At 42.0% G+C, this 144,179-nt stretch overlaps 3 protein-coding genes across 3 annotated transcripts; 1 reads left to right on the top strand and 2 right to left on the bottom strand.

Moving 5' to 3' along the window:
- Positions 1-35,338: 35,338 nt before the first annotated feature.
- gpx8 (glutathione peroxidase 8 (putative)) lies at positions 35,339-49,257 on the bottom strand. The gene is made up of 3 exons (XM_080185872.1): positions 49,006-49,257; positions 48,405-48,666; positions 35,339-36,051 (listed from the first exon to the last, which is right to left on the bottom strand). The coding sequence occupies exons 1-3, from the start codon at positions 49,207-49,209 to the stop codon at positions 35,888-35,890; spliced, it is 630 nt and encodes a 209-aa protein (XP_080041998.1). The 5' UTR covers positions 49,210-49,257; the 3' UTR covers positions 35,339-35,887.
- A 21,862-nt stretch (positions 49,258-71,119) lies between these two features.
- LOC145344029 (cell division cycle protein 20 homolog) lies at positions 71,120-96,806 on the top strand. The gene is made up of 7 exons (XM_080191204.1): positions 71,120-71,270; positions 75,266-75,453; positions 77,028-77,122; positions 80,233-80,464; positions 83,443-83,568; positions 93,083-93,200; positions 96,667-96,806. Exons 1-7 carry the CDS (start codon positions 71,120-71,122, stop codon positions 96,804-96,806), a joined length of 1,050 nt encoding a protein of 349 aa, XP_080047330.1.
- A 14,792-nt stretch (positions 96,807-111,598) lies between these two features.
- On the bottom strand, positions 111,599-119,074 carry LOC145343341 (granzyme K-like). Its single transcript, XM_080189853.1, has 4 exons — positions 118,965-119,074; positions 118,664-118,811; positions 116,914-117,189; positions 111,599-111,787 (listed from the first exon to the last, which is right to left on the bottom strand). Exons 1-4 carry the CDS (start codon positions 119,072-119,074, stop codon positions 111,599-111,601), a joined length of 723 nt encoding a protein of 240 aa, XP_080045979.1.
- Between the last annotated feature and the right edge of the window lie 25,105 nt (positions 119,075-144,179).

Here is a 144,179-nt window from a genome sequence, read left to right as displayed (position 1 = left end):
TAATGTTATGGCTCTCTGACATATTCCTGACCATCATTTGGGGAGATGGTGGCATAGTGATAATGTCACTGGACTAGTAATTAAGAGGCCCAGCTAATGCTTCTGGGGACACTGGTTCAAATTCCACCATGACAGGTGGTGGAATTTAAATTCAATTAATAAAGTAATGATCATAAAACTATCACTGGTTGTCATAAGAACCCATCTGGTTCATTCATATCCTTCAGGAAAGGAAATCCGCCATCCTTACCTAGTCTGGCCTACATGTGACTCCGGACTCACAGCAATGTGATTGACTCCTAACTGCCTTCTGAAATGACCTTGGAAGCTTTTCAGTTTAAGAATAATTACAGAAGGGCTACAAATGCTGGCCTTGCCAAAGACACTCACATCTGATGAGAGAATAGGAATATTGTGGCGGTAATAGCCCTGAGGAATCTTCTGTTCCCTGTGGATGGGAGGAGGTAGGCAGTCTCAGAGAGCTGCAAGGTGTGATTGGAAGTGACTGAGGAGTCAGCAGCAGTAGTGTGATGGTGCCTCGCTTCTGGATACAGCGCTGCAAAAAGTTCAGTGACCTGATCAGGCCAGGTAAGATGAGTAGAACGGGGCATTCAGGTACAAATTTCCTAACTCTGCCTTCCCCAGCCTTTTCCTGGACTTCACTTCCAAATCAGGGAAAGTACAATGACGAATATATTCCATTAGAAAAAGCCTTTCACTTAGGCAGGGAAGATGCTGTTAGAACTCAGTATTTGAAGGCTTGCTTGCCTGTCAATTTCTGCCATTCTCTTGCTTTGTTTTACCAGGAAACACAGAGTTAAAGCCAGAATTTCTGATTCAAAATGCAGTTAATGAGCACTTAATGTATTTAAATACTAAACCTGCCTGTCCTATGGGGTTTCCTGCTTGCTCAAGTTACACTCAGGTTAAAGGGGGCGGGGGAGTTTCAGTGTGTTCCAGCTGGCTTCCTGACCTGTTAAACATTTCTGATTTTTATCAACTCATAACAACCCACCCTCCTGGCCAGGTCAAAATTTCTACTATTGTTTTCCTATGTTCATATATAGTTTGCATCCAGCAGGGTGAGGGATGCTAGTATTGGAAAATTGAAACTTTTGAACACCCGGTGATAGCAATAAACACTCCCACGTTAGATGCAATAATGTTTGCCGACTCCCTAAAGCAGCTTTGTAAGGTTTTGTTTTCTATGCCACAACCATGTGACTTTGAAATAAAGTTGTCAATTATGTGTTGATTAATGTTAAACCAAAGACAGTTTAGTGGTGGCTAGAACTGTCTACAGAGTGTACAGCGTGCACTGGACCATTCAGCTCTGCTTCTTAGCAATATTTTTCTGATAAAAATAATTAGCTGGGTCAGGAGTTATTGAAAAGATATTTTATATCATTATTGTATTTATGAGAGCCATTATAAAAGCAACTCTACACTTGTGGACAACTCTGAATATGTTTTTACTTTATCATGTTGCTAATTTAACTTTGCTGGAAGTTTGGAGAACTTTCAATTGATGTGCGTAAACCAAGTTTTCATCACATATTCATTAAAGCAGCAAATCCAAGGAAATTTGGGGGAAGTATTGTGTGGTTACTGATGACTGAGCAAACTCTTATTTTGGTTCCAAAATGAAAAGCTCACAATTTACAATATACTTAGATAAAATATAACTGTGGGTGTTGGTATGTGAGCTATTGCATTATTTCTGAACAAAAATAAATCAAAAGGTACGAGTAACTTGAATATCATAATAAAGACTCCTCACCCCAATTTCTCTCTTCTTCTGAAATCACTGAATCACATCAGAGATTAATTTTGTGCACACTGACTAATTCTAGTAATTGACTCAATTGTTATTCCCCAGTATGTTTTAGTGGGCTATTGATTTGTTGGTGTTATAAATGAGTCTGACTGTATCCTCACTGTACATCCACACATTCACACTTTCCAGCAAGTGTCAGAGGAAAGGGAACAGAATTGAGAATGTAAAAGGTGTACACAGCAGTTCAAGAAAGCCACAGTACAAGAAGGCAGCTCATCATCACCTTCTCAAGGACAATTAGAGATGGGCAATAAATTCTAGCCTAGCCAGCGATGCCACATCCAGTAAGTGAATTTTAAAAAAAGCTGCCAGGATATCTGGCAAAGATTTACACGATTTGTGTCTATTGTCACAGATGATTTGCATTGACTGGGATCCCTTTTGGCTGGTGCAGGCATCCAGCTCACCTGCTGGTACCTTGATGGCCACATATGGGTGGCACCATGGCACAGTGGTTAACACTGCTGATTCACAGCACCAGGGACCTGGGTTCAATTCTGGCCTTGAGTGACTGCCTGTGTGGAGTTTGCACATTTTCCCAATGTCTGCTTGGGTTTCCTCCTACATGCCAAAGACATGTGGGTTAGGTTGATTGGCGATGCTAAATTACCCCTTGGTGTCCAGAATTAGCAGGGTGTATACCTGGGGTTATGGGAGTGGGCCGAGGTGTGATTGTTGTCGGTGCAGGCTTAATGGGTTGAATGGCTCCTTCTGCACTGCAGGGATTCTATGATTCTACAACTGGATGTGAGGAAACACAGCATTTACAGCAAAGCCTTGGTTTCTCAGCCTGACTGGCCTCTTCTGTGCAGTAAGGGATGAATGTAAGGATGTGTCTGTGACTACCTTGACTCAACTGTGTGCAGCTGATTTGGACATGCTGCACAGATTCCCCACTACCTCTGGGATGAACTGGATGAGCAGAGACTGAGGGCCACTGTGACCTTCAAAGCCACTGGCATAGGGCAACCGCCCACCAATAAAAGGTGATTGCCGGCACCATCATCTGGCATATTGCTGTCTCTATCTATATCTGTGGAGTGCCAGAGCCTCCTTCAGCACAGGGCCTCAGTTACTTGGAGGTAGTTGGAAGACTACCTGCAGACTCTAGCCTACAGCCTTACCCTTCCCTGGGCCTTCACCAACTGAGCCAATGTCTCTCCCCCAAAAGGATGCAGCCTGCGCTCAGCGGGCTATGTCTCCCTCCTGCACTAATCTTCTTCAGAGGAGGAAGTTCCACCAACCGAGTATACTAACCCCATTAGATGAGCTGGACAAAAACCTGTGCCGTGAAGCTAAGGGTGCACCGTGAAGTTTCAAGAATATGAGGTCGTCAAATACAGCTAGGCAGACTTAAAATGCAGGAGCAATTGAAAGGAAATCCGGCAAAATGCTAAACTATGACAGCAACTAACCCACAAATACTCTGAAAATGTTTATGCTGGAAGCAGGTTCCCCATCAGCTGGATAAAAGTCACAGCTTTGCCCAGCTTTCCCCTCAACCACTGGGTCTTTAATTAGATCAGGGTAAGACATCCATCCTTCTCTGGCAAGATGTCTGACCTTCAAGAGCTGACAGACAATGAAATGGTCAGCAGATCTCTGGTCTGAGTAGTGTCACCAGCAGCGCTGGCCACCATTGGGTCTGCAACAATCCCAGAGAGAAGCAAGCTGCAATGGAGCCTGGACTTTAAGGTAGGACTGGGATCTCACCGGCATCAAGCAGGCAGTTGAGTGAGGGACTGTGGGGCTGGAGTGGTCAAGGCAGGTAGGAAAGGAAATGGGAGAGGGTGAAATAGCTTTGGATGGAGGGGTGGGGATGCATCAGATGGGCAAAGGGGTCCCAGAATAGATAGGCACCCACCATCCTTGCCCATTGGCCAATTTGCCAAATTTCACCCTGCAGGCTGGATATGTGACAACATATTCCAGAAAAATTGCTGGAAAAATCCCAGCAATGGCAAGCAAGGCCCTTAAGTGGTCATTAATTGTCCACTTAAGGGTTTCTGTTGAAATAGTGGGAATAGTGCATCTGACATGGCACCCAATTTTAAGTGTCCCATCTGCCATTCCACCTCTCTGGGGATGTGAAATTTCCAACAAAGAGAAAGGTAGTTGCTATGGCTCTGGTGGATTTTCAAGGCCATGGTTATTTCAATCTATTGTTTCTTAATACATTTTACTGTACATGGGCCTATTGCACAACAGACAATGCACATAGATGTGGACATGATTTAAATAGAAATTACCAAAGTAGGTGTTGACATTGGGATTACCCACATATTTTGAAAAGTGACATGAGATTGTTTTAATGGATGATAGATTAAAATTTGTGATTAAGTAATAGTTGGCTGACCTGCAAACCATTGTGTTATATTTCTATTCCTTCTATTCCTTCTATTCCTGAGATGATCTCTTGGATTACCAGATCTAAAATGCAGTATTTTACTGCAGTTTCCTTAGCTACGAAAATGCATTATTGTTTAATATGCTGCTATACAATTTAATGCCAGTACAGTTCAAATTTTATTGTGCATAGATATTGGGCTGTTTTCTCCCTTTTTCATGTATTTGCCATTACTATTTAGATGGATGTTCTTAATTGTATTATATTTGAATATCTTTGCCTAAATAGGGTCTTCTCAGAATTACTGAATCAGTATTTCCAATGAAGATCCTTGAAGTTGTGGATGGCTTAAACAAAATATTGTCCCAAGAAAGCCTGACAACTCTGTCATTTTGGAGTTCAGGTATAAGGTGGACTACATTGCGAAAGATTAGCTCATGACGGGAGGCGATGACTTGATATTATCACTAAACTATTTATCCAGAAATCCAGCGAATGTCTGGGGACCTGGTTTCAAATCCCACCATGGCAGATGGTGGAATTTGAACTCAATAAAAAAAAAATCTGGAATTTGGTTTCATGCTCATCAGTAGATTTCTTTCATAGAATCATAGTCATAGAGGTTTACAGCATGGAAATAGGCCCTTCAGCCCAACTTGTCTATGCCACCCTTTTTATTTAACCACTAAGCTAGTCCCAATTGCCTGCATTTGGCCCCTATCCCTCTGTACCCATCTTACCCATGTAACTGTCTAAACACTTTTTAAAAGACAAAATTGTACCTGCCTCTACTACTACATCTGGCAGCTTGTTTCAGACATTCACCTCCCTCTGTGAAAAAATTGCCTCTCTGGATCCCTTTGTATCTCTCCTCTCTCATCTTAAACCTATGCCCTCTAGTTTTAGACTCTCCTACCTTTGGAAAAGATATTGACTATTTAGCTGATCTATTCCCCTCATTATTTTATAGATCTCTAAAAGATCACCCCTACCTCCTATGCTCCAGAGAAAAGAGTCCCAGTCTATCCAGCCTCTCCTTACAACTCAAACCATCAAGTCCCGGTAACATCCTAGTAAATCTCTTCTGCGCACTTTCTAGTTTAATAATATCCTTTCTATAATAGGGTGATTTAGAACTGTACACAGTATTCCAAGTGTGGCCTTAACAATGTCTTATACAACTTCAAGATGTCCCAACTCCTGTATTCAATGTCTGACCAATGAAACCAAGCATGCCAAATACCTTCTTCACCACTCTGTCCACCTGTGACTCCACTTTCAAAGAGCTATGAACTTGTACCCCTCAATCTCTTTGTTCTGTAGCTTTCCCCAGTGCCCTACCATTAACTGAGTAAGTCCTACCCTGGCTCAATCTACCAAAATGTATCATCTCACATTTATTTAAATTAAACTCCGTCTGCCATTTGTCAGCCCACTGGCCCAATTGATCAAGCTCCCGTTGCAATCCGAGGTAACCTTCTTCACCGTTCACAATGCCACCAATCTTGGTGTCATCGGCAAGCTTACTAACCATGCCCCCTATATTCTCATCCAAATTATTAATATAAATGATAAATAACAGTGGACCCAGCATTGATCCCTGAGGCATACTGCTGGTCACAGGTCTCCAGTTTGAAAAACAACCCTCTAGAACCACCCTCTGCTTCTGTCATCGAGCTAGTTTTGTATCCATTTAGCTACCTCACCTTGGATCCCATGAGATTTAATCTTATGTAACAACTTATCATGCAGTATCTTGTTGAGGGCCTTGCTAAAATCCATGTAGACAACATCAACTGTACTGCCCTCATTTACCTTCTTAGTTACCCCTTCAAAAAACTCAATCAAATTTGTGAGACATGATTTTCCACTCTCAAAACCATGCTGACTGTCCCTAATCAGTCCTTGCATCTCTAAATGCCTGTAGATCCTGTCTCTCACCTGTGGCTATCGATGATTCGATCCACAATTACTTCCCTAGCCTCCCATAGTGTCCTGGGATATACTTCAACGGGTCCCGGGGATTTATCTGCCTTGATGAGCTTTAAGACTTCCAGCACTTCCTTCTCTGTAATAGGTACACTTCTCAAGACATCACTATTTATTTCTGCAAGTTCCCAACATCCATTCTTTTCTCAACAGTAAATACTATGAGAAATATTCATTTAGGACCTCACCCATCTCTTGTGGATCTGCACATAGGAGGCCTTGTTGATCTTTAAGAGGCTCTACTCTCTCCCTACTCTCTTCCTAGTTACTCTTTCGGCCTTTGTTAGAAAAACCCATCTGGTTCACTAATATCCTTTAGGATAGGAAATCACCGTCCTTACCTGGTTTGACCCACATGTGACTCCGGAACCACAGCATGTAGTTGACCCTCAACTGCCTTCCAAGGGCAATTACAGATGGGCAATAGATGCTGGCCAGCCAGTGATGTCCATGTCCGACAAATAAATGAAAAATAGCTCAACCAAAGGTTGGACACACTGGGTCTGTATCCATTGGAGTTTGAAAGGTTGAGTGGTGATCTTATGGAAACTTATTCCTGAGGGGAATTGATAGACTGCATGCTGGACTGATGTTTCCCTTTGTTTTTAGGACTTTTATTCATGTACGGGATGTGAATATTGCTGGCTGAGCCAGTTTTGTATTGCCTGTCTCTAACTGCCCTCCATTTCAAAGACATTTGAGAGTCAACCACATTGCAGTGGGCCTGGAGTCACATACAAGCCAAACAGGTAAGGACAGCAGATTTCATCCCCTAAAGGACATTAATGAACCAGATGGGCTTTTAATGACATTTGAGGATGGTTTCATGGCCAACCTTAGACTTTTAATTCCAGAATGAGACCGAGTAGAACTAGGAGACACAATTTAATAATAAAGGGTCTCTCATTTAAGACAGAGATAAGGAGAAATTTTCTGAGTTATGGATCTTTGGAACTCTCTTTCCCAGAGAGCTGTGGAGGCCGGGTCATTGAATATTTTTGGACAGAGGTAGATAAGACAACAAGGGAGTCAAGGGTTATTGGGGGTAGGTGTAAAGTGGAGTTGAGGCCATATTCAGATCAGCCATGTTCTTGTTGAATGGCAGAGCAATCTCAAGGGGCTGGATGCCTACTCCTCAATCAATAGATTCATTTTCTTTACGTCCATCTGAGGACTAGATGGTGCTTCAGTATAAAATCTCATCTCAAAGACAGTATTGGCAGTGCAGGTCTTCTTCAGTATTGGAGTGTCATTCTAGATTGTGCTCAAGTCTCTGAAATCCACATAGTTCTGACTTAGAAGCATCTGTGCTTGCACTGAGCTGCAGTTGGCATTGAGATTGAACCCTGGTGGTTTCTGATTCCTGCCAACATTTGCCAGACGATTGGTGCTGTGTGTCAAGTTCCTGATGAAATAGTAGGTGCTGTGCATCAAGTTCCTGATGAAATAGTCTATATGGAAGCATTAACTACAGATCCACCAGGAAAATACGCTGGAAATGTGTGTTTTTCAATTAGAGACATGTTAAGTAAAGGACTGACCATTTAACTTAACCTGTTTAGATGAAACCATGGCCGATCCAATGGGTAGAAGCAGACCAGCAGAGAGAAAAGGTCCTTCAAGTATGTCTTAAACTTTCTCCTGTCCTGGAGTTAGCTCCACCTCCCTCCTGCAAAATCTTCCCAAAACCAACTCCCCACCACTTACTATGAAGCAGTCAGGTGACCCTCAAGCACTTGATCTTCACTCACCATCAACCACTCTTCACCCTTCTGGATGGGAGGTGCACAAGAGCAATTCAAGTTAAGGCCCAGTAATTAAAATCCATCTCCCTCTGCTGCCTCAGCCAGAGAGGAAATTAACTGCGTAGCAGTTTCTCACCCCAAGTCCAGTTCAGATGAAATCCAGAATTGTTTTTTGTCCTTCTGCCAAGTAGTATTTACATATAGATTTCTACTGCCCTCTGCTGGGCAAATTTGTATCTGAGAGATGCTCAGAGGTGTGGCAGAATTTGCGGGTCTGTGCAAAGCAGGTTTTGTTTCGGTGGAGTTATCCAGCTGGTGCACAATATATTGCAAGTATTGAAAAAATGAAAAAAAACCTTTCTGATTTTGAAAATGATAACAGCACAATCTCTAGTGAATCTAACAGAGCAGTCAGAAAGACTTCGTTACACAGAGTGGTTAGAATATACAACACACTATCACAAGGAGTAGTTGAGTGAGGTGACTATAGAAATATTTAAAGGAAAGTTAGATGAACACACACAGGAGAAAAGAGGAAGTGTTGATAGGTTGGATTGTTACGAATGTAGGACCTTACAAGATGCACATTTCAAAATAACTCTCAAGGTGAAATAGAATTTTTTGGATGGGGAATGCTGGTCATTCTAAATCTCTGCTCAGAGACAGGCCTATGTGATCTGATTGCTATGGAAAATAAACCCAAAGTAAAATCTATTGAAAATCCAAGTGACAGTTTTCACACATGGTACGGATAAAGGGTAGCTGATCTTCAGAGATATAGGCTGGGATTTACAGCCCCTCCTGCCAGGTAGGATTTTAAGATCCTGCCGAAATAAGCAGCAATTTAAATGATCCACCGTATCCACTGGGGAGGTTGTTGGAGGCAGGGGGGGTGTGAGACAAGCTATGGTGGGCTATAAAATCCTGGCCACAGTCTGAGAGAGACAATGCAATGTCGTGAAGAGCAAGGAACAACTGTATTTGTGTTAGCAGCAAATTCAGAATGCTTATGAAAGCTGGTACTCTGTTTCAAAGAAATAGAAGAACAAATGAGATTTTTGGAGATTTAAAGAACAAGGAGTCGGCCAAGATAAAAATTGCCATAGTCCCAGATGACCATAGGCTGCTCTCCCCTTTGAGGAGGAGAGCTGACTGGTGGTGATTTAACCTGAGAGTCAACACATCAGGCAAAGGGCAAGGTTGAGAAGGCAGAGCCTTCATGAATAACCTCAGCCAGTACAAGAATGGAACCTGTATCGTTGGCATCTCTGCATCATTTATTAGCTATCCAGCCAACTGCGTTAAATTGACTCCCAAGGTCTTGCTGCTGGAAGTCAGGTCTGGAATACTCAGATTGAATGGGACTATTTACGAAGGACACTGGAAGATTTAACCTGGTGTGTCAGGGAAAACTGAACTGTTGGGAATAAGTTGGAACTGGATCTTGTGATGTTTTCTATATGTCGGATGTGCAGCGCACAGTGAAAGGAGTTGTGATGTGTAACTTGATTGCGTTAGTTAGTCTCTTTTCTGTAGTCTGATTTGTTAGCTGCTTGTTAAGTAATGTTTGATTTATATTGAATTTAGTTTGTTTTTTACAGTAAGCATCTTAAAATATAAAATCTTCCTTTTTGAATATTTCTGTGGGTCTCTGGGAAATTCATCTTTTTTTTAAAGTTATTGATCTATGGGGTCTTAACAAAATGAAGTAAAATGAAAGGAGGCTTGCGTGCATCAAGAGCGTAGGAATGGATCTTTTGGACATACGATTAAATGAGCTTATGAATTAAGAGCAAAAGTAACCTACTCGGCCCCTCGAACCTGCTTCATCTTCCAATAAAATCATGGCTGACCTGATTGTAACCTCAATTCCACATTCCTGCTTCTTTCACCCCCTTGCTTGTCAAGAATCTATCCAATTCTATTTAAAACTCTGCTTCTACAGCCTTTAGAGGAAGAGGGTTCCAAAGACTCATGACTCACTCAGAAAAAAACTTCTCATCTCTGCCTTAAATAGGTGCCCCATTAGTTGAGGCAGCCTGGTGGCACAGCGGTTAGCACTGCTGGCTCACAGCGTCAGGGACCTGGGTTCAATTCTGGTCTTGGGTCACTCTTGGTGTGGAATTTGCATGTTCTCCCCATGTCTGTGCGGGTTTCCCCCGGGTGCTCTGGTTTCCCCCACAGTCCAAAGATATGGGGATTAAGTTGATTGGCTATGCTAAATTAACCCTTAGTGTCAGAGGATTAACAATCTGGCTAAGTTAGGGGTTCCACTCGCAGACACGCAGGGCAGGGTAGGTGTAGGAGGATGCAGCGGCGTGGGCTCGTTGGGCCGAAGGGCCTGTTTCCCATGCTGGGTTGTTCTTTGTTCTTTGTTGTTTTGTAAGTACATGGGGTTATGGGGCTAGGGCCTGGATGGGATTGTTGTCAGTGCAGATTGATGGGCTGAATGGCCTCCTTCAGTATTGCAGGGATTCTATTCTATGAAACAGTGACCTCTAGTTCTGGATTCAACCACAAGAGGAAACATCCTTTCTACATCCACTCTGTCAATAACTCTGAAGATCTTGTAACATTTAGTGATTCAAGCACCTAGATTTCTCTGCATCTCAGGGCTCTGCAATCTCTCACCCTTTTTCATTCTTTCTGCCAAAGTGATTCAAGCCTAAAATACTGATCCTGGACCCACTCTCTCAAACTGAATGAAAAATTCAATCCTATTATGATTGCTGCTACATAGGTGTACCTTCACTATAAAGTCATTAATTAATCCTTTCACATTGCATAATACCACACATCCAGTGGTATTATGCTCTCATTTGGTCATTTTCTGAACTGTAAATACTATATAATACTATGCTATCTTCAAAAGTGGACATGGTTGTAAAGGTTAATGAAGAAAAACAAATCTTTGTACAAAAACACATTACCTAGTGATCACTATGCCTTTCTCTTATGTGTAATGCAGTGATCTTTAATAGGATTCCCAGAGTGGAGCTGCAATAATGTCATTAAGATGCCCAAGCAGTCAATCATGCTGAAGAGTTCTTACAGACAGCCAACCAGGAAATGAAAAACTCAATTGATGAAAACACACAAGTTTTTAAAAAAAATTTAGTAATTAATCACAAGGGAGACATGCAACAACGTTTGAGAATATAGAATTATTTTTCAAAGCCAAATTAAGGGGAGATGGTGATGTAGTATCATTACGAGTAGTAATACCACTGATCTAGTAATCTAGAGGTCCAGGCTAGTGCTCTGGCTACAAGTGAAAAGAGAATAGAGGGTTATGATGATAGATTTAGATGAGGAAAGACAGGAAGAGGTTTGAGTGCAACATAAATGCTGACATGGACTGGCTGTGCCAGATGGGCTGTTTGTGTAGTATATCCAAACTATATAATCCTATGTTATCCTATTAAAAAGTTGAGAAAATATTTGATAGAGGTATTTAAAAGCACAAGGGATCTGGGTGGAGTAGATTGAGAGAAAATGTTCCCATTGATGAAATGGTGGAGAACAAGAGGACGCCTTTCAAGTTGATTAGCAAAAACAAAATCTGAGGCAACATGATGAAATATCTTTTTATTGCAGCAAATGGTTAACATCTGGAATGAGAGCGAGGTAGAGGCAGATTCAATGGGTGACTTTCAAAATTGAATTGTAAGAGAAAACAATTGCAGAGGGCAAGGGTGTGGGACTAGACATGATGGCACAGTGGTTAGCACCTCTGTCTTACAGCGCCAGGGACCCGGGTTCGATTCCTGGCATAGGTCATTGTCTGTGGGGAGTCTGCATGTTCTTGTGTCTGTTTGGGTTTCCTCCCATAGTCTGAAAGTGCTCCTTTGATGCATTGGCCATGCTAAAGTCTCCTTCAGTGTACATGAACAGGCATCGGAGTGTGATGACGAAGGCATTTTCACAGTAACTTGAAAGTTAACGCTGCAGTGTTAATGTAAGCCTTCTTGTGACACTAATAAATCAACTTAAGCAATGGTAAATTTCAGCAGATTAATTGATTTCACTGTTTGCAGTTTGTTGGGAGACATCGGAGGAGTTCCACATCAAACTTTGTGAGAAGCAGTGAAAGACAGACCCAAACTTCAGGATTTATTTGTTAGCCTATATGTGCTGAATGTAGAAATGACAGTCAGAAACGGAAAGATGAGACCCAATGCTGTTCACCCTCAAAAAATCACTGAACATTCCATACCAATATTCAGCTAAAAAAACCAAGCCTAAATTAGCAGTTTATCGTTATGTACCTAAATGCCAGTACAGTGAGTGTTCCTTTGCGGTTAATGGCTAGTCACATTGTGAACTATAATGTCCTTTATGCTTTAAATGCCCTTGCTAACAGTTTGGCTGCTGTGCAGATCTATAATTATACCCAAATACAATGAACAATGCAACTGAAGTATTAAGATTAAAATGGTTCAGTTTCTGGCATGGAAATTGTCCAGAATTAAACTCCCCTGAAAAGAGAAAAATAAAATCCTGTTGGAGTAATTTACTGGTAGATCGATAATCATGAACAACTATAGTGTGCATGCTGAGAGGCTTATATCTAATTACCAGTCCTCGTTGTTGTGATATGGCTGACCTGGTAAAATAAATCAACTGTTTGCTTCAGTTGCCTGCACCCTGTAACCGAATAAACACATAAAACATGTTATTGTTAGGCAAATTTACAACGGGGTGTTTTTCTTTGCATTTCCTTGCGTTATTTTCTTTTCCTCTCTCTGGTGGGCGTGCTTGTTACTAGGTGGAGTACTGGCAGTTTGGAGTGGTGCTGTGATAGCGCCAAGCGTGCGGGAATGGCGCTCAGTCGCTGCTGGCTTTCCCGGTCCCGGGAGCGCACAAGCTGCATTTGGGCGCGGGGAGGGAGGGAGGTTCCGCCGGTGTCCCGAGGAACGGCGCGCCTGAGCGCCAGCTCGCCCCCTCCCCGGGAGCAGGGGCTGCAACAGGAGAGAAAGGGCAAAGAGGCAACTCCGAAAACGAGAAAGAAACACGTACTAAAGGAGGAAAATTAATATTGGATTGACAAAATAAAAGCTGATTCAATGGAGGGAATGAAATCCTTCTGTTAAGTTGGTGTAATGAAAGGTAGTCCAGCTTTCAAACAAACAACAAAATATATACAAGGCGGCGATTTCCTCCGAACCTCTCCCTTGCTTTATATTAATACAGGCTCAGCGCTTCTATTCAAATTGGGAACGCACGCAGTATTGCAATTATCCCTGCAAAGTAAAATGCACATTAACTTTTATGTATTAACATAAAAAAGCGGGTCCCTGGTGATGTGAGGCAAAAGTGGGGTGGGGGGGGGGGCGGGAAGGAGGGGGAGGTGGTGCAGGTACTGGGAGTGCAGAGGTGATGAGGGTGATGGTGTACTGGTTTTGAGCCAGTGTTCATACACAGACAATGAGGTTGTAAATTCCACAAGTCACATTTTGAATGTCTTTTCAGGGAAATGGCCTATGGTCATTTGTATTTTAAGAACTTTCCAGAAGCATCAGTTAATTTGTCTGTGTGGAAATCACAGGTCATTTGACCTTTGGTGGCTACCTTTGTTGTACATTGGCCATTTTTTAAAGTCAATTTTTAAAGAGTCAACATTGGATAGTATCTGTATCATGAAAGTTTTGAATATGATACCCTTATTGAAGATGATATATCATAAATACAGAGTGGGAAGCAGACCATAAATATTTGCAATATGATTTTCAAGTGCATGTACTGTGGGTGGTGAGAAGGGAGGTAGAACAGAATAGTATTCATTCACATTGTTGCCATAGTGTCAGCAATGACCTAATATAATCCGCGTATAATTTAAAATGACAACTTTCTGAACTGGTTAAGTGTGTTATATTCTTTCAGGCAATGTAAAACATCTATAACCTTGATTCTAATGTTACCCATGTCACATTTCCTTTCAATGTTATTCTCAGTTGTTCCATTCAACTTTGTATTGCTTTTTATATTTAAATGACTAAAACTGATGTCTGTTATTGTGTTTGATAATCTTTAAAAATACTGGTATTGTAAATAAGAAACATCTGTTGGAAGAGAAATAAAATAGCTAATTGGCACATGAATTAGACAATGTAATTACTAAGTCTTAGGGCCGTACTGGATATGGTACCATATGGCAGTGGCATCTGCTATGTCAAATAAGGGAAGCACCAGCAGCTTAAATAATTCACTCTTACAACCTTTTCCTAAAGTTGTTTGGTTTTCTATTTCATTTTCAACAGTTTCAACAAAAGTAACAACAATTAAATTGTGTATAATTGCAAGATTCTTATTTGTAGAATATGATGAAAGGTTAATTCAGTAGACTATATTGACTCCATTGAAGATGTAGATAATTTTAATTATGCTATCGCCAAACTTTATTTGCATTGGATCATAAGTGAATAAGCCTGAAAATGACATTGACACTTAACAGCCTGATCACACTTGCTATCAAATCCAGAGTTTGAGAATGTGGAGATGAGTTCTTTTATAAATAAAATCAGCACACCTACCATTAAACAAAAACAATACAATTTTATACAGCATTATTAAGTACAAATAAATATTGTACTTAATTAGAATAGTGAACAAGAATCGTAAACGTGGCAGTCAGGAGGCATGGAGGTTTGAGTTTGCGGTGATCTACTATGGGGCATATAACTGATGCAATGATTTCACACCATACTTTAACCACAAAGCTCAATGCTAGACCAAAATTGAGACTTGGCCACATTTTAATAATAGTTGCCTCTAGAATAGCAATGTATGTTAATGGCTTGCTCACATGGCTTGATCCAATTTGGACCTCCTGTCTCACTCCTTAAAGTTAGAAAGCATTTTGATGGTAGTGATCGTAATTCAGTTAGGTTTAGCGTAGCTACGGTAAAGGAGGAAGATAGACCAACTATAAAAGGTTGTGAATGTAGCCCAATCTATCACACAAACCAACCTCCCATCTATTGGCACTGTCTACACTTCCTGCTGCCTCAGCAAAGCAGCCAGCACAATTAAAGACTCCACGCACCCTGGACATTCTCTCTTCCATCTTCTTCCTTTGAGAAAAAGATACAAAAGTCAGGTCACATACCAACCGACTCAAGAACAGCTTGAGTTCGGTTGGTACCAAAGTCTGCTGCTGTCAGACTTTTGAATGGACTTACCTTGTATTAAGCTGACCTTTCTCTACAACCTAGCTATGACTGTAACACTATATTCTCCACTCTCTTGTTTCCTTTTCTATGAATGGTATGTTTTGTCTGTATAGCACGCAAGAAATGGTAGTTTTCACTGTATGTTAATACATATGACAAAGTGAAATGTCAATTTTACTAAGCTGAGGTGTGATTTGTTGAACAGCATGAAAGTACAACTTACATGAAGATAAATCAAAGCAGTGGGAGGTATTCAAGGAGGAGGTGGTGAGAGTGCAGAACAAATAAATTTCCAGGGAACAATAAGGTTTGGCTTCCAAATCTAGACCCCCTTGGATTTCAAAGAACAAACAGAATCAAAAGGATCAAAAAAGGGAAGCTTATATTAGTTACAAAGAGTGGGATTTTCCACCCTTGCTCTTGTAGCAGATTTGGCCCACTATTAATTGACAACAGGATTTTCCGGTCCTGCTGTTGTCAATGACATTTTCCATGGCTAGGACCCCTTACTGCTGGGGAACCCACCATGTGGGACTGGAAGGGCCAGAAAAGTTCAGCCTGCAGAAAGACTAAATAATATAGAATGTGCAGGGGTGAAACTAAGAAGGAAATTCGGAAAGCAAAGATAGGGCATGAAAATACATCAGCAAGTAAAGTCAAGGAAACCCAAAAGCAAACCCATTGATTTGCCTGTCTAAAATACTGATCACATAAAAAGTAAAAAACTAACTCAGGAAAGAGTGGGGCCTATTGGAGACCAAAAACTTAAATTGGGAAGATAGAAGATGTGGACTTGATTCTTATTAAATACTTTTTTGTCTGTTGGCAAAAGGGGATTGAAGCAGCCATTGTAATTAAGGGTGAGTATGAAATAATGTATTGGAATATTGAGAAAGGAAATATTAAGTGGTTGAACATCTTTGGAAGTGGATAAATTCAGGCCCAGTTGACTTGTGTCTCAGACAATGGAAAGAAACAAGGAAGGAGAGATTGGGCCATCATTGTCCTATGCTCTCTGGCTATAGATATGGTGCAGGAGAACTAAATGATTGCTAATGTTGTACCATTGTTTCAAAAAGGGAGGTAGATGGGATAAACCAAGTAATTACAGACAGTTAGCTCACCTCAGTAGTTGGCAAGTCATTGAAAGCAATTCTGAGCTTGTGCTCAGCTTCATTTTTCATTTAAAGCAGAAGCAAATGCAGAGTTAATCCCTATGGCCGGACACTGAGGTAAACTGGGATAGCCTTGCTAGAACCAGTCAGGCAAGAGGATTGGAGGCTATGATTGTTTGCTCAGGCCTGGGGTAACGATATGTGGTGGTTGGCAATCACTCTTGGAGAAGCCTCTTTTGGGTGCAGGTTGCCTGAACAGAAGGGAGCTTTCAAAGCCATGACCAAGTTGCAGGCCTTGCTTGATAGCCTCACCACATGTCAGGGAACCCCAGTCACATGTAGAAACTAATGACAGAGAGAGAAGACCCTTAAATAGCCATTAATTGACCATTGCTGGCCTTAATTTTGCCTAAGGTAAGCAGGCTACCTGTCACTGGTAAAATTCCAGTGGAAGGAGATAAGTAATGGGTATAATGTTCCATAATATGCCACCCAATTTTACCCCTCCTTACCCTGCCCACTCCATTCCCTGTTGCATGTTCCTGGGGGTCCAGAAAGCATATGATGCATGTAGATGAATTCTTCAAGTGAGAACCAGGTCAAATACAATAAGTTGGGAGGAAAAGTTAAAACTGCTGAGAGAGAGCATGAGAATAGAATGGCAATTAATCCAAAGGGAATGCCAAAATCCTCTGCTGGCAATCAAGTAATAAGCAAGAGCAAAGAGGTGGAGTGGTGCCTATTAAGGACCAAAATGATATGTGCTTAAAAGTGCAGGGCAAGGCTGGAGCCCTTTGAGTGCTTTATATCAGCGTTTACTGAAGAAAAGGATACTGACAAATTATTGGTAGAAGCGTAGATGGTAAAGGTTCATAAGTTCATAAGATATAGGAGCAGAATTAGGCTATTCCCCCCTTGGAAACCACTCTGCCAAGGTAATAGATGGGGTGAAAATTAATAGGAAGGATGTACTGGGAAAGGCTGGCTATACTTGGAGTGGATAAGTCATCTGGTCCTGATGGTGTGTCCCAGGTTGCTCAAGGAAATGAGGGCGGAGATTATGGAAGAGCTTTCCATAATCTTCCTTATGTACATAGCAAGTGCCAGAGGATTGGATCCAGGAAAATCAACAGGTCAGGCAGCATCTGTGAAGGGAAAAACGAAGTTAACATTTCAAAAGTTAATTCTGTTTTCTCGCTCCATAGATACTACCTGACCCGCAGAGTATTTCCAGCAATTTCTCTTTTTATTTCAAATCTGTTTCTATGCAGATAGAACTTTGATTTGTTAATATTCAAAAACTTAATGTAAATTTGTCAAACTTATTTGGTTGATCAGCAAATCTGACTACTTTGCACCGAGTTTTGGAATTAATGCAAATTAAAAACAATAATGTCCTAAACACTGAACCTTAGTGCACCCATATAATACTTCACTGAACTCACTAATAACTCTTCTGATGAATACTCATTTTAAAAAAAATCTTCGGCTGATTTCTTATCCGTTCCTTGGGTTTACTCTGAAACATTTTGTTTGTGCTCTTTGAAAAAGGTGTTTAAGGGGTGTTATTACTCTTCAGATTGGACCAGAACAAGCAAGATAATCAAATTCATGCCTGGTGTTAATTAAAGGCCTCAAGTTACGAGTAACCATGGGGGAAAGCTTGACTTTTTAACCAGAGAAAAGAGACATCTGAAGAATAGTTTACAGAGATGTACAGAATACTTAATGGAGTGGCATGGTGGCACAGTGGTTAGCACTGCTGTCTTACAGCACCAGGGGCTGGGTTTGATTCCTGGCTTGAATGATTGTGTGGAGTTTGCACTTTCTCCTTGTGTCTGCGTGGGTTTCCTTTGGATGCTGTCATTTCTTCCCACAGTCCAAAAATGTGTGGGTTAGGTGGATTGACCATGCTAAATTGCCCCTTAGTGTCAGGGGACTAGCTAGGGTAAATGCATGGAGCTATGGGAATAGCATGTGGGTAGGATTGTGGTGGGTGCAGACTCAATGGGCTGGAAGGCCTCGTCTGTACTGTAGGATTCTGAGTGGATAGGGTAGATCTGAGATATTATTTTAAAATCAGTTGTGAGTGTGGGACAAGGGGAAGACAAATCTAAAATAAAGTCATGTTGGGGCTGAAATCAGGAAATTTATTGTGCAAGTGTTGACCAAGATATGAAATAGATTTCCAGATAGAGTAATAGAGGTTACTATCAGGGCAAGTTTTAACGAATGAATGTTGGATTGGAAAACATTGATGAATTACCTGAGAGAATGGCTTTTGTGGCTCTTAAGCTCATTCTGTAAACTAAAGGCCTCCCAGCTGTTCGGCTAGAAATACCACAGTGCCACCAAGCGAGAATTTCCTGTCAAGGTTTGCAGGGCTGGGTAGAGTGGCAGCTGTTATATTAAACAGTATAAAACCGATGTGATACGCCATGACGTAGTGTAATTATTGTTCAGTTGTACTTTGTAATCAACAACCTACACCTAATGGTTTCTTAAACTGTTATTTCATTCCTAGAAGAATAAATCCCGCTGGAATAATGTTACTACCATTTATGCTTATGCAATTATTTAATGACCAGAAACAAGTGAACAAAAAAATTAAACTTTAAATTCGTTTTATTTAATTCTGAGCAGGTTATACTAGATCGAATACTTTGGAATAAGTGACAATTGGCGTAAATAACCTAACCAGTAATCCAGTCAGAATCCCAATTTGTGACTGTTGTCCTTCAGAGCAGCTAGCGGTAATATTCTGTTTGGGACTCAACACGTAAACTGATCCAGCAAATATTTATCTTTGCTTCTCTTTTTTAATTCTTGTTTTTCATCCAGTATCTTAACGGAACAAACAATTTCACTGGTTTGTGTTTACTCATCGTTGGATTAAATTCCCTTCAGTCAGGTTGATCGGCTCTATATCTTTCTCTGTATTCCCAGGAATCTCATTTTGAATGGTTGCTATTCAAACTGAGCCCTATTCCAATGTGATCACCTTGCACCAGTTGCATTAAAAAAATCTTTCTCGGATAAGCGGAATAATAAGTGAAAATGCATTAATACAGACACGCCGCCAATTCACATAGTAACCATTTTCATATTTAACACGTGTGGGGGCCGTTTTAAACGCTAACCATATTTAAGAGGCAACGGCATTTATCCAAATGATGTATTAATGGGAAATAATATTGATTCTGAGTGTACAGAAATATCAGAACATCAATAAAAATAACTGGCCGGTAAGCGAGCAAATACGGAACGCTACGGATAGGAGAGGCAGATACGACCACCAACTCGCCATAGTAACTTCTTGCAGATCCTCCAGTATCGCAGAAGCCCGAGAGAGACCAAGAACAACAGTGTAATACGTTTGTCAAAAGAATGCAAAGAAATTGCTAATATGGAAATGTAATAATACTAATATTATTTATAAAGATAAATAGTATAGAAATCACATCAATTATACTTACAGCATCATGGTGTTGGTATTTATGCGGGACAGTGGCACTCAGAAAACAGGTTCGTGTACTTGTTACTCTGCATTTTCCTCCAAAGGGCAGACAACCTTAAATGTGAAATAAAACCGACTATCGACAGGAACCCACAATGAATATGAAGGCTGGATAATTCTTTATATTTTAACAGCAAATACTATAAGTGGAATAGGATCTGTATATCTTTCATTTTGATACATTCATTCAGAGTTTGCCAATGTCACTACCAAGGCTGGCATTTATTGATCATTCCTAATTGTCTTTGAGAAGTTGGTGGTGAGCAGCCTTCTTGAAATGCTGCTATCTGGTGAAGGTACTCCAGAGTAATGTTAGATGGGAAGTTCCACCACAGCACAGTGGTGATGAAAGGATGACAATATAAGTCCAAATCAGGATGGTGTGTGGCTTGGAGGGAAACCCAGAGGTGATGATGTTCCCATATAACTGTTAGCCTTGTTCTTCTATACAGTTAAGGTTGTCAGTTTGGGAAATGCTATGGAACAAGCTTTCACGAATTGTCATGTGCATTCGATAGATGGTAAACACTTCATCCACAGTGGTGGATGGGGTGTTAATCAAATGGGCTACTTTGCTTTGGATGGTATTGAACTTCTTGTGTTGCAGTCATCCAGGCAAGTGAAGAGTATTCCATTGCATTTCTGACTTGTGCCTTGTAGATGGTAGAAAGACTTCAATGATTCAGGAGGTGAGTCACTGGCAACCCAACCCCTGACATGCACTTGTGTTGTCACAATTTTAATGAAGCTAAGGAACATGGCAAACTGGATAGGTTGAGTGGTCATTTATTATTTCTGTATTCATATTAGAAACATCTCACAGCATAGAAGGTCTTTACTAACATTTTGCAAGAGTTGTCTAATTTAGTCTCATACCCAATCTTTCCCCTTGTAACCCAGCAAGTACTTGTCTTGTTATCTTTTGACAGTTCCTATGGAAATCTGATTCCAAAATCCTCCCAAGTATTCCAAATCATAACAATTCTCTCCAAAATACCTGGCTGCTTAAGCATTACAGATTTTAATTGTGGTGGATTAGCCTTCAGCTACCAAACCCTTACGCTGTGGAAGTCCCTCTATATAACTCTCCACCTCTCTATCTTTCATTCCTCCTTTTGGACACCCACTAAAAGCCACCTCTTTGACTAAGCATTTGGTTACCTGCCATAATATCTCTTTATATATTTAGGTGTCATTCTTTGTTTTATCATGTCCCTCAATAATTACCTTGGGATATTTTATTATATTAAAGGCAACATAGAAATGCAGATAGTTGTTGTAAATCTATACTGAACGTTATTGTTGACTCTAATGTCCTTTCCTCCAGGAATTCTCAACATTGTATACAATAACCTAAAGGATGCCTGCACTGTAATTTTCCGTGAGAATGAGACAAGTACACAACTCAGCAAATTGAGAAGATTGAAAAGGCTACAAAGATCTGTGGGGCCTTTGTGGAAAAATTAGAAATTGTCCACTTTGGCAGGAAGAATAAAAAATAAACCCCCTATTATCTAAATGGTGGGGGATTGCAGAGCTCTGTGGGACCTGGGAGCCCTAGTATATAAATCACAAAAGGCTTGTATGCACATTTAAACAAATATGATGTGAGAAAAAAACATTTTCACACTGTGAGTGGTTCGGGTCTGAAATGCATTGCCTGAGGGGTGTCATTGAGGCAGATTCAATTGAGGCATTCAAGAGAGAATTAGATGATTATTTGAATAGAAACAATGTGCAGGGGATGGGGAAAAGGCAGGGGAATTACATTCAATCATGATGCTCACCTGGAGAGCCAGTGCAGACATGATGGGCCAAATGGTCCCCTTATGTGCTATAATGATTCTGTGATCTGTGAGATACAGCAAGGAATTAGGAAAGCGAATAGAATTTTATCACTTATTGTGAATGGAATTGATTACAAAAGTTATGCTTCATTTGTACAGGGTACCGGTGAGACCACAGAGTCACAGAATTGTTATGGCGTAGAAGGATGCCATTTGGCTCATCATGTCTGCACCAGCTCTCCAAATCAGCATTATGACTTAGAGCTTTTTTTCTTGCCCCTGCGCATTGTTTCTAACGCCCTATTGAATGTTTCAATTGAACCTGTCTCCGTCACATTTCCAGACCTGAACCACTCACTGTGTGAAAACGTTTCATTTCACATTACATCTGTTTCCTTTGCAAAACATTTTAAATCTATGCACTCTCATTCCTGATCCTTTTATTAGTGGGAACAGTTTGTCCCTGTCTACTCTGTCCAGCCCCTTCATGATATTGAACACTTCTGTTAAATGTCCTCTTAGCTTTCTCATCCTGTCCAATCTATCCTCATAACTAAAGTTTCTCATTCTAGAACCATTCTTATAAACCTCTTCAGCACTACCTCCAATGCTTTCATATCCTTCCTGTAGTTGGAGCCCAGAACTCTACACAATACTCCTGCTGAGGTCTAACAAGTGACTTAAATAAATTTAGCATAATCTCCTTGTTCTTGTACTCTTTGTTCTCCTGTTCTCTCCACCTGTCCTGCGACCTTCAATAAACTAAGCACATTTATTCCAAGATCCCTTTGCTCTTGTACAACCTTTAAGAATTTTACCCTTTATTTTAGATTGTCTCTCCATGTTCTCCTTGTCAAAATGCATCACTACAGACTTCTCCATATTGAACTTCATATGTGCACTCTACAATTTGTCTACGTTCTTTTGAAGTTATACACTGTCGTCTTCACTGTTGCAATGCTTCCAAGTTTTGTATCATAATCTATTAACTTTACTCTTTGTTTCTTACTAGCCAATTTTGTATCCACATTGCTATTGCCCCTTTTATTTCCATATCTGGAGTACTGTGCACTGTATTTACCTCCCTATTTGCATTAAAACAGTTCCGAGAAGGTATACGAGACTAGTGTCTGAAATGGGCGCATCGTGTTATGAGAAAACGTTGGACTGACTGGGCTTGGAATTTAGCAGAGCAAAAGGCAACTTGATGGAAACCTTTAAGATCCTGAGCAGTCTGAACAGATGGGTGTAGAGAGGTTGTTTTCTCATGTGGGAGAATCTAAAATAAGGGCTTGCTCATTTAAGACACAGACACAGATGAGGAGAATTTTGTACTCCCAGAGGGTGGTGTGTCTTTGGAGCTTTGTTCCTCAAAAGGCAATGGTGACAGAATCTTGGAATATTGATTAACGAGGGGATGGAAAGCTGTAGGTGGTAAGGCAGGATTGTGAGGTTGAGGTTACAATTAGATCAGTCATGGTCTTAGTGGATGATGGAGCAGGCTGAAGGGCCGAGTGGCCTATTCCTGCCCATAATTATCTTCGTCTGTTCCCCTGAATCGCAGTATTTGGTGACAAGGTTCACAAGGCTATAAAATGGCTCTGCTATGTATTTCTTTTGCACGCTTCACACTTTTATTTCAGAGTTCTGGAATTTGCATTTTGTGGGTCTTTTCATCATTGTATCAATGGCACAGTGTTCAAAGGCAGGGAGATTCAGGCTGCCTCAGAAATCGGACTGTTAAGAATTAACTATAGTTAATGAAAGTTATCTCTGTGTAAAGAATGGAATGATCGAAACAAAGGCGGATTATATGTTTTCTTAGGCAAAGAATGAAAAGCTACTGCGAGCCATTCAGCTTTGCAAGGTTAGAAACAGTACACAATCGAGCTTGTGTCAAACACCATGACAATGTTTCGCCAGTTTGCTCCAATCAGCTGCCGCTGCGGTCACCCTCTGCGGTGTTGGGCTCTGATCAACTATCACAAATCTGGCGCCCCTGGAACTCAACTTCGCGCCCATCCTCATTTCATTGAATCAGGAATTAATCCAGAGCAACTATTACTATTTAATTAAAATTTCAGTGATCGTATATACATTTAAGTCCAAAACTGCCAATTGAAACGGTAATACCATTAACACGAAGATGCGTGTAATGGGGCAGCAGCATTGAATCGTAAGATTATAGAAATTGTTAGTGTTCAGTAAATTCACACAGACTGAATTCGTTACATGAAAAGTGAACAGAATTGCTTTCCTTAATTCTTAGTTTCTCTTTTAAACGCGCTCAACGAACACTCAGCCCAGAAAGTTATATCCAATTGAATCTATTCATTGTGTGAAAGATTGAGTAACTATTTTGAGGGTCACTCGGCACTAAACAATTACTTTCTATCAGTACATTGATGCAGTTAATCAATCTTATGTTTAAATTGTCTGATACTTATTGTCTTCCCATTCCGCCCCTCTTCCCGCCTTAAGTCGGTCTCAGTTCGTGAGACCAACTTAATTATGTTCAATTATTGCTGTGCCCAAGCCCCGCCATTCTAGTGTAGTGAGTGGCGGGCCGGAGACGGTCTCATTCCCACCTCCAGCGCCGCGGGTTCGGTCAGGGAATCCCTTCGGTCAACGTCACAGCACAGGGAAGCGTTCCCCACTCTCCACCAATCAGCGGAGAGGCTGGGGATTTCCCGCTCGCCCCGGCGCTCAAAACAGCTTTAAAAACAAAAGCGGAGAGGCAGAGAGATTCAGAGGAAGCTAACTGGTCCAGTGCTCAGAATAGACAAGGGCAGTCACTCAGTGAGAGTACTGGACTTAGTTAAACTGGAAAGAGAAAGACAGTGAGAAAGGAGTCTTTTTTTTTGAAGACAAATTACAAGGACAGCGTTTCTCTTAATCTGTTTTAATGCAGGAGCCTAACCCTAGTTAACTTTCCAGGTCGGAGAATGGAGTGGGAATTAGGAAGACGTTTTTCTCTTAAAACCAAGACAGGAGAGGAGATGCAATGGGTAAGTGTCACTTGGGAGATGCAGCGGACAAGTGTCACTTAGCTGTGATCAAATTCAGTTGACACATGGTACTGACTGGGGAATGAATATCTCGAAGTTTGAGCAGAAGGTGAGGATGAAAATTCAGGTAAGGGATCATACTTTTAAAAAAAACACGTAGATATCACTGCAGCAAATAGGCTTTATTTATCTATGAGACTTACACATTGATTTACAGCATGGAGTGAGAAATTAATTTACTGAGTTCATTGTATGTGAGTAAATGACTCCCGCTTAAAACTACAGAAAGATACAAGTTACTGGATGAGAAAATGAACGCGTTGTCCATTTTGAGCTCTAGGCTGTGCAAAGTACAAAACAACTTTAGATTTTTGTTTGAATTATCACCACTTTATTTTACAGGAGAAAATAATGAAGAAACTTGCCAATGAAACAAAGTGGAGTTCTCAGCAATATGTACACCGACTATTTAAGGTACCCTTTTAGAATGCCAAATGTCTTGTCCACACCTTCAGAACTGTTCAGAAACACAAACATATTCAGAACACTGACCCGTATATAGATGCTCTATCAGCTTGTAAGGATTGAAGGACAGTTAATAATTCTTCAACAGCAATATGAAAACTTGCATTCATGTAGTGTCTTATATAGTAAAGTATCACAAGGCACTTCACAGGTGTATTCACAAGCAGAAATTGACAAAGAATAAGGAGAATTAGAAAAGGTATCCAAAGCTTGGGGGAAAAAGGTAGATTTTGAAAGTATGGATGAGTCAAGCGGAACCAGGAGGAGAGAGATAGAGAGACTTAAGATCGGAATACCAAGCCTCAGGACCCAGGTGGCTGAAGGCATGGAGCCCAGTGGTGGAGGTATTAAAATTGAAGATGTGGAAGTGACAGGAAATTAGAAGAGCTCAGGCTGAAGAAGTTAACAGATCAAGAGTGGTAAGGCCATGGAGGGATTTGAAAATAAGGAGTTTGAAATTGCAGGAATGAGAGATAATGTAAATTGAGCACAGACAGGGGTGATGGATGAACAGGACTTGGTGTGAGTTAGAATACAGGCAGCAGAACTTTAGACAAGTTGAAGTTTACAGAGGCTAAATCCTCATACAGCAACTACATTGCTCCAAGGTCATTCATACTTTTATTAGACCTACTATTAAAAGGTCAACTGAAACAAATAGCCAATTAAATTGCCTTTGCCAACTCTGCAGTTATATATATTACGGATGTGTACAAATGTTTGAAGGTGGCAATCTCAGTTTGATACTTAGATGAATTAGAAATTACTACAGCTTTACTCAAAGTTTACTCTTCAGGGACTGAAAGGCTTGCCTTGTTACTTCCTGGTCCATATCATCAACAGCTCATTATAAGCCAGCATTATTAACCAACAGCTTAAGAATTAGAACATTGCAAGTATTGTGTAAATATTGTAATGTTGAGTGGCCAAAAATGCAAAATTTGTGAGCACTTAACCCACTTTGGAAGAAGAACAAGGCCGAGAGTGAAAGATAAGAAAGATGCGGCGGTTAGGCAGTGTACTGCTAGCTGGCTGTTGTGTCTGACAGGTCAGCAGCTGCTAGCTACACTCCACACGGCTGCATCTGAGAGCACTTCATCATCAGTGGTCTTCAAAGGCACACTGACTGCTGCACCTTTGTGCTTAAGATGCAATTAGATAGATTATTAGTCAGACTTGGATAGCAATTTGACCACAATACAATTCAAATACATTTTGTTTCAGCGGCCATCTATTGACTTCAGTTCAGTATGATAGAATTTTTGAAATTGTCACCTGGACTTGATTAGAAGTAGGATTTTCTGGCTAATGATGCAACTCAAGATAATTACATAAAGTCAAATATATGAATTACAGTGCCAAAGCATAAGTACAGGGTTAGGAACCTGCAATATATGGTCAGTTTGTTAACAGAGATACAAGCAAATTCAGTTAATGTAAATTTAATCCTATCACACGCCAATGTCAATTAGGAGCAACGGAACACTTTGTTCCTGATCTGAACATAATCACAGTGGGTCGGCGGCAGGGATAAGGAGGTAGGTATAATGTGGGTTAGATATAAAACAATGTTTTTTCTGCACTTTCTTACAATGTTCCTTTAAAATCTATTTATTAGTGTCACAAGTAGGCTTACATTAACATTGCAATGAAGTTACTGTGAAAATCCCCTAGTCACTACACTCGACATCCATTCGGGTACACTGAGGGAGAATTTAGCGTGGCCACTGCACCGAGTCAGCATGTATCTTGGACTGTGGGAGGAAACCCATGCAAGCGTAGAGGAAACGTGCAGATTTCGCACAGAAAGCGATCCAAGCTAGGAATCGAACCTGTGTCCCTGCCACAGTGTTAATCACTGTGCCACCATGCCACCACAGAGTTTCAGTAGAACATTGACTGACTCAAATCAGCTGTGACCTTTCTGAATGAAGTTCTCATTTCAATATTACTGGAGTTGAATTGAGACTGCTCAGTTTTGGTACTACTATGTTGTACTTTTGCATTATCACTTTTTTAAATTTAATGCCACAAATATAAATAGACAAATGTATATTGGAGTGATGGCAGTGGGACCATTTCTTCCACTATCACTATTATTTTACTAAAAGCACACTGGTGTACATTTTCCCATTTTAGTTAGTAGAGACCAATATCCCATTCATACATTTAATGCAAAACTTGTGTAACTAACTCCAGAGTAAGGAAGTAATGGTCGTGCACTTTTATATTTACATTTCTGTGAAAACAAATGTAAAATTGCAGGTTTTAGCGCAATACAAAAATAAGAACAAAGAAAATTACAGCACAGGAACAGCCTGCACCTACTATGCTGCCCGACTGAACTAAAACCCCCTTCGGGGATTGTATCCTTCTGTTCCCATCCTATTCATGTATTTGTCAAGATGTCCCTTAAAAGTCACTATCTTATCTGCTTCCACTACCTCCCCCAGCAGCGAATTCCAGGCACCCACCATCCTCTGTGTGTAAAAACAAAGTGCCTTGTACATCTCTTTTAAACCTTGCCCCTCACACCTTAAACCTATTCCCCCTAGTAATTGATTCTTCCACCTTGGGAAAAAGCTTCTGACTATCCACTCTGTCCATGCCCCTCATAATCTTGTAGACTTCTATCAAGTCGCCCCTCAAACACCATTGTTCCAGTGAGAACAAACCAAGTTTCTCCTCATAGCCAAAGCCCACCATACCAGGCAACATTCTGGTCAATCTTTTCTGTACCCTCTCCAAAGCCTCCACATCCTTCTGGTAGTGTGGCGATCAGAATTGAACACTGTATTCCAAGTGCAGCCTAACTAAGGTTCTACAAAGCCGTAACATGTCTTGCCAATTTTTAAACTCAATACCCCAGCCGATGAAGGCAAGCCTGCCGTATGCCTTCTTGACTACCTTCTCTACCTGCATTGCCACTTTCAGTGACCTGTGTACCTGTACACCCAGATCCCTTTGCCTATCACTACTCTTAAGGGTTCTGCCATTTACTGCATATCTCCTATCTGTATTAGACCTTCTAAAATGCATTACCTCACATTTGTCCGGATTAAACTCCATCTCTCTGCCCGAGTCTCCAACTGATCTATATCCTGCTGTATCCTCTGATGGTCCTCATCGCTATCTGCAAATCCACCAACCTTTGTGTCATCTGCAAACTTACTAATCAAACCAGTTATATTTTCCTCCAAATCATATATATATTACAAACAACAAAGCAAATGATAGTAGAAACCTAATTGTTGTTAATGAGAGAAGGCTATCATACCTCTTGAGCAGGATTCAAACTGGGTATGAGATATGAAAGGGTCCTGCTTTAATCCACAGCACTGTACTTTCATCCAGTTTCAAATGCAATTCTAATACACTCTCTAGTTAGAACTTGACATTTTGGCTAAAGTCTCAATCACAACATTTGGATACAATGTGGGTCAGGAACCTGGACCCCCTGGGAGACACTGGAGGATGGGGCCAATTAAGAGCCTGCCTTTGAAAGCTTTGTCCAATTAAAGACGGTGGGCGCTCCACAGCTGTCAGGGCCAGCCTAGATATCCAAGTATCTTGGTGGCTGGCAGTTCCACCAGAGAAGGTGGGTGCTGGAGGTGGAGGACTGAGCGGGTGTATCAAAGTGGAATAACCTTTTAAAGACTGTTCAATGTTTATTGTGCCCACAGCTACTAGGTCAGCATGTGGAATGAGTGACCTCTACAGGATGACCTGGGGTGGCATTCATGGCGTGAGCTGGGGGTATGGAGAGATATGAAATGAAGGCTCACTTCCCCTGCCATTGGGAGGCTGCCTCACTCATTGGGTGGGTTTTGGACTCAGCAGGGTAAAGTTCCGACTGTGTGTTTGAAGGGTCTTTTCAGTTGACCTAATTGGCTATCTGTCACTGGTGGGTGAGTAATTATCACAACCCAAGATAACCTCACTCAAAATAGGCCGAAGAGGAGTCTCTGCCAACAGACTGGCACAAAGATCACTAGCGCAACATCGCAGGCCCTGATCCCTTCATACTGTACCATGAAAATTCAGCTTAATGTTTCAAAACCTCAACTTCTAACATTATCAATGACTTCCAAACCACATCCGAAACAAATTAGCTCTTAATATGTTTGAACAAAACAAATTTTACCACACAGTCGTCACTGGGGTGACATGATAGCACAGTGGTTAGCACTGCTGCTTCACAGCGCTGGGTTCAATTCCTGGCTTGGGTCATTGTCAGTGTGGAGTTTGCATGTTGTCCCTGTGTCTGTGTGGGTTTCCTCTGGGTGCACTAGTTTTCTCCCACAGTCTGAAAGATGTGCTGGTTAGGTACATTGACCCGAACTGGCGCCAGACTGTGGCGACTAGGGGAATTTCACAGTAATTTCATTGCACTGTTAATGTAAGCCTTACTTGTGACTAATAAATAAACTTTAACTTTATCCATGGAGTTAAGGCAGGGGATGACATGAGTCAAATTGCTCCTGTGGAGAGCCAGCAGCTCACACACAATGGGCTGAATTACCTCCTTCTATGCAGTTACCGTTCTGTAAACTAATGCTTTCTAAAATTACATCAGGAACAACAAAGCCAACAGTTTGTTTTTATTTAAACTGAATTTTATAATTCTTTCCCAAGTTCTCTCTTCTGAATCCATGCTTATCTTCTTTCAAATGTACTGTTCAACTAATGCACATCTTCACAGATCCCATCAAAATTGAACCTCAGTCTTCAAACCAAAACCTGGATTGTGAGAAGTGGTCTCTTCCCACAAATGACTATTAACTGTACACCCAAGGCAATGCTTTGAAACAAACACTTATTTAAACCAGAATATCTTAATATTTAAGGGCATGAAATGCCCTGCCTGCAGCAGTTGTGGACTCGCCAACTTGAAGGGCGTTCAAATGGTCAGTGGATAGGCATATGGATAACATTAGACTAGTTTGGGTTACAGGGTCATTAGATTGGTTCCACTGGTCGGCGCAACATCGAGGGCCGAAGGGCCTGTACTGCGCTGTAATGTTCTATGTTCTATCTATCCTTGAAGTACTTGAGTCAGGCAGGCAGTGTACAGTTAGCTGGCTGCATTTTGTTTAGACAGCAGCCTCTAAGTACCCTGCCGCCTGCCCCATGGTCATTGCTTCTGTTGTTCCCAGACAAGGAAGAAAGCCAGAAGAACAAGCAGTGTTTTTGTGGATGGTGGTAAGGCAGTGTAACGTTAGCTGGTTGTATCAATCTATAACACCGGTTAACTTACTGCTGCCCTCCTACCGTGCATGCTTACTCTACCATCGTCGTGTGAAGGCACCTACATTCGAAAATTCATTTCCATTGTATCATTTTAGTGAACATATTACCATGAAATCCTATTATTGTCTAGTTTAATAATGTGTTCGCCATTCATTTTAAATTGATTATTGGCTTAATAGAATAATAGCTGGGGGGTGGGGGGGGCGGGGTGTGGGTGGTGGTGGTGGTGGTATGTGCCTTAACTACTGGACCAGAAACTCCAGGTTTGAGTCTAACACCAGGACTTGTTGACTATGGAAGGAACGTTCAAAGCAGTTCAATGGGTTGATGATCAACTATGGAATCCTCCTCCCATTATTCCCCAAAGGGTAATAAACAGTATGGGTGTGTAGGTATGCTAACAACATTAGAACAGTTTTTAAGGGAGTAATTATGAGACTGTTCATTCATATTGCACTGAACCCAGTGAGACTTTTGAGTCAAAGTCTGTTATTATTGGCAGATCACAAATTAAGAGCAAAGAGAATATCTCAGTTATTTGGTTTAAGAGTTTTACAGCATTTTTAAGAATTATTTTTCTGCTCTTTCATTCATTGATTTTTGTATAAAGTGCATTTGCCTCTTGTCAGTTGGATGTCTAACAGTAGCTGTCTGCCACTGACAGAGATCCAGCTATAGAGCAAACTACTTACTCAATAACCTTTTGTGTATTGGGGCTTTATTGAGAACAATGAATGAGAAACAAACGGGTGTATGTGTGTTGATTAGGCAGTGTAATGTTAGCTGGCTGCAAATCAAGAATCAGCAGCTACATGCACCGCCACATCAGCTCATGTCCTCACAACTAAACAATTATACTTTTATAGCAACTTTAACAATGTCACATGGCCCAAACTGTTTCAGGATCTGCTGTTGCACGTCTTCATTGGACTCAATGAATAGGCAAAGCCATTTTCCTACATTTAATTGCACCTGTAAGCTAACTGTATTGGGGTGGGGGGGTGGGCAACATCCTTTAAGGGCGTGGAATGCCCTGCCTGCCGCAGTTGTGGACTCGCCAACTTTAAGGGCATTCAAATGCTCAGTAGATAGGCATATGGATAACATTGGAATAGTTCAGGTTAGAGGGTCATTAGATTGGTTCCACTGGTTGGCGCAACATCGAGGGCCGAAGGGCCTGTACTGCGCTGTAATGTTCTATGTTTACATGCTCAAGACTAATCATTAGATTTTCCCAGTGTCCATGTATATAGGGGTGGAATAGTGGATTCTAAATCAAGATGGCACTACAAAGATTAGTAGGGAAGTTTTTCATGCAGCATGGATGCCTGCAACATGCTGCCAGAGGTGGTGTGGAAGCAGACGCATTAGCAACATTTAAAAGGCATCTGGGTGGGTACATGAATAGGGAGGGAATAGAAGGATATGGACCGAGTAAGGGCAGAAGATTTTTTTAAATTTAGTTAGGGCAGCATGATTGGCACAGGCTTGGAGGGCCAAAGGGCCTGTTCCAGTGCTGTACATTTTTTTTTGTTCGATAACAAATTGTGACAATGTCACCACAAAAGACACTACTGTGGTAGTGAAGCCAGTAGCTATTAAAATGATCAAGTGAATACCTGCCCTTCCTGTTGTTGGCTTAACACAATTTAACATTGATTTGGGTGCTGGAGACCTGTGCTAAAGGAGTCAATAATAGAGATCAATTAGGCATAAGACCAGAGCTGAATGGAAGGAAAGTGGTGATAAGCAGAGTCAGAAGAGTTTGTAGTAGATCAACATTGGAAGGGGTAAGGGACAGGATGTGGACGAACATTAGGAAATAACTGGAAGACCATTTGACCCTTCACCTGATCTGCCCCCCCCGCCCCCCTGAAGATATTTGCTGATTTTCTACCACAACATTCCAACATTATTCTTGAATCTTTAATTCACTTTAGTACTGTTTACAAGTTCCACCAATGTTAAATGTGAGAGTATCCCAAAACCCAGAAGAGTAACTTGGGACACTGATTCTTTGTGGTGTATGTTTTTAATTTGGCACATAATATGAGAAAAGATATGCAAATCAGGGAGGAACAGTCCATTCTGAAGTTCAGATAAAGGCTGAACAGACACTACACTTGCATTTATTAGGCTAAGTTTAAGTGACATCAGTGAAGCGTAAGACCATGACATAGAGCACAGGTTTCAGCTGGAAAGGATAACTTTGTTCTTTCCACTTTCAAGAAGGAAGAAACTCAGGCTTACAGACACCCCAATATTGGACAGACAATTTGATAGCACTGCAACAGTTGCAGGATTCATTTTCTTTAATTTTATTTTGTGATTGTCACAAGTGGGTTTATTTTAACACTGCATTGAAGTTACTGTGAAAATTTCCTGGTCACTTCACTCCATCACCTGTTTGGGTACACTGAGGGAGAATTTAGCATGGCCAATGCACCTAATCAGCGTGTCTTTGTGACTGTGGGAGGAAACCAATGCATCCAGAGAAAACTCATGCAGACATGGGGAGAACATGCAGACTCTGCACAGATAATGACCCAAGCTGGGAATTGAACCCAGGTCCCCGGAGCTATGAGGAAGCAGTGCTAACCACTGTGCCACCTTCAAGCATATTAGAGCATATTCACAGCATACATCTCCTACCAGTTTATTGATAAGTATGCAATTAAAGCTCACATTAACATTACTACTCAAAACACAACAAACATTCAAAGTGAAGTACATTTATTCATTTCTCAAGATATTGTATACAGAGCTCAAGCAATGGGATTGCATTGCAATGCACAAAAGTATACCATTTCTCCAAACAGAATCTTGCACCCAGGGCTGTGACACACAGTTTTTTCGTCAAGATGAAATATTTGACCTTTTATTTAATAAACTAGAAATGTCTCACCCTTCATGATTCTTGTTCCATTTTTATACCATCACAGTTAGTAGAGAAATGTTGATCACATTTGTTGTCATTGGACCGAAGCAGTGGAAACTTCTGAACAGATACAGGTCTCATTAGAACTAAATCTCTCATATTCTAAAAAAAATATGAATTAACCTCTCAATTCAACACAATAACAAATCCATAACCTAACCACAGCAATCAGAAATTCAAACATTCACATGAAAGTCATACCCTTAACCACCAACTTAACTATTGAAACATCCTGGTGTTGAGGTCTTTTGCTCCCATTGAAGTTAATAGTCCCAAACCTGAATACACCCCTCTCAGTTAATCAGGATACACTATGCCCATTCTCATTTCTGCAATTCAGGGTCTATGTTAATAATGCATGTGCGTGTGCAACAGATCAATGGCAAGCACGTAACTGATGACTTCAAGCTCAATGTCCACCAATGCTGGTTCCAGCCACTCTGTACTTATTCTATTTGTAGCTTTCCTTTCAGTGGCAGTCCTGACCAGCCTTCTGCTTGCACACTTCCATTATTTTGCTCCAGAAGAGAATATTAAGAGACAAATACAGAGATAGAAAGTACTCGACGCAGAAAAAGTAACAGAGACTAAAGTGTAGATTGGAAGAAAGGGTAACAAAGCAACATGCCATAGCAAATATGATGGGCCAAGTGGCCTCATTCTTCTCTGTACCAATTCTGTGATATTTTCAAGTGGAAGACAAAAAGAATAGCGCATATATAGAGAAAATACAGCAGGTCCTAGAAGGGAGTGGGGAGAGATGATGATGGCAGTGGTGGGGGTGGGAGGCTTCCTAAACTTTGTCATTTTAAGATGGACACAATTAGTGTGTTTGTCTTTCCCAGTCTTCCCTAATCGTGACTGTCCAGCAAGCTCAAAGTGCTTCGTTACCTATATTGAGAACCTGAGGATACTGTATCTGTTCATTCTTTGTCTTGAGATTTCTGCCCAAAGGCAGGTCCTTGGTGATTATTTGCTGCATCCCGTTTACGTGCTGTGATTTCTACCACAGGAAGGGTGAGGAGGCAGGCCCTCGCCCTCAGCCAGAATAAGGATCAGACACTGTGCTGGTGGCATTAATCTGATCCACATGCTAGTTTTTTAGCCAAAGAGGCTAGCCAACCACCTCCGCACACCACCCCCCCCTCAAGTCCTGTCACATCTGACAGATTATTCAGCTTCAACTGCAATCATGAAAAATGACCTCAGACCACATGATATAGAAACATAGAAACTCAGAGCAAGAGTAGGCCATTTGGCTGTGCTCCACCATTTATTATCATGGCTGATCATCAAATTCAATATCCTGATTTTACACCCTTCCCCCTGAGGCACATATTAGAAATAATTTTGTTTCCTTGACACTGATAAATCACTCATTCAAATTGAATGGTTACAATCCACAAACATGATATCCTTAAATCAAAAATCACAAGTGTGAGACAAGTAAATAGTTAATGAAAGTCATCAGAACTTTAGAATGTGTTAATAAAAGGACAAGACAAGCCTTGTGCTGAGAAAAGTGCTCTCTTTGAGATAGTGTCATAAAACAAGAAATGCATTACAAAGATCTATTTTACAGAATCGAAGTATCCCAATCCTGTATCCAATCATTTAAATACTAAAGCGAATATTCCGGAAGTTAAAGATTTTCTTTTGGTACACAAACCTCCTATGACCAGCAATACAAATTACTGGACCACCTATAGGAATGTGTAATAAAATGATACCTAAACTAGCACTTAACCAGAAACAGTGCAAAAGCATGAATTAATTAGATTGCCTGAACTAAAAATATGAAAGTACCATCTGCGGATTAATGTTGCAGTGCTTTGGTCATGAAAGCAAATCTAGTGATCCATGTATTGTACAGGTGTGATGGGAAAATGTAAAAAACATGATTCACTGTGACTTAACTAACTGGTGTATCTAGATACTTAAAAGGGAACTGTCATCCAAAAAGACTTCCATGCTGTTTTGTCACGTTTGAAAATAGAGCCATTTACTGATGCATATTACCAACCAATGTGTGCTATTAACCTTTTTTCTGAAATGTATTTGCTTATGCCAAATAGGCTGTGCAGCCATGCCCTCTAGCTAACATTTGGGTTTTGTGACATTAATTTGTCTGTTGCAGGATCTGAGTCAATGTGCATCACATTCCAATGCTCCTTTAAACAACAGACATACACTGCATTTATATATGAGACCTGAAATTGCACATTGTGTTGTACATCAATTGGAATTGGAGAAGGTGATCTGTTCATTCTTAGTGGTTATCATATTTTACATCCATAGACAATTTAAATTGACTTTAGGATTACCACAGCATGTGACAATGATCTGCAATGCTGGAATGGTGTCTTTCAAAGATATTATTGGACCTGTACATAATTAGCAAAGCAGGTCATGTAAACTTTGGTTTTTAAACTTGTAAAAAGATGACTTATTTCCATTATAACTAAAGAATGCACAAGTATTTGGAAGTAACGGAATAATTTTTGACTTGAACATCCAATATGAAATCCCACAGTGCCTCCACGTGTTTGGACAATTCAGATCTCAGTGAAGATAACTGCCAAGTTAAACTGCAACAGGATCTGTGAATATTTTGACATGGAAAGCAAGAGGTAGCTGTCAGTCACAGCTGTGCTGTTTCAAAATTCGTCTCTTTTCTTCAATATGATATTTGCCACTAATTCTGACACTTCTTGTTTGATGGGTGCCATGGGATCTTCAGTTCGCCAGACCTTTATTACCTGACCCTTTGGATTAACCAGATATTTCCAAAAGTTCCATCGAGGTTCCATCTTTGTAGTATCTAAAGTTGAGGGAAAGCATAAATAATTAGTTTTTGTGGTTCGGAAAGCATGGACCAGAGGCAAACTTCTGAGTTCAACTTAAGCGTTGGCTAAACCAGAAAAAACAATGTACTAGTATCAAAATAGCAGGGATCATTAATAGAGAACCAGAGTGATTAATACTGTGGATGTTGCATCTTGCAGTGTGTATAAATGAACTGAAGAATGAGATTAAAACAAAGCTAAATTTAGAGATGATAGCAAATTGGGAGGAAGGAACATTTATTCACACAATAGAAGAGCAAGTCAAATGTAGAGTGATCTAGGTAGGTTGGGAAAGAGGTTTATGTGCAGAATAATACCTGCTTTGAGCACACACAGGCTAATGAGACTATGCAAGGGACGTAAACAGTTGGAATATAAACAAAATGGCCCCAGGCTACGTTAACACAACAGAATAGCAGGCTCTGTGGACATTTGGGGAGAACTCATGGATACAAACAACAGTGTGCCAGATGTCTGATCTCGCGTAGTCAGAGGAATTGGACATAAATTCAAGGTGAATGGGTGTAGCCACATTTGAAGCACTGTGTATAATTTTGGGTGCTGTATTATGGTAAAATTTTCCAACCTTTTGGAGGTTGTGAAACAAAAGACACCCAGATGATGCAATTTAAACATCAGGCAGGACTTTACAGTTACCTACCAGGCGTGTTTTTGGCAGTGGAGCATATAACATAGGTAAGGTGGTTAGCTCATTAATTTCTCACCCACCTCCAAGCTTCCCCCATAATATGCTAGTTGGGAGGGTGCCAAGATTGGCAGCCTGTCCATCATAGGTAAATAAATAATTAAGGGATATTAGGCAGATGCACTGTCTGCAACGGGGGGCTCCATACCGCCCCCCCCCCCCCGCCCCGGCCAGTAGCTCCTGAGGTTAGGACTCTCTCCAGGAAGTTAGGGCGCAGACCTGACTGTTCACCAGTTTAGTCTACCTGCAGTGTTTTTCAGTACAGCTATTCCTTAAGTAAGTCTTAGTCCCCTATACCTTCTCCATTGTCCTGTAATATATTTCCCTTCCCATATTGCTTCACTTCCCTTTCAAGTATCAGTATTGAATTTACTTCCATTGCCCTTTTAGACATTGCCTTTTGGATCACAACAACATGCAGTTTTAAAAAAAAATACATTCTCATGACGCCTCAGTTCATTTGCCAATGCTCCACTAGTAACTGACACTTCTGCGGGAAACAGTTGCTCCTTACTTATTCCAACAAAACAATTCAGGATCTTGACCACCTCTCCCACCTCTACTGGGGCTGCCAGGACTCTCAGACAATCAGACAGGCCAGGTACAGACTCACTCCCACTGGGTGCAAGATACAGAGAGCCTTGGCTTCTGGCTGACAGCTTTTGGGTGGGTCAGGTGAGCAACCCGCCTCCCTCTTAAAACGCAGCCCATTGAGGAGAAGTGGAATATCCTAGAAATAGCCATTCTGATGAAAAGGAGGTTTAATTTGAGGGGGAAAAAGACAAATATTCAAAGCTTAAGGGAAAAGATAATTTGAATCTTAATCCAATTTCTGAGACTATCCAGAACTGGAGAACTAAACTTGCCTGAAATTTAATTTAAATGGTGAGATTCTGCGGAGGTCACCATTTATGCTCTCTAAACAATTTGGAACCTATTGTGTGAATGCATGCTATCAGCAAGATGTCTCAGCTTCTGAGAATCCAACTTGGGAAATTGTGAGGGTGCTACTCATTAATTTTTTGTTCAGTAGGATCACTCAGTGTGATGCAGTGCAGAAGGAGGCAATTTGACCGATTGTGCCTCTACCTGTTCTTCAGAATAGCTATCCCTTCGTAACTCTCACTCCCCTATTCTTTCTCCATTGTCCTGTAATATATTTCTCTTCCCATATTGCGTCAATTCCCTTTCAAGTATCAGTATTGAATTTGCTTCCATTGCCCTTTTCAGATATTGCCTTCTGGATCACAATAATACATTGTTAAAAAAAAATACATTCTCATGACAGTTCATTTGCAATCATAAATAGCGCTTTACTGGTAACTGAGCCTTCTGCGGGTAACCATAAAACATAGGAGCAGAATTAGGTCACTTGTCCCATCGAGTCTGCTCCGCCATTCAATCATGGCTTTTTTTCTCTCATCCTCATTTTCCTGCCTTTTCCCCATAACCCCTGATCCCCTTATTAATCAAGAACCTATCTATTTCTGTCTTAAAGACACTCAATGACCTGGCTTCCACAGCCTTCTGCAGCAAGGACTTCCACAGATTCACCAATCTGGCTGAAGAAATTCCTCCTCATCTCTATTTTAAAGGATTGTCCCTTTAGCCTGAGGTGGTGCCCTCTGGTTCTAGTTTTTCCTACTAGTGGAAACTTCCTCTCCATGTCCACTCTATCTAGGCCTCACAGTATCTTGTAAGTTCCCCCTCATCCTCCTAAACTCCAATGAGTACAGAACCAGAGTCCTCAACCGTTCCTCATATTTATTCCAACAATTCAGGATCTTGAACACCTATCCCACGTCTGTGGGAATGCTGGACAATCAGACAGGCCGGCTATTCTCCAGGGTCAGATTCATTCCCACTCAGGGGTGCATGTCCCACTCTCTGCTTGTTTAGAGCCTCAGCAACATGTTATGGCTGCAACACAGTTTGTTTTAGGCATGTTGGCTGTTGACTACCTAATTCCTGTATTGACATATATTAATGCTATCATTACACAAAAGTCTTTGTACTGCTGAACTTTTTAGTACTGAACAGTAAACACTGCAAATTTCAGACTTCATACCACAGTAAAAACTATCATAGAATCCCTACAGTGCAGAAGGAGGCCCTTTGGCCCATTGAGCCTGCACTACAACAATCCCACCCAGGCCCTATCCTTGTACAAAGAACAAAGAACAACCCAGCATGGGAAACAGGCCCTTCGGCCCAACGAGCCCGTGCCGCCGCATCCTCCTCCACCTACCCTGCCCTGCGTGTATGCATGTGGACCCCCTAACTTAGCCAGATTCAGGGGAGAATAGTGTCAATTTGGTATACCAATCAGCCTAAGAGCACATCTTTGGGGTGTGGGAGGAAACCGGAGTGCCCGGAGGAAACCCACGCAACCACAGGGAGAATGCACAAACTCCCACAGACACAGGCCCAAATCCATGTATCTGCACAGCTAGCAGTGCTAGTCACCGAGCTGTCGCAGCGCCTGTCTACCGGTCCAGGATCAAGCACACACACCGACACGAAGTACTAGGCCACTCCTGGAACCTCCAAGAGCAGCCCACGCACGACCCACCATGTGCATGCCCCTCGTTTGACAACAAGGTGGACCGCCACCTGCGGAATAAAAAGATAAAAATGTTAACATGTAAGTCTGCATTCCCGGTGTCTCCTGAGGCTCTGAACCTATTTAATACCCCCTACTATAACCCTCCATCCTTGTTTCGCTCATGTGTCTATCTAAGTAAACCTTAAACAAGTCCAACGTGCCTGCCTCCACCACCCTACTCGGTAGCGCGTTCCATACCCCCACGACCCTCTGCGTGAAGAACCTTCCTCTCATATCCAAATTATACCTCTCCCCCCTCACCCTTAGATCATGACCTCTCGTAATTGTACCCAATCTAGGGAGCAGCTTATCACTATTAACTCTATCTATTCCCTTCAGTATCTTATATACCTCTATCATGTCTCCCCTTAATCTCCGTCTTTCCAAGGAGAAAAGTCCCAGTTTCTCCAACCTTTCCTCATAACTCAGTCCTTCCATGCCAGGCAACATCCTGGTAAACCTCCTCTGCACCCTCTCCAGAGTCTCCACGTCCTTCCGGTAGTAAGGTGACCAGAACTGGACGCAGTACTCCAAATGCGGTCTAACCAACGTTCTGTACAACTGAAGCATTAGACGGCAGCTCCTATACTCTATACCCCTTCCTATAAAGGCTAGCATTCCATAAGCTTTCCTCACAACCTTCTCTACTTGTGTCGCAACCTTCATAGACTTGTGAACCTGCACTCCCAGGTCCCTCTGTATTTCTAATACTCCTAATCGGTCTACCTTTTATCACGTAGCTCCTCTCTGCATTATTCCTTCCAAAATGCATCACCTCGCATTTGTCAGGATTAAATTCCATCTGCCACCTATCTGCCCAATGTACCAACCTATCTATATCCTGCTGTATCACCTGACTTTCCACCTCAGTATCCGCCAATCCTGCCATCTTGGTGTCATCCGCAAACTTGCTGATCACACCACGTACGCTCTCTTCCAAGTCATTTATGTATACTACAAAGAGGAGAGGTCCCAGTACTGAGCCCTGCGGCACACCACTGGTCACTGGCCTCCAGCCCGAAAAGGTCCCCTCAACAACTACCCTCTGTCTCCTATTGCCCAGCCAGTTCTCAATCCACCTAGCTACCTGTCCTTGTATCCCATGAGCCTTAACCTTTTCTACCAGCCTACCATGAGGGACTTTGTCAAACGCCTTACTGAAATCCATACAGATGACATCAACGGCTCTCCCATCATCAACCGTTTTTGTCACCTCCTCAAAGAATTCCACTAGATTCGTAAGGCAAGACCTCCCCCTAACAAAGCCATGTTGCGTATCCCTAATCAGATCGCAACGCTCCAAATGCTCATACATCCTACCCCTAAGTATTTTTTCCATTAATTTTCCTACCACTGATGTCAAACTCACCGGTCTGTAATTTCCAGGGTTATCCCTACTACCTTTTTTAGCAGAATAAATACATGGGCTGTTTAATCTCCCTGACACAGAGGGGCAATTTTATCGTGGCCAATCAATCTAACCCACACATCTTTAGACTTAAGTCCAAGGGTGCTCCTGCTTAGTTATCCCTTGCAATAGTGGCATGTCCCTGCAGCAGCCCAGGGGTGGACATGTTAGGGTGGATGAGCAGGTGCTTATGGGGAACTGATCAATGGCAGAAGAAAACATGGTGGATCGTGAAAGCTCTATAAGAACACACTGAAAGTTCAACTTGAAGCAGAGCAGTATGGCTGTTTATTGCCAAGGAGCGCTGATCACTGAGAGTCCACGATTGCTTGGTGAAGTGAAGGACTTTTAAATATTGTGCCTTACTCATGTGGAAGCAAGATGTGAGTGACAGGAGGATCAGAAAATCAGACAGATCAACAGGAAGACCTCCTCCAGAAATATACTCAGGGCTTTCAGTAAACAATGTCATTAACATTACAACTTGCCCAGTCGTCATCAAACACATGAACTTCAGCTCCCTTCACACTGGCAGTGTAATTGTCTAATACAGGTGACACTATTGTCCACTATCTAAAATGTCCATAGTAAAAACTTGTCTGGCTTTCAGTATGGCTGAAGGCACCAGATGCCTTCAAGAGGGCATTAGATGATTACTCAAATAGAAACGATGTGCAGGGTCATGGGGAAAAGGCAGGGGAATGGCACTAAGCCACGATGCTTGGCACAATTGTTTGCATTGCTACCACACAGCGCCAGGGACCTGGGTTCGATTCCCAGCTTGGGTCACTGTGTGTGCAGAGTATGCATGTTCTTTCCATGTCTACATGGGTTTCCTCCCATAGTCCTGAAAGGTTAGGTGCATTGGCCACACTAAATTCTCCCTCAGAATACCTGAACAGGTGCTGGAATGAGGTGACTAGGGTATTTTACAGTAACTTCTTTGCAATGTTCATGTAAAGCCTAATTGCAAAAGAATAATAAATAAACTTACTTAGAGAACTACAGCAGACATGATGGGCCAAATGATATCCTTCTGTGCTGTAACAATTCTATGATTTTGTAACTGCAAATCCCTTCCTTTCCAAAGGCTGTTGCATTCAGTCCATTGTCTAAGGATAGGGGTTTGAATCCCATTTCATTTCCAGATAGCTTTCATAACTTGTGTCATCCTGAGGAAACTCTCTCTGTGCCATTTCATATAATGCAGTAGAATTTGCTGATTGGACTGCTACTTTCCACTCCCTCCCCTTCAACTCCATCTGGACATGTAGTGGTATACCATCCAGTTGATGGAGAGCTCTGGAATTTCCACCCTAGACTCATGATAAATTTTGTTTGGTAATGCTCCTGTGAAGCACCTTTGAACATTTAACTAACTTAAAGTAGGAAGGCATGGTTGTGGGGGGAAGGTAATTTAGAGTCAATGAAAGAGTCACTCGAGTCAGTGCTTAAATAGGCCCAATGGGAAGTGCTGCTGTCTAACATGTTGTTACATTTAACAGTGACTAAATAAGATCCATTATTTTCAGGAATTATATATCAGCTTTGAAAGCACTGTTTAGCACACATAATATTTATGCTATGGCATTTCCTGTCTATAGTTGATGTCCAGAAGGGAAGTAGGAGGAACATCTTTAAGCTTACAGCTGGAAGCAGAAAATTCTTAGTCAGAGTTTAACAGAAATCTTTGTTTCCTCGTTGGCCACAGGTGAGGTCCCAGAGGATTGGAGGATAGCCAATGTTGTCCCATTATTCAAGAAGGGTAGCAAGGATAACCTGGGCCAGTGAGCTTGATGTCAGTGACCTGCGCAAAGATATTTTGGCCTTGGAGGGAGTGCAGAGGAGGTTTACTAGGCTGATACCGGAGTTGAGGGGGTTGAGCTATGAGGAGAGGCTGAATAAACTGGGCTTGTACTCGTTAGAGTTTAGAAGAATGAGGGGAGATCTCATTGAGACGGATAAGATGATGAATGGGATGGATAGGATAGAGGTGGAGAGACTCTTCCCGCTCAAAAAAGACAGTAGGACTAGGGGGCACAGCCTCAAGATAAAAGGGGGGCGGTTTAGAACGGAGTTGAGGAGGAACTTCTTCACTCAAAGGGTGGTGAATCTCTGGAATTCTCTGCCCGTTGAAGTGGTGGAGGCTGCCTCGCTAAATATTTTTAAGACGCGGGTTGATGGGTTTTTGATAAGAGAGGGGATTAAAGGTTATGGGGAGAAAGCGGGAAAGTGGAACTGAGCAGCGACAGATCAGCCATGATCTTATTGAATGGCGGGGCAGGCTCGAGGGGCTGGATGGCCTACTCCTGCTCCTATTTCTTATGTTCTTATAGCGAAATTGTTGGAGAAGATTCTTAGAGTTAGGTTTTATACACATTTAGAACTGAATGGTCTTGTTAGCGACAGACAGCATGGTTTTATATCAGGAAGGTCATGTCTCATTAATTTAATTGAGTTTTTTGAGGAGATGACAAAAATAATTGATGAAGGAAGGGCTGTGGATATTGTCTACATGGACTTTAGTAAAGCATTTGACAAGGTCCCTCATGGCAGGCTGGTGCAAAAGATTAAATCACATAGGATCAGGGGAGAACTAGCTAGATGGATTCTCAACTAGCTTGGCCATAGAAGACAGAAGGTAGAGGTGGAAGGGTGTTTTTCTGAATGGAGGTCGGTCACTATTGATGTTCCACAAGGATCAGTGCAAGAATCTCTTTTTTTATAATGTATGTAAATAACTTGGAAGAAAACATAGTCCGATTAGTAAGTTTGTGGATGATAGTAAGATTGCTGGAGTTGTGGATAATGATGAAGATTATCAGAGAATCCAGCAGGATATAGATAGGTGGAAAATTGGGCAGAGAAATGGCAGATGGAACTTAATCCAGACAAATGCGAGGTAATGCATTTTGATAGATACATTTCAGGTGGGAGCTATAAAATAAATGGCAGAACCATCAGGAGATTGACACACAGAGATCTGGTTCACAGATCCTTAAAAGTGCCAGCACAGAGAGAAAAGGTGGTGAAGAAAGCATATGTCATGTCTTCATTGGACAGGAATTGAGTATAAAAGTTGGTAAATTATGTTACAGTTATATAAAACATTGGTTAGGCCACATTTGGAATATGTTGGTTAGGTCACCACACTACCAGAAGAATGTGAAGGCTTTGGGCGGAGTACAGAAAAAGGTTTACCAGCATGTTGCCTGGTATGGACGGCATTAGCTATGAGAACAGATTGAATAAACTGGGATTGTTCTCTCTGGAAAGACAGAGGCTGAGGGGTGACCTGATGGAACTTTATTAAATTATGAGACATAGATCGGGTGAACAGTTGTAAGCTTTTTCCCAGGGCAGAAATGACAATTACAAGGAGGTACAAGTTCAACATAAGGATGAAAGGTTCAATAGAGATATGTGGGAAAGGTTTTTTTTACACAGAGTAGTGGTGGCCTGGAATGCACTGCCAAGTGAGGTGGTTGAGGCAGACATGTTAGTGACATTTTAAGACTTACCTGGAAAGGCACATGAACTGACAGGGAATAGAGGGATACAGGTGGTTGGTCTAGATAGGGCAATGTGATCAGTACAAGCTTGGAGGGCTGAAGGGCCCATTCCTGTGATGTACTGTTCTTTATTCTATTCATTGTAGACTTCACAGACAGATAAATTGGCCTGTAAGTTGATGTCACCTATGGAATATGTCTTCAGATATTTTAATTTGCATTTCATGGTGATAGCATTGTAATTTGGGACAAAAATAGTTACATAATGACATCAGCAAAACCACCTACTGTCACATTAACTTAGTTTTCAGTGGAGATTTTTTTTAGCTTTTTAATGATCTATCTGACAGACAGGATAAACAGAAGGTTTATTGGAAATGACTGTATATTTATAATGTTAACTACAGTCTGTTCTGAAATTTGTTGCTGACTTGGGTCAAGTCACTTGGAGACTGACTCATCGATATTTATCCTCTATTACTATCTTAGTTTTATAATATTCAGATTAAGCAAGAATTCAAGTATCACATGAAGAAGTCTTTTAATGATTTAATTTTTGTTCTGGATTTGAAAAACGTGGATGTATGAATAATGGGAATCATTTTAATCATGGGAGAGATCTAGCTGACCTATAGGTGCATCTTATATGTGTCTTTCCAGCCAGATTAAAATATCAAGCTGATGACAAAAGGTTTGATGTATTTAGGTGTAACTGCACAGAAAAATAATTATCACACTGACGTGTTAATAAGTCTCTCAAATTAAAACTGAACAATGGTGTTTTCTCATTGCATTTTATCCGATCACATTAAAATATTAAAGTAAAAATAATTGTCAGCGATGTTTTTGCATAAATGCCAAATACGCACGCTCCAAATTCCTCAATCCACTATTTTAAGAGGAGTTAACACATTAAAATAAATTGGCAAATAAAAACAACAGTAACTTGCACTTATATAACATCTTTGATACAGTAAAATGATAGCACATTATGACTAGGTGCCATATCACATTAAATTTGACACTGGGCCACATAATAAAGTACGTACAGCAAATGGCCAAAAACTTGGTTAAAGAGAATAGCTTTAAAAAAGAGAAAGAGGTACAGAGTTGAGGGAATAATTTCCAGAGTAAAGGCTTGGCTGTTTGCAGGTAGAGTTGTAAGGAATCTGGATCAGATTTGTTTTGGTGACCTGGGTGGCATAGCCTCACAGCTCTAGGGACCAGGGTTCAATTCCAGCCTTGGGTGTCTGTGTGGAGTTTGCACATTCTCCCAGTGTCTACATGGGTTTCCTTCGCGTGCTCCAGTTTCCACCCACACTCCAAAGATGTGCGGGTTGATTAGTCATGCTAAATTGCCCCTTAGTTTTGGGGGATTAGCAGGGTAAATACATGGGATTATGGGGATAGGGCCAGGGTGAGATTGTTGTTTATGCAGACTTGATGGGCCGAATGGCTTCCTTCTGGGTAGCAAGGTGGCACAGTGGTTAGGACATAAGAACATAAGAAATAGGAGCAGGAGTAGGCTCTAGCCCTTTGAGCCTGCCCTGCCATTCAATAAGATCATGGCTGATCTGAAGTGGATCAGTTTCACTTTCCTGCCTGCTCCCCATAACCCTTAATTCCCTTATCAATCAGAAATCTATCTACCCGTGACATAAACATATTCAATGAGGTAGCCTCCACCAGTTCAATGGGCAGAGAATTCCAGAATTCACCACCCTCAGAGAAGAAGTTCCCCCTCAACTCTGTTCAAAACTGCACCACCCCCCCCCTTATTTTGAGGCTGTGCCCTCGAGTTCTGGTTTCCTTTCTAAGTGGAAAGAATCTCTCTACCGCTATGCTATCTAGCCCTTTCATTATCTTTAAGTCTCTATAAGATCCCCCCTCAGCTGCCTTAACTCCAATGAGTACAGACCCAATCTACTCAATCTCTCCTCATAAACTAACCCCCTCATCTCCGGTATCAGCCTGGTGAACCTTCCCTGTATTCCCTCTAAGGCTAATATATCCTTTCGCAAATAAGGGGACCAAAACTGCACACAATACTCCAGTTGTGGCCTCACCAGTACCCTGTACAGTTGCAGCAAGACCTCCCTGCTTTTATATTCTATCCCCCTCGCTATAAAGGCCAACATTCCATTCGCCTTCTTGATCACCTGCTGCACCTGCAGACTGGGTTTTTGCGATTCATGCACAAGGACCCCCAGGTCCCTCTGCACAGTAGCACGCTGCAACTTTTCACAATTTAAATAATATTCCATCCTACTATTATTTCTTTCAAAGTGGATAACCTCACACTTACTAACGTTATATTCCATCTGCCAGATCCTCGCCCATTCCCTCAGCCTATCCAAATCTCTCTGCAGACATTCCGCGTCCTCCACGCAATTCGCTTTTCCACTCATCTTTGTGTCACCAGCAATCTTCGTTACCCTACACTCAGCCCCCTCCTCCAGATTGTCTATGTAAATGGTAAACAGTTGAGGCCCTAGCACTGATCCTGGCGGCACGCCACTAGTCACCAACTGCCAACCAGAAAAGCACTGATTTATTCCAACTCTCTGCTTTCTGTTAGATAGCCAATCCTCAATCCACGCCAACACTTTACCCCCAACTACGTGTACCCTAACCTTCTGCAGCAACCTTTTGTGAGGCACCTTATCGAACGCCTTCTGGAAATCTAAAACTACATCCACCAGTTCCCCTCTGTCTACCACATTAGTCACATCTTCATAAAAATCCAGTAAATTCGTCAAACACGACTTTCCCTTCATGAATCCATGCTGCGTCTGCTTGATCAAACCATTCTTTTCTAGGTGTCCTGCTATTTCTTCTTTACTGATGGATTCCAGTATTTTCCCAACTACGGACGTTAAGCTAACCGGCCTGCAATTACCCGCCTTTTGTCTGCTACCTTTTTTAAACAGCGGCGTAACAGTAGGTGTTTTCCAATCCGCTGGCACTTCCCCAGAGTCCAGCAAATTTTGATAAATAATTACTAACACAACTGCTATTACTTCTGCCATTTCTCTCAGAACCATGGGATGCATTCCATCCAGTCCCGGGACTTGTCTACCTTCAGTCCCATTAGTCTATCAAGCACTACCTCTTTAGTAACAGTAACTGTATTAAGGACCTCATCTCCTACCAACCCTCTATCTTTAATATTTGGTAAGCTATTTGTGTCCTCCACCATGAAGACCAACACAAAAAACTTATTTATGCAGTTAGCACTGCTGTATAACAGCGCTAGGGATCCAGGTTTGATTCCTGTCTTGGGTCATTGTCTGTGCCGACTCTGCACGCTCTCCCCGTGACTGCATGGATTCCCTCTGGGTCTTCCTGTTTACTCCCACAGTCCAAAAGACGTGCTGGTTAGGTGCACCGGCCATGCTAAGTTTTCCCTCGGTGTACCCAAACTGGTGGTGGAGTGTGGCGACTTGGGGATTTTCACAGTAACTTCATTGCAGTGTTAATGTCAGCCTACTTGTGAGACTAATAAATAAACTTAAAAATTAAAACTGCACTGTAGGAATTCTATGATTTCCATGACAAACAGGAAGCAGCAGAAACAAGCTGACAGTGGAATGGAATTAAAGTTTAATACACACTGATTTTAAACTGCTTTGGCCATCAATAGAAGATAAATTAAAATAAAATGTTCAATGATTTCATATAAACTCTTCAGTACAGAAAGAGGCCATTCGGCCCATTGAGTCTGCACCGACCAACAATCCCACTAAGGCCCTCCCCCCCAAATCCCTACATATTTTACCCACTAATCCCTCTAACCTACACATTTTAGGACACTAAGGGGCAATTTAAGCATAGCCAATCAACCTAACCCGCACATCTTTGGACTGTGGGAGGAAACCGGAGTACCCAGAGGAAACCCACACAGACACGAGGAGAATGTACAAACTCCACACAGACAGTGACCTGAGCCGGAATCGAACCCAGGACCCTAGAGCTGTGAGGCAGCAGTACTAACCACTGTGCTACCGTGATTTGCGAAGAGGAAGAAGGGGATGACTGACTTTTAAGCTCCTCCGTCAACATGAAGGCATGTCTTAGTATGGTTGAAGTTGCCTTACCAATGAGATAGCGAAATGCAGGCTCACTCTCGTTCCCGAGCACTTTGATCTTGCCGAAAACGGGGAAAGTGACTCCATAGTTGCTTTTCGAGAAGCTGTCGATGTGGGAGTTGGTGGCGGGCTCCGATTTCCCGAACTGGTTGCAGGGGAATGCCAGCACGTTGAAGTGCATGGGCCCCAGATCCCTCTGCAACTCTTGCAGGGCCCGGTAATTCCTCTCTGTGTGCTCGCACTTACTCGCCACGTTTACAACCAGAGAAGCCTGCGGGGGCACGGAGCACCAAACACATTCAGTTCACTGTTACTGCACAAAGCGACCAGCACTCCCGCAACAGCATTAACTAACCGCTCCCAAGGCAGGGGAGGAACGCCATCATTATCACTTAAGACAAAAAGATAAAATAGTATTGTCAAAGCAATGGGCGTGAACTGAAAAGAAAATGTAGACGTTTGTTTACTTTCGACAATACACACTATAAACAGTCAGAAAAGAACAGCAGACGCTGATAGATTTATACACTGCACTATATTAAAAAAAGGACGTTGTTTAAAAACTCCTTCAGTAATGTAAAGAAGCCAACAGGGATCTGATGCAACTCACTTTGCCTCTGTATTTTTCCAGAGAGATGAGCTTCCCTTTGGAGCTGAGGACTTGGAACGAGTAGAAGTCTTTGTTTTTGGGTTTGAACAGTTTGAATTGCAGGAAGCAGAGAGCGGCCAGGGAGAGCAGCATGCAGGTGAAGACAGCAAAGACTCGGCCTTTGGGTGTCCAGGGTTTCAGCATGAAAGCAGACACAGACTCCATTATGCTGGGGGAAAGAGAGAGAATGGAACTGGGTGGACTGGAAATGAAGCTGTCCGGGGGATGGAGGGAGGGGAATGGGAGAGAGGGGAGGGGATACTAGCATACATGGCAAATTGGGATATACAGTTACATTCTGCATCAATCCATTGCTCTTCCCCTTAGCACTCCAGACTCGCTTCCAGGATCTGGGAAAAAGAAATGTGAAATCTAAATCCAGACTGAGATTTTGTACAATTCATCAAAATAGTATCCATTGTAATTAAAATTATAATCTTTCATTTTATTATTGGACTTTTTTTTAGCTTCATTTACACAAACTCCGTTCCCATTTTCAGAATCCTGGAAGGGGGCTCGGGTTGGGTTGGGGTCACCCAGAAACTGAACTGAACCAGCCACATAAATATTCTGTGGCCAGTAACTCATTGTACTGACTCCCCAAAGCCTGTCCACATACCATTGAGGCAGAATTAAATCACAAATGTGAAGAAATCATAGAATCCCTACATTGCAGAAGGAGGCAATTCAGCCAATCGAGTCTGCACCAACTCTCCAAAAGAGAATCTTACCCAAATCCAACTCCCCACCCCATCTCCGTGCATTTACTGTGGCAAATTCATCTAACCTGCTCACCTTTGGATTATGGGAGGAAACTCACGCAGACATGGGGAGAACGTACAAACTCTACATAGTTGCCTGAACTTGAATTGAATCGGTGGCCCTGGCTCTGTGAGGCAGCACTGCTAACCACCTTGTCACTGTGCCACCCACAAGGAACGATTCCTTGGCCAGTAAATTGCAGCTTCTAAACTACACAAGAAGTGCGATACTATCCAGCTCAAAACAGTCCACTTGACTGGCAACCCTTCCACCATCTTAGATATTCGCTCACTCGATGATGTATGCACAGTGGGAGCAGCATCTTCAACAACATCTTCCAAAACCCTGATCACTAACACCCCAGAAGACAAGGGTAGTAGATGTATGGGAATACCATGACCTGTAGTTTCCCTCCAAGTCACTCATCCTGACTTGGGACTATGTCACTATTCCTTCACTCTCATTTGGTCAGTATCCTCAAACTCGCACCCTAACAGGATTGTGGGTCTCCTTAGACCACGTGGATCGCGGTGTACAAGAAGGCAGCTCACTGCCATCTTCTCAAGGGCAATTAGAGGTGGACAATAAATGCTGGACTAGCCTGCAATGCCCACATGCAATGAACAAATAAAGGAAACATTTTGTCTACGTTTAATCGATTCTGTTCCAAGTCTTGAAAGTTTGGTATGCCAGCTACAGTAATTTTAGGATGTTTGTCCACTCATTCATTTGCCCCTGATTTAGAGAAAGCAGCAATTACATTTCTGACAGAGCACCTCCATTCATACTTGGCTGTGGGGTCAGTCACCTTCACAAAATCATGGATGAATTCTTGTCAGAATTAGCCTTATTTCTGTACATTTACTTTCCCTCAAAAGATACAGCTATCTGAACTCAGACTGCAAGGGTTAATTTGCTCAGTTCCCCATCTTCTGGCAGACTGTAGCATTGGCTCCAGTGGATTTGTCAGGGTGCAGTTTGAGCCTACCATGTACTGTTAGGTACTGCCCACTTATAATCAGTGATGCATGGAATTCAGCGTTCTCAACTTTGCCTCCAGGTGCCATTCCGAGACAATATGTTTATGTAATTAGCTAAAATAATAGCAGATTATGTAACTTTTGTGCTTTTTCATCAGTGATGGTGAAATCACAAAATATTTCCACTTCTCACTCAACACACTGACACCTTCTCGGGCCTCGAAGAGAATGGACTATCTTCATTCACGTGATTAGAAATTATTTTCATTGGGTTGTCTTATTTTATTCTACATGATTCCTGTGTAGGATTTGTTGTGAGCTGCAGAGATTTGTATCACCCCTAGGTGCAATTCAAAATATAGTTTTATGCTAGAGAGGGTAGGTCCCTAAGGAAGGGTCGGTCCACTCAAGGACAGTGGAGGGAATTTGTGTGTGGAGCCAGATTAGATGGGTGAGGTCCTTAGCGAACACTTTGCATCACAAGGGAAAATACCTAACCCAGGTTGAATGACTTGCCATGGTTACAGCTAGTAATTGCTGAGCAGTTAGGCAGAGTGAGTGTATCTCTGTTTTGGAACTGCTGGTGCCTCAAAGGCAGGTGGCTCCGATGCTTATCTCAATAATTTGGATACATTCTTTACTCCATTTATGTCAGATAGCAAACATTTTTATATGCCAAGTGGGAGTAGGCCTGAAGAGACTCTGTCAAATATTTTAATCTATGGCCTCCTTTGCAAGCTTGCTTGTGAGCCAGGAGGTGCAAGGGAACCTTTGGTCACCTCAGTCCTGGGTCTTTCCTCTACACTAGCTGTCATCATCCTGGAGCTCCACCTTTCCTTCCCCTCCACCCCCACCACCTTCATTGCCCCCTACACTGACCTTGCTGGGCGTATTGTCTCAGGTTACTGCTCATACCCCACAGTCACACAATTCCCCATACCCATCCACTATCCTCTGCATTGACTCTGCCAGTTTTTCAGGGGCGCCAATGATTAAAATGAGGCTTGGGAATTAAAATTGTCCAAGCCACAAACTCCAGCACGGCCCTGCTCATGTCATTACTGTCCCAGGTGTGATAGAAAGGATTGAAATCACATTGTCAAGAGCAATGCCAAGGGGTAGTGCACAGGAGGTGCTCAGGTAGTGTTAGGGTACTGCCCAGGCTTGACTCTCTCCCCCAGAGACGTATTCACATCCCACCAGGTTTGTGCCTTGCAGGATCTGTCAGACAATCCATTGGGAGGGACTATCAATTTAAATGCCTACTCATTATATGTAAATACATTCAGATGGGGTTCCCAATCCCAGCAGTTCCAAAACAGAGATACACTCGCTCTGTCTAACTGCTCGGTAATTGCTAGCTATAATCATGGCAAGTCATTCAACTTGGGGTAATTCTGACTGTGTGTGACAGTGTAAAATGGCTGGGGTTTGCATTATGTCATTGGGATGGGGCAAGGATAATCAGAATGGGAAATCCCGCAGACATAAACTATGCTTTGGAATTCCTGTGGGATTTCATGCTCCTCACCCCTGAATAACCTTTCTGCCAGTATCTTTAATGTTGTATTCCTCAGGATCTGAAGTTTGGTTGGACATCACAATGTGTGTCATTGTATATTTTGCAACTTCCAAAATGACTCCCAAACTGTCTCTTAATATTATAATAATTTTTCATGTTAATCCTGCATCTCCTCTTGACACATTCTCTCTCACTTTACTGATTTGCAGGTGGCAGGAGGAGGAAAGCCGATGATTTCTTTATTCAAAACCAATACACCAGGGAACAAGGTGAAATGGGAACTACCAAGTCCGGTGGCCAGCAGCAGCCCAATTGTTGCTAAGTGGCAAAATCTACGCAGGAGAGAATATAAAAGCGCGGCTGCATCAAATGGAGCTCCAGGAATAACTGTAATTGAAGAGGAAGGCAGGACTAGAACTGGGGCATTAACAAATGCAGGGACAGCGACAGAGAGAGCAGCAAGAGATGGGCTTAGTACTGAAGGAGAAGTAGTGATACAAGCAGAAGAAGGGACATTGGTAGCAGCTGAGGGTGGGGCAGGAGCAGAGAATGGAACTGCATTAGTGGCTATTGCTAAGATCGATGCAGGGGCAGAGACTAGGCCTGGGTTCCAGGAAGAGACAGAGACAGATATGGGAAATTTAGCCAAACTGAATCGTCCTCCAAGCAGGAAGGTGGATTTTCAGCCAGCATATCCACGGCATTGTAAGACTCCAGGTATGTGTCTAATACTGTTAACAAAATTAATGTATCTTTCAATGGAAATATGAAACAGCATTAAAAGTGAACATCTTATTTGTGTGTGGTAGAAGGGATTGTTTCCTGATTTATCTCTTTTTATGTTAATATAATAAAAATTATAAATCTGGTATGTATTTCCTCTGTCAAACCAGTCAGGTACGTTTAATGGATTCCCGTCATAATGTCTAGAACTCTTTTACTCTTTACAGATGTGCATGAGCTCCGAGTATTTCCAGCATGTTTTGTTTTTATTTCAGATTTCCAGCATCCGCAGTATTTTACGTTTGCTTTGCTTAAATGTAGTTGAAACGTGAAGAAGCCGCACTTGTCCCGAAATCGCAATTACCAGCAACTCAGTGGATTCAGGTTCCATCCCCTTTCTTTTTCACTCATCTGACCCCACCAGAACGACCTCGTAACTGAACAATTTAAATTGCACGGTTTCTGCCCCAACATTTTTGTTTGCTTTTCCTAAATACTTAAGTAACTTATCGCCACACATTGCGATGAAAGCCACAAAGAGACAAAAAAACATTGAGAGGTCCAAGTTTGTATTGACTTGGCTGATTTCACGTGGCTGATGATAGGGCTGCCGTCATTGTTCTCAATAGCTTTGGGTTCCCGAGCTGTCAGTCCAATACTGACCCCTACTGGCAATTTAGATGCTTGTTTTTCAAAAAAAAGTGTGACCTACTTGTCTCCCAAATTGTTAAGGTGAATACTTGCTGCATAGTCAATGTGCTGGAGGATACCTGAACAGTTATAACAAGGAGTTAATGTTCTCGAGAGTCAGTAAATGAGGAAAACTATTTTATTAAACACAGGCATGTGCAGGGTGTAGGAATTGTAAAGAATGACAAACTTTTGTGTGTTGCAAAGCAATAATAAGCCTTAGGTTAACAATCACAGTTTCCAATATTATTCCTCGGTAATTTAAAATATTCTCAGCACAATGGATTACACATTAAAGCTAAATTCTTATGGAATGAAATAATCCCAAATATAATTAATTTGGGACGTGTTTGTTCCAAAGCTGCCGCTAGGTGGTGCAATAACAATACACTTATTTTCCTGTGATATTGAATTATAATTTGATAAATTTGAACTGAACCAGAAGGTAATTAATCTTTCAAATTAGGTGTCACCTACCATCTACACAGCAGATACCCTGCACTGAGGACCAGTGGACTGGTCATAACAGGATCACAGAGTTGTTACAGTGCAGAAAGAGACCATTCGGCTCAATGTGCCTACATCAGCTTTGAATGATCAATTTGTTCAGTGCCATTTTCTTGCCTTCTGCCTGTAACCTTGCACATTCGCAGAGTGGCACAGTGGCACACTGATTAGTACTGCTGCCTCTCAGTGCCAGGGACCCGGGTTCAATTTCGGCCTTGGGTGACTGTCTGTGTGGAGTTTGCACGTTCTCCCTGTGTCTGTGTGGGTTTCCTCTAGGTGCTCCAGTTTCCTCCCACATTCCGAACGATGTGCAGGTTAGGTGCATTGGCCAATCTAAATTCTCCCTCAGTTTACCCGAACAGGCACCGGAGCGTGGTGACTAGGAGATTTTCACAGTAAGTTCATTACAGTGTGAATTTAGGCCTACTTATGACTACTAAATAAACTTTACTATCAGCAAACTAACTGACCCAGCTATTTCCCATTCCACTTTTAAATGTTCTTAACAATACACCAGAAAACTAATCACGGCATAATGAACATTTTTTTAAATGAAAAAGTGATCAATCTGTGCCATTGCCTAAAGCTGCCCCATAATTAACAAACTTTGTTTTTTTCAGTTCATTATTATACAACATTTTAAAGGCAAACCATATTTACAACTGCACTTATTGTCATTATGTACCATTGTTATAGACTTTTGAGCACTTAAGCAATGTTCAAATATTAAAAATCTGCATTATTTAGTTTAAACATTTTTAGAAGTGCATGTTGTGAAGTCTATACTCAAGAATATGAGGCAGAGATGCTGGCATTGGAGTGGGGTGGGCACAGTAAGAAGTCTCACAACACCAGGTTAAAGTCCAACAGGTTTATTTGGTATCACAAGCTTTTGAAGCGCTGCTTCTTCATCAGCTGAGTGACAGAGACTGCACTCACCTGATGAAAGAGCAGCGCTCCGAAAGCCAATAATATAAGGGATGTTAGGTGAACACATTTCTTTCTCAGGCATCCAGACTCAGCTTTATGTGTGCACAGCTTGTAGATACAGATTTTGATTTTTAAAACTAATTTGTCCAAAGTAAACCAGATACGATTATCTCCTAGTCTTGCTTTGTAGTTGTGTCCACTGTGTCCAGTGCTTGATAACTATTTTTTATTGTTGGCCAACACGACAGACACTGCAAACAGGAAGAGAATATCTGCAGCACCGTTTACCGATTACTGCCTCACTGATCAGAAGCAATCCAGCCAGCACATTGCCAACCACTTTTTAAACAATCAGAAAGAAAGCTACATTTTAACAAAACAGGTAGGCAACATTAGAGTTCTACCACCTTTCTCTGATCCTTTGCTTTACCACCTTTGCTTTAAAATCAGGCAGTAAGTTTTAAAACTTACGGAGGCGACATGGTTGCACAGTGGTTAGCACTTCTGCCTCAGTGCCAAGGACCTGGGTTTGATTCCCAACTTGGGTCATTATCAGTGTGGAGTCTGCACGTTCTCCCTGCGTCTGTGTGGGTTTCCTCCCACAGTCTGAAAGATGTGCTGGTTAGGTGTATTGACCCAAACAGGTGCTGGAGTGAGGTGAAAAGGGGAATTCACAGTAACTTCATTGCAGTGTTAACGTATGCCTTACTTGTGACTAACAAATAAACTTTACTTTAAAACTACATAATAGTTCTTAAAACTGATTAAAGTCCATATTTAAAAACTATTTTGCTTTTGAAATACATTTTATGACTGAGCAATCTAGATGCACTGCCTTGAATGATTGGGCTGAGGTTAGCCTACTTGATTTTTTCTGCTTAGAATTTTTAGAATCACTGAATCATAGAATCCCTACAGTGCAGAAGGAAGCCATTTGGTCCATCAAGTTGAGTCTGCACTGACTTTCCAACAGTACCCATGCCCATCTCCCCCACTCTATTCCCAAAACCCCAGGTATTTATCCTGTTTATCCATCTTACATACACTTCTTGGGACACTAAGGGGCAATTTACCTTGGCCAATCCACCCATCCTATTTATTTACAAATTGAAGACCAGACCTTAAGTAAGGGTTACTTAAGAGATGTTTAAATCAACATTTCAAACAATTACACTTAAAAAAAACACAACCTGGGGCTCAAGTCTGAATGTTACTAGCTCCTTCATTTAAGCTCATTCACCCACCCCATGGTTTATAGATGTTTTAGAATAGTTTTCACAATTTGATTTGAGAATTTAATCTTTTGCACATCTGTGAGGTTTATGACTTGTTTTTTCCTGTCTGGTAAAATTCAAATAAGATGATTCATACCTTTGTTAAACTGGTAGAGAAATTTGGTGCAATCACACCAGATGCTAGGCTAGCATGATGTGCGTGTTGCTAAATAAAAGCAGAATACTGCAAAGAAATCTTGGAAGCATATTAAGAGATATTAAGATATGAGCAATAGTGTAAATGAATTTTAATGCAGGCAAATGTGAGGTCATCCTTTTTGAACATGAAAGATAAAACTGGGTACTTTCTAAATGGTGAAAAACTAGACCTTTGGAGGTTCAACGAGATGAGAGTATCCAGGTACATAGATCATTAAAACGTCATGAACAGGAATAGAAAATAATCAAAAAAGGCTGATGAAGTGCTGGCTTTTATAACTTGAGGACTAAAATTAAAGTGAGTAGAAAATACGCTATGGTTTTACAAAACCCTGGTTAGACCCGACCTTGAATACAGTGAGCAGTTTTGGGCATCACACCTGGGAAAGGATGTATTGACGAGGGTACAGTGTAGATTTACCAGAATGATACCTGGCTTCCAAGCATCAAATCATGAGGAAAGGTTATACAAACCAAAGTTGTATTCTTTGGAATATAGAAGGTTAAGCATGATTTGATTCAGGTTTCAGTATATTAAAGGGAATATGTAGGGGAGGTTGGGAGAAATTATATCCGGTATTTGGGGAATCTAGGATTTAGGGGATATAGTCTAAAAACAAGAGCTAGGCCTTTCAGGAGTGAACATAGGAAACACATCTACACACAAAAGGTGGTAGAAGTTTGGAGTTCTCTTAAAGAAACAGCAAGTGATAATTGATCAATTGTAGATTTTAAATCTGATATTGAGAGAGGAACTAGATGAATTAAGGGATATGGGGCAAAAGCTGTGGATCAACCATAATCTCACCAAACAGGTTTAAGGGGCCAACTGCTCCATTTCCTATGTGTCCAGCAATGTCTAGGCACATGGATATGTACTACAAGCACATTCTACTGAAACTTTGCTTTAAATCCGGCAATAAGTTTTAAAACTTATGGGGGCGGTATTGTCACACAGTGGTTATGCCTCAGTGCCAGGGACCTGGGTTTGATTCCCAGCTTGGGTCATTGTCTGTGTGGAGTCTGCACGTTCTCCCTGTGTCTGCATGGGTTTCCCCCTACAGTCTGAAAGATGTGCTGATTAGGTGCATTGACCTGAACAAGTGGCAGAGTGTGGTGACTAGGGGAATTTCACAGTAGCTTCATTGCAGTGTTAATGTAAGCCTTACTCCTGACTAATAAATAAACATTACTTGATTTTTTCTGCTTAGCATTTTTAGAATCACTGAATCATAGAATCCTTACAGTGCAGAAGGAAACCATTATAATAGTTCATAAAGGTCATTGATCTAAAACGTTGTGCTGAATTTGACACCGAGCGGAATTCCAGATTGGAAACTCAGAGCTATTGGCAGAGGGATAACTTTTGACAAGCTGGCCAATTTATTGGCTGCCTCCAGGACCCTGCCTTATTACGGATGGGCTCCAAGGCTAGAGAGCCAGTAAGAGACCCTCCAGTATGTACAGATCAGCAGTCCCAGCAAGTCGGAGTTGCTGGTGTAGGGAACTAAAAAGATAGAGTGCCTCTGGATGGGGGCATCAGAACACCCAGAGACCACAGCTGCAAAGCCGTTGTCTTGGAGGGGCAACCCTTTCAAAGGCTGGCCTGAGGGCGTAGCTTTAGCCCTGTGGCACTGAGGCTAGGCGGGGTGGGGGAGCATTGGCCCTATAGTTTGCTGCAGGGAGGCAGCCTCCATTCCTTGGTAAGGTTTTTACCTCAGGATGGGCTCCATTGCAGACTTCTAGTCAGCATCAACAATGTGGTCCTATTAGACAATATGATACCTAATTGGCTAGCCTCTCCAAATTTACATGTTCAAAAATAACCTTAAACTGGCATGTCAACTGATGGTGTGAAATTGTGGCCCTATTGCCTTTCAGAATCATTGAATTATACAGTGCAGAACAGGCCCTTCAGCCCATCGAGTCTGCACCAACACATCCCATCTAATCCCACTTACCAATGCTTCACCCAAAGCCTTGTTATGACGTGCCAAGTACTTATCCAGGTACTTTTTAAAGGATGTGAGGCAACTCGCCTCTACCACCCTCCCAGACAGTGCATTCCAGACTGCCACCACACTCTGGATAACAAAGTATTCCTTCACAACACACCCCTTAAACTCCTGCCTCTCACCTTGAACTTGTGTCATCTCATGACTGACCCTTGAACTAAGGAGAACAGCTGCTCCCTATCCATTCTGTCCATGCTCCTCATAATCTTTTTTTTAATTCTTTTGTGGGACATGGGCAGCGCTGGCTGGCCAACATTTATTGTCCATTCCTAGTTACCCTTGGAAGGCAGTTGAGATTCAACCACATTGCTGTGGCTCTGGAATCATGTGTAGGCCAGAACAGGTAAGAATGGCAGATTTCCTTCTCTTAAAGGACAAAAGTGAACTAGATAGGTTTTTTCCAACAATTGACAATGGTTTCATGGTCATCAGTAGATTCTTAATTCCAGATTTTTTAAATTGAATTCCAATTTCACCATCTCCATGATGGGATTTGAACCCTGGTCCCCACAATGTTAGCTGAGTTTCTGGATTAATAGTTCAGTGATAATAAACTATTAGACTGGATCTAGGTCATTCTCTGAATCCGATGGACTATTCTCTGTGACTTGCAATTCTTATGGAATGAAATGTAACATTAGGAACTCAAAATGTTTGCTTTAAGACCTCCCCAGTCTTATATACTTTGATCAGGTATACAAGTCTTCCTGCCCCAACAAAAACAAGTCAAACCTATCCAACCTCTCTTCATAACTTAAATGAAGCAGGAGCATTCTGGTGAATCCCTTCTGCACTCTGTCCAGTGTAACCCTTCCTGTCTCTGTGGCCATTTGCAAGTTTGACCCATTAGTTCTGTTTCTCTCTGTGTACAGTGCTCTAAGAACTGCTGAATATTTCTAGTTCTTTCTGTTTTATTACCAAAACTAATATTGATCATCATTTTGAAAATATCCTTCCAAATAGAAAGCTCAGAGAGTGTTGTCTTGCAGCTTGAACAAGTCCAGAATTTTGACCATCAATGGAAAATCTGGAGCAATTTGTAAAGGTAACCTGATTTCCTATTATTTATCTGTCTGTTTCCAACATATTTACTTCATGCTTTATAATGAAGAACTGTTTTTGTTTTTGAAAAAATAATTTGCAGGATGCAGGCATATGGGTTTATACCTACCATATTATTGGGGAACTTAAATTCAGTGAAAGCAAATATCATCAATAGTGAACTGGATTATTGTGAAAATACTTCTGCTTCACTAATATCTTTCAAGGAAGAAAATCTAGTGTCATTCACCAGTCTGAACTCCAGCATCAAATGCAAAGCCAGCATTTGTTGTCCATCGCTAATTCTTGAAAACCACTGAGTGGCTTATTGGACCACTTAAGAGGACTGTTAAAAGGCAACCACATTGCTGTCCAAGTCAATGAATCATTGATACATCCTAACTCCACGGTAAAATAATTAATCTGCATTATGCCATTTCAAAGTGAAGGTAGCAGCACATGATACCTTCTATCCTTGAGGAATCATTTATTTTCTTTATTCTTTCATGGAATCTGGACATCTCTGGAAAGACTAGCTTTTGTTGCCCATCCTTAATTGCCCTTGAATTGAATGTCTTGCTATGTCAGTTAAGAGTCAACCACATTGCTCTGGGTCTTGAGTCACATATAGGCCAGACCAGGTAAGGATGGCAGATTTCCTTTCCTAAAGGGCATTAGTGAACTAGATGGTTTTTTACAATAATCAGTGATAGTGTCATGGTCACCATTACTGAGAGCACCTTCATATTCCAGATTTATTAATTGAATTTAAATTCCATCAGCTGCCATGTTGAGATTTGAACCCATGTCCTCAGAGCATTAGTCTGGGCCTCTGGATTACTAATCCAGTGAAATTATCACTGCTCCGTCATCTCCCATTTTTATTCTTTCATGGGACATTGGAATCACTGGTTAACACAGTAAGAAATCTCATAAGATCAGGTTAAAGTCCAACAGGTTTATTTGGTAGCAAAAGTCACTCGCTTTCGGAGTGCTGCTCCTTCGTCAGGATTTTGACCCAGAAACAGTGATGTAGTTTCAAATCAGGATGATGCGCAGGTTGGAGTGGAACTTGCAGGTGATGGTGTTCTTATGCATCTACTGCCCTTGTCCCTCTAGATGGTAGAGGTTGTGAATTTGGGAAGTGTTGTTGAAGGAGCCTTACTGAGTTTCTGCAATGTATCTTGAGGTGACATAAACAACTGTCATTGTGCATTGGTGGTGGAGGGAGTAAATGTTGGAAGTGATGGATGGGTCACAGCCAGAGTGGCTGCTTTGTCTTGAATGTTGTTGGAGCTGCTATCATCCAGACAAGTAGAGAGTATTCCATTACACGCCTGCCTTGTGCCTTGTACTTGGTGGATGTGTTTTGGGAGTCGGGAGGCGAGTTATTGTTGCAGAATTCCTAGCCTCTGACCTGCTCTTGTAGTAACAGTATTTATATGGCTAGTCTAGTTCAGTTCCTGGTTAATGGTAACTCCCAGGATGTTGATAAAGTAAAGTTTATTTATTAGTCACAATTAAGGCTTACATTAACACTGAAATGAAGTTACTGTCAAATTCTCTAGTTGCCACACTGAGGCACCTGTTTGGGTCAATGCACGTAACCAGCATGTCTTTCAGACTGTGGAAGGAAACCGGAGCATCCGGAGGAAACCCACGCAGACAAGGGGAGAACGTGCAAACTCCACACAGACAATGAACCAAGCTGGGAATCGAACCTGGGTCCCTGGCACTGTGAGGTAGCAGTGTTAACCACTGTGCCACCGAATTGCCCACACAGGTGTGGTAGTGGTGGATTCAGTGATGGTAATGCCAATCTACGCAGTGCACTGTGTGAATGAATTTTTTTCCTTTGTTCCCTCTCTGCCAACCATATTCTAGTAAGAAGTCTCACAACACCAGGTTAAAGTCCAACAGGTTTATCTGATAGCACAAACCACAAGCTTTCAGAGCACTGCTCCCTCATCAGGTGAGTGGAATTTCTGTTCACAAACAGGGCATATAAGGACACAAATTCAATTTACAAAATAATGGTTGGAATGCAAGTCTTAAAGGTACTGACAATGTAAATGGAGAGAGGTTTAAGAACAGGTTAAAGAGATGTTTATTGTCTCCAGCCAGGACAGCTAATGAGATTTTGCAAGCCCAGGCAAGTCGTGGGGATTACAGATAGTATGACATGAACCCAAGATCCCGGTTGAGTCCTTCCTCGTGTGTGGTACTTGGCTATCAGTTTCTGCTCAGTGATTCTGCATTGTTGTGTATTGTGAAGGCTGCCTTGGAGAACGCTTACTTGAAGATCAGAGGCTGCATGCCCATGACCGCTGAAGATTCCCCAACAGGAAGAGAACACTCCTGCCTGGTGATTGTCGAGCATTCATTCATTGTCGTGGTGTCTGTATGGTCTCTCCAATATACCATGCCTGGGGACATCCTTTCCTGCAGTGTATCAGGTAGACAACATTGGCTGAGTTGCAAGAGAATGTACCATGTACCTGGTGGATGGTGTTCTCATGTGAGATGATGGCATCTGTGTCAATGATTTGGCATGTCTTTCAGAGATTGCTGTGGCAGAATTGTGTGGTTTGTCACTGTTCTCCTGAAGGCTGGGTAGTTTGCTGTGGACAATAGTCTGTTTGAGGTTGAGCGGTTGTTTGAAGGTAAGAGGTGGGGGTGAGGGAATGGCCTTGACGAGATGTTCGCCTTCATCAATGTCATGTTGAAGGCTCTGGAGAAGATATTGTAGGTTCTCTGCTCCGGGGAAGTACTGGATGATGAAGGGTACTCTGTCCGCTGTGTCCCGTGTTTGTCTTCTGAGGAGGTTAGTGCGGTTTGTTGCTGTGGCACATCGGAACTGTCAATCGATGAGCCAAGCGCCATATACTGTTCTTATGAGGGCATCTTTCAGCGTCTGGAGGTGTCTGTTGTGATCCTCCTCATCTGAGCAGATCCTTTGTATACAGAGGGCATGTCTGTAGGGGATGGCTTCTTCAATGTGTGTAGGATGGAAGCTGGAGAAGTGGAGCATCGTGAGGTTATCTGTGGGCTTGCAGTATAGTGAAGTGCTGAGTCCTTGATGGAGATGCGTGCATTCAAGAATGCAGTCGATTCCAGAGAGTGGTCCATGGTGAGTCTGATGGTGGGATGGAACTTGTTGATGTCATCATATAGTTGTTTCACTGATTGTTCACCATGAGTCCAAAGGCAGAAAATGTCATCGATGTATCTAGTGTATAGCATCGGTTGAAGGTCCTGTGGGTGAAAAGATCTTGTTTGAACCTGTGCATGAAGATGTTGGCATATTGAGGTGCTAACTTGGTCCCCATGGCTGTTCCATGTGTCGGGATGAAGAACTGGCTGTTAAGGTGAAGACATTGTCACCCAGGATGAAGTGGATGAGTTGTAAAGTTGCATCTGGAGATTGACAGTTGTCGGCATTGAGTACTGAGGCAGTTGCAGCAATGCCATCATCATCATGAGGGATGCTGGTGTAGAGTGCCGAGACATCCTGTGAACAGAACTCCCACTCACCTAATGAAGGAGCAGCGCTCTGAAAGCTTGTGGCTTGTGCTACCAAATAAATCTGTTGGACTTTAACCTGATGTTATTGTAAGACTTCTTACTGTGCTTACCCCAGTCCAACATCAGCATCTCCACACCATGGCAAAGATATTCTATCCTGTACCATAGGCCTGAATGTTTGTTTGTATCAAGCCTCTGTGAGAAACTTTATTGAATGCCTTCTGAAAATCCATTTACACTACCTTTATTTCATTGCCTTCAGCTATCCACTTCTTCAAATAACCCATACATTATGAAGTGCTTACTAATTTAATGTTGAATAATAGGTTCTAAGAATTAACCCATAACTGTAATAAGCTTTCTCATCCATAGTTATCTGGCTTATCTTTGTATTGCTTGTTGAATAAGGATGCAAAATCAATTATTCCCTAGTCCATGGTATAATTTGTATATTTAATGAGGAGCAATAAATTGTGAATAAAGTCACTGCCATTCTATCTGACTTCTTTCAACAGACTTATTCAAGCATGGCTTGGTGTTGGATTCACTCATTTTTTCAAAGCCTACTTCTTTTCCACAGCTAATTCTAACAATTGTTCCATATTCTCTTCTTACACATCGATGTTTGCATTTCCATCAATATTTGTAAAAGTATCATTTATTTAAATGATATTATTTTCTGCACAAAGTGGCTGCAATAGAAGTCATGCCCTTTCTGGCACTGCAGCCTCGCAGTGTCAGAGACCTGGATTCAATTTTGGCCTTGGGTGATTCTGTGAATTTGCATGTTCTTCCTGTGGCCTTGTAGGTTTCCTTTGGGTGCTTTGGTTTCCTTCCATAATCCAAAACTGTGCAGGTTAGGTCAATGGGTCAAAGAACAAAGAACAAAGAACAACCCAGCACGGGAAACAGGCCCTTCGGCCCAACGAGCCCGTGCCGCCGCATCACCCTACACCTATTCTACCCTGCATGTCTACGAATGGAACCCCTAACTTAGCCAGATTCAGGGGAGAATAGTGTCAATTTGGTAAAACCAATCAGCCTAAGAGCACATCTTTGGGGTGTGGGAGGAAACCGGAGCGCCTGGAGGAAACCCACGCAACCACAGGGAGAATGCGCAAACTCCCACAGACACAGGCCCAAATCCATGTATCTGCACAGCTAGCAGATCATGCTAAGTTACCTCCTAGTGTCCCAAGATTTGTAGGTTTGGGGGATTAGGGGGGGGAATTACATGGGGTTATGGGGATAGAGCCAAGGTAAGATGTTCCGTCAGAAAGTCAGTGACATTGGGCGCATAGAGCGACATGAATCCAGTCGATTGCCCTCTGTACCTGTGGCAGACCAGCTGTGATGCTGAATCCCGCAGCCTTGTCATCCTGCTGGGCCTGGTCCAGATTGAAATGAATGGAGTCCGACAGCCTTGCGTAGAATGCATCCTCCATTTTGCTTGCTTGCAAAATGCCTTACAGGTCACTTTATTGAATCCTGGAATGAACCTGTTGTTTAGAAGTTGAGGGGTGCCGTGACCCTCATGGACACAGGGTGCCCTCCTCCTCCAAGTGCAAAGAATATGGCATAGGTACTGCACAGTGAGGTGGAGCCTTTGGCGGCACATGTTGGTTGACAGCTCCATGAAGGACTCTTGGGTCGTGTATACCCTCAGTCTCCGTCTTTGCCTTCACTGTTTAACTGCAGTGGCCTCTGGGCCTTGAGCCTGCCTTGCAGCCCCCTGGGCTCCTGGCACTGGATGTTACCACGATTGCCGCTGGAATCTGTGTTCCACTGGCTCCATAACATCTCCATCAGTAAGGAGAGACAGAGAGAGAGAGCCAGCTTGGTGTCCTAGCCGCTTAACTTCAGAACCTCCCCTCACCCATTGGCCTCCCGGCCCTGGAAGCAACTGGTCCTGTATCCTATCTGGCTACTGCTCATCCACATATCGGGATCTTTCCATCTTCATCACTTCATTGGCCCCGGTCAATGCCCTTGCATCGTCAGAGTCGCTCTTGGTTTCCGTCCAGCTGTTCCCTCCCATATTTACTATGTCACTGGAGATTCTAACATGAGGTTGTCCATCCCTCCTTGGCAAGGCCAACTGGATGGCTATGTCCACCTTTGGGGCTAATGGATTCTCAATGGCAGAAATTGGGATCTGGCAGTAATGCACCATCAGTCTCTTTTGATCGCATGGACCCAAGCATTTATCCTTGAACAATGAGTTATTATCGCCCTCCTTGACTTTGAGACTGTGACATTGTTAAGGGTTTACTCTCGATGACCAATTAGTTTGACAAACGTGTCTCAGGAATTTTTTTTTTAGTTTTCCCTTTCTATTTTGCAAATACTGTACTGAAATGTGCAGTATTGCAACAGATCAATGTACAAGATCTCCTCATGGCCAGCATCTGAGGTGCCTCTAAATTTTTGGTCTTAGAAAAAACTGTTTCAGCAGAAGCATCAGAGTCCCTTTGCTTTGTAAAATTCAACAAAGCCTGAACAGTATGTTAGCAGTCCTTCACCTGGAGCTCTGCCTCATCTTTCATCCATTACGCTTCACCCTGTGCATATGCTTCTTCCATCACTTAGTTCGCATGTCGACAAGATCTCAGAAGCCTAGAATTGAAAGAAGGAGGCACGCTCAACTTGTCCAGATATAGATTCATAGAATCCCTACAGTGCTGAATGAGGCTATTCAGCTCATTGGCTCCGCACCAACTGCAATGCCACACAGGCTCTATTTCTGTAACCCCACACATTTACCCTGCAAATCTCCCTGACACCAGGGTCAATTTAGCCTGGCCAATCAACCTAACCCGCACATCTTTGGACTGTGGGAAGAAACTGGAGCGCCTGGAGGAAACCCACACAGACATGGGGGAGAGAATGCAACCTCCACACAGACAGTGACCTGAGGCCGGAATTGAACGCGGGTCCCTAGCACTGTGGCTGCACTGTGCCACCGTAGCGCCCCAGTTAGAGGGCACAATTACTTTCCGCATCAGGATAGTCAAGGCCAATAGGCACTTTTCTTACTCAGGCTGCATCATTCTGAGATCTCATTGCTGTCTGGTGTTGCCTTCTCTTTCAGGATCTCATCCGTCCAGCCCCTTAAGCCTGCTTCCTTCATTCACACCTCCCCGCCAATCTCATATGTCCCGCACTCACAGCCACTATCAGCAGAATAACACAGTGCTCTAAGAACTTTTGAAACAACTCAGGCAGCAGGTTTCAGGACCAGACACACCAGCTGTGGCCTCCCCCCCCCGCCCATCCCGCTTCATGCTCGTTTTTAATGATAATTGCTGCATTAGGAGTTGGGGTGGGAGGAAGTTGCTCACAGTGGTTAGGAGGGGCGGAATGGAAAAACTAACCACTCTAATCTTCTGCATCATCTGTAATCTATTGGTCAAGATGCACAATTTCATTTGCAGCCTGCAGAGAATGTGTGTGGTTTGTTTTAACATTGTGGGCTTCTCTTCTATTTGCTATACCTATTTCCTGAGGCAAAGTGCCTCTGTTGACTAATGATTAAAAACCTCACTAAGTGTATCAGTACATTTCCAGCAAGAAAGAGCTGAATAAATTATTTTTAGAATTGCATGTGGGATTGCCAAGATATAAACTTTATCAAATTATTAGATTTTAGTGACCAACATGTTTCATTTCAATTTCTTACAGTCCACTTTATCTGGCTGTTTAACTATTTAAACATACTTTGAGGTGTATAAGCAAATAAGCTTTCTATATTATGCATATAGGTTGAAAATTATGGAGTAAACATTCACAGGTTTTAGAAGTTATTTATACTTTTAAAATCTAGATGTTAAAATGTGTTGTCTTTAATTTTACATGGGATGGAATTTTCAGGCCCTTCCCACTGGTTGGATCTTCTGGTCCTGCCAATGATGAACCCCCCCTCATGGCATGTTCTCCACAGTGAATGGGTGAGCCACGCAAAATGATGTAGACATTGGTGGGACTAGGAGATCCAGCTGGCGGCCAATGGTAAGCTGCCTCTGCCACCTCAAAACACGCTGTGGGGCATGTCGGAAAATTCTGCCCATAAAGTGAGGAATCAGGGTGTAGTGTAATGACCCACAACCCATTCACCTTGAGGAGAATGGCACGACCAGAAAGGTAAATGAGCAAAGGGGCAGAATGCGATGGAGGAGTTTTTCACTACAATATTTATTTGTATTTTAGGGGTCATTTGGTTTAGTATTAAATAAAAAACAAATTAGTGCAGATGCTGGAATCTGAAACCAAAAGAGAAAATGCTGGAAAATCTCAGCAGGTCTGGCAGCATCTGCAAGGAGAGAAAAAGCTTTGTCAAAGCTTTGATTTTGAGGGGCTTGAAATGTCAGCTCTTTTCTCTCCTTACAGATGCTGCCAGACCTGCTGAGATTTTCCAGCATCTTCTCTTTTGGTTATAGGGTTTAGCATTGTTGTAGCTTCACATATTCAGGTTATGTGAAGTGTGCCTGATGAACATGGCACAGGTTTCTCTGGCAGCAAAGTGAGTGGCCCTGGTCACACAAATCTCCTCCGTTCCCTTTTTGATGGATGTAGGGTAGTCAGCACATTCCTTCTCCTTTAGCTCCAATCCTTTCTTCATGTTGTGCAAGGCACAGTGAACCACCACCGTTCCCGATACCCTTGTTGTTGGAAACTCCCTAATCTGTCCAGATGACCTGAATCTTTTTTCAGCAACCAATTGGCTTTTTCAGTGATTACCTTTTAAGCTCATGTGGCTCTGGTTGTATCTTTCCCCTGCATCTTCGGTAGGGTTCCTCACAGAGGCGGTCAGTCTCATCCTCAGAGGGTAGGTCTTGTCTCCAAATTTCCATCCCTCACTCGGTTAGGAGGTACAAAGACATGAGGGAGGATTTACGGGAGCAGATTGAAGAAATTGTGGAAGCGTTCAGGAGGTCTTGAGCAGATGTACGTGAAAGTTCTGGAGATTATAAGGAGTGAATCCCATTAGAATGACCTGAGGTCACCTTGATTAACTGCCCACATGGGGCAGTGATTCCCTGAGCAGGATTTTTGCCCGCAGGGTATACGGCTGGCCAGCTGCTATTTTGTTGGCCCTTGGGTCATTTTCTTGCAAACAGTGGGTCACCAATTAAGATAAGATTGTGATGAATTACAGTCAATTATCAGAGGCTGACTGGGATTTTCCAGTTAGCCTGCAGGATCCCTGTAATGGTGTGGAGATGCCGATGTTGGACTGGGGTAAACACAGTAAGAGGTCTCTCAACACCAGGTTAAAGTCCAACAAATTTATTTGAAAGCTAGTGGGTTTACTATCAGGTAATCTTGTTGGACTTTAACTTGGTGTTGTGAGACTTCTTACTGTGGATCCCTGTAATGTCAGGGAGAGGTCAGCTGCTTGGAGATGGTCTCTCGAGTTGGGAGAGTGCAACAATTTCAGACAGGCTTTATGGCCTCTCTGCCTACCATAGCTGCGACTACAGGCCCACATTGGAAGTGTCCCCTCCACAATGATGGCCTGGCAGCTGTGGCCATTTTTAAATTGTAAACTTTGACAAGATGGAGATATACTTTCTTTGTGTTAATTATAATGGAAAGATGCAGCTCCTTCAACATTACAGAGCATCCTATTGGCCCTTCAGCTTTGAATGACTGCCCACTGCCCCAATTGGATAACAAGCAATGACATTCACTGATATTACCATTGCTGAATCCACTACTATCAACATCCTGGAGATTACCATTGATCAGAAACTGAACAGAGGCAGGGAATTCTGTGGCGAATAACTCATTTCCAGACCCCCCTGAAGTCTGTCCATCATCTACAACAGTCAGTGTGATGGAATACTCTCTCCTTGCAGCTCCAGCAACACTCATGAAGCTTGATACCATCTAGGATAAAGCTTGATTGGTACCCCATCTATAAACATTCACTCCCTCCACTGCCAGTACACAATGGCAGCAGTGTTCACCATTTACAAGATTCACAGCAGGCTTCTTAGACAGCAGCTTACAAACCTATGACTAATGTCACCTGGAAGAATAAGGGCAGCAGGTACCTGGAATCACCTGGAAGTTGCCCTCCAAGTCACCCACCATCCTGACTTGGAAATAGATCGCTATTTCCTCACTGCCGCTGGGACAAAATCCTGGAACTCCCTTCCTAAAGCACTGTGGGTGTACTTACACCACAGGTACTGCAGTGGCTCAGGAAGGCAGCTCACTACCACCTTCTAGATCAATTATGGAGTGGGCAATAAATGCTGACCTAACCAGTGATGTGTACATCCCGCAAATGAATTAAAAAAAAGCTTACTGGGTTTGGCTAATTCAGGAGAAATCATGGCTGGGTAGCTGTTTCCCACAAAATGTGGGCTCTGTGCTCTCATTTGACCTTGATGTTGGGGTCCCAGCCCAAAACCCTGCTCTCAATTGAAAATGGGAGTAAGAGGTGACCTTGGCAGACATTACATTGGCAATGTTTGTCTGTCTTGTCCTCATGGAAGAATGTCTTGTTTCAGGAGGCTGCAGATGTCAGCAGCAACTTTCCACAAAAGCCTGGGCGCCCTGAGGCCTTGTTGCTCAGTCATGTCGAGGAAGCTTATCCCTTTTACTTATATAGCTTGCACTTGGTAGATCACTTCCTTTGAGCTTGAGCTCTGTGACCATCTCCTCTGCTCTGTGGAGCAACCTGTGGCTGAGAAGGCCAGCTGCCATTGCTATTGATGTTGTTTCTATTGCTGTAGTTGGTGCTCGTCCCAGTTAGAGCTGTAGAAGTGGCTCCCATGCTGAACTGAAGGTTGACAGCTGGGAAGTGAAGGTCCAATGCACTGATTTGAATGTATTGGAAATGCTCTTTGCAAACACCCTTTCAGAATAAGTCCTGTGAGCAAAAGCCTTTCACAAAGGCAAGGAAGCAGCTATGAGTTCTCAGTATTGAACAGATTTGCTTGTTCAGCTCTCTCATGTGTGATTTTCTTAGCAAGTTCTATGAAGCCTGGAAAATCTGTGCACCCAGAACTCAAGTTCAAATCCTGCTTTAATGAAATCGTCACGCATTATAGTTACCATCCCACTGGTCTCTCAGTGGTTTCTTAAGTTCAGTAGTTTATCCTAAGCCTAAAGGTGGAAGTCAGCAGCTTGCTGCCAGTTTTTGTACATGTTGATATTTTCAGCCTTTTGACCAATCACTAACCCCATTCCAGTTTTCCAATTAAAATTCCCCCCATAAGATTCAGTTTGAATGTCAAGTAAATGCACTGTTACAGTCCCTGGGTTAAGCTATCATTATAATAGGTACTCAGCAGTGTTAGCCTATTCCAGCACTGAGTCAATGTCATGTTCACCATGGCATGGTTTGATGTGTGCTTCTTAACCAATGAGGTCACTCTGTTTTCCTAGCCTGGTTAAATTCCTACATGTCTTCCCAAGCTGCATGATGTCATATTCATCTATGATTGCCCATGACAAAGTTCTCAAAGTCATGTAACGCTCAGGATCCTGATGTGTGAATTATTGTGCATCTAGACTTCAGCATTCTTCTCAGTGCTGATCTGACAGTAAATAGGAATTCATTTTGGGTAGTAGGATAAATTGAATGGTATCACACATTAGCTGTCTGTTATATACCCACCAGATATTCTGGTGTTGAATCTACGGACAGGACATACATATTTGATGTTTGAATTTCGCGGTGCTGCCCAGGAAGAATTTCTATCCCTAGTTATTAATTTATCATCCATTAAGATTGGTATCAATGCCTTTAGCTACGTAACTGGTCATTCTTCAGGCCAGTGTCTGGACAGTAAGGTGATATGCGCACACATACTTCCAGCAAGGTTAAATCTTGCCACTGAATTTTACTGTGACTCATCTATTTACTGATTATTGGTCAGTATTTATGATTAGATTGAGGCCCTGATAAGAAAGGAATTAAAGGCCCTCACGATCATGTTGAATTGGCTGTTCTTTATCTCAGCATACAGGAACAACCTTGGTGATGCTTTTCTTCCTGGTGAATGTGATGGTACGAAAAGCAAACGATGTATACGTCTCACCCCTGTGAAAGTGTTAGATGCTCCAGGGCTGAAGGATGATTACTGTAAGTATTCTTGCAGATTTCTGGGCTTTACAAACATTTTTACTTCCTTGAGAATCATATGTTTTTGAGATTAGCTTCTGTATATCCCTAGCCTCATTCACACCGATTTTATGACTAAATTGAAAGTAGAAAATGACTAGATTATTCTCTCTGGGGTTTGTTCAATTACAATATTAACCTGAATTAATATTGCTAGGGAAAATGAATGTGAATGCAATAATGATATTATTGAGGAACTTGATATTGATATCAGCATTTTCACAAATTAACAACAGGCTATTGTGCTGTATCAGAACTACAGTAAATTGGTAATTATCTGAACATAATGGTTCTGATATCATCAAGAAAGGAAGCAGTTGATATTAGATTGATCCAAAATGTGTTTGGTTATTTCAATTTTGTTGAAGTTTATTGAGTATAATATTATAAAATAACTTCGCGAAGCAAAACCTTTTTCTTATCGGATGTTAGTTCAAAATGTTTTGATTCTACCAAATAGATAATTCCATTGAGTGGAATGACCACTATTCCAAAGAACATTCAAATTAAACTTTACTATTGCCTAGAACCAAATGTAGGTTTAAAGACTTGAAGAATATTGGTATTTCTCTCTCTCTCTATGTAGTGTTCTCATAGACTAAAGATTGCCTTTCATGGTTCATTGTCACAAACCACACTGATGTTATCTGCAAGAGTGTCCTGACTCAAAATACCAGTTCATGGTGGTGTGCAGTTTTTTTAAAAATATTGTGAGGAGTCACGTTCAACCTCAGTGAGAAGCCAGTCCAGTCATTGTGTAAGCAATTATTAAAGAATATTTATTAATTTAGAACAGAAAATTATACAATGAAAAAGATTACAATACTCTAAGATACTTAAGTTTGTGAATAGCTAATTACACACACAATTTATACAGAAATTATCCCCTTGTTCCAAAATATATCTATAATCCCAGAACTCCCTAAGACTTCCCTTTTCAAACAACATCCAAAGTTATAAATCTGTAAGCCAAATCCAGCTTATCATTATCGTGCAATACAGAGCTGATGATCTAGTCTGGGAAATGTCTTTTCCTGGTCCAGCAAAAATATTAAAGATTCCTTGCAATGCCTTGGCTGTAAGACTTAGGTGCAACACTACAGCATCTTTGAGAATTAAAAGATGTTACAGGACCCCTTGGCTGTGAAATGAATCTCCTGGCTGTGAGCTGGCTGGAATGTGGAGGAGAATGCCATCACCAGCATGAGTTCAACCCCCATAATACATTTGCCTTTAAACAACTGTAAAAAGAATTTAAAAAGGCCTGAAAGGTAGAAATCTGCCTCATAAAACTGACTTCTGGCTGTGAGGTGTGGACTGCCAGCTGCTACCAAGGAGGAGTAACAGTTATACCGTTTGTCCTTTTTGTTATTTCAAACTTGAGTCAGCTGCTCTACATATCTTGAATTCTTTCCTTTTCTGGAGCTTAGCATTTCTACAGCCTGAATCACCCAGTCATTTAGATAAACTGTTTCTGTTTGTGGAGCTTAATATTTCTACAGCAGTCATCTAAGTAATCTGTTTCTACCACTAAAGCGATTCACACCTGATCATCTTTAGATGCTCTCATATCGTTGAAATGCCCTGATCACTTTTAGAGGCTTGCCTGTCCCTGAAAATGCTGCTATTACTGTTGTTAGGCAGATTTCTATCTTTCAGGCCTTTTTACATTCTTGTTATTGTTGCTGCTAGGGAAATCCTTGAAATTTATGCCATGTTATTATTGTGGGGCTAGGTGAGGAGACAGGCCCAAAAAACTACTTCAATTGGTATGGGGATTAAATCCATGCTTTTGGTGTCATTCTCCTCCATATTCTAGCTAACTGAGCACTCTGGCCCCTACATCTTGGGCGTGTGGTTATAAACACATTTAAATAACAATGAATAAATAATAATAACCTTAAATAGTTCAGTGGGAAGGACAGAGGTTGAATATTGAGCCTGTAGTTAGTTAATTGAGCTTCACACCAGTAGCAGTAAAGATCAGTCAAGGTCTGATTTCAATTCAGTCACCACTGCAGAGAAGTGTGTGTGTGTGTGTGTGTGTACATTATGTGAGGATGGTACCAAGTTGATCTGTGATGTCCTGTCTGTCAAATCCTCTTGCAACAGTCAACTTCAAGGCTGTTAGATGATGTATGGAGATGCAACTAATGATCATGGAATTGTGCATCAATAAACAATCCATACATCTACCGTCCTACATTTTATTGGTGCAAAATGAGTGTAGTCCTGGCAAGTTTACTGGAACTTGGATAATAGATCTGGGATCTTCTTCCTGCTCAAAATTCCAGTAGGATTTATTACCGGTCCTCAATGTATGTAAATAACATGATAACAAGGGCAAAAAGCTGCTAACTCATTGATTCAGTCATTAACACTAGAATTGCACCCAGCTTAACTCAAGCTTCTAGAAATTAAGATGGTCAGGTTACTTGCATGTCTTGTGAAACCAGGAAGTGGTTGAATTCACAAGCTTTGATGCACAAATTTTGTCCGAACTATCAGCTTTGACTACAGAGATTAGCAAAATATTTTTTTGGCTGGGTATGCAAGAAAGGCTTCTGCAAACTGACTTTTAGCCGTTCCAGACAGGTAAATCTCTTGCTGCCTACCTTGCCATGGAAGCCTTACCACGGGTTCATTACGTTCATTCTGTATCTGTTGTTTTTTTTTCTCTGTAAGCTGCAGAACTGCAAGTGACAAGTCTTGTGGCTAATTGTGTTCCTTGTGTGAGATAGTAATTGGAGGCAGGGAGATACCACAGGCTTTTGAGGCCTAGTTTTTGCTCACAAAAGTGGTTCATCTTTAGTGGTATTTGTCACCGTTTTAGAGAAATTAAAGCAATAATCTATTGTGTGATTATAAAATTCTTTGCTCAGTCTCCTTAATAGGATAAACTTTCTGACATTGTACTGTGATATGGCTGCTGAGAATGACAAAATAGTAACTACCCTTAATGTCCCAGAGCATTTTCTAATCCATTCTGCTCTGTATTCTAAGGCAGTAAGACATTTTAGTTTACAGTGTGTTTTCAACTTGCTCAAACTGCAGGCTGTGTTTATGTTTATATCTTGATTAACAAGTTGACAGGCTGGGTAACTGTCAGATTAGAATGTCTGGTTCCTGACCAGAAGACAATTTGAATCCCATTTTCAACTGGCTTTCATATTTTGGCTTTCCATCATAAGTTGTTTCATCCAGTTTACCTGGGCAAGAAGGGAAAATAGGACATGAAGGAATCCTTTAGAAAATTTTTAAAGAAAGTCTAATTAGCCAAAGAAGCCAATTGTTCTAGCTGGTGGCTGTCCCTCCATTCAAAGATAACATGTATCTTAGAATCATAGAATCCTGCAGTGCAGAAGGAGGCCATTTGGCTCATTGAGTCTGCACAATACTACCCCAGTCCTACCCCCATGTATTTACCCTGGCTAGTCCCCCTGACATTAACAAGCATTTAGCATGACCAATTCACCTAACCCACACATTTTTGGACTGTGGGAGGAAACCCATGCTGACATGGGGAGAATATGCAAACTCCACACAGACAGTGACCCAAGCTGGAAATCGAGCGTGGGTCCCTGGTGCTGTGAGGCAGCAGTGCTAAGCACTGTGCCACCGTGACACTCAAATGTACTCAAGGTTTTATTTTTCTGTCACGGGTTTTCATGTGGCTGAACTGGCTGATTCTCCCACAGATCTTTGGGCGCATGGGGCAGGAGGTCCCAGGAGTTTGTGGCACCTGAAGTGCAGGATTTGCTTCCTTTTCTTTCTGGATCTTCTAATGCTCTGCCTCATCATGAAGACATTGTCACTCAAAGCATGGTACAGCTTGATGGACAGGTTGTCACCATTTTGAGCGAGTGTTGCAAGCTCCTCCAAGTCATTTCATGCTAAAGGCACTATATGAAATGTAGTTTTTTGCTGTTATACTCATTCTGTATTAATTTTTTTAGACCTTAACTTGGTTGACTGGAACATTGCAAACCTGGTAGCCATTGCACTTTCCAATGCAGTGTACCTCTGGCACCCGGAGAAGGGAGTGCAGCAAACCATGAAGTTGGAATCAGGGTTCATCTCATCAGTCGCCTGGATTAAGGATAGAAACAACCTTGCAATTGGAACCAGTGCTGCAGATGTGCAGGTAAGAGGATGTTAATTATCATCTTTTCAGCTTGATTTGAGTAACCAAATAGATTATAGAAATTATTATTTGTCTAAATCAAATTCATTACACTTTAATGTCGCATGCAATAAATTCTGGCATTCTTCATTTGGCGTTAATAAGCTTTGCCGTTATAAAAGTGATAACATCTGCAATAAAGATTGTATAATCAGGAGAGGTGGAGCCTGCGTTTTTCATTCTGGTGTAAAGGTCACTCGAAGGGCATGATCTTACCGTCCATTCACGGCACACTGCCACTGTAGTGAAGGAAGAGAATTTGGTAGCAAGTCAAATCTCCATACGCTGCGGCAGGATAGGAAAATCCTGCTGGTGTAAATGATCAGAAAATTCCTGAAGGGAGAATTCTCTCCACTTGACTTTGGTCATCTGGCACTTGGAGCCATTTTTGGGATGGATAAAAGCAGTCCCAAACCAGGGTCTTTGCAGATTTTCAATGGGTCCTGAGTGGAGATCAGCCATCTCCAGGTTGCAGTGGACATTTCACCCTAAGCAGGCCTCTTCCCCTCAGTCCGCATCACAGGACTGCAGCTGGCAGTTCGCAGAAGTTGATGGATGGAATGTAATGGGACTATCAGAAGCAGGTTGGATGATTTAATCAGATGGAGCCAAAATCTTGCCAATGCCAGGTTGAGTTGAAGGAATTAAGTTGGCAGTGTTACAGTGGTGAGTCTGGCCAGAATCTCATTTCCATATATTTGTATGCCATGTAGACTTGATAATTTACAATTATGTGCGGGTTAGGTGGATTGGTCATGCTAAATTGCTCCTTAGTGTCAGGGGGACTAGCTAGGGTAAATGCATGGCATTATGAGTTAGGGCCTGGGTGGGATTGTGGTTGGTGCAGACTGGATGGGCCAAATGGCCTTCTTCTGCACTGTAGGATTCTATGATTTTGTACTCCAAATTGTAACACTTTCAGGGTTAAATCAGTGACAAATGTGCCACCTGATTTACAACTAGTTAAAGGTGGCATGCACCAGGTGAGATGGTTCATTCAGATCAGAGGTCTTTGTTGAACACTGAGGAATAGGAGTAGTCATTAACAACTAGGGTGAAGCAGTGTTGGGTTCTTGCATGTTGGGGTCAGGCCTGAACAGGAGCAAGAGCAGGGCTTACACATGGTGGAGTCAAAGTAACAGTGGGAGCAACAATGGAGCATCGACTGATTGAATGATTGGTGTGGAGGGGTGGAGTGTGGCAGAGGAGAAAGTAGTTTAAATAGAGCAGTTGTGGGAAAGCCCATCTTGAGAAAGGGCAGGTCAATGGTGTCTGAGGGCAAATTGAGGACCACAGAAGGCAGATTAAGAATGATGGAGGGAGGCTTATAAGAGGCAGGTCGAGGATGAGACATGAAAGATTAACAGTCACTCACTGGATCAAACATGACGGTGGGAGATTCAAGGGTTGTTGAGAGAAGGTGTAGTAGGATGACATTTGGAGATTAATAATTGTCATTGAAAATGTTGCATGCAAAAATTCAGATTGTGGTAAATTGGATACATTTTGATCACAATTTTTCCTTTAAATTCAAGTTGTGGGATGTTGAGACAATGAAGAAATTACGAAATATGCATAGCCATAGCTCCATGGTTGGTGCTCTGAGCTGGAATGACTACATTCTTAGCAGGTATGTCTTCAGTAATCTGGTTGCACAACCACCATCTAAACTTATATGTACTCACATGTTTCAAACATTTTAAATATTTTACAAAGTACTTATGTGTTCCTTAAACAGGTGTAAATTGACTGATGGCATTTTCTGGGTTTTTTACTGTATGTATTAGATTTCTATGTATTTCTTTGGATCGGGGGTATGGGTAGAAGGCAGAATCAGGGTAGTTTCTACTTTTGAGAAACAGTTTTGTTCAGATTGAAATAGTTACTGAGAGAACCTCATATTTAACCAATCCAGTGGGAAAAAGCAGAAACTGGAACTAAAATTTAAATTAAAACAATAAAAATTTATTTTGAGTTTGATGTTTTCTCCTTTTTACAAAACGTAGCTTTATGCTCTCCATGTTAAATATTGCATTGTTCAGAACCAATCTGAAAAGTGTAAGTAGAATTCCGCAGTCCTTCTGGGCACATCTTGTTTGTATAGATTTTATTGATTTGTGTTATTATTTTCACATAAATGGAAAGATTATTTTGACTTTCAAGCCCAGGATGCTTTGTGTGCTCTAACACCACCAGTCATAGCGGGCAGGCAAGTGTTTAAAATGCACCAAGCTACTTACTGTCCTGTTGAATTCACATAGGTCCCAATATTAATGCTGGTGTTGTGAAGCAAGCAGGAAGGTAGTGGGTTCAGATCAGGTTCTGATGATGCCATTGGGACCTGACTGCAGTATTAACCTCAGTCTTGCATGGTGAGGTCCTCTGGATCTCACTAACAAAACCTCCAGCAACCTCAGGCTTGCCCCTACCTCAGACCATCCTCAAACCCTCTCCCAAACAATTACCATAGTGTTGATGATCACTCTATTGGGCCATGTGTCAGACCTGTTCCTGTAATGTTTGACTGAAAGATTCATGGAGTTTGACCCAGGCCTGTGAAAGACTGTATAGTATAGTGAGGCCTGGGGCTGTAGTGATTATGTTAAACCACCCGTGGTTTATATGCAAGGACATAGTTTCTCATCATATCTCTGGTGAATACTGACTTCTAACCAAAATGAGATAACAAATTGTCTTGGTGCCAGATCGTTATGGATAATGGTTTCAAGTACTGGCTCATTAGGTCAGGGCTTGTTAGCATTCCAGTCCCCTCCTTGTCTCTGTGGCATCAGTCTGCCGCCTTCTATTGAATTGAGCATTAGGATGTTGTACCTTTTTTCTAATTAACCCAAAAATGTTTAAATCTTCCTTTTCAGATACAGTTCTGAAAATCTCTGCTAGGTCAGATAGCCAATAATACTTATAAATATGAGAAAAATACTGCAGATGCTGGAAATCTGAAATAAAAATAGAAAATGCTGGACAAACTGAACAGGTTTGGCAGCATCTGTAGAATGAGGAGCAGAGTTAACATTTCGGATCTAAATGACCCTTCTACATAACATAATTCCCAGTCCTCCATGAGAAACTCAGCCCAGAACAGGTGAATGAGTCTCTTGCTCTGTGAAGCCACTGGGGGCAGTACCATTTGGAATTAATAGGAAAAAGAGGAGAAAGAATTTGCAGTTTGCAAAGAGGAATCACATGGTGTTTGTAAGTTGCTGCTGTATCAATCTTATTACAAAGAACAAAATCAGCCTGGGAAACAGGCCCTTCGGCCCAACGAGCCTGCGCTGCCATCTCAACACCACCAGTCCCCCTCTCTGCCCATGACCCCTATCTAATGTCTTATGGCCATCCAGATTGAGGGAAACTGATTTAGGGACAATTTATTCCTGCCAGTCAGCCTAACAGCACATCTTTGGGGTGTGGGAGGAAACCGGAGCACCCGGAGAAAACCCATGCAAGCACGGGGAGAATGCGCAAACTCCCACAGACACCGGCCCAAATCCGTGTGTCTGCACAGCAATCAGCGATAGTCACTGAGCTGTCGTCTTGCCCAGTATCTTGTCCAGTTTAGGCACACACTAATGACATGAAGCGCTAGGCCAATCTCGAACAACCAAGAGCAGCCCCAGTACGACCCATCGCGTGTATGCCCCTCGTTGGACACGAGGTGGACCGACTTAAAACCTGTGAATGAAAAGAGCAAAAACATTATTATCATACTATACCCATTTACATTACCAGGGACACCCCAATGCTAATGACCCTTATTTAAAACAATCTCCTATATCCACCCATCTCCAACTCAGTCATGTGCCTGTCTAAGTTACTCTTAAAGGACTCTAGCGTGTTTGCCTCCACCACCTTACTTGGCCATACCCCCACTACCCTCTGTGTGAAAAACCTCCCTCTAATATCTGTGTTGTACCTCTCCCCCCTCACCTTAAGTCCATAGCCCCTTGTCCTACGTGTCTCTATTATAGGAAATAGCTTACCTCTGTTTACTCTATCTATATCCTTCATAATCTTATATACCTCTATTAGATCCCCGCTCAGTCAGCGTCTTTCAAGTCACCATAAACTTTATTTCAAGTCTCCAATGTCTTGACAGCTCCGTTTTTTCCTTTCGCCTGCCAAGTGGCCATCAGCCTTGAGGAACATATCAGGAAGATGCAAAGATTCTTAATTTTGAGTGGCACAGTGGTTGGCACTGCTGCCTCACAGTGCCAGAGGTCTGGGTTTGAATTTGGCTTGGGTCACTGTGTGGAGTTTGCATGTTCTCCTGTGTGGGTTCCCTCCAGGTGTTCCGGTTTCCTCTCTTAGCCCAACGATGGGCACAGTAAGAAATTCTTACTGTATCCACCCCAGTCCAATGCCGGCATCATAGTCTAAAGATGTGTAGGTTAGGTGGATTGGCCATGGTAAATGTGCGAGTTATGGAGAAAGGGTGGGGATGGGGCTGGGTAAAATGTTCTTTCGGAGATTCGCTGCAGGCTCGATGGGCTGAATGGTATCTTTACGCACTGTTGGGTTTCTATAGTTCTGTGGAATGCATTGTGTTCTGGGATGGGGCATCCAATGGGCGCTCCTGATCAAGTTGCGCTGCACTCATATGTCGGACTGATTTGAGGTTTGCTGGAAATGGAATTTCACATTTTGTAAATAACTGCCGAAGTTTGTCGATATAGGAATCAAAATGTGTTATGTATATTTCCATCTGTTTGCTTTCTGCAGTGGCTCCCGATTTGGCACAATTCACCATCATGATGTAAGAATTGCACAGCACCATGTTGGAACACTCTGTGGTCACAATTCCCAAGTATGTAGCCTCAAATGGTCACCAGATGGTGGGCTCCTTGCTAGTGGTGGCAATGATGGTCGGCTGAATGTCTGGCTCAATGATCCAGGAGCCAACATTAACAGCAAAGCAGACATAACCATTAATAACCACCAGTCAGCTGTAAAGGTGAGTATTGTTTAACTGTGAACAATGTTGCAATGCATGTTTTCTGTCTTGTGCTACCACTCAGTTTAAAACATTAATACATATCAAATTTTCTCATATGGTTGGGTGGTATAGTCGTTTAACCGCACAGCTTTTTTAGCTCTGGGACTTGGAATTAAATCTACCCAACCTGATACGTTGAGCGTATTATCTGCATGTTCTTTGTAAGTATTCCATGTTCCTCATGTGGATGATTGTCTGGGGCTACACTGATCATGTAAATGAGAGGTGATCTTCTAAGATCCTGAGAAGACTTGCCAGGGTGGATCCTAAAAGGATGTTTCCCCACATGGGAGAGCCTAGAACTAGGGTACACTTTTAAAAATAAGGGGTATCTATTTAACATGGGGTGAGGTGACATTCTTACTGTCAGAGGTTGTGAGTCTGTGGATCTCTCCTCCTCAGAGAGCAGTGGAGGCAGGGGCATTGAATATTTCTAAGGCTTAGTTATATAGATTCTTGAGCAACAAGGGTGTCAAAGGGTAAATGGGGGAGAAAAGGAAAGTGTGAAACCAGCCATGATCTTTTTGAATTGCCAGCAGGTTCAAGGGGCCAATTGGTCTATTCCTGCTCCTAAACATATAACCAAACATACAAACATATGAATTATGTTAAGTATGAATTTGAACTGAGCAGTAAATCTCAGCTGCCAGTGCTATGCAAAATGAACCAGAATGTGAAGTTTAGGCTGAATTCAATTTCAGGTGGAGTTTAGCCTTCAATGGAGTTACTTTGCTTTATTTTATTTATTAGTCCCACATGTAGGCTTACATTAACAATGCAGTGAAGTTAGTGTGAAAATCCCCTAGCCGCCACACTCTGGTGCCTGTTCGGGTACACTGACGCACAATTCAGCAAGAAAATGAAAATGAGAAAAGAGGAGACAGATTCAGTAGCACAGCCAAGGATCATTTATTTTAGCATCTAGCTACAACACTAACTGGAAGCTTCTCCAAGGAATCGCAAACCGTGAGGACTTTGTCTTGACTGCAGAAGCGTAATACAATACACAACCAGAATTCACAGATCTGAGACTTGCTGGCTAAACCAATCCCAGTCCACCTCCCAAGAGGAGTAAATTCAAAGCTCCAATAAACCCTGAGCTCCCACCGGAGTCTCCTCAGAGAAACTTCATCTCCAGTCTCCGCTGTCAGCTCTTGTTCCACACCCACTTCAGTCCCCAATAGCTTCTATTCATAGCTTCTATTCCTATCCATCAGGCGGTTTGCAAATCAGCAAATGCTGACCTTTAGTCCATCTCCATCAGGTTTCTGTGATTCTCGGAAACCATGAGATGCATCAATTGGTTCTGGAATTTCTCAAACTTCTTGACATCCTGAGCTTGGTCTGTCTTGTACTGCAGGCACACAACATCAACATTCTCATACAACACACATTCTCTCTTTCACCTTCTTCTGTTGGGAAAAAGATAGAAAAGTCTGAGGTCATGTACCAACTGACTCAAGAACAGCTTCTTCCCTGCTGCTATCAGACTTTTGATTGGACTTGCCTTGCATTAAGTTGATCTTTCTCTATACCCTAGCTATGACTGCAACACTACTCTTCTCTATGAATGGTATGCCTTGTCTGTGTGTAAAAAAAAAACTGTTTCACTGTATGTTAATACATGTGACAATAATAAATGAAATCAAAACATCATCAGTCACTTTCATGGAGAGAAGCCCAGCACAGTGCCGATACTTAATGACCATGTGAACCTTCATGGTTTCGGTCAGGCAGAGTTTCTCTGCCACTTTGACAAATTTCCCCCAGTTCTGGATGTAAGTCATTGTCACTGAAACAGGCCTCACTGCGCAAGTGCCCAGCACTGAGAGGAACAACTAATCGCACACCATGTACTAAATAACTTCTGTATTGCATACTATATTCTGCCTTTATCGAATGAGGTTATCAGAAAGGATGAAACTAGCTCCTTTACAGTAGTTTAACATTTTCCCATATATATTCAAAGGTTCTAAAGTTGACAATTGGAAACATTAGAACCATAGAAAATTACAGTTCAGAAACAGACCTCTTGGCCCTTCTTGTCTGTGCCGAACCATATTTTGCCTAGTCCCACTGACCTGCACTTGGACCATATCCCTCCACACCTCTCTCATCCATGAACCCGTCCAAGTTTTTCTTAAATGTTAGAAGTGACCCCGCATTTACCACTTTATCCAGCAGCTCATTTCACACTCCCGCCACTCTCTGCATGAAGAATCCCCCCCCCTAATATTCCCTTTAAACTTTTCTCCTTTCACCCTTAACCCATGCCCTCTGGCTTTTTTCTCCCCTAGCCTCAGTGGAAAAAGCCTGCTTGCATTCACTCTATCAATACCCATCAAAATCTTATACACTGTTATCAAATCTCCCCTCATTCTTCTACGCTCCGGGGAATAAAGTCCTAACCTATTCAATCTCTCTCTGTAACTCAGCTTTTCAAGTTCCAGCAACATCCTCGTGAACCTTCTCTGCACTCTTTCAACCTTTGTATACATCCTTCCTGTAACTAGGTGACCAAAACTGTACACAATACTCTAAATTCGGCCTCACCAATGCCTTATATAACCTTACCATTATACTCCAACTTTTATTCTCAACATTGCTGGGGAAAATCACAGGGAGTGGCATCAGACCTGAGGAAATTAGGAATTGAACTAAAACATACATGTAATATTTAAACCTTACCACCCAACCTCTAGAAACACCTTCCTAGTGAAAAGATGATTTCCTATTCCACCTAAACAGGCAGAAAGACATTCTAGAAAGTAGCTTTATGTACTGGATGCTAAATTAACACATTGTGAAATGACCAGGTTAAAATGGATCATTGAGACAAAGATCCAGTATCATAGTTCTGATATTATAAATGTTTCTATATCCAATTGCAAGAAAAGGTAGTCATTTGACAAAGCATTGAATTTCCTTTTCAATAGGCCATGAACTGGTGCCCTTGGCAATCTGGAATTCTTGCAGTTGGGGGAGGAATGAAAGATGGCCATCTGCGCATATGGGATACAAAGAGTGGGAGCTGCATTCGAAACGTGGACACAAAATCACAAGTAAGACAATAAGATAATGTACAACAGGACCATAACATTAATGTATTTAATGATTTAATGATTGTGTTTTGCGATTGGGAGAATCTGAAGTGTTGTTAATTGATTTTGCTCTGAAATTAACTAGTGAGGACACAAGACAGTTTTATTTCTGGACATCAAGAAATCTGTGGCTTCTTAATGCATCTCTTTCAGAGAGTTTGAACTCTTTATATTATGTTTCAAGTCAGAAATGTTCTGGCCTCTTCCAGTTAGGTACCATGATCTGCTGCCTTGTCTGGCTGCTTGATGCATAGAATCATGATGTTAAAGATTGACTAGTGTGCAGTGAAGTAGCCTGTTCTTGAGGTGTGCATACTACACTACCCTTTTTAAGACAGCATTCTAACTTCTATGTATATATTGCACAGGATTTATGGTCATCGCTATCTAATTGAGTTGACCTCTGAAAGTCTAATGTGAATGCCTGTCCTCATCAAATCTTTTATCTTTGCTGCAACAACAGCTGACCTCCTACATGTGGACATTTCCCCTATATTTTTACACTTCACCGGCCAGCATAAATGATTGATTGAGTCATGAGCCATTTTGAAATTATTGGTCTGCTTGAGTAGGTTTTGAGGTTTGTATATATGTAACTGTGTGAATGCATTTAATGGTTGATCATGTGTACGAGAAATGTCTTTGAATTTTTCCTATTTACAAGCAGAGCCCATTATGTGCATATAAAAATGAACTGGCGATATTTGGTAATTACATAAATTGTAATATTTATTTAGAAATAAATATTTCTATTTATTTGGCTCCTTCTCTGAATAGTTATATTTTAATATTAAATATCAATTTAATTGTGGTACCAAATTGGAAGCGGCCGGAACATTTTTGATAATTTAACACAATTGTACTGTAAATATTAATGTTACGATCCCAGCTAATGTTACTACTGGGCAATCCGGTCCCAGAATGAAACCCAACTTGATAGATCTTACCTTTTACTTTTTGTTTAGAGATGTGGATGAACAGAGTCGCATGACGGCCGATGAATTTTTAACAAAACAATAAACATTGATTAAACAAGAAAAGATTAACTATAATACTTCAATCTAGTTTAACTAGATTAACTATAAAACTTCAATCTAGTTATATTTTCATAGATAAACACAGATTTGTAAGTTTACAAGTTTCAAAGTAAATCTTATACTCCAATATTCATAATGAGTACACAGTCCATTCAAACCAATAGGTGAACTGTGTGTGGTCAGACACACCCCACACTCTGAAACCAACTGCAGATGCCACCCAAAGTAACTTCTGTGGATTTCTCATCAAATGCCCCAGATGCTTACACTGTCAGTCAACTGATTTCATTGGAACTCTGACTTGCACACGAGGGTCTCCAAACTCCACTCTTGAAGAACATGTTTGGAATCTTCTCCCAAACAATGCTTTCTTTCCGATGCCATCACCAAGAATCCGCATCAAGAATTTTCAACCTCTCCTTTCCGTATTCTTGTGCCCTGGAACATCCTGTGCATTCAATTTCCACACAATCTCTCGGGTACCCAGCCACGTTAACTGAACACCACTACTTCATAGATTGTACTAAGGTGTCAACAACCTTTTTCACATCAGATGCTTGGCTCTTGCGATCTGCCATCTCCAGGTCTGCACCTTGCAGCCCTGTCTTCAACTGGGAGCCTCTCTCTGTCCCTTTCTTTAACTTTAGTGAAAAGTATGTTGTTCAGTTCTTTGTCCCTTTGACTTCAGTCTTTCAGGGATTTTCTTCTTCTCAGTTCCTGGCTTCGAATAGTTTTTAGCTCTTGGCTCTTGTATTCTGTCCCTCTGTATTGTCCCACCTGTGCTGGCGGTTTCTGTAGAAAGCTTCTTGCGTCTGGATTGCCTGGTTCCAACTGAACTCAAATGTTTTTGCTTTTCAGTATGGCCTCTAGCTGCTAAGCAACAACTTAGCTTTTTACAGCTCGCAACTGTTTTTCCATCATAAAACCTCAATTACAAGGGACGCAGAGTTTAAAGTGAAATGAACATATATAGACTTGTAGGCACCTTTGTTTAACATGAAGCTAAACTAAAATTTTAACCATTTCTAGCACCCAAATACAGAAACAAATTAAGCTTGCTTAAACTTATACCTTATTTCTAATGCACAAAACCCGAATATGAATCACTTAAACTTTCTCTCTTTCCCAACATCTCCTCCTTTGGGAAAAAAGAAAACTTCGCAACTGTGAAGATTTCTTTACAATGGCATTATTTCTGCTCCATACAAACTCAACATTATGAATGTCTAATAAAATAACTTATTACATCATACAAGTAAATGTATCTTATTTCACAATTCCACATGTCATACCAAAACAAAGTCAATAAATGTTACAAGATTATCAGAACTGATGGCATCATCATAACACAAGTCCTGCATTTCTTTCCTCCTCATTCCCAGTTTTTAACTCAGCAAAGAAAGGTTTTTTTTAGATCTACAGTCTAATTGTCCTTTCTTTAACTGTAGGCATAGTTCCATCTTCAAGTTCATTTTCTGAGCTCAGATGCGGTAAACCATCATTTTGATTTAGCAAAGTTATAGAATCATGCAGTGCAGAAGAGACCCTTCAGCCCATTGAGTCCACACCAAAAAAAAGAAACACCTGAACTCCCACCTAATCCCATCGTCCAGCACTTGGCCCATAGCCCTGAATGTTATGAGGTGCCAAGTGCTCATCCAGATACCTTTTTTAAAGGATATGAGGCAACCGGCTTCCATCACCCTCCCAGGCAGCACGTTCCAGACCATCACCGCCCTCTGATTAAAAACATTTTTCCTCACATCCCCACTACATCTCCTGCGCCTCACCTTGAACCTATGTCCCCCCATGACTGACCCTTCAACTAAGGAGAACAGCTGCTCCTTATCCATTGTGTCATGATGTCTCTTCGTGGGAGACACAGTAGCGCAGTGGCTAGCACTGCTGCTTCACAGCTCCAGGGATCTGGGTTCGATTCCTGGCTTGGGTCACTGACTGTGTGGAGTTTGCACATTCTCCTCGTGTCTGCGTGGGTTTCCTCCAGGTACTCCAGTTTACTCCCACAACCCAAAGATGTGCGGGTTAGGTTGATTGGCCATGCTAAAAATTTGCCCATTAATGTCCTGAGATGCGTAGGTTAGAGGGATTAGTGGGTAAAATATGTAGGGATATGGGGGTAGGGCCTGGGTGGGATTGTGTTTGGTGTAGACTCGATGGGCCGAAGGGCCTCTTTTTGCACTAAAGTCAGAAAAAAATAATCTTGTACACCTCAATCAGGTCGTCCCTCAGACTTTGCTCCAACAAAACAACCCAAGCCTATGCAACCTCTCTTCTTAACTTAAATGTTCCATCCCAGACAGCATCCTGGTGAATCTCCTCTGCACCCCCTCCAGTGCAATCGTATCCTTCCGATAACATGGCAGCCAGAACTACACACAGTACTCTAGCTGTGGCCTCATCAAAGTTCTACACAACTCCAGCATGACTTTCCTGCTTTTGTAATCTACGCCTCCTTTGATAAAGGCAATTATCCCATATATCTTTTTCACCACCGTACTAACATGCCCTTCTGCCTAACACATCAAGATCTCTTTGTTCCACAGAATATCCTTGGGTCCTACCATTCATTGAACACTTTCTTGTCAAATTACTCCTCCAAAGTGTATCACCTCACACTTTTCAGGATTAAATTCCATCTGACACTTATCTGCCCATTTGACCATTCTGTCTACATCTTCTTGTAACCCAAGACACTTCACCTCGTTGTTAACTGCCTGGTCAATCTTACTAATCCTATCCCCCATATCTATCATTGTCATTTATATAAATGATGAATAATAGGGGTCCAACACCACTGTGGTACACCACTGGACACTGGCTTCCAGTCACTAAAGCAACCTTTTATCATCACCTTCTGTCTCGTACAACTGAGCCAATTTTGAATCCATTTTATCAAATTACCCTGCATCCCATGTGAATTTACCTTCTTTGTAAGTCTCCCATGTGGGACCTTGTCAAAGGCTTTGCTGAAATCCATATAAACTACATCAACTGCACTACAACTACATTTTGCCTATGCACCTGATCACCTCCTCAAAAAATTCAATCAAATTTGTTAGGTATGACCTCCCTCTACGAAGCCTTACTGACCATCCCTGATCAGGTTTTGCCTCTCCAAGTGGTGATAGGTGTTCTCCTTCAAAAGTTTCTCTAACAGTTTCTCTATCGTTGATGTGAGATTCCCTGGTCTGTAGTTCCCTGGTTTATCTCTACAACCCTTCTTGAATAGCGAAACCACATTAGCTGTTCTCCAGTCGATTGGCATCTCTCCTGTGGCCAGAGAGAAATTCAAAATTTGGGTCAGAATCCCTGCAATATCCTTCCTTGCTTCCCGTAGCAGCCTAGGGCACAATTCATCTGGACCTGGAGATGTATCCACTTTTAAAGCTGCCAACACCTCCAATACTTAGTCGTTCCTTATGTCAATTTCCTCATGAACCTCACCATCTTGCTCCCTGAATTCTATACCATCTTGGGTGAAAACGAATGTGAAGTATTCATTCAACACTCTACCAATGTCCTCTAGCTCCACCCACAGATTGCCACCTTAATGTGCCCTATTCTTTCCTCTTCCCATTGATATAGAATATCTTTTACGAACCAGAGCTTTCTCATAACCCCCGGTTTGCTTTCCTAATTGCCTTCTGAAGCTCCACCTTGCAATTTCTATGCCACACTAATCCCTCCACTGATTTGCTCCCCTTATATTTTTTAAAAGCCTTTCTTTTCCTTCTCATTGTATCCTGAATATTTTTGGTCATCCATGGTTCTCTGGGCTCCTCAATATCCCTCTGCCTATCTGGGTGTCTATAATAAATACCCAACAATGTGGCTGCCCCTATATATTCCTAAGCTCTACCCACAAAGCTTCATTCGATGCCCCCTCCAAGCTATCATCTCTCCTTATTGACTCCTTAACTAATAATGCAATGCCTCCTCCTCTTCTACCTGCTCGCCTGAAAATTCTATGACATTTTTGTCAGCTAATATCTTTTTTAGCTGATTCAGGGATGATATTAAGATGCTTCTTATGTTCCCTCAGAAATATTCCTGCTTGGTGTGTTCTTTGAACCTTTCATGATCTTGTTTTTTCTTCCAAATCCCATTTTGAACAGCTCTGTTCCATTACTCTTTGAGCATCAATTACTTTCTCTGAAGTATCACAGTTTGTTCTAACCCTTCAAAGTTTTGCATAATTTTTGACTTATCTCTGTCCAGTTCTCAACAGATTTTGATGGTCATTTGCAAACTGTCCACTTGCCTATCTTCCAACTAATACATTTTGTGTTTTATCATTGGGATAGCCCCTGTAAGTGAGGGTCTCTGGTCAGTTACCTAGAGAAATAATTTTGTAATTTAATTTTTTGTTGACTCTTCATGATTTCCAAATTTTCGGGGACTTCAGTTGTTTCCCACTGTCCATTACTGATATATGAACCTCAGTAAGGTTATTTGGATCAGATTTTTGTTCAACTGGATTAGAATTAGGCATTGAGTTTTTATACACAGGAGCAACTTTGGAACTGTGACACTCTATACCACCCTTATTCTCTTTCATTTACTCCAGTTTTCTTCCAAGTTCTTGAACCTTATTGCTTTTTTCGTAACAAAGTTTTATTTAGTTTGGTTTTTAATTCTGCATTTGACTAATTATTCCGATTTACCATCAATTCCTTTTCTATTCAAGACATTTTCCATGAATCTTCATAGAGAAATCGGATTTTTGAAATTCATCAGATTTTAACCAAAAGTTGTGCTTTAAGTTTCTTTAAAAGTTTATCAATTAAGTTCATGTACTCAGTCAAGTGTTTGACATTCTGTGATTGATTCTCCGTAGTTCTTGCCAATTCTCTTTTTTTCAGTAGCAAATTCATCTTTTGTACATGAAAGTTGGCTTTTCACATTAATCAGGTTTGGTAAATACCCCCATTTTTTTGAACGTACTTAGCAAAACGAACCTCCGACACTCTGTGTATTGCTGAGTGCCTCACTGTGATCCACTCTGGTAAGCAATAGGCAGGGCCTATTTCCATCTGAGACTGGCAGCATAGTGCTGAGTGGGCCACTGCGCATGTGCCGATCTGTCCATGCAGAGATCAGCGCATGCACATTGGCCCGCCCTCCCATCAATGGCCACGCTGGTCTCTGATCACTGGCCTGTTTCACAGACCCCCTGATCACTGGCCTTCCTGAAACCCCCACCACCGATCACTGGCCTACCGGACCTCCCGGGTCAGCCCCGATCGCCTCCTGCCTCCCTCTCTCATCGATCCCAGTGCAGAGTGGTAGCAAGGCCTCCCACTCCACTGATCGGACCCCCCAGTATGCCCCACCCACTTAGCACTGCCCAGTGGGTAGTGCCAGGGTGCCACGCTAGCATTACTGGGGTGGCACTCACCAAGGTGCATCTTCCCCCTTGCCACTGGCCTCCTGGGGGTGGGGAGGCCTCAGTAGCCTCTGTCCTCACCAGCGGGGTGAGGATGCCTGTCCCCCATTTGTGGGGAGCAGTCATAAACCCCGTTGGAGGGAACTGCTCCTGGTGGGGCCGGCGGGGGGGGCGAATCTAGTGGGCCCAGACACTACCATCCCAGGCCCGCTAATCATATGAAAATTGTTATTTCCATATGATAATCAGCTCCATGCCAATTTCTGACATGGAACTGATTGTGCTTAAAAAAAAAAGTGCTTGTGAGACTCATGACTGGTGTTCAGCTAGCCTTGCTAAAGGCCCGCCACTGGTGTCTCATGGCCCATTGTGCTGCTCGAGCTCATTTTTGTCCATAGTAGCTTTCAAGAGTTTGTAAGATCAACATGATCAATTGTCTGCTGTGATATAGTGTCACCATATTACTGTCTTCACTAGCCAAATGATTACCCAGAATAAATACAACTCCTTCAATAGGTGATTTAGGGATAATTCCACCATAACAATACAACTTACAAAGTCAATTCTTAAATTAACTTTACATAAAGAAATATTTTAATAAATTTCTTCGATATCCCTGATTAATGCTTTTTCCTTCACAAAACTATCTGGAACACAAATCACATCATCAACCACCATCAATGATTGATCTGACCCTGTTCCTCTGAAAAGTTTAATTTGTTTATTTATTTTGTTGGAGGGGTAAGGGGACACTTCTCCCTTTGAAATAAAGTATCCAAAACCTTGACTAGCTTGACTTCCTTCGAAGATAGTTCAGAGAATTCTTCTTTAAGTATCTTGAACCATACTCTCCTTTCTCATAGATTCTGAGGGAACAGAATTAATCTGTACAAATGCTACAGTTTCAAAATGACTTCCTTTTCTGATGTTACCTTTCCTCTTGACTGCACTTGGTCTCCACTTTAGTTTCCAGCAATCTGCCTGAATGTGTCCCACCTCAGGCCTTTGAATCGCACTTTCACCCTCAGCACTTTCCTTTCTGATCTGAGGTGAAATTTCTTGACCATTCCCAACTGTCTCTTTGCTTCCTTGGCTACTTGTTTTCCTTTCATTTTCCCATTTTCTATCTTTCTTAGATTTATGGTGTTATCTGGAAATTCAACACTTTGACTAGTATATTATTGCTCTTTTATCAAGGCGCATTTCTCTGTGTAATGAACATAAGACAGAAAGTTGACTCCCGAATATACTTTAAGAAACTTTTGTCTTTATTACAATACTTTTGGTACCAAACTTTGACAAAACACCTTTGTTAAATGAAACTCCCTTTACTACAACTAAGCACTACTCTAACACATTTATCTGAGGCCTGAATGCTACCTGTGAGGTTAAACTAGCTGGGCTTGCTCCACTGGGCATGAATCCTTGTCTTGGGCCTTTGCTGAGTTCCAAATTCAGGATTTTCCTTGTTATGAAAATTTGTCTTGGTTCTTCGCTGATTCTTCACTGGATCCTTGTTGCACCTCTGCACTGACACTGAGTCTTCCCCCCCCCCCCACCCCATGGGATTTCTAGGATTCCTCTTTTATCCTCCTTTTGGCACTTTTCCAGAAGTTTCCCTGCAGCCAGCCAATGGGATTACAAATATGGAAGACGCCAGGAGTACCTGTGGATGCACGGAGCGCATGTAGCCCCTCCATATATGGAAATATGGTACTGGTTTGTCTGATAAAGCATCCATAACATTGTCCTTATTTGGTTGGGGAGGGAGCCTCAGGCAAAGCACACAGGGCTTGCCCAGCTTGCCTTGTCCTGAGCCAGTTCAATTTGGCTTGTCCTAATTCCCATCAGGCCTGGCTGCTCTGGCTGTTGGCCTCCTGACCACAATGAGGATGATGAAAAAAGTTTGGGTCTAAGGACCAGTTCATAATCAATGCCCTCTCTGCTGCCTGTCTAGCCATTTTAACCCTCTGTTCCACAGCATGGCTCCTAACTACTGAAGGAAGTGAATCTTTAAATTCCCCCAAGAGCGCTACTTCCTTAAAAGCTCTGTATGTATATTTGGCATCTTTTCAATATGGCACCCAGCTATGATGGTGGGATGAGTTCAGTCAAACTTGCCCCTCAATGGAATCATTGCTCCCGGTTGCATAATTGATGAAGTCAGGAAAGGCATGACATGATTTCCCATTAGCCTCCATAGCAGGAAGCTCTCCACATCCTTGCTCCCACCACAGTACTTAGTTCTCGATCAGGGAATTCCACCCACTGTGATCAGACTCATCACCACGTTAGTTTTATGCTGAAGGTTGATTTCAAGCCATTTCTGCTGCCCTCAGTCAGATATGTGAGTTGAGCAAACATGGATGTATCAATCACTTCAGCCCTTTGTTGGGGCAACAAATTTGTCACCTTTTCAGATGAAGGCAAGGTAAAGGCTCAGCACATCAGTGAAAGGATTAGATTACTGTATTGGAAATACAAGGTGTGAAGAAAGATCAAGGGTGAAACTTTCTGACCATTCCTGCCAGCAAGATCTTCTGCCAAGGGTGCCATGGTTTCATGGCAGCGAGAGGTGCATTAAATGGGAAACCCCGTTGGCAATGGTGGAACCAGGAGATCCCACCATCAGCACCCATCAATGGTGGGTGCTCTCCCACCGCCGTGTAATATGTGGCGATTGCATGATAATCCCTGCCCCAAGTATTTTCCCTGTGGTTTCTGTGCGACTATTGTCCAAGTAATGGATTGTTTTGAGGTTGACGCAAAATGTTTTTGAAAGTTTTACAGGCAGTGTGAAGACTCCAGTGTTTAACCCAACAAATTTCCACTGCCATTTCAATCAGACTCTCCAGCAGAAACTGCTTGCAATTTTCAATTGACCCCTTGGCCTGAAAATTGGCCTAAATCAGCGACACATCTCTGACTGCTAAAAGTTCCCTAATGACAGAGAGAGGAAATTTCCTGGCTGCCACATATTTAAAAAAAGCACCCAATGCTGATACCAACTGATATTTTATTGTGGTTTCAGATTTGTTCATTGCTCTGGTTATCACAATACAAGGAGTTAGTAACTGGCCATGGCTACCCCAAGCATCAGATTTCTGTCTGGAATTACCCATCTCTTATGAAGTCAGCTGACCTGAAAGGTACGACTTGACGATCGTGCAGATTTCATAAAAATATAAATATATCAAGAATCTCACTGACAGATTGTTTTATGTTGAATGGTGAAGCTTCATTTTCCAAATCCTCACTCATGGCAAAGTATCATGGTGGCACGGTAGCACAGTGGTTAGCACTTCTGCTTCGCAGCTCCGGGGACCTGGATTGGATTCCTGGCTCAGATCACTGTCTGTGTGGAGTTTGCACATTCTCCTCGTGTCTGCGTGGGTTTCCTCCGGGTGCTCCGGTTTCCCCTCTCAGTCCAAAGATGTGCAGGTTAGGTGGATTGGCCATGCTAAATTGCCCCGCAGTGTTAAGGGAACGAGCTAGGGTAAATGCATGGGGTTGTGCCGATAGGGGCTGGATGGGATTTTGTTGGTGCAGACTCGATGGGCCGAATAGCCTCCTCCTGCACTGTAGGATTCTATGATTAGAAGCAGTTCAGAGAAGATTTACTAGACTAATATCCAGAATGGGCAGGTTGGATACTGATAAGAACTCGAAATAACACCCTTTGTTTGTTCAGATAAAAGTCTTTTTAAAATTAATTTACAGGAGGATGGGGACATCACTGGCTGGCCAGTATTTATTGCCCATCCCTAGTTGTGCTTGAGGAAGTGGTGGTGAGTTGCCTTCTTGAAATGCTGCAGTCCCTGTGGCATAGGCACACCCAAAATGCTCTATCCCTCTCACCACATTGTATTTCAGAACATTTACCACAATACTGACAATGTTTACTAGAGTCTGCAGTCACTTTGGGTGCTAAATACCACTATCTGTTATACAAATTTGATGAAAGTTAGTTATGACAGGACCTGTGAAAATGCTACACAGTTATTAAAGTATAATATATTGGCCTTCATAGTGAGAGATTTTGAGTACAGGAGCAGGGTGTGTTGTTGCAGTTATACAGGGCCTTGGTGAGGCCATACCTAGAATATTGTGTGCAGTTTTGGTCTCCTTTTCTGAGGAAAGATGTTCATGCTCTCGAGGGAATGCAGCAAAGGTTTACCAAGCTGACTCTGGGAATGGTGGACTGATCTATGAGGAGAGATTGACCAGGTTAGGATCAGTGGAATTCACTACCACAGAAAGCAGTGGAGGCCAGAATGTTGTGTGATTTCAAGAAGGAATTAGATATCCTGCCCACACAGTTGGTCCTTCCGGTAGGAGCTATAGGCTGTGAATTAGGATAGCCATTTCTGACTCTCCTTCATGACTGCAGTGCAAGACTCCACTGTTTTATCCTTTTTATTAAAGAAATTATCAAAGATTTTAAAGCATATTGTGGGAATGTCCTGTGCAGATGGTCAGTGTTAAACACTATTTAATCTCATTTAGCTTGGCTCTGGCATTAGTCCAGACAAACCATTCATCATGATGTTTCAGGTATGATGTTTCTGGCTTCTATGGTGATACGTATTGTGATAAAGTCCATTTCCCCTCAGCTGTTGTTGCTGTTTATATAGTGATTGCTGTCTGGGTCATTAGCTCTGATGGCCTCCCAGTTTCTTTAATTGGATTGACTGATGGTCACTGTTTTGAGATGGAAATGTCCTAGTGTTTTGGTTTCGGTATTGACATGTTTTGAAGATTAACCCCTTCCGGTACAGTAAAGGTTTGGCCTGTTTGTAATATTAATGTCCATGAAGTTTTGTAGATTTTATATTTAATCAAAGTCCAGCTAAAGAACTTCTGATCTTGCACCCACCCCTGGCAAAATTGGGGGACGTGGATAGACATTTCATCTCCTTCCCACCCTCATTATGTCCCAGCTTCCTGGCTCATCCCCAAGAGCCGTGTAAAATCCTTTGCCTTTCATTATTTATTTTCCACCATTATCTCCCATACCCCCACCTTTGCCTCTCTCTTCTTTGAGACTTGGCCTGAATTGTTCACTCCCAGGTTGGGGCTGCAGAGTTGGGACAATTGCTGTCTCTACAAATTTGACTTGGGATAAAGTGCTCCAAAAGATTCCCATCTTCTAGTTTTCACTTCTGATTCAGAGTATTATCCTGAAATGTCCAGACTATTTTTGTGCATTCCCAGTATTTTCTATTATGCCATATGCTCCTTTGGACTACCTGAGAACTTAGAAAAGGTACGGGAGCCATTAAATGCTATTTTTATTAGCATTTAGATGTCAGTCAACAAAAGTCCATAAGTAGATGCAAACACATCATGCCTGCAGCCAAAGTGGTTTGAGCTTCTTAATTGAGCTAATTTTGAAAACTCCCTCAGGGAAATTGTGCTTGACAAATCTTCTGGAATTTTTTGAGGATGTGTCCAGTAGAGTGGACAATGGTGAACCACTGGATGTTGTGTATCTGAACTCTCAAAAGGCCTTTGAGGTCCCACTCAAGAGATTAGTGAATAAAATTAAAGCTCATGGTATTGGGTGTGATGTATTGACATGGATGGAGACAGAACTGGTGGGCAGATAGGAAGCAGAGGGTCAGAATAAACATGTCCTTTTCAGAGTGGCAGGCAGTGACTTGTGGGTATCGCAGGGTTCAGTGCTGGGACCCCAGCTATTCACAATATACATTAATGATTTGGACGAAGGAATTGAATGTAATATGTCCAGATTTGCAGATGATACCAACCTGGGTGGCAGTGTGTGCTGTGAGGATGAGGCTTAAGAGGCAGCAGGGTGACTTGGACAGGCTGACCAAGGGGAAATACTTGGCAAATGCAATACAATATGGATAAATGTGAGATTATCCACTTTGGTGGCAAAAACAGGAAGGAAGGTTATTATCTGAATAGTGGCAGTTTAGGAAAAGGGGAAGTGCAACGTGACCTGGGTGTCAGGATGGAACAGTCACTGAAGGTTGGCATGGAGGTACAGCAGGCAGTGAGGAAAGGTAATGGCATGCTGGCCTTCATAACAAGAGGATTTGAGTATTTAAGAAGTGGTCTTGCTGCAGTTATGCAGGACGTTGATGAGGCCACACCTTGAGTATTGTCTGCAGTTTTAGTCCGCTGGTCTGAGGAAGGACATCTTACTATTGAAGGAGTCCAGTGAAGTTTCACCTAACTGATTCCTGGATGTGAGGACTGACATATGAAGAGAGACTGGATTGACTGGACTTGTACTCACTGGAATTTAAAAGAATGAGAGGGGATCTCTTAGAAACATGTAAAATCCTGATGGGACTGGACAGGCTAGATGCAGGAAAAATATTCTTTGTGCTGGGAAATCCAGAACCAGGGGTCAGAGTCTAAGAGTAAAGGGTAAGCCATTCAGAACTGTGTTGAGGGAGCTGGACATGGCCCTTATGGCTAAAGAGATCAAGGGGCATGGAGAGAAAGTGGGAGTGGGATACTGAGTGCATGACCAGCCATGATTATAATGAATGGTGTTGCAGGCTCAGAGGCTGGATGACCTACTCCTACATTTAATTTCTCTGTTTAATGCATTTCATTCTACATAATCTCATTTTGCAGGTCACAGAGGGAGGGTTCTGCATCTGGCATTAAGTCCCGATGGCAACATTGTGTTTTCAGCAGCAGCTGATGAAACAGTTTGTTTATGGAGCTGTCTCACTGTCAGTGAGCAGACGCTGGATGTAAAATGGACTTTGTAATGCAAACCATCAAACCTGAGGATTCGCAATATTGACTGTCGAAAGCAAGGTACTTATTCCAAAAAAAAACCTTTTGAAATGCTGGAATAGTCATTACTGTTCCAAAATATGTTGTTTATGAAATCTGTCATTCTTGATTCTTTGAAAGAATAGTTGTGAAACTTGTAAAGATGTTCCAAGAGATTTGAGTGTAGTTGTGCATGGAACATAGGACGTGAGCATACAGATACACAAGCCTTTAAGGCAGTGGCATGGTTAGCCTTTATTGCAAAGGGATTGGAGTACAGGAATAAAGAAATCTTACTATAATTGTGTAGGGTTTTGGTGAGATCATGCCAGAAATGCTGGTCACGATTCTCCCATCACGACCCACAATTTTTCTGGTGGGTTGTAGTGGGAAATGCGCGTCACCAGCCACGTTCTGGGATTTGCGCACGTACTGGAAATGCATGCGCATCTTTCAGAGCCGGTGAACAGTCACCAGTCAGATCATGCTGGAAACCAGCGGGAAGGCAGGTAAGAAATTTGAATTTTTAAAAATATGTTTTAAATGTTGTTTAAATCTAATTATCAGGAATTTACCGGTCCCGATTGAATCTCCCACCCGTCAGGAGTACTTAATTCCGGTGGAGTTTAGTTTAGCTCCCCATGTTTAGGGAATCAGTGAGAACTCCCACCGGAATGAAGGGGGGGGGGGAAATTGGGGCCCCCCAGGGGGTCGGGCTGTGGAAGGTAGTGCCCCCAGGCATGGACACACTGACAGTGCCAGCCTGTGCCTTCTGGCACTGCCCAAGACACAAAGTGCCCATATCCAGGGGACACCTTGGCACTTCCCACCAAGCATGGGACAGTGCCAAGGGGGCAGGGGCCGATTGTAGGTGGGGTCTAGGGGCAATCGGTGGGGCTGGGGGTCCCGCTGCCACTCTGCAGACAGGTTTGGGATGGAGAGAGGGCAGTGATTGGGGTGGGCCTTCTAGGGGTGGGGTTAGCAGGGGGGAGGGGGGGCTGCTGGGATGGGCTGATCGCCACTGCTGTGGGGGTGGGGGGGTTGGGCTAGACATCGGGGCACTCTGGGAAGCGGGGTTCAGGGCTGGCCCGGAAATTGTGGGGACCGTGATCGGGCCATGGAGGGGGGGTGGGTTTTAGAGGCAGCATTGCGGGGGTCCCCAGTTGGCCATCAAATGGGGAGTCTGACAGATCACAGCCACTGCGCATGCGCAGAATTCCAGAACTTCAAACTCCGGCGCGAATAGACCACCCCCCACAACAGGGTTTTAATAAGATTCATGATTGAGACTCCTACAGTGTACAGAGTGCGGCGATTTGGTTGAGAAGCTGAACTGACAAAACAGTTGGGATCTGGAATAGTTTTCTCACCAATTCAGCGCTTTTGGGAGAATCGCGGCCACTGTGTGAAGGAAATGCTTCGGTACAGCAAGAGTTCATTAAATTGGTCCACTGGATGGGGAGGTTGTCCTTTGATGAGGGGCTGAGGCTTATATTCTCTGAAGTTTAGAAGAATGTGAGGTGATCTCGTTGAAACAGGCAAGATTTTGAAGAGGTTTGATAGGTTAAATGCTGAGAGACTGTTTCTGTTGAGCATAGAATTTAAAATAAGGAAAAGGGACCAATCATTTAGGACAGAAATGAGGAGAAATCACTTCACTCAAATGGTTGTAAATCTTTGGAAGTCTCTACCTCAGAGGCTTGCGGATGCTCCATCATTTGCTCTGCTCATCATACACGCTGCTTCTATTTTTTGGGGTGGCACGGTAGCACAGTGGTTAGCACTGCTGCTTCACAGCTCCAGGGACCTGGGTTCGATTACCAGCTTGGGTCACTGTCTGTGTGGAGTTTGCACACTGTCTCCTTGTGTCTGCGTGGGTTTCCTCCGGTGCTCCGGTTTCCCCCCACAGTCCAAAGATGTGTGGGTTAGGTTGATTGGCCGTGCTAAAAATTGCCCTTAATATCCTGAGATGTGTAGGTTACAGGGATTAATATGTAGGGATGTGGGGGCAGGGCCTAGGTGGAACTGTAGTCAGTGCAGACTCGATGGGCCAAATGGCCTCTTTCTGTACTGTAGGGTTTCTATGATTTAAGGCTGGAATAGACAGTTTTATGGGGCTAGATTTTATTGGGGGGTGGGGGGAGGTAGTATTGCTGATCCTCTGGTTAGGAACGTTATTGGGGAACAATTTACATAAGGCTGCCCACAATGATAATATGTTACAGGTGCCTTAATAAGCTCCACGTGGGACTTCTGCTCCTCAGTGGCAGGAAATCTCACCTTTGGGAGCTGGCGGTCGGTCTGTGTCGTCCCGTCAGCGTAAGAAGCAAATAATGACCTCTGCTGGAACTACAAGGGACGCCCCGGCAATAAAGGTCAGGGATATTGGACTATGTTGGGACTGTTTTGGATGGTGAAGAATCAAGGATCCCCTGGGAAAGGAGCAGGGAATAGGGGGGAGGGTCACGTTTTGGAGTTCTGCTGGGGAAGGCACAAAGGAGAATACCATTTTTAAGGGAATGCGATGCACATAGAGCACCCCCAAAAGAGGTACCCCCCTTTAGAACCATAGAAAATTACAGCACAGAAACAGGCCTTTTGGCCCTTCTTGTCTGTGCCGAACCATTTTTTGCCTAGTCCCACTGACCTGCACTTGGACCATATCCCTCCACACCCCTCTCATGCATGTACCCATCCAAGTTTTTCTTAAATGTTAAAAGTGACCCCGCATTTACCACTTAATCCGGCAGCTCATTTCACACTCCCACCACTTTCTGCATGTAGAAGCTCTCCCTAAGGTTCCCTTTAAACTTTTCTCCTTTCACCCTTAACCCATGCCCTCTGGGTTTTTTCTCCCCTAACCTTAGTGGAAAAAGCCTGCTTGCATTCACTCTATCTATATCCATCAAAATCTTATACACTGCTGTCAAATCTCCCCTCATTCTTCTATGCTCCAGGGAATAAAGTACTAACTATTCAATCTCTCTCTGTAACTCAGCTTCTCAAGTCCCAGCAACATCCTCGTGAACCTTCTCTGCACTCTTTCAACCTTATTTACATCCTTCCTGTAACTAGATGACCAAAATTGTACACAATACTCTAAATTTGGCCTCCCCAATGCCTTGTATAACCTTACCATTATACTCCAACTTTTATACTCGATACTCTGGCCAATGTATCAAAAGCACTCTTTACAACCCTATCCACCTGTGACGCCACTTTTACAGAATTCTGTACCTGTATTCCCAGATCCCTCTGTTCAACTGCATTCTTCAGAGCCCTACCATTTACCCTGTACGTTCTACTTTGGTTTATCCTTCCAAAGTGCAATACCTCACATTTGTCTGCATTAAATTCCATTTGCCATTTTTCAGCCCATTTTTCTAGTTGGTCCAAATCCCTCTGCAAGCTTTGAAAACCTTCCTCACTGTCCACTACACCTCCAATTTTTGTATCATCAGCAAATTTGCTGATGCAATTTACCACATTATCATCCATATAATTGATATAGATGACAAGCAACAATGGACCCAACACCGATCCCTGCGGCACACCATTAGTCATAGCCCTCCACTCAGATGAAATCCTCCACAACCACTCTCTGGCTTCTTCCATTGAGCCAGTGTCTAATCCAATTTACTACCTCCCCATGTATGCCTTTCTTCCTGGCTTTTTACCAGAGTCGATGAAAAAGTGGTTTACCTACTTTTGTCCGCCTTTCACCACCAACCATGTTACGGAGATGAAATTAGATGCTCAACTGCCCCTTAATTGGGCAGTTAAGGATCTCAAAAAGACTAAGGGCAGGCAGGCTGGTGGGTGCCTTAACCACCCATCAGATTATGGGGAATAGTTCAGGGTTGGGTGGGAAGACAGGGGACAATCCACCTGTAATTGTTGTGTGCGATCCCCCCATAACCATGTCCAAAAGGGCAGTAAGATGCAGCCCTTGGTGTCTCTGAGAATCAGGAGATATGGGGAATAGGTGGGAAAGTGGAATTGAAGCCTGAGATCAGCCAGGATCATTTTGAATGTTGGAACAGTCTTGATGGCTGTGTGATGTATTCCTGCCCCTATTTCCTGTGATCCTGTGTCAGTGGAATTGATAACATTTATATTATCAAGTAGACATGCATACTGTCCAATTTCATTTAGGATCAGAGTTGGGTTTTGCATCAGGATTCACAGGATGACTAAACAGACACAGACACAACAGTAATAACAATTGTTATGATGGCAGCTGATACTATTGGACAGGTCATATCCCAGGGTGGAACCTGAGTTGATAGATCCTAACTTTTATTTTTTGCTTAGTAATGTGGAGAGTGGCTACTGAACAGGAGTTTGCCAATTAACTTTTAATAAATGAAATAAAAAATTCTTAAACAAGGTGACCTATATTACAATATTCTTTAACCCTAACTATACCTTTACAGATTTATACAAATTTGTAATGATTTTAATAGACTAGAGACAAGCTCAGTCTCAGCTTCTTCTCCTTTGGCCTTGCCTCTTCTAACATAGGCCTCATTTTTGATGGTCCGTGACTCAGCTCCAAACAAGACCCCATTGAATATCGATGATGGCTGAGCCATAGACTGATTTGCTAACTTTCCAGCTTGCTGGGTTTATGACCAAATGACTATGGATTTTAGCATCCTTTCCTCGTAAGGTTATAAATAAAGAGCAACTGTGCAGATATAACAATTATAAAATCTTAATTCAACATAGAGATGTAATTTTTTTTTTCCTTTTGAGAAACTGGCATAACCTAATATCTATTATGTATTAATATTTATCAGATATGTATTAATATCTGTCAAATTAGTATTATTTATTTGCTTGCTTTTATTATTCAATAAATTTGTTTGGTAATTAAAGCTTCCAGCAATGTCTGTTTTTAGTGCCACTATGTAGATTTTGAATTACATGAAAATTATACAAATATTCTGTAGTTAAAGAAGTCTAAAAACAAGTTCACTGTTCACTGTGCCATGTGTGTTGCACAAACTTCAAAGTCAACTCAGATTCTGCAGCAATTGTATCAAATGAGGCTTATCTATCAGAGCAGTCAATATATAGAAGCCAGAATACTTTGAGAAAGAAGCAATGAAGGATACTGACATTATTTCACCATGAAGAGAAAGAGAGGTTTCCTCAGGAACAATGGTGACATTATGCTTTCAGTAAAGCTGAGAATACTTTATGATATGTTTCACTGAGGAGTACTGCAGGAAGGACAAGGAAGCAATGCAGAATGCTTGGCACTCACCATCTTACTTTGCCATGCAAAGCAAAGAACAGTACAGCAGGATTACAAGGCCTTCAATTGACCAAGCCTGTGCTGACACATGACGCCTTTCTAAACAAAAGACCTTTTGCCTCTACATGGTCCGTATTCTTCTATTCCATGCCTATTCCTGTAGCCATCTCCCGGAATTCTCTGCCCGTTGAAGTGGTGGAGGCTGCCTCGCTAAATATTTTTAAGACGCGGGTTGATGGGTTTTTGATAAGAGAGGGGATTAAGGGTTATGGGGGGAGGGCGGGAAAGTGGAACTGAGCCACGACAGATCAGCCATGATCTTATTGAATGGCGGGGCAGGCTCGAAGGGCTAGATGGCCTAGTCCTGCTCCTATTTCTTATGTTCTTATAACTATCTTTCTTGTGTAGTTTCTTTCTCTCACTGATAAGATGTTATAGGTTTTGGAGCTTGTCAAAAATCACCAATTTATGGGCCATATTTTCATTCAAAAAATAATTTTAAAAATGCAAATTGAAAGAATTTCCTTTTTTTATGACATGCCAGTGTTGCTAGGTAGAAGCCATACAGACTATGATGGCCAGAGTGTACCGAAGATGTAGCTGCAATTGATGCAAGGTATTTGCAGAGGCAATGGTGTAGAAATTAATCTGGGGTCGCTATTGGATCTTTAGTTGGCACTGCCTAGGTAGAGGACAAGTGGAACTTGAGGAGCAACTCAAACTGTGGGTGTGGCCATCCAAGGCAGGCCATTGCCAATCTACTGAACTCTTACCTTGAGATATCATAAGAACATAAGAACATAAGAACATAAGAAATAGGAGCAGGAGTAGGCCATCTAGCCCTTCGAGCCTGCCCCGCCATTCAATAAGATCATGGCTGATCTGTTGTGGCTCAGTTCCACTTTCCCGCCCTCTCCCCATAACCCTTAATCCCCTCTCTTATCAAGAACCCATCAACCCGCTTCTTAAAAATATTTAGCGAGGCAGCCTCCACCACTTCAACGGGCAGAGAATTCCAGAGATTCACCACCCTTTGAGTGAAGAAGTTCCTCCTCAACTCCGTTCTAAACCGCCTCCCCTTTATCTTGAGGCTGTGCCCCCTAGTCCTACTGTCTTTTTTGAGCGGGAAGAGTCTCTCCACCTCTATCCTATCCATCCCATTCATCATCTTATACGTCTCAATGAGATCTCCCCTCATTCTTCTAAACTCTAACGAGTACAAGCCTAGTTTATTCAGCCTCTCCTCATAGCTCAACCCCCTCAACTCCGGTATCAGCCTAGTAAACCTCCTCTGCACTCCCTCCAAGGCCAAAATATCTTTGCGCAGGTGCGGCGCCCAAAACTGCACACAGTACTCCAGCTGCGGCCTCACCAATGCCCTATACAGCTGCAGCAAGACCTCCCTACTTTTATATTCAATCCCCCTCGCTATGAAGGCCAGCATCCCATTCGCCTTCCTGACCACCTGCTGCACCTGCAGGCTGGGTTTTTGCGACTCATGCACAAGGACCCCGAGGTCCCTCTGCACCGTCGCCTGCTGCAGTTTTTCGCCACGTAAGTAATAGTCCTTCCTACCATTCTTCCTACCAAAGTGGACCACCTCACACTTGCCAACATTAAATTCCATTTGCCATTTCCTGGCCCATTCGCCCAGCCTATCTAGATCCTTCTGCAGACTCTCCACACCCTCCGCACAATTTGCCTTTCCCCCAATCTTGGTGTCATCAGCAAATTTCGACACCCTGCACTCGGTTCCCTCCTCCAGATCATCTATATAAATGGTAAATAGCTGAGGCCCCAGCACCGACCCCTGGGGCACCCCATAGTCACCAACCGCCAATCCGAATAGCACCCATTGACCCCCACTCTCTGCCTCCTATTTGACAACCAATCCTCTATCCACGCTAACACCCTACCCCCAACTCCATGTCCCCTGACCTTCTGCAATAACCTCTTGTGAGGTACCTTGTCAAACGCCTTCTGAAAATCCAGAAAGACCACATCCACCGGCTCTCCTCTATCCACTGCCCTAGACACATCCTCATAGAACTCCAGTAAATTTGTCAGACACGACTTCCCTTTAATGAAACCGTGTTGCGTCCGCCCTATCAAGCAATTCCCTTCAAGATGCCTCGCAATTTCCTGCTTAATGACGGATTCTAACATTTTACCTACCACAGACGTTAAACTAACCGGCCTATAATTCCCCGCCTTTTGCCTGGCACCCTTCTTAAACAACGGCGTAACATTAGCCGTTTTCCAATCTTCCGGCACTTCCCCGGAATCCAGCGACGTGTTGTCCTCACAATCCTTCACACTGCTTCAGTTGAAGCTGTTGAATGCATTGTGAACCTCGATATTGAACTGTCACTGCTTCTCTACCCTGTAAAATGGATATACTTCCGATCTTGGAAAGTGTTCGGAAGATAAGCAGGTTTCCCTGAGTATTGCAAGATCTGCATTTTACACTTGTTGATGAACGATCATAGCGATGTAACAGTTCTGTGATGTGGAAGAATTTTATCACATTCTATCCATTTCCTGATGATACCACATGATTTTCCAGCATGCCACCATGAGCAGGAGAGATCAGATGTCTCTGGTTGGCAGCATCAAGGTCATGCATTGCCATCTTATCAAACTGATTACTCCAGGGAAGCCACTTTCTAAATAGAAAATCAGGCTCAGGAAAATTATTACCTGGAGTGCTTAAGTTTCTGAGCTGCTGGAATTGTTTTGCCACCTTTTTCTGTATGTATTCTCCACTGCCTCGGCTACTCATGTGCTCTATGTGTCTCAGGTGTTTTATATTTATTTTGTGATGCTACTCTCTGTTGTTCCATGTTAATATCTTAACCATCTCTAGCTTTCCATTTCAACATTTGCCAGGCCATTCTGATTCTCTCTTGAAATCTTCCTACGCTATGTTCTGTTCCTTTTAAGTGTGTTTTTCCCAGCTCTATTGAAATGTTCAATATTAATTTCATGATTTTCTTCACAGATGCGCTCTGATCCAACATTTTTTGTTTTCATGTCAGATTTGCCTTAATGCCCTCAGGGCAATGGGATGGGTAATAAATACAGTCTTGCTTATGTCACACATATCCCAAGGACAAATAAAACAAATTCCAGTGTTATAAAATTCCTACAGCACAGAAGGAGGCCATTTGGCCCATCGAGTCTGCACCAACTCTCTCTGACAGAGTACCTTACTCAGGCCCTTTCCCCCGTCTTATCCCGGTAACCCCACACATTTACCATCCCTTTAACTGACATGTCTTGGGACTCTAAGGGGCAATTTAGCATGGCAATCGACCGAATAGGCACATCTGTGGACTGTGGGAGGAAACTGGAGAACCTGGAAACCATGTACACATAGGGAGAATGTGCAGACTCCACACAGTCACCCAAGGCCAGAATTGAATCTGGGTCCCTACCGCAGAGAGGCATTAGTGCTAACCACTGTGCTATCGTGCAGTTTGCACTGTGAATTCTGCATTGTTGGTTTCATTTTTAATTAGACAGCAGCTTCAATGCTTTGACCAACAACATACTTGGTGGGGCACATATCCTGGAAATAAGCAATGCCAGGAGACCTTTGGTTTACAGGAAATCATCCAGGTTTGGATTCATATACATTCTGCTGCTATTTTTTTGGGTGGCACGGTAGCACAGTGGTTAGCACTGCTGCTTCACAACTCCAGGGACCTGGGTTCAATTCCTGGCTCGGGTCACTGTGTGGTGTTTGCACATTCTCCTCGTGTCTGCGTGAGTTTCCGCCGGGTGCTCCGGTTTCCTCACACAGTCCAAAGATGTGCAGGTTAGGTTGATTGGCCATGCTAAAATTGCCCCTTAGTGTCCTGAGATGCGTAGGTTAGAAGGATTAGTGGGTAAATATGTAGGGATATGGGGTAGGAGCCTGGGTGGGATTGTGGTCAGTGCAGACACGATGGGCCAAATGGCCTATTTGTGTACTGTAGAGTTTCTATGATTTCTATACGATGTAGTTTGACAGTTGGGAGAGTGAAACACTACAGATAGTGAATCATCAATTTACCCAGTGTCTAAAGTATATGGTGTATGTCTGGAAAGGTGAATTTCAGACCAAAGGCTTCCAAAATGAATTTCTATAATGTATCTAGTATCAGCTATGAATAAATGACTATATTAAAGCATTGTTTGTTTGTTTAAACCAGCTAAATGGCATCTCTAATATTAAGTAACAATAACTCTGATGCAGCACCTTTAATAAAACACTCCCAGCAGCTTCACAGAAATGTAATTTAAGAAAAGTTGATGCTGGGTTATAATGTATAACTAAAAACTGATTTAATTGCAGTTGAAAAAATATTCCACTAGTAACTCCAGTCAAGCAAACACCCACCCCAAAATATTTTTCAGCACTTGAAGAGAAGACACAAACAGAAGAAACTTTAAGTCTAACCAGATAAGTACCGTAAATAAAATGCACGTCTGTTAGCATCTGAAAGAAAGATGAGTCATCCTTTTGGCTGGGAAACCTCATCAGAGTTGTCCGCAATGTTTCTCCCTCTATAAAATATCACTTGGTTAAGTTTTCATTCAGTGTTCGGTAGAAAAAGGTTTTCAATTCTTTCTGTAGATAAATGTGTCAGTTATAGAAAAAGCCAGCAAACCAACCACCCTGGACTTCATGAGTCAATCTTGTCAGAAGTGTGGTAAAAGATACAACAATCCTCTTATTAACTTTTAATGAGGTTTTAAATTCTCCATTACTTTTGTTAAGAATTTTCTACATATTTCCCACACAACAATTTCCCCAAGCAAAGATGCAGTATACTGTCAATATTCTTCCATTGAGGACCAAGCACTAGAGAGAAATTATTGTTTCGATTTTAGTTATAAATGCTAACTATGATTCATATATATTCAGTTCGAACCTGAATGTGTCATTTCTTAAAGCTTAGGTTGTTACTGCTAACATTCAGTCATAATGTCTAATCTTTAAAATTTGAGCAAACTTTGATGTGGTTAAACAGTGAATCAGATATGTTTTTTTTGTAACTGCAAAGTCTCATTATTCCAGCCACACAGTTTTCAGAAGCAGCCGTTTTGACTGCACAGAGGATCGATGATGTGCATATCATGCATGCTATGTTTACTCTACAACAAAATGATTCTACATTTCAGCTTGAATACAGCCTGTACTTTATAATCATTTCATGTATGAAGATGGAGTAAGAAAACAAACAAACCTTTTTATGCTGCAATATTCTGCTTAAAGCAAAGATTTGAAATTATGATCTATGATTGGTTTGATGAAGAAAACCAATTCAACCTTAATAAAGATGGAAACAAATATAATGTTGAGAACAAGATCAGGGAGTAAAATTGTGGTGGCTTTAATAAAGTTGAAATTCTGCAACAAAATTTAAATCCTGAGATATTCATACAGTAGTATAAGACTGTCTATGTTATTATTTATAGCCAGAATATAGTGAACTGGATTTCTTTCCTCTCATTGGAGATGAGGGTGTGGTGCAAATTTCTCACGCTATCCTGACCCTGTTGTGACCCTGACCCAGTTCCCTTCTTTTAGAGTCCATTCACTCTATATGGTAGGCTCCTTCACATGAAGGGAGCTGTTGCTGCTGATGAGAAGGAGGAGGAGTACAGTTCTGTAATCCAGTGGGACCATGAAGCGGGGAAGCTGGTGCTAAAGGTGGCAGAAATATCTCGCAGATCTGAGAACATTTTTGAATTAATGCTTTGGACAAGATTTGGCCTTCAGGAGGTGGAGATTAAGTCCTTTTAATGAGGGCGAGACAGCCATTGTAAAGTCTTCTTGTTCCAATCAATTGATCAGACAGCCTGATTTTTGTTTTATTCATTCATGGAATGGAGGTTTTGCAGGGTAGGCCAGCATTCAGTGTCTTAATTGTCCAGGTCATGTTGAGTTGCCTTCTTGAACAGCTGCAGTCATTGCAGTCAAGGTGGTTAGTAAAGGGGGTTCTAGGAGTTTGACCCAGTGACAGTGAAGGAATGGTGATATGCTTCTAAGTCAAGGTAGTGAGTGGCTTGGAGGACAACTTCCAGAGGGTGATGTTCCCATTTATCTCCTCTTGTGTTCTAGATGATAGTATTCGTGGGTTTGGAAGGTGCTGTCGAAGGAATCTTGGTGTGTTCCTGCAAGACATGTTGTAGATGGTACACACTGTTGCTACTGTGCATTGATGGTGAATAAATGAATGTTTGTGAAAGGGATACCAGTCAAGTGGGCTGCTTTGTCCTGGATGGTGTCAAGCTTCTTGAGTATTGTTGGGGCTGCACTCATCCAGGTAAGAGGAGAGTATTCCATTACAATCCTGACTCGTGCCTTGTCGATTGTGGACAGGTTTTGGGGAGTCAGGAGCTGAGTTACTTGCTGCAGGATTTCTAACTCTGACTTGCTCTCGTAGCCACAGTGTTTATATGGCTAGTTCAGTTGAATTTTTGGTCAATGGTAATTCCAGGGATGTTGATAGTGGGGGATTCAGTGATGAAAATCCAATGAATTTTGAGGGGAGATGACTAGCTTCTCTTTTGTTGGAGAATGTCATTACCTGGCATCTCTATGGCATGAATGTTACTTGTCTTTCATCATATGTGTATATAATCCAGTTGACAGAATATGACTAGTACTGCCTCTTACACATCTGTCTTGAAGCCTTGTTATGCTCTGTATTAACCAATGACTTAGATGAGTAAACAGCGAGTTCAAAATTTGGATGAAAATTGTAGACACTAAGTTAGGTGGCAGAGCAATTATTGTAGATGGGAGTTGAAAGGACATTTCAATAGGACATTAATAGATTTGATCAGTGGGGTAACTTCAGCAATTGAAGTTTAGTGTGGAAAGAGTGAGATCATCCACTTAGAAAATACTCATCTTTCTTTCTATGGCACTAAGTAGTGAGAAAGCAGGAACTGAGAAAGAACAGAGCCATTTAGGTCGATGTACAGGAATCTCTAAAAACTAGTGAACAGTTATAAAGAAAATAATTAAAATGCCTAATTGACATTGCCTTTATCACAAGGGATTGGAACTCTTTTCAAGTTCTGACTTTTTTTATTTTATTAGTCGCAAGTAAAGCTTAAATTAATAGTGTAATGAAGTTATTGTGAAATTCGTCTCGTCGGCACAGTCCAGTGCCAATTCGGGTCAGTGCACATCTTTCAGAATGTAGGAGGAAATCGGAGCACCCGGAGGAAACCCATACAGACACGGGGCGAACGTGCAAACTCTGCACAGGCAGTGACCCAAACCGAAAATCAGACCCAGATCCCTGGCACTGTGAAGCAGCAGTGCTAACCACAGTGCCACTGTGCCGTCCTATCAAACATCTATGACATCAAACACTATAACATCAAAACAATGTTATAATCAAATAAAGCTCTGGTTAAGTGTGTTCAGTTGTAAGCATTTCTATGAGGATGTATTATAACAAATCTTCTATTACTCAGAGCATTGTATCCCAGAAATACCTCGGAAGATGCACTGGCGAACACCCCTAGATGTCCCCGTGTGAGAACTGTACCTATTTCTCGAGTCGCCACACTCCGGCACCTGTTTAGGTCAATGTACCTAACCAGCACATCTTTCAGACTGTGTGAGGAAACCAGAGCACCTGGAGGAAACACACGCAGACATGGAGAGAACATGCAAATTCCACACAGCAGTGACCCGAGCCGGCAATCGAACCTGGGTCCCAGTGCTAGCCACTGCCCCACTGCACCATGGATAAAAAAACAATTCATGGTTGTTTTCTGAGGCAGGGAAAATCTGCCCTGTCACTAAAATATCACTTCACAATTGCACTTACTCTCATAGTTCAACTCATTTTCATTTTACGTAACTACTGGCTACAGGGGAGGTCTCAGAGGGTTGGAGAATACCAATGTTGTTCTTTTGTTTAAGAAGGGTAGCAAGAATAATCCAGGTAATTACAGGCCGATGAGCCTTACATCAGTGTAGGGAAATTATTGGAGAGATTCTTTGAGACAGGATTTATTCTCACTTGGAAATAAGTGGACGTATTAGTGAGAGCAACGTGGTTTTGTGAAGAGGAGGCCATGTCTCATGAACTTGATTGAGATTTTTGAGGAAGTGATGAAGATGATTGAAGAGAGTGGAGCAGTGGATGTTGCCTACGTGGACTTCAGTAAGGTCTTTGGCAAGGCTCGTCATGTCAGAGTGGTGCAGAAGGTGAAGTCACATGGAATCAGAGGCAAGGTGGATACAAAGCTGGCTTTGTCAAAGAAGACAGAGGGTAGCAGTGGAAGGGTGCGTTTCTGAATGAAGGGCTGTGACAAGTGGTGTTCTTCAGGGATCAATGCTGGGACTTTTGCTGTATATAAATGATTTGGAGGAAAATGTAACTGGATTGATTAATAAGTTTACAGATGACACAAAGGTTGGTGGATTTGTGGATAGCGATGAGGACCATCAGAGGATACAGCAGGATATAGGTCATTTGGAGACTTGGGCAGAGAGATGTCAGATGGAGTTTAATCTGGACAACTGTGAGATAATGCATTTTGGAAGGCCTAATACAGATAGGAAATAGACAGTAAATGACAGAACCCTAAAGAGTATTGATAGACAAAGGGATCTGTGTGTACAGATATACAGGTCACTGAAAGTGGCAATGCAGGTGGAGAAGGTAGTCAGGAAGGCATTTGGCATGCTTGCCTTCATCGGCCAGGGTATTGAGTTTAAAAATTGGCAAGTCATGTTGCAGCTTTATAGAAACTTAAGTGAGGCCGCACTTGGAATGTAGTGTTCAATTCTGGTGGCTACACTACCAGAAGAATGTGGAGGCTTTGGTGAGGGTACAGAGAAGATTTCCCAGGATGTTGCCTGGTATGGAGGGCATTAGCTATGAGGAGAGCTTGGAGAAATTTGGTATGTCCTCACTGGAGTGACGGAGGTTGAGAGAAGACCTGATAGAAGTCTCCAAGATTATGAGAGGCATGGACAGAGTGGATAGTCAGAAGCTTTTTCCCAGGGTGGAAGAGTCAATTACTAGAGGGTATAGGTTTATGGTGTGAGGGGCAAGGTTTAAAACAGATGTACAAGGTAGATTTTTTACACAGAGAGTATTGGGTACCTGGAACTTGTTGCTGGGGGAGGTTGTGGAAGTGAAAATGGAAATAACTTTTAAGGGACGTCTTGATAAGTACATGAATAGGATGGAAATAGAGGGATATGGTCCCTGGAAGGGTAGGGGGTTTTAGTTAAGTCAGGCAGCATGGTCAGTTTCGGCTTGGAGGGCTGAAGGGCCTGTTCCTGTGCTGTAATTTTCTTTGTTCTTTCTTTTTATAACGCCGTTGGAGATTCAGTGTGACTCATTTCACACATTGAGAATTTCACATTTCAGGTTTTTATTCCACTTTGTAATTAATGCAGTACAATGTACAAGAGCTTTGGATAAAAACATGCTGGTTTTTCTCTGAGCAAAGCAATTCAACAAGTTATGAAGTAAAACAGAGTGACAGTAAGACTCAAAACTCAAAATAATCCTCAGTTGTCATGTTGTAAGCTTGCACACCAATTATTTTCTGAATCCAGTCCACATATTTCTTTGATATGAGAGTGTAAATCCCAGGCTTCTTGGGATCAGCGCATCCTTGGCCGTATGACACAATCCCTTTGTACACACCTTTACAAATTAAAGGACCACCTGAATCACCCTGGAAAAGAAAAATGAAAAAGTGAGAAGAGTGATATCAACTGGAATTGATTATATTTGCAGCTGTTCAATTTGTAATACATTCATGTCAAATTGAACAGTGCTCAGTTTTGATGTACATGTTAAGGATTACAAGAATATCAATATATACGTGCCTGGAATATACTTTGCAATTAACCTCATTGATCCAAGAAATATCATGTCCCATCATATCTTGCTATCAAGCATATTATCTCGTGGTTAATCAACCTTCTCTTGAATTTGTTGCTATAATCTGCCATTACCACCTAATAGCTCATTCCTCCCTTTAAAAATGTAGTTTAATTATTACAAGTGTATGATTTAAGTTGTGAGGGGAGATTGTGGTGTAGTGATAATATTGCTGGGCTAGTAATCCAAAGGCCCATCCTAATACCCTGCAGACATGAATTCCCTGACTTTTGAGATCAGGTTACAGGCTTCCCTATAAAGTCATCAATATAACAGACAAACTACAGGAGTTTGGTTTGATCTTGCATTGTTTGCAGATGTCTAAAAGGTAGCGATGAAAAGATAGAATCAACCAGGTCTGCACCTGAAGCAGAGGAAATGCTGACTTTATTGTTTAGCACACATAACTTGGATGAGAGCTTACGCTCAAATTGAAGGCTGATGGTGGGATTCTCCACCATGCATGCCAAAGACCAGAAACTCCTGCCCAAAGTCAACGGATGTTTGTTCACTGAATTTTCTGTTCCACCCACTACAATTTCCGCACTGGGGAGGATGGGGAGGATGGGAGATTTCCAGTCTGAGTTTGTAAGAATTTAAAGAAGACTGGAAGATTTACCTGGCTTGAAGCCAGAAGAAAAAGTTCTACAGAGTAACCCTTACGGTGAAAGTCAGTTCTGTAATCAGATGTTACCCAACTTGGAAGTAAAAAGGAAGCAACCCATTGGAAGCTGGGAACAACTGCGAACTCTTTATCATAAGAATTGACATTTCATGGAGAGTTTGATATATGATAAGTAAAAAGGAACTGTTTATTTCCATAGTTGAAAGTACGAATTACCTACAAAAAGAAAATAGTGTTCAGTCAACAAGTTTTATTGGTGACCTAGACTCTGTTTCATAGTGAACCACATTATATAATTTGCAGAATATTCTGCAACATAATCAATATTGATGAGGTTAGTCGTAGACTTCAGGAGGATGGAGAGAGAGTAGTGAAATGGATAAAAAATGGCAGTTGGAATTCAGTGCAGAAGGGTGTGATGTGATGCATTTTTTGACAATCAATGTGGAAAGAGTATATTTAGTATAAATAGCATGCAGGTGCAGGAAACAATAAGGCAAATGGTATGTTGGCCTTCATTTCCAGGGGATTTGAGTACAGAAGTAAAGATGTCTTGCTGAACTTGTATAGAGCTTTGGTAAGACCACATCTGAAGGACTGTGTACAGTTTTGTTTCCTTGACTAAGGAGGAATATGCTTTCCATAAAAGAAGTACAATGGAGACTGATTCCCGGAATGTTGGGATTATTCCATGAGGAGTGACTGAAGAAACTGGGTCTGTATTCTCTAGAACTTCATAGAATGAAAGGCTTGCTCATTGAAACTTAAAAAGCTCTTACAGGGTTCAAAAGGGTAGAGGTAGAGGTTTCCCCTGGCTGTGGTGTTTAGAACTAAGGGACACACAGTCTCAGAATAAGGGGCAGCCCCTTTAGGACTGAGATAAGCAGCAATTTCCTCATTCAGAAGATGATGAACTTTGGAATTCTCTACTCAAGCCAGCTGTGGAAGTTCAATCATTAAAAATATTCAAGACTGAAATCAATAGATTTCTGGATACTAATGACATGGAGAGATATGTAGAAGTGGGAAAAAATGATGCTGAGATAGATGATCAGCCATGATCTGTTTGAATTGTGGAGCAGGCTTGATGGGCTGGATGACCTATTCCTGCTGCTATTCCCTATGTTCTTATGGTTTTGAAACTACTTTTGTGTCCAAATACACAAACCCTTAATTGTGGCAAGACAAGTTGTTAGTCATTTAAAAAGCAAAATACTGTGGATGCTGAAAACCTGAAACAAATGCAGAAAATGCTAGATAAACTCAGCATTTTGGCAGCATCTGTGAAGACAGGAAAACAGAGTTAATGTTTCAAGAGTTGAGTCATGAGGATTTGAAACATTGGGGTGTACTGTTTAGCTCCTGTTTTCAGGGGACAGGAACAGCTTAGGGGTCTTTTCCCAGCCCCCCAGATCTGTTTCATCTATTTGCATATGTATACCAGGTGTTAATGTTGGAATGTGTATTCATGTTAGAGTGAGGGGCAAAGGCCCCCACATTGTACACCTGGTGAGCGCAATCCACTGGACGCACTGACCAACACTGTCACTTGGCACTTTCTCCTGACACTGCCAGGGGCTCTGCTGAGGCTGTTCCATTGAGGAGGTGCCGAGGGTTACAAGTTGGGAGAGGGGTGGATGGAGTTCCGTGGTTGGGGCAGGGGTGGTTCTATGGTGGGGGAGGGGTTCCGTGTCTATCGGGCGAGGTGGAGGAGTCGGGGGGCAGAATGGTTCTGTGTCCATAGGGTGTTCCTTTTTACAAGAGCCTAAGTTGCTGATGGAGTGGGCTTTGGGACCTGCCCCCTATTTTTTTTTTAAAAGGGGAAAGCAGGAAAATCTGGCAGTGCAGCTGACACTCTGCTTTCTCCGCCTGAATTGACACTTTGCCAAAAAATAGCAAAATTCCACCCGCTTACTCAGTTTGTCTCTCCACAGAGCCTGCCAGAGTATTGATTATTTCCAGTAATTTCCACTTTTATTTCATTTAAAAAGCATATGAGTTAATAATAGGGAGGCCTGGAATATAAAAGTAAATAATTATTAGTAAAATCATAAAACACTTCAGGAAAGATCTTAATACCCAAGAAGTGTTATCAAGGAGAAATTACCAGGATTAGGGTTTCAGTTATGAGGAAAGGATACCAGTTAGGATTGTTCTCCTTGGAAGAGAAAAGGTTAAGAAGTGACCTAATGAGAGTTTTCAAGGTGAAAACAGAGAACAGAGAAAGGCTGTTCCCTCTAGTCAGTAGGTCAACAAGAAGTCTCACAACACCAGGTTAAAGTCCAGCAGGATAATTTGGCAGCACAAGCTTCCGGAGCACTGCCCCTTCATCAGGTGAGTGGGAGTTGTGTTCACAAACAGGGCATATAAAGACACAAAGTCTGTTTACAAGATAATGATTGGAATGTGAGCCTTTACAGGTAAAGACTGTGAAGACCTGTAAAGACTCGCACTCCAACAATTATCTTATAAACAGGGGTTGTGTCTTTATATGCCCTGTTTGTGAACACAACTCTCACTCACCTGATGAAGGGGCAGTGCTCCAGAAGCTTGTGCTGCCAAATAAACCTGCTGGACTTTAACCTGGTGTTGAGAGACTTCTTACTGTGCTTACCCCAGTTTAATGCCAGCATCTCAACATCATGGCTACCATCGACAGTAGGTCAATAACCCGAGGTCACAGATTCAAAATTTTAGTGATAGGTCAAGAGGAGAGAGTGGCATAGTGGCACAGTGGTTAGCACTGCTGCCTCACAGCGCCAGGGACCTGGGTTCAATTCCAGCCTCGTGTGACTGTGTGACGTTTGCACATTCTCCCCGTGTCTGCGTGAGTTTCCTTCGGATGCTCCGGTTTCCTCCCACAGTCCAAAGATATGTGGGTTAGGTGGATTTGCCATGCTAAATTGCCCCTTAGTGTCCCAAGATGTGTAGGTTAGGGGGATTAGTGTGATAAATACTTGGGATTACGGGGAAGAAGCCTGATGGGATTGACCCTTAGAGTCAAGGGAATTATGTGGGTTGACAAGGATAGGGCCTGTATGGGATTGTTATTGGTGCAGACTCGATGGGCTGAATGGCCTCCTTCTGTAGAGATTCTATGATTCAATGAGCGATGGGGGGAATTTCTTTCACTCACAAAGTTATCAGGAACTGGAACATTTCACCCGGAAAGATGGTCGAAGCTGATAACATAAATAATTTTAAAATTGAGTTGGACAAGTGATAAGGAAGCTAAGGATTATCAGAGAAAGCTAAGATATGGGACATGATTACTTTTACAGAGACATAAGAGGTCATTTGTAGCATTTTAATGATAAAATTGTGTGACTTCCAAGAGCACTTCAAGGGCAGTTCAGGGTCAACCTTGATAAAGTGAGCTTGTAGTCACAAACAAACCAAAGCACCTTAGAAGAACAGGATTCCTTCCAGAACCTATATGTTTTTACAGAAATTCTAAAAGTTTGTGATTATTTTCACTGATATTAGCTAGTGGATGGAGAAAGGATAACTATGGCAATGATTTTAACTATAATAATGGCAAGATTACCTTTAAAAAGCAATGGTGTAATTAGAGTTAAGCATGCTAGGATTTTTGATCAAGATGTAATTAGAAACCACTGCAAGCTGCAGAGTTACTGGGAATAGTGACCTGGTCTGGGAACTGTGGTCTAAAGCTTCCTGAGTTGACCAAAACGAAGGGAGTTGTTCAGCTGGAGTTAGATCTATGGCACCAAAATTTATGGGTTACCCATATGTGATGTGAGCTACATGTTATCTGAACCAAGCATTATGGAGTCATTTAAAACTAATTCCATTGGCTGTTTGAGCAATGTGATCGGTTGCTGGTTACACCATTGGCTGGGTGTTAGAGAACCTTCTAGAAAGTTGAAACAATTTGTGGTTAAAAAAGATGTGCAGCCCTTTGTCTCTAGTGATAAATCTAGAGATCAACCATCGTAAGCAGTGTCCTGAAGAGCACCTTTAGAGAAGACATGAGGATAGATTCTACATCGGGAGCAGACCTGGCCATTCCATTCTAAACCAGGTAGTATCTATTTTCAGTTAAAGAATTAGAGTTAAAGAGCTAATGTTCATTGAAGAGTTAATCTTGGGTGAAGAGTTAATATTAAAATGTTGCAACTGTTGTTAGTTTCAGTTTGGTACCTAAAGTGTTAAATAAAGGAAGATTGTGAAGAGAATTAAGAGTCGACTTCTGTTTATCACATTAATCTTGAATGCTTGGAAAGTGTTTAAATTAGTAGTCAAATAATAAACTAACACAGTACACTCACCAAACATGTGTCTTCTCTGCCTTTGCTGTCACCAACACAGATCATGTCCTGGGTTACCTCGGGTTTATGATTGTAATAATCCTTACTGTTGCATGTTTTACGATCTATTACATACAGCTTCACTTCTTGAAGTGTGTCAGATCGAGATTTGCGACATTCATTTGTTATTCCCCATCCTGCCACTGTACAGCGTGTTCCACGTTTCAGATCCGCAACCTTGTCTTTAGGTAGTTTGAGCAGTTTCACATATTTGTTGATCTTTACTTCACTGGCCAGCTGTGGTACAATAAGAAAAACTTAATATTTTTGCTCTTCAAAATGTGAAGATCTCATTGTATTGATTTATTCCAGAATAGGTCTATAATCTTCTCCTTGTAAGAAACCTGCCTCGCAAACATCTCCCCTCCAGGACTGAATACTCTGATGTGGATCAGTCAATGATTCCATGGGCACTGACTACTCTCTACTCTGTCTCTCCAGATGTTGTTTACCATTGATGGACTGTGATGGTGATTGTTGTTATCTGGAGATTCACAACTCAGCCCAACCCAATTCACATCCATCATCCACACAGCAGCAAATCACTGGACAATCTGGAGCAGGATTCCCAGTTGATTATTATTGATTTGCGGTCAGAGGGTGATTGAAACCATTTGTAGGAAAGTAACTGCTGTCCGAGCTGGCAGTAATTAACTTGAATCTTGGATTTTCCTGACCTGTGTGTGATCTATTTACTCTGTTCATCAACACGTAGAAATGTGTAAGAAATTTAACATCTCCCATTGGATGGTTTGGAGTAGGTATCATTTTCTAATTCTTTTTAAGAAACCAATGCAAGGAATGTGGGAATTGGGTAAAACGTGGCTGATAAAATCCAATGTCTTCAGTGTTTAAGTAGCACCAGTTTGGTTAAAAAATACTTGTCGCAATTATAATTGAATGGAGGCAGATGTGGTGCTGTGTAGCATGGAAACAAGAGGTAAAAATAAATAATGGGATTCTAGATTTTATCATAAGAGATGCAGAAAATAAAGACCATGCAGTGTTTAAGAGCTGATGTCAAATCTTAATGAGATTTCAGTTAGAGAACTGTATAAGCCAGTGGTGGGCAAGCATTGATTTCCATCCACACAGTTCTTTTCTAATCAGTATGACTGAAGTGATATGCACATAAAGCAAGCAAATGTGAAGTGAGGTGCATGCTGATTAGTTCTGTCTGTTATGTGCTTCTTCCACAGTTTAGAATACATATAACCCTGTCTCATAGCCTGACCAGGTTGGTACCTCATTTTGGGTGTGTGGCTGGTGTTGCTTCTGTATGTTCTCCAACAGTCCTCACTGAATCAGAGTTGGTTTGCAGGCTTGACAAGAAAAGGTTGATTTAAGAAAATGGCACTTAATCCTTGTCAAATGAATATTGCTGAAAACCAATCGGACCAGAGTCAAGACAAGGTTAGGCTCAATTGTGATACCTGCTCAGGATCAGGCAGCTTGCTGATATCTAATATCAACACGTATGTGAAGAATTGCATCGCAGGAACTGTAATTTTCTGAATGTTTGTGTCTCAATCTTTGAAAGTAATGTAACTAATAAAAGTGTTGCCCAATCTCACTCATTATCTGCCAAAACCCTCTCCTCTAAGAGACTGAAGATGTAAAATGTTTCTGTGAAATTCAACATTGATGTCTTTTTAAGTTAATGATTTTAAACACCACAAACAAACCCAAATGAAAGAAATGAAGTTCATACTTCGAGCAGCATGATGTCATTTTCTGGAGTTTTTCTATTGAAACCTTGGTGGGGATGTTGCTTCTTCACCGGAAACTTTTCTTGACTCTTCTCATTCTGTGAGACATTATGAGCTCCAAGAACTACTTGAATAGGCCATTTGCTGCGTCTTGTCAGAAAAAGAGATAATTATTCTCTCATTAAAAAAAGACAATTTTTAAAAGTTAAGGAGAAAAAGAACAATCAGAGTTTCAAATAGTGTAAGGATATCAATCTGAAAAAAATTTACCAACCCTTACTATCTACTTTTTTTCATTCTTACATCGAACTATGGGAAAGATTCTCTGCATTTTTCTTGGCGTGTTGTTCACTGGGAACGGGATCCTTGGATCCAGCTGCTGTCAATGGGATCTTCCATTGAAGCCACCCCATGCTGTCAGGAAACCCGTGGTGTGGTGTGGACCGCTGGCAGGACCAGAGAATCCCACAGTCGTGAACAGCCGGAGAATTCCTGCTATTGATATTACAGTGCAGAGGAAAGCCACTTGGTTGAGCTGGTCTATGCCAGTGTTAATATTCCACATGTACTTGCTTCCACTCTACCTCTTCCCATATACCTCCTTCTCCCTCGTGTATGTACAGCTTCTGCATTTCATTCAGACATACAATAAGACAGATTATCATGCAAATAAAAAAAAGACTGAATTAAATATCAGCTTAGCCATTGTCTGAAAAGTTGGAGTTTAAGTGGAATTCTTCATCAGATGTTGACTGACATGTTGTGCATTTCCAGAATGTTCTGTTCTAGTTCAAATTTCTGTTAATGTCATTTATTATTTTGATCTGCAGTGTAAAAGCAGTGGTTTAGTTATTTGTGAAGTGCAGACAGATGGAGGTCACAGAATTATAGAATTGGTACAGCACAGAAAGAGGCCATTCAGCCTGTAATTCTGCACTGACTTTCAGTAGGAGCAATTCACCTGGTTCTGCTCCCCTGCCTTCTTCCTCCAGCCCTGCACATTCTTTCTTTTCATATAATAATTCAGTTTCGTCTTGAATGCCTCAATGGGATCCTCCTCCATCACATTCCCAGGCAGTGCATTCTAAACCCTAACCACTTGCTGTGTAAAAATGTCTTTCCTCCACTGCTTAACATTCATGGTGTCACTACTGTGTTTGGAAGCAATTATTTAAAGCTGTCTAGTTGTGGAGCTAAGTAGTTTCCAAATGAGGATTAATAATCATAGCAATGCTTCAGTAAAACATATTCACACTATAACTTACTCTTCACAGTGTGCTGCAGTCAGTACCCATCTACTTCCGATCAAAGCCCCTCCACATTTATGTACATAGTGGCCATTTTTGTTATCAACTTGGATAGACACCATATAAGGTTTTGAATGGGGCTTAACTTTGTGGCCTCCGATAATTTCCGCACCATGATCTGCATTAAAAAGATATAAAAAGAGTGACATGTTGTTTTATTAGTTGAAACGAGCATGAAATATTAAATACAGATCTTTACATATGTGAATATGGAAAGGATGGGATTTTCTGATCCCGTCCGACCTGAGTACAGAAATTCATGTCCAAGGTCAATGGACTTTCAATGATCCGTCAAACTTACCGTCTCTGCCTGAGGTGATTTCCCTGGTGGGTGGGACCAGAAAATTTACTCCCATTATAATTCAGGTCAGAAACTCCAAGGTATTTTATAAAGTCAGGCTAGACCATAAGTTTTGCACTTTGGATTTAGGTGGGGTAAACATGAAATGCTTCACTGCAGGTATGGTCCAAATGACCCACTTGGGAGCCCCCATCAAACGAAGTTTATTTAAGAATGCAATTAACACATAGAAGGAAAATTAGCAATAACTTTTACCAATTATAAACAACAACCCAAATGCACTGTTCCAGTACAACAAACCTCCTTACAAACATACACCTGCTGCAGGCTTGGCACAGAAAATAAGAATGCTCAAGTCGCCTTGCTGTAGAGCAATTCCTGATGTGAACCAATCCTTTGGACAGAACTAAAATTCTGACTTCCCAGTCCTACAATCTCTAGCAGACTTCAAGGCAGACGCAAAGCCACTGTTGTTTTCACTCCAGAAAGGCAAGAAAAACTGCTTCCATCACAGCAGAATTTCTAATAACAGGGAGAGAGACCCATACGTGCCTTTAGCTAGGAGTCCACACACCTGCTAACTAAATAGAAACAAGTAGCCATAAACTGATAGTAAAAGAACCCTTGTCACTTGAACTGTCATTCACTCTTCCCCCTAACAATTCTAAAGGGTTGTAAACGCGAAAAACCCCACAACATTGTATTAGGCCCAGGTTAAAAATAAACAGAACCCCATTTTATCGAATTAAGCAGCAATAAAAGGACAACTAAGCAGACAGGCAGCAACAATGAAGAAAAGGCTGCTTACAAACTGCAGAGGACATAATTTAAAAATATATTTCTTAAAGGCACAGTCACATCACATATATTTAAGGGAGGTGAGAGTAACCGCCCTTGACATCAAACCTTATTTCACTCAATTTGTGATTTCAGCCCCAACACTTCACGGTGGGTTTCCTCGGGGTACTGTTCTTGGCCCAACCATCTTTAACTACTTCATCAATGATCTTCCCTCCAAGATAAGTTATTTGGTGATTATTGTGATGTTCAATTCTACTACAAATGCTTATATAATGAACCATACAGCAAGGCATGGACAATTATTGACTGCCCTTCTGCACCTTCATACAGCTTAGCCTAATGGCTTAGGCTAAATGTCAAACAATGACCATTTTTAAACAAGAGAGTCAGCCATCTCCCCTTGGCATTCAAAGGGATTGCCATCACTGAAACTCTCCACCATTAACATTCCGGGGATCATTCATGACCAGCAACTTAACTGGACCAGCCACATGAATACTGATGCTCCAAAATGAAAGACTCAATATGCTGAGGTAAATGATTCATTTCCTACCTCCCTGCAGCTTTTGGATAATGTTCAATGCATAAGACAGGAGTACAATGGAAAACTGTCTGTTACCTGGATAACTGTAATTCCAACAGCACTTGAGAAGCTGAACACCATCTTGGACAAAACAATCCATAATCATTCACTTCCACCGACAATGATGCAAGTTGGCTACAAGATGTACTATGAAACTTACAACGGCCTCTTTGGCAGCACAGCCCAAACCACAACTTAGACCATCTAGAAGGACAAGGGAAGCAGGTGCACAGGAACAATATCACCTCCAAGTTCCCTTTCATACCACACAATATCCTGACATGAAAATAATAGAACTATGTGAGTCTCTTCAGCACACAGAACATTGTGGCTCAAGAAACAATCAGAGCTTTCTTAAGAGCATTACAGAAACACAGAATAAATGTTGACCTCATCCATTATGTCCAAATACCATTAATGAGTTCAAATGTCAATTCTTAAAACATATTCAAAGGTGTTCACTCCTAGTGCTTAGGTCAGAGTGATTTTGAGTCAATCCAAAACAAGAAGTTAGTTCATGACATTCAGTATGAAGACTGGACGGTGAAATTGAGACAGGGCACGAGTTTGGGAGAGTAAGCAAGTTGATAAATCATCATTGTCCATTTTTCCTTTGTCCTCTTTCCAACACATTGCTATCTCCAGTTGTACACAGCAATAAAACCAGCTGTACGAAGGTGCAGAAGGGCAGTCAATAATTGTTCAGTCACTGTTAATCCATGGGATTGGCCACTGATAGTCAGATAGGTGGTTTGGGGGTTGGGGTAGGATGGGGATGGGGTAGGAGGAGGTAGACACTCTGGACCCTCAAATCCCCCAGTGAAACCTAAAGGATCAATTTTCTGAGAAATTTGATCTGGTGGGGTATTTGTTTCTTTTGCTGAGCTCAGACCTCTATCCAATATTGTATCCTGACCCATGGATGATGTACAGTGGAATAAATAATAAGACGAGGTGTAAGATGGACTGCTGATTCGACGTCACTTGCTTTGCACGATTATACAAAGTTAAATTTACCCCCAGGAGAATGAGTCTACGGTTTTAACTCAACAAACATACAGCAACAATTCAGTTCTGATGTTGAATATTATCAAGTAGTTTGGTAGCAAAATATATATTTTTTCTCTGCAAAATACTCTTGGATTTATTACTTTGTTGGAAAACTATTTTCATACTTCCTAAAATGTTAAGAAATTAAATTGCATCAAAATGTAGGAAAGTGGATGTCTATTGTAATAAATACAAAAAGGAATACATATTAATACTTTAGCTGATGTAAGTTTAGGTTAATTATTGCAACTGCTTAAAATATATTCATTACCATTTAATGATTATAAAATTAAATCCTAATATAAATGCAGAAAATATAAAAGTTACTAATTTTTTTACTTACAGGTTGGAATGAGGGAAACCACAATTGAAGAAATGAGCAGAATATATTGTAATGATTTCATTGTTGCTCCTATTGTGATTACAAGTGAAGTTCTCGAGTAATTTATAATAAACTCAAAGGGATGTGGTTTGCTCCCTTTGATGTCATCTCTAAGAAGCGGCAACCTTTCTATTGTGCATCGATTCCATTTACAAAGAACCACAGGACCTAAGGGTAACCAGAGTATTGCAACAAATATTAAGAAATCACTTAGAGGATGCTGAGGTTTCACTGAGATTTCTTGAATGTTTTTGAATAAACTGACCTTTACAATCAAATATTCTTGTATCATATATGCAAGATTTAGTCTTCAATTCTATTTGCAACTTAGCAACTAATGAAGCATTCCATGCCTGCATGCAGCGATATCTGGACAACAGACAGATAACATTAGCATTGAACATAAGAACATAAGAAATAGGAACAGGAGTAGGCCATCTAGCCCTTCGAGCCTGCCCCGCCATTCAATAAGATCATGGCTGATCTGGAGTGAATCAGTTCCACCTTCCCGCTTTCTCCCCATAACTCTTAATCCCCTTGTCTATCAGAAACCTATCTATCCATGACTTAAATATATTCAACAAGGTAGCCTCCACCACTTCAATGGGCAAAGAGTTCCAGAGATTCACCACCCTTTGAGTGAAGAAGTTCCTCCTCAACTCCGTTCTAAACTGCACCCCCCTTATTTTGAGGCTGTGCCCTCAAGTTCTGATATCCTTTCTAAGCGGGAAGAATCTCTCTACCTTTACCCTATCTATCCCCTTCATTATTTGTAAGTCTCTATAAGATCCCCCCTCAGCCTTCTAAACTCTAACGAGTATAGACCCAGCCTATTCAATCTCTCTTCATAAGCTAACCCCCTCATCTCCGGTATCAGCCTGGTGAACCTTCTCTGTACTCCCTCCAAGGCTAATATATCCTTTCGCAAATACAGGGACCAAAACTGCACATAGTACTCCAGTTGTGGCCTCACCAGTGCCTTGTACAGTTGCAGCAAGACCTCCCTGCTTTTATATTCTATCCCCCTCGCTATAAAGGCCAACATTCCATTTGCCTTCTTGATCACCTGCTGCACCTGCAGACTGGGTTTTTGCGATTCGTGCACAAGGACCCCCAGGTCCCTCTGCACCGTAGCATGCTGCAACTTTTCACCCTTTAAATAATAATCCCTTCTACTATTATTTCTACCAAAGTGGATAACCTTACATTTGCTAACGTTATACTCCATCTGCCAGGTCCTTGCCCACTCACTCAGCGTATTCAGATCTCTCTACAGAGTTTCCGTGCCCTCCATGCAATTTGCTTTTCCACTCATCTTCTTGCATCAGCGAATTTTGTCACCCTACACTCAGCCTCCTCTTCCAGATCGTCTATGTAAATGATAAACAGTTGAGGCCCCAGCACCGATCCCTGTGGCACTCCATAGTCACCAACTGCCAACCAGAATAGCACCCATTGATTCCAACTGTCTACTTCCTGTTAGATAGCCAATCCTCAATCCACGCTAACACCTTACCTCCAACTCCGTGCACCCTAAACTTCTGCAGCAACCTTTTGTGAGGCACCTTATCGAACGCCTTCTGGAAATCTAGAATCACCACACCCACCGGTTCCCCTCTGTCTACCGCACTCGTCACATCTTCATAGAAATCCAATAAATTTGTTAAATATGACTTCCCCCTCATGAATTCGTGCTGCATCTGCTTGATCAAACCGTTCTTTTCTAGGCATTCTTTTCTAGGTCATTGCAAAAGTGCTAGGTGATGACCATCTCCAACAATGTAGAATCTTTACATTGCCATCACTGAATCCCCCAGCATCAACATCCAATGGCACAGTGGTTTGCACTCCTACCTCACAGTGCTAGGGACCCGGGTTAAATCCTGGCCTCAGGTGACTGTGTGGAGTTTGCACATTCTCCCTGTGTCTGCGTGGGTTTCCTCTGGGTGCTCAGGTTTCCTCCCACTGTCCAAAGATGTGCAAGTTAGGTTGATTGGTCATCTAAATTATCCCTTAGTGTCAGAGGGTTTAGGACTGTAAATATGTGGGGTTGCAGGGATGGGACCTGGGTGGGATTGTTGTCAGTGTGGGCTCAGTGGGTCAAATGGCCTCCTTCTGCACTGTAGGTTCTATGATCCTGGGGGTTACAATTGACTAGAAACTGAAGTGAACTAGGCATAGAAATACCATGGTGAAAAGAACAGGCCAGGAGCTGGGTATTCTGTGAAAAGACTTCCTGATTGCCAAAAATCTTTCGCATCCTACAAGTCTTGTGTCAACAATGTGATAGAATATTCTACATTTGTATGAGTTCAGTGCCAACAACTCCCTTTTTTCATTCATTCATGGGATGTGGGCACAGCTGGCTATGCCAACATTTATTACAAATCCCTAATTGCCCCTGAGAAGGTGGCGTTGAGCTGTGATCTTGAATTGCTGCAGTCCATGTGGTGTAGATACACCCACAGTGCTGTTAGAGTTCCACAATTTTGACCTGACAGTGAAGGAATGGCGATGTATTCCCGAATCAAGATGGTGATTGGCCTGGTGGGGAACTTCTAGATGGTGGTGTTCCCATATGTCTGCTGTGCTGGTCTTTCTAGATGATCGACATAGTGGGTTTGGAAGGTGTTGTCAATGGAGCTTTAGTGAGTTCGTGCAGTGAGTGATGATACTGTGCTTTTAAGAAATATATTTTTAATCAGGTTTATTTGTAAGCTTTTCAAATAGCTCCTAGCATTTTATTGGCACCCTTTTATCTGTAACTGTTACTGAGGCAGTATAAATGATATCATGTTTATTTTTAATCTGGCCTAATGCAATGTCCAGGGGTCTTATGATCCTTTGGGGCCTGCTGAGTGGAACCTGATTTGGGGATGATTGACAGGTCAGGCGATGCCTGGGGACAGTTTTTTCACAGAAAAGTTCAATTTTTTTTTATTAGTTTATTAGCTGTTTGAAGTTGCTGGAAGAAGGCAGTCTCTCCCTCTCTCCCTCTTCCCCTCTCTCTCCAGGGGGTTTGTGGAAAGTTTCAGGAGTGGGAAGCTTCAGAGATTTGTTCCAACATTCAAAGGACCAATTCACATGAGCATACTTGCTTTTTGTGACAAATCTAGAAAGGGGAACAGTTTGTATATTTGTGGGATGTTGCTTGATTTGGAACATCAATGGTAGAACAGCTGTTAAAGTTTATACTGTATCATGTTTGAATCTTGTAATTGGTAAAATTTATGCTAATTCTTTTTATTGTATTTTAACTGTGTTCTCAAGTAAACTTTGTTTGATAAAAGCTTCCTAGCAGATCACTTGAATCATACCTGGAGTGAAATACCTTATGCTCACCCGTGCCAAATTTAAATGCAAAAACTTAGGGTCTAGGCTATCTTCATATAACACCTTGGACTTTCTGGCCTGGATATTAGTAAGAGTATTGTTTAGATGGTTCACACTGCTGCCACTGCGTGTTGCTGGTGGAGAGATTGAAGGTTTGTGGATGGGGTGCCAAACAAGCAGGTTTCTTTGTTCTGGCTGGTGTCAGGCTTTGTGAGAACTGCACTCATCCAGTGTAGAGTATTCCATCGCACTCTTGATGTGTGCCATGTAGATAGTGGACAGGCTTTGTGGAACCAGGAGGAGAGTTGTTCACTGAATGATTGCTGGCCTCTGACCTGATCTCGTAACCACAGTATTTATATGGCTAGTCTAGTTCAGATTTTGATTAATGATAACCCCCAAGGTGTTATCATGGGGGATTAGAGTTATGGTAATGTCATTGAATGTCAAAAGGTGATGGTTGGATTCTCTCTTGTTGGAAATGGTCATTGCCTGTCACTTATCTGGCACAAAAGTTACTTGCCGCATATCTGCCCAAGCCTGGATATTGTCCAGGTCTCACTTCATCTCACTGGGGGATTTCAATCTGCATATTGATTGGTCGACCCATGTTGGACGCGGTGGGCTTGAGGAAGAGTTCTTGGAATGCTGCTGGGATAGTTTCCTTGAACAGTGTGTGTTGGAGCCGACGAGGGAGCGAGCTATCTTGGATCTGGTGCTATGTAATGAGGCGGGTAGAATTAGGGACCTTGTGGTGAAGGATCCTCTTGGGAAGAGTGATCATTGTATGGTGGAGTTTCTGATGCAGATGGAGGAGGAGAAAGTGGGTTCCCGGACCTGTGTCCTTTGTTTGAACAGAGGGGAGTATGATAGGATGAGAGAGGAATTGGCGAATGTTGATTGGGGGCACGCATTGGAAGGTAGGTCTGCTGAGGAACAGTAGAGGATCTTTAAGGAGATCTTTCTTGGTGCTCAGCAGAAATTTATTCCGATGGTTAAAAAGGATCGTAGGAGGAGAGATAATCAGCTGTGGATAACGAAGGAGGTAAAGGAAAGTGTTAAATTAAAAGTGGATGCGTTTAGAGTAGCTAAGAGTAGTGGGCAAGGAGAGGATTGGGAGAGGTTTAAATATCAACAAAAAATGACGAAGAAGTTGATAAAGAAGGGTAGGATAAACTATGAAGCTGGGCTGGCGCTTAATATAAAAAAGGATAGTAAGAGTTTTTATAAATATATAAAAAGGAAGAGGCTGGCTAGGGTGAATGTTGGTCCCTTAGAGGATGAGAGGGGGGACTTAGTGGTAAGGAATGGGGAAATGGCTGAGGCCTTGAATAACTTTTTTGTTTCGGTCTTCACGGAGGAGGACGTGAATAATTTGCTGGGTGTTAGCGATGGAAAGATGGTAGGAGTGGAGGGCCTGAATGACATTATTGTTACTAGAGAGGCAGTGCTCGACAGACTGGAGGGACTGATTGTAGACAAGTCCCCAGGACCGGATGGAAAGCATCCAAGGGTTCTGAAAGAAATGGCGGAGGTGATAGTGGATGCCTTGGTGATTATTTTCCAAACATCACTGGATTCCGGGGAAGTGCCGGAAGATTGAAAAACGGCTAATGTTACACCGTTGTTTAAGAAGGGTGGCAGGCAAAAGGCAGGGAATTATAGGCCGGTTAGTTTAACGTCTGTTGTAGGTAAAATGTTAGAATCCGTGATCAAGGAGAAAATAGCGAGGCATCTTGAGGAGAATTGTTTGATAGAGCAGACGCAGCACGGTTTCGTTAAAGGGGAAGTCGTGTCTGACGAATTTATTGGAGTTCTATGAGGATGTGTCTAGGGCGGTGGATAGAGGAGAGCCGGTGAATGTGGTCTTTCTTGATTTTCAGAAGGCGTTTGACAAGGTGCCGCACAAGAGGTTATTACAGAAGGTTAGAGGGCATGGAGTTGGGGGTAGGGTGTTAGCGTGGATAGGGGATTGGCTGTCAAACAGGAGGCAGAGAGTCGGGGTCAATGGGTGCTATTTGGATTGGCGGTTGGTGACTAGTGGAGTGCCCCAGGGGTTGGTGCTGGGGCCTCAGCCATTTACCATTTATACGGATGATCTGGAGGAGGGAACCGAGTGTAGGGTGTCGAAATTTGCTGATGACACCAAGATTGGTGGAACGGCAAATTGTGCGGAGGGTGTGGAGAGTCTGCAGAAGGATCTAGATAGGCTGGGCGAATGGGCCAGAACTGGCAAATGGAATTTAATGTTGGCAAATGTGAAGTTGTCCACTTTGGTAGGAATAATGGTAGGAAGGACTATTACTTACGTGACAAAAAATTGTGGCATGCGACGGTGCAGAGGGACCTTGGGGTCCTTGTGCATGAGTCGCAAAAACCCAGCCTGCAGGTGCAGCAGGTGGTCAGGAAGGCGAATGGGATGCTGGCCTTCATAGCGAGGGGGATTGAATATAAAAGTAGGGAGGTCTTGCTGCAGCTGCATAGGGCATTGGTGAGGCCGCAACTGGAGTACTGTGTGCAGTTTTGGTCGCCGCACTTATGCAAGGATATTTTGGCCTTGGAGGGAGTGCAGAGGAGGTTTACTAGGCTGATACCGGAGTTGAGGGGGTTGAACTATGAGGAGAGGCTGAATAAACTAGGCTTGTACTTGTTAGAGTTTAGAAGAACGAGGGGAGATCTCATTGAGACATATAAGATGATGAATGGGATGGATAGGATAGAGGTGGAGAGACTCTTCCCGCTCAGAAAGGACAGTAGGACTAGGGGGCACAGCCTCAAGATAAAGGGGAGGCGGTTTAGAACGGAGTTGAGGAGGAACTTCTTCACTCAAAGGGTGGTGAATCTCTGGAATTCTCTGCCCGTTGAAGTGGTGGAGGCTGCCTCGCTAAATATTTTTAAGACGTGGGTTGATAGGTTTTTGATATGCGAGTTAAGGGTTATGGGGAGAGGGCGGGAATGTGGAACTGAGCCACGACAGGTCAGCCATGATTTTATTGAGTGGCAGGGCAGGCTTGAGGGGCTGGATGGCCTACTCCTGCTCCTATTTCTTATGTTCTTATGTTCATCTTGACATGGACTGCTTCAGTATTAGAGAAGCCAAGTGTCATGCTGAACATTGTGTGATCATCAGCAAACATTCCCACCTTTGACCTTATGATGGAAGGGAGGTCATTAATGAAGAAGCTGAATATGATCAGGCTGAGGACACCATCCTGTGAATCTCCTTCAGGAATATCCGAGGGTTGAGATGATTGACCTCCAACAACCAGAACCATTTTCCTTTGTGCTCAGTATGACTCCAACAGCAGAGAGTTTTCCCCCTGATTCCCATTGACTTGAGTTTTGCAAGGGCTCCTTGCTATCACACTCAGTCAGAAGATGCCTTGATGTCAAGAGCAGTCACCCTCACCTCACCTTTGAAGTTCAGCTCTTTTTTTCCATGTTTGAATCAAGGCTAGAAGGAGTTCAAGAGCTGAGTGGCCCCAGTGAGCAGGTTGTTGCTAAATAAGTGTCGCATGTATATTCCTTCTGAATCTGATGACCAAAACTACAGTGCTCTAGGTATGGTTTCACCAATGCCCTGCACAGTTGTATAAAGACTTTACTACTTTTATCCTTGATTATTGCTGAAAAAATACCCATTTTATCAAAGCTTTTCATCTTGTACTCATCAGGACAATTGCCAGAATGCAATGATAGGAGAAAATAACTCCTAACAGTGGTATTCTTGTGATTGTCTTGACACCTACAAGATGAAAAGCTTTGACAAAATATTTTTATTCAGCAATATTCAAGTTTTTAATGAACAAATGAATTTCATACTTCTCTACTTTTGCAGGCCGACAATTGCTTTCCTATTTACATGTTGTAAATGCATGCTAACATTTTGTGATTCACATACATGGACCCTCAGAACCCTTTGTGCAATAGCATTCTGTAATTCCTCTTCATTTAAATAATATTCTGTTTTTTGTTCTTCCTATTAAAGTGGATAATACAACATTTTCCCTACATTGTACCCTATCTATTAAAACTTTGCTCATTAATTTTACTGCTTGATATCCATTCGAAGACTTATAAGACCATAAGACAAAAGAGCAGAATTAGGCCACTCAGTCCATTGAATCTGCTCCACCATTCAATCACGGCTAATTTTTTTTCTTATCTCCTTTCTCCTGCCTTTTCCCCATAACCCCTGATCCTTTCATTAATCAAGAACCTATCTATCTCTGTCTTAATGGCACTCAAAGACCTGGCCTCCACAGCCAGGCAAAGAGTTCTACAGGTTCACCACTCCCTGGCTGAAGAAATTCCTCCTCATCTCTGTTTTAAAGGATTGTCCCTTTAGCTTGACGTCCTGCCCTCTGCTTCTAGTTTTTCCTACTAGTGGAAACATCCTATCCACATCCACTCTATCCTCGCAGTATTCTGTAAATTTCAATAAGATCCCCCCTTATCCCTCTAAAATCCAATGAGTACAGACCTAGAGTCCTCAACCGTTGCTCATATGACAAGTTTTCACTCCAGGGATCATTCTTGTGAACCTCCTCTGGGCCTTTTCAAGGCACGTCCTTCCTTAGATAAGGGGCCCAAAACTGCTCATAATACTCCAGATGAAGTCTGACCAGAGTCTGATACAGCCTCAGAAGTATATCCCTACTATTGTATTCTAGCCCTTTCGACATGAATGCTAACATTGCATTTGCCTTCCTAACTGCCGACTGAACCTGCACGTTAACCTTAAGAGAATCTTGAACAATGACTGCCAAGTCCCTTTGTGTTTCTCATTTCCTAAGCATTTCCCATTTAGAAAATAGTCCATGCCTCCATTCCTCCTTCCAAAGTGCATAACCTCACACTTTTCCACATTGTATTCCATCTGCCACTTCTTTTCCCACTCTCCTAACCTGTCCAAGTCCTTCTGCAGCCCCCCTGCTTCCTCAATACTACCTGTCCTCTACACATCTTTGTGTCATCTGCAAACTTAGCAACAATGTCTTCAGTTCCTTCCTCCAAATCTTTAATGTATATTGTGAAAAGTTATGGTCCCTGCACTGACCCCTGAGGCACCAGCTCGTCACCGGCTGTCATCCTGAGAAGAACCTCTTTATCCCCACTCTCTGCCTTCTGCCAGTCAACCAATCCTCCACCCATGTCAGGAACTTACCCTTAACACCATGCATCCTCCTCACAACTTGCTTTCCCACCTATCTTTGTGGTAGACTACGATACACTCAATCCCTTTATTCAAGTCACTAGTTAGTTTGTATCCTGAAAATTGCTCTTTTATCCTAACTCAATTTCCAGTTAGCTAATCCTCTATCCACGCTAATACATTCCATGACATCTCAACTCATGCAGTAAACCCTTTATGTGTCACCTTATTGAGTATGTTTTGAAAATCTAGATATGCCACAAGTTGGTTTTCCTTTATTGATCCTGCTTGTTGCTTCCTCAGAAAACTCTAATAGATTTTTCACAGGCAATTCCCATTCATAAAACCATTTTGAACAAAGAAAAAGAAAGAACAAAGAACAAAGAAAAATACAGCACAGGAACAGGCCCTTCGGCCCTCCAATTTTCTGTTGATCATAATGCCATAACTATACTTAAAATCTCCTGCCCTGATTTGGTCAATATCCCTCTATTCCCTTCCGATTTATGTATCCATCCAGATGCCTCTTATATGTTGCTAATGTGCTTGTTTCCACCACTTCCTCTGGCAGCACCTTCCAGGCACCCACCACTCTCTGTGTGAAAAACTCCCCCCATACATCTTCCTTAAACTTTCTTCCTCTCACCTTGAATCTGTGCCCTTGAAAAAGCCTCTGACTATCCACCCTGTCTATGCCTCTCATAATTTTATAGACCTCCATAAGGTCTGCAAATTTGACTCTGGCTGTATTATAATTTTTTAAATGTTCCATGACTATTTTCTGATTATGTTAATAAGGAGAAAGTTGGAGGGTTGCCATTGTCAGTTCTGGGCTCAGGTCAATACCGGGTGAACTGCTTCAGCTTTGGAGTGGTCTGATAGAAATGAATGTCTTGAAAGGCCACTTCAGAGCCAACCACATTGCTGTGGGTCATGTAGACCAGATCAAGTAATGATGGAAGATTTTCTTCCATAAAGGGCATTTGTGAACAAGATGAATGTTTACAACAATCATTTCATGGTTACCTTTAATCCCAGATTTATTAACTGCATTTAAATTCCACCAGCCTTCATGGGATGTGAATCAGTGTTCCCAGATCACTAGCATGGGCCTTTGGATTACTGGGATGGGATGTTTCAGTTGTTCCCACTGGTGGGATTGTCCAGACCAGCCATAGATTTCCCAACGGTGGAAGGTGTGAGGAATGGTAAAATCTGTTGACAAATGGCAGGCCCCCTGCACCACCATTATGCCATGCGGGGGTGGGGGGGGATGTGGGTGGGGGGGTGGGGAGTGGAGGGGGGGTGCAGAAAATCTTGTCCCTGGTTTGGTGATATTGTCACTACCTCCATGCCACCACCTCCCCAACTTTCCATGTTTGGAAAGGAACCCCTGGATCTCCTGATGAAGTTGAACTCCATTCTCTTAGTTTTTTTTTCAATGAATAACAATCAATAATAGGTTAATTAGCCATGCTAAATTGACCCTAGTATCAGGGGGATCAGCAGGATAAATATGTAGGGTTATGGTAATAGGATCTGGGTGGGATTGTGGTCGGTGCAGACTCGATGGGTCAGATGGCCTCCTTCTGCACTGTAGAGGTTCGATGAAATCTGTGAAACCCTAGAAATAATTTCCACAGGCTCACAATGATCTGGAAAAGGGGTTTTTACAAACTCTTTGTTCTAAAATCTCTTGAATTTAATCTTTTATCAATGGTCCTCTAATTTAGACCATTCAACTATCCTGTTTCATCCTTTTATAATTTTAAGGACAACTAAGTATATCACTTTGTAATATACTCTAAACAGCTAACAGCTTTTTTTTCATGTCTTTCTTTATATTTGCATATCATTTTGTTCATAAAATGCAACACACTAGCAATTACATCTTCCAGCATAAAGTGGTTTAGTTTTAGTTTTGAAAATGTGAGGTTGTACTTTCTCTATATAAATAAGACAGCTACAACTATTTAGCCAATTTAACGACTCAGCTAGGATAATTCATAATATTTCTGTTTTATACATATAAACTACTTTGTTTGAAATTCTAGTGTATGTTAAAAAGAAGTATCTTAGAATAAAAGGGAACAAATTATAGTCTGATTACACAGAATTAAACTGATTGTGCGGTACAGAAATAAGTAATTTGGTCCAACAGGTCTTTTTCCTTAATTTATTTGCACATGGGATGTGGACATCACTGGCAAGACAAGCACCTTTTTGCCCATCAGTAATTGCCCTGTAGAAAGTGTTCGTGAGCCGCCTACTTGAAACACTGTTTTCTATCTGGTTTAGGTACAGTAGAGTCCAATCCAATTCTCTCTCCGCACCTATATAATGAACTTAGGCAGACTTTTGTTCATTTGCATAGCTAGCAATTTCAAGAACAGGTTGCTGATCTGTTGCAAAGGGTTTATAGCTCGAGGGGCCCCACTCCACATCAAGCTTGGCTGATCAGGAATCTCTCCCACTTCTACTGCCAGCCATTGGTGTGTTTGGAAGGATTTTGCAGGTTGATACTCAACCTGTTTGACTGCGTTATGAACACACCTTCCTTGGCCATCAAGTCCTGGGGTGGGACTTGAACCCAGAAGTTCTGGCTTGGAGGCAGGGATGCTGCCCACCGTGCCACAAGACCAGTTAGGGAGGTATCTCCAGGACTTTGTCCCAGCAATGATGAAGGAATTCTGATATATCTTCAGTCAGGGTGGTGTGTGACCCAGAAGGGAACTTGCAGTTGGTGATATTCCCATAGAAGTAACATTCGAAAGAGCAATGACATTAATGAATTTATATTGTGTGATTGGGAGAATCTAAAGAACTGCTCATTAATTTTATTCTAATGAAAAACCAAGAACACAAGGTGGAATTTAATATATGGGCAGCTGGATGTGTGTCTCCCTAATCCATTGAACTTTCTACAAGTTAAAATTTTCCAATCCCTTCTGGCTAAGTACCAGCTGCTGCTTTGTCTGGTTTGCGTAAATTCCTGCTGTAGACATTATAGAAAAGTATTAAACTTTGATAAACATGTAGTGAAGTAGCTTGTTCTTGAGGTGTGCAGGCTGGGTTCTCATTTCAAGATTAAAATCTAATTTCCATGCATTGAACAATTGCACACATATTTTGTGGCAATCGCTACATAAATGAATTGACGTGGGGAGGGAGCATTGTGCAAATAGCTCTCTTGATCAATTGTGGGCACAAATCATTATCCATTCCCCGAACAGCAGCCGACCTCAGTTTCGCCCAGGTTTCCAGACATTCTAGACACGTATGAATAGCTGCTTTTGAATCAATAGCCTTCTGGGAGATATTGGTCAGTTTCAGTAGATCATGAGGTTTCCATATATGCGACTGCGTGTAACTTCTCTGACATTCAATGGTTTACCACATATGTGAGAAACATCTTTGAAAACTGTTAAACTTACAACCAGAGTCTTTAATGTGTGTATATATAAATGAACAGGTGAGCTGTTTCATAACCACATAAAAAGGTTGTGTTACAATATTTATTTAGAAACGCTTATCTTCATTTCCCCTAAATGTCACATTTTAGATGGACCACCGTATTAAAAAACTGGTTATAAACACATATCACAATGCTACTGTTACTTAGGGTGACTTTTTATAAACAGCAGATGCTCTGCAGGACTCACAATTTCACAGCAACAAGCAATTAAAATTCTCAAGTCAACACTATGGGAGTTCTCCTTCTCCTTAGCCCTAATGGAATTATATAAACCGTTGACAAATACCTCCACCTATCCTGTTGATTTGCATTCTTACTTCCAAAATCTATCACTTCACATTTTTCTATGTTGAGCTGCATCAGCCCACCTCTGACCCTTTCTACAACAGGTGTTCAGCAAAGCACTCACCCAGTTTATTGGCGTTTATTGGTAGGGGGATTGAATTTAGGAGTCGCAGCGTCATGATGCAACTGTACACAACTCTGGTGCGGCTGCACTTGGAGTACTGTGTGCAGTTCTGGTCCCCACATTACAGGAAGGATGTAGAGGCTTTGGAGAGGGTGCAGAGGAGGTTTACCAGGATGTTGCCTGGTATGGAGGGGAGATCCTATGAGGAGAGACTGAGAGATTTGGGGTTGTTTTCGCTGGAAAGAAGGCGGCTAAGAGGGGACCTTATTGAAACATATAAGATGATTAGATGTTTAGACAGGGTAGATAGTGATAGCCTTTTTCCTAGGATGGAGAAAGCTAGCACGAGGGGGCACGACTTTAAATTAAGGGGGGGTAGTTATAGGACTGATGTCAGGGGTAGGTTCTTTACCCAGAGGGTGGTGAGGGACTGGAATGCCCTGCCAGCTGCAGTTGTAAATGCGCCTAGTTTGGGGGCGTTTAAGAGATCTGTGGATAGGTTTATGGACGAAATGGGATTGGTTTAGATTAGTGGGTTAGTGTTTTTTTTAAAAGCTGGTCGGCGCAACATCGTGGGCCGAAGGGCCTGTTCTGCGCTGTAATGTTCTATGTTCTATGTTCTATGTTCTATGTCTGTGTTTGATCTCTCTGATGTAGAGTAGACCGCATTGGGAACAGCAGATTTCCATTATTTTATTACTTCTTTTCATCTCATTCATCCATGTTTATCACTTTTCATTCTTACTTCTATTTTTCCACTTCTCAAGTCTCACTCTCCATCTTGTCTCCAACAGCCTCGCACCCTCCTCCTCATTCCCCCCATCCTTTCCTCAGATAGTCCCTTAACAATCTGTACCTCTGTTCTGCCATTTACACATCCTGATCAGAAGCTTTTAGTAGCTCTCTCAGCCTTCATCACCACCATTTCCATTTCCTTTGATCTATTACAGTACTCCCCCCACCCCCACCCTCACAGTATAAATCTCGTCTGATTTTCCTTGCTTTCAGCTCTGTTGAAGGGTCACCTAGACACAAAACATTGACTCTATTCTCTCTCCACAGATGCTGCCAGACCTGCTGAGTTTCTCCAGCATTTTCTGTTTTTGTTTCAGATTTCAGCATCTGCAGTATTTTGCCTTTATCTGAACCTTTCGATATCCTTGTACTCTGTGTTTTGCTTGGATCATTCACAACAGACACTCATTCCCTGTACCTCGGCCGGGAGGTTTTGAGGGGTTTGGGATGTCTGTGAAAGTGGCTGTAGAGATGCTCCGGGCTTCAAAGACGCAATAAATGAGCCACCAAGTGTCTAGAGCCTACAATTGCACTATAACTTATCGTGAAACCAAATGGGAAAAGTTGATGTTGAAACTTAATATATGTTGGAGGCCTGAAACGCTTACCTTTTGGACAGTTGATGCAGAATTTAGGACAAACTTTCACTGGATGGTAAACTCCATACATTGTTTCTCTGTTGAAGTTTTGACAGGAAGTGGACGCAATTTTTTTTACACAGGAATGATAGCATGGCTGTAGGATGACCAACTGCCTTGGATTTTCTGGGACTGTCTGCAGATTGGCTCTTTGCCCTAAACCCTGGCTCAGGCCTTTCTGAGATTATTTTTTTCCTGGATTTCTTCTGTCTTTGCAGGTGAGCTTAGCCTGTTGACGGTTTGGGTTCAGGACTATCTAGTGGTTGTCCAGTGAGTGGGGTCTGAGCCCACATTATCAGACTTGGAATGCGTTGAGTGGCTGCAGCGGTTGCAGTGCAAGTTGTGATTGTGTTGGTTCCAGGACGGGTCTGTTAAAAAAGTCTTCTGAACGTAAACTGCAAGTCTGTATTAACTACTTGTAACTATACACAAACATACAGCAAAAGGCACATCCATGGAGCTAGCTCCAGCTCCAGGTCTTAACAGCACTCTGACCAACATCATAGAGACTGTAGTTCCAGGTTATATGCTTTCTTATATCATTTTGTGGGGAGTTGGGGGGGGGGGGGGGGAGCGTTGGTACGCAGTCCCACATTAACCTTGCATATAACAGACCTTTCTACGAAAGTATAGCAGGGTTGTGTGCTGTCGTGGTCACTGTTCTCCTGAAGGCTGGGTAGTTTGGTGCCACAATGGTCTGTTTGAGGTTGTGCAGTTGTTTGAAGGCAAAAGTGGGAATAGTCTTGTTGAGATGTTCATCTTCATCGATGACATGTTGAAGACTCTGGAGAAAATTCCGAGGAATTGCTGGATGACAAAGAGTACTCTGTCCGCTGTGTCCCATGTTTATCTTCTGAGGAGGTTGGTGCGGTTTTTCACTGTGATGCATCGGAACTGTTGATCGATGAATCGAGTGCCATATTCTGTTTTTATGAAGGCAACTTTCAGCATCTGTAGGTGTCTGTTGCCTTGCAACAGCAATCTCTGCAAGACACGCTAAATCATCTACGCGGATGCCATCATCTCACGTGAGAACACCATCCGCCAGGTACGCGGTACGTACTCGTGCAACTCGGCCAACGTTATCTATCTGATTTGCTGCAGGAAAGGATGTCCAGAGACATGGTACATTGGCGAGACCATGCAGACTCTCCGACAACAGATGAATGAACACTGCTCGACAGTCACCAGGTAGGAGTGTTCTCTTCCTGTCAGGAAATACTTCAGCAATCATTGGCATTCAGCCTCTGACCTTCAGGTAAGCATTCTCCAAGGCTGCCTTTACAACACACGACAATGTAGAATTGCTGAGCATAAACTGATAGCCAAGTTCTGCACACTCAGCTGGGATCTTGGGTTCATGTCACACCATCTGTAACCCCCATGACTTGCCTGAGCTTGCAACATTTCACTAACTATCCTGGCTGGAGACAATATACATCTCTTTAACCTGTGCTTAACCCTCTCTTCACTCACATTGTCTGTATCTTTAAGACTTGATTATCTGTAAAAACTCACATTCCAACCATTATCTTGTAAGTTGAGTTTGTGTCTATATATGCCCTGTTTGTGAAACAAATCTTGCACTCACCTGAAGAAGGAGTGACACTCTGAAAACTTGTAATCTGTTGGCCTTTAACCTGGTGTTGTGAGACTTCTTCTTGTGTTAACCACGGTGTTTGGCCAAAGGCAGCATGGATCTATCTCAGAAATCTCTCTGTTGTCCAATGTACCTCTGTCCTCCAGGATACCTTATTTCTAGAGCACTGGGGTTGGTATTTCATCTTTCCAAATCTTTGTCCCTAGCCCATGAGGTCATCCTTCTCTTCATTTCTCCTGGTTCATTAACCCAACTCTTTTTGTGTGATCATGCTGAGGAATGTCTTGTGCCTGGGCTTAGTTTAGAGTTGTGGGGCTGGATTTTATAGCCTGACTCTTCCCAAAACCATAAAATCCAGCCGGAGGTCAACGGACCTTCCCATTGTCCATCCTTTGCCCGCTCCGATCCCTGTGGCAGGTGTGGCAGTAAAATTGCGGCGATGGTTTTGACTACCAATCTCTGGCTTGGGCTGCCATGTGTCTGTATCGGCTCTGACTGTCTAGAGAGTTCCTTGAATTGGGAGAGAGGAATAGAAGCCTTCTGCTCAATGCCCTAGCCCCAATATTTCTTCTATAATTACCCTTTCTAATAATTTTATATACTTCTCAGTACTATCATTTCTATCATTTCTTATAAAGTTCTTAAAACAATTCAGCATTTTTCTTTTCACGCTTTATCTTTCTCACTTAATCCAGTGTATTTCCCAATTTTAATTTTGCTTCCAATGCAACATTTCAATCTGATTTAAATTTCTCGTATTTCCTGGTTGAGATGCTGTGAGTGTCTGCTCTGTTTGCTTGAAGAGCCCCCTGTTGGTTGCCTTGTTCAGAGACTGTGTACATCCTCAGTATAGGGACAGCCAACTGGAACCTTTGATAGAGGAAATCTCACTGGAAAACCACACTGGGCAGCTGCCAGCAAGGTGAATAAAAATGGCTGGTATTTCACTACTGTGGGCGTAATCTGTAAATATTATACCCAGGTTAACTGGTTAGAAGTACTAATATTATGCATTGTTTGGTTGCAGGCAGAGGTGGATTTACTGAAAAGATAGTTTTAGTAAGTTAAGATCTGCATCACGAATCAAACACAATGCAGACAAAACCACACTAGAACAGGCTGACTGAGGATTGTTTGCTAATAACTTCATTTGCAATGCTCTATGGACATCTCTGTCCAGGATGTGGTAAATTGTGCTTCAAACTGAAATATGTAAAATGTACTTTTGGTTTTACTAATAATGATGGTTGCTGAATGCTTAATTGGATGGTGATGCAATCTGCGCCTCAGCTACACCAGGGCAGCTGAGTCACTGAACCAAAAGGTCATTTCCTATCTAGTATTGTAGGAGTATTGCCTATTTCAGGGTTTACTCAACTGGATTCCATAGAGTCCCAGGGTTCCACTGGAGGCCTGCAGGGGTCCTGCAGAAGCTCGGAGAGCAGCATGTCAAGTAACAGGGAAAAAATCGATCATGAAAGGGGACCCATCGGGAGGGCCCCTATGCCCTGACACTGGTGATCTTTGTTGGGAATGAGGGGAAGGGTTTATCCTATGTTAATAGCGGGAAGGGGGTATCCTCAATTTCAATTTGAGATTAGGGTGCCTTTTCAAAATGGTGCCTGATTTTTGTGAAGCCGGGATTACCGGCATGCTAAGGCCCCGCCCCTCTCAGAACTGGTGCAAAATTCACAATCCTTCCAAAAAAAGACAATGGCAGGATTTCTGGCTGCAGTGCTGTTTGCTCCCATCGTGATGGTACGAAAAGCAAACAATGTATACCTCTCACCCCTGTGAAAGCCTTAGATGCTCCAGGGCTGAAGGATGATTACTGTAAGTATTCTTGCAGATTTCTGGGCTCTACAAACATTTTTATTTCCTTGGGAATCATATATTTTTGAGATTAGCTTCTGTATATCCCAAGCCTCCTTCACAACGGTTTTAGGACTAAATTGAAAGTAGAAAATGACTAGGTTATTCTCTCTGGGGTTTGTTCAATTACAATATTGTTACAATATTATATTACATTATATTATACAATATTAACCTGAATTGCTGGGGAAAATGAATGTGAATGCGATAACGATATTATTGAGGAACTTGCACATTGATGTTAGCATTTTCACAAATTAACAACTGACTATTGTGCTGTATCAAAACTACAACAAATGGGTAATTATCTGAACATAATGGTTCTGATATCATCAAGGAAGGAAGCAGTTGATGTTAGGTTGATCCAAAATATGTGTTTAAAGAGAAACATTACACTATTTGATTATTTCAATCTTGAAGTTTGTTGCACATAATATTGTGAAATAACTCTGAAGCAAAACCTTTTTCTTAAGATGTTAGTTCAAAATGTTTTGATTCTACCAAATAGATAATTCCATTGAGTGGAATGACCACTATTCCAAAGAACATTCAAAATAAACTTTACTATTGCCTGGAACCAAATGTAAGTTGAAAGACTTGAAGAATATTGGTATTTCTCTCTCTCTCTCTCTATGTAATGTCTTCATAGACTAAAGATTGCCTTTCATGGTTCATTGTCACAAACCACACTGATGTTATCTGTGAGAGTGTCCTGACTCAAAATACCTGTTCATGGTGGTGTGCAGTTTTTTAGAATATTGTGAGGAGTCACATTCAACCTCAGTGAGAAGCCAGTCCAGTCATTGTGTAAGCAATTATTAAAGAATATTTATTAACTTAACAGAACAGAAACGTATGCAATGAAAAGGATTACAATACTCTAAGATACTTAAGTTTATGAATAGCTAAATACACACATAATTTATACAGAAATTATCCCCTTGTTCCAAAATATATCTATAAGCCCAGAACTCCCTAAGACCTCCCTTTCCAAATAACATCCAAAGTTATAAATCTGTAAGCCAAATCCAGCTTATAGTTATCGTGCAATACAGAGCTGATGATCTAGTCTGGGAAATGTCTTTTCCTGGTCCAGCAAAAATATTAAAGATTTCTTGCAATGCCTTGGCCGTAAGACTTAGGTGCAACACGACAGCATCACTGAGAATTAAAAGATGTTACAGGACCCCTTGGCTGTGAAATGAATCTCCTGGCTGTGAGCTGGCTGGAATGTGGAGGAGAATGCCATCACCAGCATGAGTTCAACCCCCATAATACATTTGCCTTTAAACAACTGTAAAAAGAACTTAGAAAGGTCTGAAAGGTAGAAATCTGCCTCATAAAACTGACTTCTGGCTGTGAGGTGTGGACTGCCGGCTGCTACCAAGGAGGAGTAACAGTAATACTGTTTGTCCTTTTATTATTTCAAACTTGAGTCAGCTGCTGTACATATCTTGAATTCTTTCCTTTTCTGGAGCTTAGCATTTCTACAGCCTGAATCACCCAGTCATTTAGATAAACTGTTTCTGTTTGTGGAGCTTAACATTTCTACAGCAATCATCTAAGTAATCTGTTTCTACCACTAAAGCGATTCACACCTGATCATCTTTAGATGCTCTCATATCGTTGAAATGTTTTGATCACTTTTAGAGGCTTGCCTGTCCCTGAAAATGCTGCTATTACTGTTGTTAGGCAGATTTCTATCTTTCAGGCCTTTTTACATTCTTGTTATTGTTGCTGCTAGGGAAATCCTTGAAATTTATGCCACATTATTGTTATGGGGCTAGGTGAGGAGACAGGCCCAAAAAACTACTTCAATTGGTATGGGGATTAAATCCCTGCTTTTGGTGTCATTCTCCTCCACACTCCAGCTAACTGAGCACTCTGGCCCCTATATATAGTACGCGCAGTTCCAAACACATTTAAATCACAATGAATAAATAATATTAACCTTTATTAGAACTCCAAATAGTTCAGTGGGAAGGACAGAAGTTGAATACCTAGCCTGTGTTTAATTAATTGATCTTCACATGAGTAGCAGTGGAGATCAATTAATTCAGTCACCATTGCAGAGAAATATATGTGTGTTTGTGCGTGAACATTATGTGAGATTGGTACCAAGTTGAACTGTGATGTCCTGTCTGTCGGATCCTCTTGCAACAGTCAACTTCAAGGCTGTTAGATGATGTATGGAGATGCAACTAATGATCATGGAATTGTGCATCAATAAACAATCCATACATCCACCGTCCTACATTTTATTGGTGCAAAATGAGTGTAGTCCTGGCATGTTTACTGGAACTTGGATAATAGATCTGGGATCTTCTTCCTGCTCAAAATTCCAGTAGGATTTATTACCGGTCCTCAATGTATGTAAATAACATGATAACAAGGGCAAAAAGCTGCTAACTCATTGATTCAGTCATTAACGCCAGAATTGCACCCAGCTTAACTCAAGCTTCTAGAAATTAAGATGGTCAGGTTACTTGCATGTCTTGTGAAACCAGGAAGTGGTTGAATTCACAAGCTTTGATGCACAAATTTTGTCCGAACTATCAGCTTTGACTACAGAGATTAGCAAAATATTTTTTTGGCTGGGTATGCAAGAAAGGCTTCTGCAAACTGACTTTCAGCCGTTCCAGACAGGTAAATCTCTTGCTGCCTACCTTGCCATGGAAGCCTTGCCACGGGTTCATTACGTTCATTCTATATCTGTTGTTTTTTTTTCTCTGTAAGCTGCAGAACTGCAAGTGACAAGTCTTGTGACTAATTGTGTTCCTTGTGTGAGATAGTAATTGGAGGCAGGGAGATACCACAGGCTTTTGAGGCCTAGTTTTTGCTCCCAAAAGTGGTTCATCTTTCGTAGTATTTGTCACCTTTTTAGAGAAATTAAAGCAATAATCTATTGTGTGATCATAAAATTCTTTGCTCAGTCTCCTTAATAGGATAAACTTTCTGACATTATACTGTGATATGGCTGCTGAGAATGACAAAATAGTAACTACCCTTAATGTCCCAGAGCATTTTCCAATCTATTCTGCTCTGCATTCTAAGGCAGTAAGACATTTTAGTTTACAGTGTCTTTTCAACTTGCTCAAACTGCAGGCTGTGTTTGTGTTTATATCTTGATTAACAAGTTGACAGGCCAGGTAACTGTCAGATTAGAATGTCTGGTTCCTGACCAGAAGACAATTTGAATCCCATTTTCAACTGGCTTTCATATTTTGGCTTTCCATCATAGGTTGTTTCACCCAGTTTACCTGGGCAAGAAGGGAAAATAGAACATGGAGGAATCCTTTAGAAAATTTTTAAAGAAAGTCTAATTAGCCAAAGAAACCAATTGTTCTAGCTGGTGGCTGTCCCTCCATTCAAAGATAACATGTATCTTAGAATCATAGAATCCTGCAGTGCAGAAGGAGGCCATTTAGCCCATCGAGTCTGTACCAACCATAATACTAACCAAGTCCTACCCCCATATCCCCATGTATTTACCCTGGCTAGTCCCCGTGACATTAACAGGCAATTCAGCATGACCAATTCATCTAACCCACACATTTTTGGACTGTGGGAGGAAACCCATGCTGACGTGGGGAGAATATGCAAACTCCACACAGACAGTGACCCAAGCTGGAAATCGAGCGTGGGTCCCTGGTGCTGTGAGGCAGCAGTGCTAACCACTGTGCCAGCGTGACACTCAAATGTATTCGAGGTTTTATTTTTCTGTCACAGGTTTTCATGTGGCTGAACTGGCTGATTCTCCCACAGATCTTTGGGCGCATGGGGCAGGAGGTCCCAGGAGTTTGTGGCACCTGGAGTG

Source organism: Carcharhinus amblyrhynchos, chromosome 1 (genome assembly GCF_965287045.1).
Source record: "Carcharhinus amblyrhynchos chromosome 1, sCarAmb.v2.hapA, whole genome shotgun sequence".
Lineage (NCBI taxonomy): Eukaryota > Metazoa > Chordata > Chondrichthyes > Carcharhiniformes > Carcharhinidae > Carcharhinus > Carcharhinus amblyrhynchos.
This window is presented reverse-complemented; position numbering and strand designations above follow the sequence as displayed.

Bases quoted from the DNA above. Each gene is read 5' to 3' on its own strand.
- gpx8 (XM_080185872.1), bottom strand. From the start codon at position 49,209: ATGGAGTCTGTGTCTGCTTTCATGCTGAAACCCTGGACACCCAAAGGC. The intron at 48,667-49,005 runs GTGAGTTGCATC...GTGCCCCCGCAG, and splicing joins TGGAAAAATACAGAGGCAAA to GCTTCTCTGGTTGTAAACGT. The intron at 36,052-48,404 runs GTAAGGCAACTT...CCTCAACTTTAG, and splicing joins TGCATTTCGCTATCTCATTG to ATACTACAAAGATGGAACCT.
- LOC145344029 (XM_080191204.1), top strand. From the start codon at position 71,120: ATGTTGAATTGGCTGTTCTTTATCTCAGCATACAGGAACAACCTTGGT. The intron at 77,123-80,232 runs GTATGTCTTCAG...TGCTTTCTGCAG, and splicing joins AATGACTACATTCTTAGCAG to TGGCTCCCGATTTGGCACAA. The intron at 83,569-93,082 runs GTAAGACAATAA...TTGTGGTTTCAG, and splicing joins ACGTGGACACAAAATCACAA to ATTTGTTCATTGCTCTGGTT.
- LOC145343341 (XM_080189853.1), bottom strand. From the start codon at position 119,074: ATGGGGTGGCTTCAATGGAAGATCCCATTGACAGCAGCTGGATCCAAG. The intron at 117,190-118,663 runs GTATGAACTTCA...ATTGTACCACAG, and splicing joins ATGACATCATGCTGCTCGAA to CTGGCCAGTGAAGTAAAGAT. The intron at 111,788-116,913 runs GTGAGTGTACTG...TTTCTTTTCCAG, and splicing joins GCAGAGAAGACACATGTTTG to GGTGATTCAGGTGGTCCTTT.